The following is a 108144-nucleotide window of genomic DNA, read 5'->3' as shown; positions in this document are numbered from 1 at the left end:
TTCATTACCATGGAGATTATTTGGCCCCTCCCCCTCAGTCAAGGTCTATTGACTTCGAAACTTTTCATAGTTTACATGTATTAGTTTGTGATTAGGTCAGTTTATGGGGAACCAATAGTGGTAGGTCAATGATATTTGGTATGCAGTTGTATAAGCATTGGCATATCTCATTTCCATGGAGTTTATTTGGCTCCGCCCCCTTAGTCATGGTCTATAGACTGAAAATTTTGCTAAGTTAACATGTATTAGTTTGTGATTAGGTCAGTTCAAGGGGAACCATTAGTGGTAGGCCAATGTTAATTGGTGTTCAGTTGTATAAGCATTAGCACATCTCATTTCCATGGAGAATGTTTGGCCCCGCCCCCTCAGTCATGGTCTATTGACTTTGAAACTTTTGCTTACTTTACATGTATTAGTCAGTTTAAGATGATTTGCTAATGTTAAGTCAATGATATTTGGTATGCAAATTTATTGGCATTTGCAAGTATCGTTTCTATGGAGATTATATAGCCCCACCCCTGATCATGGTTCATTGACTTTGAAACTTTTACATAGTTTACAAGTTAATGTTTGTGTTTAGGTTTGTTTAAAGGGAATGACTTATAATAAGTCAATGGTATTTGGTATGCAGTTGTATTAGCATTGGCACATCTCATTCCATGGAGATTGTTTAGCCATGTACCTTCAGTCATGGTTCATCGACTTTGAATATTTGCATAACTTACATATTAAAGTATTGCTATTTTAATTTCAACATTTGCATTATCAAAATTACAAAAAGACGAGACATATCTCTGTGATAACAGTTTATTTTCACATGTCGCGTCATATCTCTAAAACAATTTATGATTATTGCTTAAAACTTTACACACTTCTTAGTTATATTAATCTTAAGATCTGTATACTTTTTGGTGATGATTCAAAATTTTATTTTTGAGTTATTGAGTATTTTGTAAAAAAGGGGGAGGGGTTTTTCACATGTCGCGCCTTATCTCAAAAACAATTTATGATTATTGCTTAAAATTTTACACACTTCTTAGTTATATTAATCTAAAGATCTGTATACTTTTTGGTTTTGATTTAAAATTTTATTTTAGAGATATTTAGTTTTTTGTAAAAAAAAAAGGGGGGTTTTCGCATGTAGCGCCGTATGTCCGAAACTATTTATGATAATTGCATAAAAATTCACACACAAGACGACGGGCGTATCATGAGCTCATGACGCAGCTGTTTATTGGTTATTATCTGGAATATTATAATAGATAGAAATAAACTGTAAACAGCAATAATGTTCAGAAAAGTAAGATCAAATCATTTATTTCAAAATTTAATACTATAAGGTATGGGGAAAATCTGGATTCAGAACATTTTTGTTGTCATCTGCTTGACCACAATATTAAATATTTCGTGGAAGGGCAGACTAAAAAATTTCAGAGGTTGAAGACTAATTAGATAACACACATAAACATGAAGTTTTTTTGAAGTTATGCATTCATGTACAAGAATTGTGGACACTTTTGAGGGAGATAACTCAAATTAAGAAATAATTCTTTTGAACTGGGTTTCTAATCTCCTTGACTCATCTGGTGTCCAGTTCGCAAGATAAGACAACTCTCGATATGTGTCGCGATGGTCTATATATGATCATATATGTGTTAATTGAATAATCAGTGGAAATCGTTTAACATGTTAACTATCAGCAAGGATTTATATAGTTTTAAATCCTTGCTATCAGCAAGACACTTGGTTTTAAAGGGAAAGAAAAATATTATTAAAATATGCAATTCCTTGGGCTGTAGTAGAAAGAATTCACGACTAACTATGTCAAAAAAAGTTCATAGTTTAATTTTCATTTGTGAATATAATAACAAAATAAATCGGAAAAAAGGTATTTACTATTTGTTTTATACGCCTCTGAAACCGTAAAGATTGACTTTACAATGTTATGAGGTCATAAATAAAGGTAATTTTTCACAGTCCTGAGTTGCAAGTAAATGGCACAAAGTCACACGCCTGACCGTCACACAATTAATAGGACAAAAATTCAAAATTAAATAGTATAACTGTTTACTATCGTTTGCATATATTAGAGAAGCTTAAATTATTAAAGTACTTTATTTTTATCACATAAATTCATGATACAGCTTGGGATTGTATGAGGGTTCTTTGAATTTTAGACATAAACAAAATATGTCTATCCAAAAAAATTTTGTAATCACATAGCCCGGTAAGCAGAAAGGCAAAATAGATTTTCAAAAATATTTAATATGCACTCATGTGGGACGGTCATTTTTATATAGACACCAATAGGAGGCGAATTGGAACTTAGACGATTAACTGTGAAAAAAGGGCATATGATAGCAAATTTTCGGTACCAAAAATAAGATGTATGGTATAACCTTAAACAAACCAGAGTTAAGTTCTTTTCTAGAACTTGTCTTTTTGTATTTTCTTTTATGCACGTTCTGTTAATCTATACTGAGATTCAAAAGGGGAAGGGTTTAGACCTACAAAAGTAATTTTAACTCGACCACATTTCCATATACATGTACTAGTACCTGTACAAATTTGGGGACCTTGTAAGTAGTTGTCGTATGTCATATCTTATTTGTTTTCGTTATTTGGAGAATGTTTGTGTTTATAACAGACCTTAAGAAAAATAAGAAGATGTGGTATTATTGTCAATATTAGAAAACAAGCCACCAGAGGCTGAAATACGAGGATGTAAGCAAACACCACATAGTTTTTTTTTTAAATTCACATAGAACGTATAGACTCTGGGCGATTTAGATCTTGACATTTTTATAAAGGCATGTCTATTGTTGAGTATTTAAGTTGCCCTGTAAGAGCCTGTCTTTTGGAGAAGGCTATATTTTGCTCTCTAGATGTCTAAGTTATTTATGTGCATGGTTATGTTGCTATCTCATTTACCAGAAGTTCACGACTTCTGCATTTACTTATACCCAAAATCTACCTTCATTCATAGAAAAAGTTTGGCCTGATAGAAATGTTTACACTGATGTGTAAAGGCAAAGTAATATTATTTCTGAAATATCAGAAAACCTGTTGCACATATCAAATGATATGTCAAAGAGAGTGCCCAACTGTTTTTAAATTTATTATTATAATTGAACTGTTGAATAAGTTTTTTTTATATCATCGGACATTTGAATGTTCTAGATGCACAATTAACATATTGTCGCCAATATTTCAACATTCAAAATTCAAGTTTAGTTAAATCTCTAATGCACACTAGACATGCTAGACGGGGCTATATATGTTCATGTATAAACATCCCTGAGTACAGAAGTTGACGGAATTATAATACATTAAACTTTTAGTACTGTCAAATGATAATCAAAATCAGCATGAATGTCGGTCTACATCTTTCATTTATTACATAGCTGGCAGATGATAAAACAGCGGGTGATTGTTGTTTAAATTCACACCTTAATATGGTTAAGATAAGAACACAATAAACGACACTTGTACATATCTTTTTCCTTCCAATAAATAAAATATGTATTATACATAATACTGAGTGTTTACGAGAAAGAAAAACAACTAAATGCTACTTTTCCCGAACCCTACAAAACTTGAATAGCAATACACAAATGCTTTGCATTTTGAATTAATTCATCATCCAACTTTTAGTATTTCAAATTTACATTGTTTCCTATGTCATTAGGTGTGTACTGCAAATAAGCTACTTGTAATTCATTAGCAATTTTCTAATCATACAAAATGTGTTTAAGTTCTATCCATATATTTAAATTATCCGGATAATGTTTAAAATTTCAACAATTTTTAATCAGGACTAAAATTCAATTTAACATTTTCATCATCATGAATTTATTTTAAACAATAATTGAAAAATGATTAATATTATTATTTTTTTTTAAGTTTCGACGCTATCTTATATCAAACATTTACCGTCTTTCCCAATATGGTACGTATAGATATCGGTTTCAGTTCTTTACAATATACGTATACATGAACTGACGTTTGATAACGAAATAATCACCATATTGAATCTACCAGGGACACCATCAAATGTAAACTTAAAATATTTTTTTTTGCACCTTCAGAAAGAAGAATTATACAAAAATAACATGGGACATGGCGAAATAATGTCACTGCAATAATGAATTTTATAGGAATTTTTACTACCACTCGTCATCATTGAATTTGGTTAAGTTATGTAGGAAAAACGTATCTTTTCATGGGAACTTTTCAAATCATTAGGGACACCACTTTAAAATAACATAAAATAATTTTTTTTACATCAAAATAAAGATAAATCTAATAACTTTTTCACCTTCCATGGCAATAGTTTATGATTGTACAAATAAAATGTTGACAAATCATTTTAAAGCAACTGTCATGTTTTTTCCGTATACAACAATGTTAAATTTTATCAGTCCAAAAGTGCTCCCTTTTTGGTCACTGATAACATTACCCCCGCTGAGCTGTCCCTGATTCTTGTGTATGTTTAAGATCCACTTGAAAAGTCTGTCGTCAAGTACTTTTAGTAAAAATTTGTTATTCGAACACACCCACTCTGTTGTTATGACTCATTAGAAAGGTATTTCACTTGACCCATATATTTCATTTTTAGTTCTGTAAAATTTTAATGTTATTATATCAACCTAGAGCCAAAATATATAAAAATAATAGAATCTGAAGCGAGATGACGTATCAAATATTTTTCTTCTGTACGTTTTCAAGACAGAATAGTCTACTCAAACACGCATAAACAGAAAAAAGGTGTACTCGACTTTCTCTTTTCGATGAAATTATTGCCCATTTTGGTGATTTTTTCCCAAAAAATTGTCGCCGGGGGCAGAGATGCAAATTAATGCTTTAAAAAGATCAATTTGTCATCTTTCTTTGGAATTTTTTTCGGCGGAATTTATGCTTATGCACAAAAATGATCCACATGTATTTGCACCTACCACAGTCGACTGTTTTGTTAAAATTTGTCTATAATTTAAAAGTTAACAAATATCTCGAAGCTCCATACCATAATTTTAGTAAAAACATGCATAAGATGCGTACAATCCTAAATTAGGCACATTCATTAAACTTTTAAAGCCCATAGAAACAAATGTAAACAATTAGAATTTACCAACTTGGCCTTTTTTACCTTCTCTAACAAATTTAAAGAGTTCAATTTGTTTTGATTAATTTCAACTGTTTAGAGTCATTATAGTTGAAACGTATATGAAAACCTAGGGGGACACACCGCGCATGCATTTTTTCCTCGGTTATACATTTTGATACTTAGTAAGATAATCCGAAGGTTGCAATTTAATTAAAAAACTGATATAACCAAATCAATTATTTTCGATTAAAATTAATATTGGTTAATACGAGAATAATTTAGAGGAGGGTTTGCGTTGGGCTAGTCAATGCCTAGCTATCTTACCGTGGAAAGATAGCAGAATATGAAGAACATAAGACGAGGGTATAATTATAAGAAAAAATGAAAACGATTCTCAGACTATAAAAGCAAATATTTGTGCATGTTAACATATTTTAATTTCTAAATATGACCATAAAAGGAAATGTGAAGTATACATAAATAATTAAGACAGGCAACCCAATTAATCGACACACAAAACTGCTTAAGTACTTTTAAAGTTCAAACAGCGCATGCCTCTTACAAGTTATAAAGTCTTCTACAATGTACATACAAATGTATCATGTAATAACAATTTTTAGCTTTTAACCCTCCCAAGTCTAGCTAGATATAGTATTAGTTAAATAAATGTTAAAAATTGTGTCAAAAATGAATTAATATATATAACTAAAAACAATGAACAGAGTCAGAAACAAACGTCTTATACTTGCTTTTGAGATTTATTGACTATTTATACTAAACATGCTATATGAAAAAGAGAAAGAAAATAGATATACATCTAAATTACGAAAATACTGTTGGCATTGGATTATTTGAAAATGGATGTTTTCTAGAGGAATTTAAAATCATGTATACACATACAAACACTATGATAATAAACAGAAAGACATCTACATGTCAACATGCATATTAACGCTCTCCCACAAAAGAATATGTTAATTCAGCATGTTTAGCTTGAAGGGTGAGTACGAAATAGGCCTTATTTTTCTCTCAATATCAAGTCCATTATGCGACAAAGTGAAATAGAACGAATTTTGTCAAAAACATCCAGAGGCGGATTTAGGGGGGGGGGGGGGGCAGGGTGCGGGTCCCTCTTATGGCAGTCAGTCCCCCCCCCCCCCCCCCCCCGACGTCATGAAAATTTCTGGATCAGCCACTGACATCGAAAGTTACGTTGGAATGTATACTCTAAGAAGGCCTCAAAAAGTAATGACCCCCTCTTTTTTTTCGGTGCTTATACATTCCCCACAGGCATTTGCCCGTCTGAAAAAATGTCATATATACCTTAATGTTATATAAAGGTATATATGGAAAAAATTCAGACAAGTGCCTGTGATTCCCTACAAGATATTGGAAAATCTCAAAATAAGTATTTGCCATTTATTTTTTGTAATTCACTATACAATGCTATTCTGCATGGAAAACATTTTCAAATTTCATCATCTATGAGACGGCTAGCTTTTCAGAAAAGCTATTACTTGTTCCCTCCTCTCAACACTAAGTTGCATTGTGGTCAATGATGGTAATATTAGACATTTGCGGAAACTGTCATACACCTACGATTAGGATTACAATTACACTTACAGGTAGGCCTAGCATTCAAATCTTGAGTCGTTTCAAAGTGTAAATATAACCGTCGGTTCAAAACAAAGACTAACTCCTATGATGGTTTTCTATAGTTATACAACGGGATTTCAAAGAAATACTTGTAAAAAATGGCATTCTTCTCTTTTTTCACTAACTGACCATCTTAGCTTGCTGTGACAACTTGTAAGTTTGATGCATTTTGATAAGTTCCGTTACTATAAATTGTTTTATGACGGCCTAACGAGATCAATTAGAAAAATAAAACAACAAATATCTTTCATTATGCAATGAAAATATAAAGCAGATATATATTCGTCTTTACATATGCGGGCCCGTGTTGTTGTAAGTGATCCGGCTAGAAATCTTTCAAGATGGTTGAAATGCCTTTTACCACCAGGCGCCAAATGGTAATTTTCGACTATCGTTAGCGTCAACTTGATTCAATTTATAATGTGGTATGTCAAATTACCCTTTAACCGTTATAACTGGAAAACATATACCATGATTCGTCAAAATCAGCTGATTTTTTTGTTATCGTCATGGAGAAATGAACTATGTTTCTTTAAGGAGTTTTTGTGGACTCTTGTTTGTATTTCGTCGTTTTTCTTTTGACCATGGTGGAGTCTTTTTTCTTCGACTTATGGGTTCTAAATGCCCCTTTGTATCGTTTCTTCGTTTAAAAAAATAAAAGTTACTTAAGTTGCATTAAACATATACGTGCATTACATTTTTAATTAAATCAAGCATTTAAAAGTATAGACCCCCAAGAACTTCGTTCACATTCGCATCCATTCCATCACATCAAAATAGTAAACAAGAGTGCACACGCTGAAATCATCTCGCCTTCTTTACTAACCATTGATTTTATGTTGATAGTCCTAAATATAAAGCTTTACTACAAGTAACACATAAACTTAACATGATCCAAGAAAATGAGGTCAAGGTCAGATAAACCAAACGAGAAATACATGTACACCTTACAATTATTCAATAAACCAAACATAGTTGACCTATTGCTTATAGTATCTAAGAAACAAACTTAACCATGAAAACTTCACATTGACCAATGAACCATGAAAATGAGGTCAAGGTCAGATGATACCTGCCAGACAGACATATACACCTTACAATCCTTCCATACAACAAATATAGTTGATCTATTGCTTACAGTTGAAGAAAAACAGACCAAAACACAAAAACTTAACACTGAGAAATGAAAGGTGAAAATGAAGTCAAGGTCAAATAAAACCTGCGAGACTGACATGTACATCATAAAATATTTCCATACACCAAATATAGTTGACCTATTGCATATAGTATTAGAAATTGTCAAGGACAATGGACATATGACAGACGGAAACTTCGTAATATAAGGCATCTATATACAAAGTATGAAGCATCCAGGTCTTCTAGCTTCTAGAATATAAAGCTTTTAAGAAGTTAGCTAACGCCGCAACCGCCGCCGGATGACTATCCCTATGTCGAGCTTTCTGCAAAAGTCGCAGGCTCGACAAAAACCAAACCAAAACAACTCACGTAAACCAAGACGGCCGCCTACCAAATTGGCGCCTTCCACCTGTTCCTGACCAACTGCGACAGAAAATATTTTATGCTCAACAATCGCCTCCGGGCACGAGCCGACCGTGCGAGGGCTGTATAGCCAGTCAATGTCGTTAATAACCCCCATCATCATCACTTCGTTTAAATATTCTTAAAGCACTCAGGTTATCTTTTAGAGTACATGGATGTCTGTGAACCCAATTATAGATTTAATGCAAGTGAAACAATTTTTTTAAACGATGATTTTTTTTTTATATTTCTTTAGAAATAAAGTAGTTATGTTTTCAAATAAAACTATATTACATCATTCTTGACTTAAATGCTCTTTGCTTAATTTGTATAGATATTTGAATGCACACGAATATTAATTGGATCTGCATCTTAATCAAACACAGGACACATCATTTATAACGAAATACTTTTATATTTCAATAGGAATAACTTATAAGCTGATATATTTAAAAAAAATCGCCATCGCGATATTTACTACATGTATCGTTAACGTAAATAAACTGTTAACACAAAGATATGTCTCGCCTATTTGTTATTTTGATAATGCAAATGTTGAATTTAAAATAGCAATACTTCAAATATTCAAAGTCAATGAACAATGACTGAAGGTACAGGGCTAAACAATCTCCATGGAAATGATATGTGCCCATGCAAATACAACTGCATACCAAATACCATATCGACTTTTCAAAAGTCGTTCCATTTAAACAAACCTAAACACACAACATTAACTTGTAAACTATGTAAAAGTTTCAAAGTCAATGAACCTTAATGAGGGGGTGGGGTTATATAATCTCCATGGAAATGAAACTTGCAAATACCAAATATCATTGACTAATATTAGTGGTTCATCTTAAACTGACCTAATCACAAAATAATACATGTAAACTAAGCAAAAGTTTCAAAGTCAATAGACCATGACTGAGGGGTAAGGACCAAATATTCTCCAATGAAATGAGATGTGCTAATGTTTATACAACTGCATACCAATTATCATTGACCCATCACTAACGGTTCCCCATTAAACTGACCTAATCACAAACTAATACATGAAAACTAAGCAAAAGTTTCTAAGTCAATAGACCATGACTGAGGGGGCGGGACTAAATAATCTCCATGGAAATGAGATATGGCAATGCTTATACAACTGCTTACCATATATCATTGACCTTATACTTGTGGTTCCCCATAAACTGACCTAATCACAAACTAATACATGTAAACCAAGCAAAGTTTCAAGGTCAATAGACCATGACTGGGAGGGAGGGGCCAAAAATCTCCATGGTAATGAGATGTGCCAATGCTAATATAACTGCATACCAAATACCATTGACCTGCCACTAGTGGTTCACCATAAACTAGACCTAATCGCAAACTAATACATTGTTGACGCAAGTCTCGCAGTAACCAACGACAGACTCACCAACATACTGTTTGCCACATTTACACCGTAGAAGATACACAGTATTTGTAACATTGCTAAATATGGTGTATTTCGTAACAGTGGGTGATTGTTAAAAGACTGGGTATTCAGTATTTGATTGCAATTCAGACATCGTTTGTTTCCACAACCCTTGCAACAGCCCGCTGACGAAGAGCCTGGTTTAGAGGATAAATCAGCTCTCACCAACATTAAGTCTAGTCTTTTTGGGCCAATGGAAAGCCAGTACGGGTAGGGTGACTACAAAGTATTTGTTATCGCCTTTTCTCAGTATCATTGGTGGAACAAAAAGTTATAAATGCTTTTCTGTAGGCTTGCCATACAGATCTGTGAATATGATTCCATCCTTCACTTGTGTAGCAGTGTCAAGAAATGTGAGGCAGATATTTCATAAGTGGATTTTATTGAGGGATGGGCGTCGTTGGAATGTTGAATGAACACATTAAGTTCTTGTTCAGTTTTATCCCACTTCATGTCAATGTCGTCGATGATTCTGATTAAAGAGGGAGGTAAATAAAGAGAAGTATTGAGACTTTGCAGTTCTAATTTGCTTATGAAAATATTGGCATAGGACGGTGCCATTTTCGGTTCCCATTGCTGTTCCGTTAACCTAGATATAGTGTTCACCATTCATTTCAATACCACAGTAATAAGCTGGACTAAACATTCAGTTGATGAGTGTAAGTAAGGTGCTGCGAGAGTTCTAGACTTCCGCACAAGCTGCAATACCATCTTCATGTATATCCTTCGTCTCAGAAGTTAAGCACAACAACGGAAATTTTTGTTCTTCCCTCAGAGATATTCGAACCCTGCTACTGTGGCGTCACCGTTCTAGAGCACTCGGCCAACTAGGCTAGACGATATAGTTTTCGCTAGTTGATTAATGCCTTTGAGGTCGGTCTCGACAGCTTTATCTATGGTTGTAAAACAGTACATGATGTATTATGGCATGAAGATGGTATGAGACTACTTTAACGTAACACATGTGTTGTATAGTTGTCTCATAGATGGTATTCCATGCAGATCAGCTGTATTTTTTGTGACATAGAAGATGACATTTTTATACTTACCATGCAGTCACATCAAATACTAGTATTACGAAGTTTTTTTTATTATATACGTCTACAACTTTACGATAGTACTTCTCCATCGGATATCTTATACTGTTTCGTGTTGTGGACAAATGCATGCATGCATGCTCTAGATGATAAAGAATTGATGAACTAACAGTCGGATACTAATTAAGTCTCATTCAGTCAAAATTATTCTGTGTATTAGCTAAATACATACTTGATATATGACTCTAATTCCAAGGGAAGATACTTATAATGTGTTTAAATATCATTACTGAGACAGAAATTCATTGATTATTTATTATAATTTCGTTTATCAACAAGACCTAAGATAATCAATACACATATATCGTGATTCCTAGAGGACATATATATCATTGTTATATAACATAATGCAATCGATCCCAATCAACATTGCTTTTGTTGTTCTGCATCCATCAAAGTTTTACTTCCATAGACATTTCATATTAGGAGCTTAAAAGGTTTATGCATTCATAGATATGAAAAGAATGACAGTCTGATAATCATGTAGAATATATCTATATGGCCTATACTGATCATATATAAAAATAGGAAGACGTGATATGATTGCCATTGAGACAACTATCCACCAGAGACCAAATGAGTACTTAGAGCCAGTGAAATTGCCCAATTTTAACAATTGTCAGAATCCTGTTTAAATTTTGGTCTTTTTCATATACTGTTTCGAATAGAAGAAGATTTGGTATGATTGTCAATGGGATAACTATCCATTACAGACAATTTGACAGAGAAGCGAATACTTATGAATATCTCTTTATATGTACTTAGAATATAAAATGGACAGAAAATTGTTCGATATCTGAAATGTGTATTTCAGTTATATTATTTTGCAAAATGAACTGAAAACCGGTGGTCAAATTTATGGATGACCGATCAAATTTAAATAAAGTAGTCAGAGGTTTTATAACGCCTGACGGCGTTTTAGGGACTTGCTTTGGTCGGATGACCAACGGTTCTGGCAAGTCTCATGAAGTAATGAAAGGACTCATACCCAAGAATGAAGGACACTAATGGCTGATTACCCTTATCAGCGACACCCGGGGTGCAATGTTTTTAATGATGTTCGATTAACATAGAAAGTAATGGGAAAATAAATGGGTACCCTTCATTAATTCTTCATATTATTTTTATTAATCGTCTGAATTCTTATTAACACATACGACCGAATTCTACATAGATTTACCTTTCTGGTGGTATTAAAAAATCCAGTTTATCTTATCTCATTGTTAGGTCTCCGATTTTTTGAAATTTCATTATCTAAATTCCCTTACTCACATCAGTAAATATCGATGAATTACCCCAAAAGAAACGAGACAGCAGAAGCTAAAAAAAATTGAAGCTCACTTAATATGCGGAGGAAATACTATTAACACATACTGTTGAATACTCCTGTCAATAAGCTATATTTTGATATCAGAAAAGTCAGTTTAAATCAAGAAATTCTTATGTCTCCGGCGTTTTGAAAAGTTGTCTTTGGAAAAAAATAACCAACACAAATGTAATATACGAAAACAACGTACATTAGCGAGATCATACTGTTATACAAGTAAAATAAATTCCGGTTATTCTTAAATAAATGAAATAATACATAATAAGTTCAAATTCAAAGTGTTCACTGCGGCTATTTTTTATTGTTCAAATAGAAACGATAAATATTGAATACAAAATAAAATCATATTTAATTATATTAAATTGTATTCGTCGGGATAACTCATCTGTTCAAAGGACATAATGGAGTTTTACTGTAAGGGTTCTTGTTCATGATAGTTTATAGTTCGTATACTTTCATATAATAGAGACTATAAAGATATTTTTATTCATATTTGGTGAAAAGTATTTAATGATAAATGATAAAGTATACATTTACATTTAAATAATAATAAACGATTCGCTGTTCAATTTTTTTTTCACCCGTAAAACGTTTTTCCATCATTTGTATTTCGATAATATTTAAAGAAAATGAAAAGGTGGTATATTAAAAAAGTTCGAAATTGATATATTGTCAAATGAATTATATTATCAGCAGGCACCCTGTCGCTTGATTGTCTTTCCTATCCCCAATTACGATGTCTTATATATGCTCAACAGGATGCCACTGTTTGTTTTATTAAATTGAATCTGATACAATACAACTAGTGTTAATTGGTGACATATGTACATGTAATGAATGTATGCACGATTTGTTGTGGAAGTATCATCCTGTAATGACATTACATCAATGTGGTGGAACTACAAAAACAAATTTGAGAACTCGAAAACTAATGCAAAAAATCTTTCAAATCACTCTTTTTTAGGGAATCGTGTTCCTCGCTCTTTAGTTTGACCATGGAAGTAAATTGATTGGTGTTATCTTTCTATAGATAGTTTAATTTGCAGCTTTTGTTTTTTTATTTCTTCTTTTAATTTATCATTTTCTATATATATGTTTTTTTTAATTACTTAATGGTGCAATACAAAACACATATATATAAGTTGTCTCTCGGTCATTTTAGAAATACACTGTTCAAAATGTTCTTGTGTGAAAAAATGTAACGCTTACAACACATTGAATGTTGGTTTCTGTTATAATGATGAATGTCACGGTTGTCATTGTAAATGAATATTAAAAAGCCGATTGCTGAAGACCTGGTGACAAGTTTTAATCTTATTCACAGCACAAGAAGCCCTTCTTCGTTGATATGTCGGGGTTTCTTTGTATTTCAAAACACCTTTTGTCTGGTGCATATGCCACGACTCATAAAAACTAACTTATATTTATTAATTTAGTTTTGTCAGACGAATTTGTATCCTTGATTTTTTTTAATTTAAATTTTTGATCTTTCTTGTTGTGTGGAAAAAAGGCGATTTATTTATTACAAAAACAAAGTATGAATCGCATAAATGAGCTTTGATTTAGGGACGACATCAAAAGATCAATCTAGGATAAAAAACTTAATTCAAATAGTATGGGGGTGGGGGGTAGTTTGGGGTTGGAAAGGGGAGGTGGTTAAAATTGCTGCAAGTTTTGTTTATTTGACATCGATTTTACATATATCTGTATTGGTCAATCAATTTTTCCAAAATTAAGTTAAGAGGGGGTGGGGGTCAGTCAAAAAACTATGTGAATTAAGTTTGTTTATCCTAGTACATTGAACTTTTGATGTCGTCCCTTATAGTCCTGTGAATTTTTATCCGTAGTATTAAATCGTACTGATAGCAGAAAATTTTAGATAAGTGAAAATAAGTTGAAATATGAAAGAAAACTTTCAAATAAGAGTTACTCCTAAACACACATAAAAAGGGAGACCCACTATAAAAGCGCTTGCGACCTAACTCGCTGTACATGATGATGTCTTTAGTTACTACAATTGATAAATCTTCACTTATCAATCAGAGAGAGAGCTCTACTTATCAATATCAATAAAAATATATTTTAACTGTTGAATGACTTATTCTTCAATTATTTAGTCTTAGAATTTATATCTTTAATTTTCACCAATTGTCTAATTAAAATTTGATTTATTGAACCTTTTGTCTGCTACGCCTTACCTAACTATAGATGGTTGAGATATGTTTAGCCGTTTTTACATAAAACATTTAAAAAATGAAAAACATCTAGCTTGTAAGTTATTTCTTCATAGACATATATCATCATTTTAAAGCAAACTTATTTGTCCAAAGCATAAATGAATGATTGTACTGAAATGAATGAATATATATATAGCCTATTGTTAGAAAGCTGGACAAACTTGTGTTTGCTGGTGTTAATATGTTTATAAAAACACAGCTGATATTACGTCATATAATTTCATTACTAATGGTGATTAAACTGCAATAAGCTACGGTTTGGTACCAATTTCGTCGTCAGCTCTGTTGCATAAGGACAAATGAAAATATCAAATTTCTTGGTAACAAGGATGTCATATAACCTCCTAGATGGTATTTTTTTAAGATACATGAACATCAAAACTCATGAGATACGTTTCATGACTGTTTGTTTAAAAATGTCATTCAAGATATATTAACAAAAAATATGGATTTTTTCCCTAATTTTTCAAAATAATTTCCCCTTCGTACATTGATTTATAATCTCGACGCGGTTTTGATCTCAACATCATAGTCCTTTTAAAGACCACTAAATCAAGTATCGTAATTTATAACTCCCATGAAGACGCTAATTAATTTTTTTCAGAGACATGTCTCTTATTTAACAAGATTAGTAAATGCAACGACATCTATTGGAAGGAGTTAAGAGTTATCGTTAATTATCTACTGTCCAATATAAACAGATTGGGTTATCTCGCTTGGAAATGTGACATAGTCTTGCACATGGCGCTTGGACGCCAGTGCAATCTTGGACTACTATTTTACTGCCTTCCAGAATTTAAACTATCCCAAAGATCTGACAGGTTTATATTCTAAAAAGAACATCTTTTATACAAAGAGGGATTACAAAAATAATGTGATACTGTTTACTCACGTAATAGAATTAACCATATGTGAATTCCCAAGAACTCAAAAGAAATTCTGGAAAATTTTAAATCTCGGTCATTCTCTGAAATAAATTCTATCAAAATTTTCGATTTTTCCCCCGTCTTTTACACCACCATACGTGGCTCATGAAGAATTAATAACCCATCTAAAAGAAATGATCCACAATACTTTCCTACATAAAAATTGTACCATACGCTACAAAGTTATTGTTTTGGGATATAATTCGACATATTTTATTATAAATTCAAAATGTCGGCTTCCTTTAGTTACAGACAGGGAGATAGAGAATTTTACGCTTATTGTCATCCAATCAGAACCATTGATACAAAATAATTGCATTAGAATAACGTTTTCAAGTTGTTGGCGTCTTTCAACGGTCAGATTTACCATCAAGTACAATAACTTTTTCAAGTTGTTGGCGTCCTTGTCAGATTTACCATCAAGTATGATACAGTAACGTTTTCAAGTTGTTGGTGGCTTTGTCAGATTTTTTAGTATGTTTGTTTCAATTCTGTAGTCAGTTATGTTGTTAAACTATGTCTGAGATGTATGCATCTTTACACTGAATTTTAGCTGCTGGATCCCAATTAATGTCACATCAACCAATTTTGCCTATATGGGTTGCGCACCAACTTTTGTCAATATAACGGAATTATAAGTAGGAGGTTTAGCTATCTATAAAACCAGGTTTAACAGACCATTTTGCTTTTGTACCAAGTCAGGAATATGACAGTTAACTGTTGTTTTCTATTCGTTCTGTTGGTTGGTATAGTATAACGTCTGGTTTTCCCCAATTTTGAAATAACCTTGGAATGGATCTGATTACAGTAGTTGTCTGTTTATGTAGTTCATACGTGCTTCTCGTTTCTCGTTTTTATATAGATTAGACCGTTGGTTTTTCCGGTTGAATGGTTTTACACTAGTAATTTTTTGGGGCCCTTTATAGCTTGCTGTTCGGTGTGAGCCAATGCTCCGTGTTGAAGGCCGTACCTTGACCTATAATGGTTTACTTTTATAATAACTTGGATGGAGAGTTGTCTCATTGGCACTCACATCTTCCTATATCTATTGGAATGGAGTTCGATATTTTAGTTAATACTTTTTTATGACGAATTCAGAAATACATAAATTTTGCATTTTAATCTATACACTTAGTGTAATAGTTCTGGTTGCAAATTATGAATATAAATTAAAAAAAAAGTCAAAATCCTGATTTTGCAAGGTTCAGTTAAAATTGTCTTGGAATCAGTGGTTGCAGGTTCATTCACCCCTATTTATCTACATTTGCCTTGAAGTTAAGAATGAGGAATACTTGTGTAAAGCAGAGAACTCCGCTTTTGTTGGACGCATTTGGTGCCAAACCGGCTTATAATGTATAGTGATTTAAGGCAGGCAAACGGGAGTAAGTTGACATCTTTTTTTGTTATCAACTCCTGTTTTCAGCTCAGGTCCCTGAACTTAAAAAGAACGATTGCATATTGAAGTTGAGTACCTGCTTTATTGCATGCTTGAATTTTCTTCATATCCAAAACTTTGGAACTTAAGGCAGGATTTTGAAATATTTACTAAAGGCGTTACCTTTTTCTGCGTAATAAACTGCGTCAGTTTTAAGATTAAGGATACATATGCAAGTAGTGTGAAAGAGGATCAAATTCTTTGTTTAAGGTTGAAATTCAAAAAGGACATATAACAGACCGATGATCATTAAGGATTTCCTATTTTGAGTAGTAAGTTTTGTTGTTGTTTCCAAGTCACGGACTTGTCAATACTTATTCCCCTATCAAGTACTTTACATAACGTAATCAACACTCACAAAAATGATATTGTTTTGTGCTTTGTCTGCGAGGGCAATGAAATGTTCGTTAAAGGGACAACAGAGGTGTTTAAAAACATTTAAGCCTTTGTAGAAAAGATGTAAAATTTATATGCCTATTTGTGTTTTTAAAATGACCTCACAGCCTTTACCAATTCGGAAATAGTATATTTCTTCTTATCACTGTATGGCATAGTTCTGGAGTGAATCCATCTCTCATGTCTGTATTTTCGAGTTTTTTAATCAATAGATCAATGCTATTACTAAACGGTATTTTTGCCCTTTGGATGATCAGGTGCAGCAGTTGTCAACAAAGAGAAACATTTATAAAGAGATCCAACAAGACCTGTTTGTAGTTGGTAACACTTGGTGTGGTATAGTAAAAAGGGGTCATTGAAACAAACTGACCTTTAAAATATATAGGTTTCCAAATTTGACTGAATTAGAATGAAAGATATAACTTTCTCTAATTTTTGTGTTATTTTCACATTTCTTGATCAGTGTAAGAAAAATATTTCTCCTCAGAAGTGAAATATCTGTTCTCGGTAAATGATTGGTCGAATTTAATTATGACGTCAAATTTTCTTGGTTTCTTCTGAATTTCCTATTGTGACGTCGTGAAAAAAGGCGACAATGCCGGATGAAGTCACATATAAAGAACACAACTTTCTGCAAATCTTTTAAAAGGAAGGATAAAAATCATTAGAGAAACAGATTCCACCACTTTAACTCGTGTATTACGACATTTCTCCACTCTCAAACAGTTAAATTTTAATTATTTAAAAAGCTCCGCAAGCCTCACCCTTTAAATATTAAAATTTAACTGTCTCGAGTGGAGAAATATAGTAACACACTTGTTGCAGTGGTGGAATCTATATGTAATTAAGACTTCTGTTTGTAAAATAAAGTTTTTAAAATAAAAATCATCTTGTTCAATGACAAAGATGAAAGCTATTACTTGGTATTAAAAAATAGGGATTGGTAACAAGGGTTTCAAAACATACGATTTGTAAAAGAATTCAGCTTCAAAAGGATAAGTAAATATAGTTTCATGTGAATGGAATGAATACCCTCCAGTGTTTTTAATACTTGTAGAAGGTCGTTATCTTCCTGTACATGCATATAATATTTGCCACTGGAAGTTAAGCAACCAACTATCAATAGAAGGTCATTAACGAAAACAACACAAAATTCAGGTTATGTCTATTGTGAGCAGGGATTGATAGTTCTGTGGTATATTTTCTGGATGATGCAAACTTCAATGGAAAGGAACCATGAGGATTGAAAATAATTTGAAATACTGATAAACAATGTCATTAACATTACTAAAACAACACAGTACTAATACTGTACCTTTAATATTAATTGGCAAAGTAAGTGACAATAAATAAAGATTGTATGGAACACATTTTATGGCCAATTAGCATCATATAACTGTTTAAAGATTGTAAACTAGCACTTCATTGTGGTAATATAACATTTGCACAGATAAAATGGACAACAGTTAAAGACATTGTTGAATAAAAGTATAAAAAGATATTTTTCTATAAAAATAATGAAAATAATGAGTGATTAAAAGCATTAAATTCAACAGAAATATCTAAAGCACATTTAAAGCAATATATATATAGAATTTTTGGTAAAAGAACATTATTGGAAATGTTTTTAATGAATATGATAGAACATTTCAATATTGTACATTGCATTTACGAACTAGACAAAGCAGCAAACACTGAAGCAAACAATGTGTGTAGTTAACAAGAGATAGGACAAAATACAAATGTTCTTTTATGAAGGTTTAACGCTTTGTCTCATATTAAAGGGAGATAATATTCTGGAAAAAAAACCCAGGTATTTTCCCCAATATCTTTCTGTGAGATTAGTCTCTGAATATCCACTTTATCATATGTTTGTGATAAAATGATTTAAAAGCATTGGACTTGGGGTAAAATGCTCAAACCACTTTCAGAAAGGAAAAGTCCTATCTCACACACATATATATAGGTACTTTAGTGCATGAAAAGATTACAATTTGCACAACAATGTTTACAATACATTTATACTTAAGTGTGAGAGCTTTTACACTAACTACAGCATTCAACAAAATAATCTTAATTTACCCTGGCAAAACAATATACTGGAAAGTTTAGAATACAAAATATACATAAAACTAATTTGTCCAATTAAAATAGGAAAATAAATTATGGGGCATATACTTCTACATTCATGACATTGTTTATCTATCTCTGTTGGTATAGCTAGAGGTGGATGACCAGAGGTCACATGTCTAATCTTTGTTAACACTTTGTAATATTGGAAGCAAAATCATGCTATACTGTTACAATACTTTACAAATACCAAACAAGCAATTCGAAGTAATAAAATATTGAAAATAACTAGTGCAAACTAAAATATATAATCAATTAAGAGTTTTAATATTTTGGACATAACAATTTCTACATTCCTGAGGTTCAGAGTTCTGTCAATAATTTTACACCAAACGACCTTGAACAAAATTCAATCATTGATGAGTATATTATCATAAAACAAACAGATATGTGATAAAATTAAAGTTCACAACTTCAAAGTACACCTTGTCAGTCAGGTTACTAGGCCATTTTAAAAGTATACATGTAATATGTCCTTATTTAAGTTACTTTTAACAGATCTTACTACTGCAGTCATCTTTTAATGTCAATGTAAAATGATAGTAACATTTTATGGTGAATTAATACAGATCAACTTTTAAAAAACCCCAAAATCTTAAGGTGAAAGATTTCTAAATCCATGTTTTTTTGCCAAAAATAAAAGGTTATAAATGTCATTGTAAGATTTAAAAAATACATTATATTTTAATATGTACCGTACCTCAAATGATTAGCTACAAATATGAAATTTTAAATTACAGAAAATATTTTGTTAAATGTTATGCAAATCACCAGATTAAGTCCCTTGTTTTAAATAGAATGTTCAAACCCGGGGTCAATTGGTGTAATTGTCATCATTGAACAATCTACTCTCACTGTGATGTAATAACATAAGCATTGTGAAATCAGAAATGTACAGGAAAATGTAAACAATAAAAAGTTGTCTATGTAGCAGATGCTTGTCCAAGAAAACATTTTAAGGTATTATTACATTATTACCACTCATGTCTCTACTTGTATGAATCTTTACAGTTCAAATATATTCTATAATTGCTGATGCATTCTTTGGATTCAAATAAAAGGCCATTAACAATTTACAGCCATCAGCTTTAGAGCAAATCGAGCATGCCAAAAAGACATGCATTTATCACATTTGTAGTCATGTAAAAAAAAAAACATCTTGTACCGGTAGTCAAAAGTGTTTTGGGTAAGACTTGAATACATGAATATCTAAAAAATTAACAAAAACATGCAAACAAAAACAACCCCCCAAAAACACTAGGCAATTATGGCAGTTTTCCTGAAATGCACTTACTGAAGCAAAAATAAAGTAAGAATAAAAATTCATTAATCATGTTAATATCAATTAGATTAATACATATGTACTGGATATTTGAAATAAAGGGAATTGATATGTGTGATACTATTTAAAACAAAAAATCCCCCTCACTTTCTCAAACTAATTCTTATAATGTACTCGTCACCTTTTTGTGCCAAAATCCATCTTTTTGGTGTGTAATTGAACGCATATGTAGGCATTAAATCTGATACATAGTCTCAAAGAACATTTCCTCACATTTCCCTTAAATTCATCATTTCCATTCAAAATGTATGGTTAAATAATAAAAATTCTAATAAAACTAAGTTTTCAAAAACCTTTTTTAATAACCAGGAAGTTCATTCTAGATATAAGGAGCAAGAGTGAATTGCAGAGGATGTGTATACATATTAATGTCTATTTTAGCATCTTACCATGATAGATAATTAAAGAATAATGAAAGCAAATATAATACTGTGAAATGTTACATATTTTATCTAAGATAAATGATTTTATATTACTACAATGTACATGTAAATGAAATGCCATTAAAAGTTTTAATCGAGCCCAATTCAATTTAGATAAGGTACATACATTGTATCTATTTAAACTTTTTGGGGAAAAAATATCTTTACAACAACTAACTAATAATTGACAGTGCTAGTTATGTACTTGTACCAATTGCTTATAAACTCTGTGTTATATATCTATATGTGTTTCAGACACATCTATTTATCATCGAACATAAAACAGTTAAAATATCACAATAAATAATTCCTTTCTTAGAAAATAATACAGTATTTCCCTAAAATTACCTACAAGTGCAATCTTTTACATTCAAGATGTTCTAATTCTTGTTCTTTACTCAAAGAACCTAACAATTTTGGGTTAAAATATCTTTCATTTTATGTTTGTTGTTGTTTCCATACAAATTTAAATCCTTTCCCTTTAGAATGCCCGTTAAGAGCATAGGATACAGAAGAGATCCATGATTGATTTTTTTCTTTTTGACATGCATGCACGAAAATATGCAAAGAAAAATATACTTTATGACTAACTTTTTGAGATATTTCAGTTTGATTTTTGCAGATTTCATGTAAAAATACAAATTTACAACATAGGCATATTTCAACTCTTTTCCAAAAAAATAACTAAAAAGAAAAAGAGATATTTCCAACCATTTTTTTTTGCAAATTGTCTCCTAATTAGTTCATAGGATTTCAAGTAAGTCCCAAAAATTAAGTTGTATGCCATGAAATATTTGTAAAATCAGGAAATTATATGGACAATTTTCTTGTCACCATCAATGCATGCAGAAAAATATCTACCGTTGATTTTTTTTTTGCAATTTTGATTTAACATTCTTGAAGAAGTCAGTACACAATCGATTGTAAAAGAAAAATATTGGGTTCCATGTGCTTTTTTTTTTTTTTGCTAAATCAGAAATCCCAACTTTTTAATGTTGGAGATCCCAAAATTTCCCTTTTTTGGCACTTAATTATGTTGCAGTGTATTCTATAAAAAAAGAAACATTGTCATGGATTTTTTCCTTTGCAAATGCTTTCCATATATTCAAATAACCACTTTGATTACTCGAGTGAATTTTTAGCAACTTAGCAAAGACTATGTGTTATATTTTGATGCAATATTATCTACCCTTGCTTCTGTATTGTATGCCCTCAAGTCACCAGATTTCTAGACTGAATTGGATACAAAACATGCAAAAATTTTTTTGGTTACTACATAAAACATACAAAATATAATGACTCAAAGTTGTACAAAATAATTACTAATGTAAGGTTTTCATATGTACAGGACTTTAATTACTATAGCCTTAAAACCCAGTTTAAAAAATGTTAAATGATTAATGGCTTACAAGTATACTAATCTGACATGCTATGAATAATAAAGTTGTTCCCGGTCAAAAATGATTACATGATCAAAATACATATTAACCCGATGTAATAAAACATGCATCAAACTGTACAAATGGTTCAAGTTACACACTACTGTCATGACCATGTACATATAATGTTAAAAATGTATGCAAATAACAGTTCCTTGTGGAAAGTTAAAATATCACAATATAATTGAGTGCAATTGATACATTTCCAAATTGAACATGTTGAATGTGGATCTGAGAGTTCCATTCTGTGACTGACTTGATACACTCCAAATAGAGGATCAAACTACATTTGTAGCATGACTAGCTTATAAATGTAAATCATCAACAAAAATGTAAAGTTAAATCCCAGAAACTTGGAGTTGCCCAGGCTAGCGGAACCCAGATTGACAATGTTTGATATTGTGTCGCATCTAATTGTTATCAAGAATACAATATTTGTTTGACAACATGCACCTGGTATATGGATGACTAGAATTCCAGCATTTATGTACCTTTCTTTCTGCACATCCCCACCTCTGTAATGTATTTGCAACATACTATATATTTGGTCTATTTGTTTTTCTTTTCTTTTATGAAAAATCAAATATATGTTCAATGTAGGCAGAAGTTTTGAGTACATATACATTTTGATGTCTATCTTGACTGAAACTGTACCTCAGTCAAGAAAATGGAGAACTTATGCAAATGCAAAAAATCATGAAAAATTAAAGCGAATTTATTACATTATGTCAATAAAAGGGTGTACATGTACCATGAGCATAAAATATTGCTGCCTCTGACAATCCTTAACAAAAGTTTGACTTTCATGCATTTTTTTTGAACATACTAATTAATTTTCTCAACAAAAAATATGTTGCAGCATACACCTTAGGGGTTTCAGAGAAGATAAAAGAAAAGCAAAAACTTTTGAGGACACTTGTCTCAACATAAGTACCAAGTGCATATACATGTAATTACAAAATGTAGACTTACATGTAAATGGTTAAAAAACAGTAAATAACTAATAAACTAATCAATTAATTAGAAATTAACAACGATAAATGCAAATCATAATCAGTGTTCTAGCTAGCAGATGAATATATTTTAAGATGAAGGACATTTCTAGATCTGCACAAGTTCTTGTCTGAAAAAGGACAGATTTATCATGTTTAATAAGTTCATATATTTTTGGCTGATTATTACATGCATTATGAGGTTGTTAAAATATTTTTCCAGATGTTTAAAAAATGATTTTCTTCGCGTTGAAAGTATTTATTTTCCATTAGAAAACAAAAATGCATACTGCAGGACTATAAGGCCAGATGGATGCACTGAAAGGGCAGGGGCTGCTGCTCACCTCTTTTTTGAGCTAGCTAGGACACTGATACATGTAATACACAACATACATGTTGTTAAAACACATAACAAGGACTTATTAAGTCCTTACATTAAACACACACAATCATGAAAAAGTGTGAGTACAGTCAAATGTACACATTTATTAAAGCTTAATTAAATAAATCAACAAAACTCTCAATTCAAAACAAATAAATTATATGAAAACTATATGTACATGTATACTAGTTTATTTGGGTTGGCCTGGGCATGTGCTCATTTACAATATCCTTTATGGTGCCCCATGATACACAATACATGCATATCTCTCCTAAATAGGTCAAATTTTCTTGCTTCACTTGAGAGTGAAATAGTGCAACCATACTGAGGGTGGCAGAAGAGTCTGGGTTAAAGAGACAACATGAAGGACAATGTCTTGAACACCTTCGCTGTGTTGGACACAACCTCTCCAAATCAGAAATTGTTTCCAAAATAAGCAACTAAGTATACATATCCCTCTAACACACTTAAAATGGAAAATTTTAAAGTGCAAAATAAAAGTTTTTTAGTTTAATTGTTTAATACCTAAAAAGGCATACAATTGGTGTGCAGAAAAAGATAAATTTTATTCTACCATTTTTACAGTTTCAAAAAATTAAGACGTCTTCCCTATAAAATAAGCCTTTTTTGGGGGGATAAGGCTAGTAACTATTGCTTTGAGTCAGGATTTTTAACATTGTTTTCATTTTCAGTTTTAAATTTTTTTTTTCTTTTGGATAAGTTAACAGCATATTACTGAAAAACAGGTCATGTGTGTTTGAACAAAGTAACAAAGGAAAAATATCCTTTGGTTGGCTTATTTTGGGAATAATTCCCAATTTGTACCAAATCTGTTTATACATTGTACATGTAGTTTGAATATCACAATGATAAAACTAGATATGGCTTGCAATATAATGAATTATTAATTAATACTGATAGAGATATAATATACTCCATGTACAAAAATGTATGTGCATGTAATAAGTTCCCTGAAAAAAATACTATCCACACAATTAAAATTCTGCATTTAATTATCATGATTATGTTAACATTTGAAACATTGGAAAAAAAATTTCAAAGTTCAATTAATTAAATATAGCTAGCCCTTAACATACAATTTTTTTTAGTTTTTTTTTATATCCAGTTGCTGTTACATTGATACATGTGTGAGCTAAAAAAAAAATCAGTAGTTTTAACTAATTAAGGAATCCCTGCCCCAAAAATAATGTCATAGAAAAAAATGCAGCAATCAATCATGCAAGTTCAACAATTGTGTAGATGAATTTACACATTTATCATGTTTATAAAATACAAACAAGTGATACTATTATTTCATTTAAATAATGCCAATAAAGAAGGATTTCAGTGATCACTTCAATACAATATTTATGTCACTCCATGTGAGAATTTGTAGAAGTCATTTAACCTTAAACATAGAGTAATATGTGTTTGTCAAGTTCACATATTGACACTTCAGCACGATTCTAATGTCAACATCATCACTGTTCCTTTACATGCTGTTTTGGCCTTTGTACAACATATGTTGTATAGAAGAAATGAGCAAAGAGGACAAAGTAACTGCAGTACATTAATACACTGTAGCGTATATTAGTGTAACTGTGCGCACAATAGGATCCTTGGTCTAATACCCTGTATGCTAATATGTTAATAAGTAAGCCCATGATCATTTGAAGTAGTTGAAGGAAAGTAATTCCCATATTGACCCATTTTGGAATATTGACTCTCATAGCTCTTAATGCATAGTAAGAATACATGATGGAATGGACTGTATAATTCATGGTCATGAACCATCTTCCAGAAGCCATTTTCTGTGGATAGGTGTACCAAACATATATAAGCACGGTTATGTGATGAAACCAGTGGAGGAAGATCAACGGCTGTTTTCGTAGCACTATAAATAAAGTGTCACCTAGTTCCAACACCTTAGATACGGTGAATAGAAAACACCAAAAGCTAGTAACTCCTTCAAAATAAGACGGCACACAAATCGAATATTCAAGACTATGATTTTTAATGGCAGATATAATTTCAGGGACTGTTCTAATGGCTCCAAAAATACTGAAAATCGCCAGTCCTCCACTCCATGTCGCCAGGTAGGGTCTAAGGTCAAATCGCCGGCGTTTTGACATAAAATGCTTTCCTCCAAAAATAATTATCAGATAGACTGCTGAATAAATAAAGCTGTCCGTCCAATGTTCTCTCATATATCGATTAAATTCATTTTCATTGAATTGTTCCTCAAAATCAAATACATACGAATAATTATGTGCACCCATCTTTATTCTTTCAATTTCCTACAACCCAGTCTCCGGCATAAAAATGTGGTGGGTGTTGGTTTGTGTACACGAGGTTATTGCCGTGACTGAATAGGAAAATATTGATTGGTCAATAAGAACGACTGATCTTACATTGACCAATCAGATGCAATTTAACAGAAATCCTTGTCCTATACATTGGATCTATTGATCAGCATGGAGAACATATTTGCAAGGGAAAAATACAGATATTACAGTACAGTAAACATTTTCTAAAAAAATAGTAGTTGACATCAAAAGACGGCTTTATCTGGGGAAAAACTTTGTCCTAAAATGAGGTCATTAAATATCGACCTATTTTTTGACCCTACTGAAAATGGGGGAAAAAAAGGGGGGTATTGAATTAATGGCCTTCTTTTAATTTAGGGGCCCCAACCCTTAATTAGCAATACTAAAATAACCCTTAACATAACCTGACGGTAACCCATTCCTAACCATAACACTAGCCCTTACACTAAAAACAACTCAAGATTGGTATGCTGTGACTGTGAGGTGTACTGTCCAATAAAGGGGCCAGAATAACAAGCAATGGGTCATATTATATATTTTTATTATAACAAATTACTTATTTCAATTACTTTGATATTATATATTAATCAATTAAATCAAAATGAATCATGTTATGTACTTTTTTAACCTATTCTTAATTTACTTTTATATTATGTTTGAAATTATATTGTAATTATTCTGCTCATTTTGGGTGCCGTGATTGGCAAATAAAATTTGTTTGTTTGTTTGGTGTTTAAACGACTTATAAACATAAACCTATTAAACCCTAACCATATATGAACCCCAAAGTGCAGGGACGCCTTACAATTGTAAGTAAAAGAAGGTAGACCTATTGATGTCACGTAACATTCACTTTTCTTGTGATGTAAAAATTTTAGGGGAACATCTCTAAGTCCAGTAATCAGGTATGACAGACTTGTAGCGATCGTAACACTATGACCTAAGCACATACAATGTACACATAGGTTGCATATATGCAAAGGTCATGATCCGACAGCTTGAGCAGCTGTATCAGGATTCAAAAGTATATCTTTTAACAGAATAGACGTATTTACACTTGTATGCAAATTTGTCCGCCATTACGTAAAATCACACAGGTTCCAGTAAACTTTGACATCATAATTCAAAACATTTGACGTCACAATTAAAAAGTGATTGTTGCCTGACGTCAAAAGGTGATTCGGAGTAGATCTAAGGTCATTCGGAGGCAAAATATAGCTAAATACCAAAAGTGTAAATACGTTTATAGAAAGCATCTGCCCAAGTCATGCTGCAGTTGTCAAATAGTAGTTTATTAACAATAAGTCTTTTTATTGTTACAAATTTAAAGTATTTCTATGAAGAATATTCCAACAAATAATTTAGATAGTTTTTACCTAATCTGAAGTTTGAGGGTTCCATAGGTGGCCTGTTGTAAGGCTAACTTTCTGATCCTATCCAATGTACCAGTAGGTCATTTATACAATGTACTTCACAGACTAAAATCTTGGGTACATTTATTAAGAGTTTTCAGGTAGTGTGAATTGCCATTTGTTTTAAGTAGTTGAATAATGACATCTACTTGCATATTTCACCACTTTGATATTAAAAAAAAAATTAATATATTGAAACAGTAAACTCTAAAGCAATTATAAGCTTCTTACAATAAATGTTGTAAAGGTTAATTTCAGAGCAGTAAAACTGTACACAGAGATTAAAATTCACATGTTGAATATTAAGTGTAGTTATTACAATGTAACTTAATTAATAAAATGCTAAAAATGATGTTATCATAATTAATTGACCATTTTTGCAATGTTATTGTAAAATTACATTCATTGGAATGGACCCATCCCTGCTGATGACTTTTTCTGTCCTTTTTAGTTTCCATTCTTTGATGATTCCTTTTGGTCAAGTGTACATTTCTCAGTTGGTGAGATGTGCACATGTTTGCATTGATATCTCAAATTCCTACTAGCAATATTTTAAATTGGATGTTACTATAAATGTACAGATTTTTAGAAAAAGAGTATTTTTATGTTATCTGCAGATATTTAATAAAAGATGGTATTTCACATCCAACGTTTTACTTCAAGTTCAATATTATTTATAAAGCAAACAAGTTTGCAACTGCAGAACATTCAGAAAAATCAGATGAACCAATTTGGAGTTATTGCCCCTGAAATGTTATTTTTTTTTGCAAATTTCACATTTTTTTGTAATTATAATGAAAAATATAATTAGATAGAGAGAGAAAATTTGAACAGTGAAAATGACCTGAACAATAATGATATAAAAATAAGAAGATGTGGTAAGATTGCTAATGAGACAACTCTCCACCAGAGACCAAATAACATAGAGGTTAACAACTATATGTCACTGTACGGCCTTCAACAATGAGCAAAACCCATACCGCATAGTCAGCTATAAAAGGCCCCAAAATGACAAATGTGAAACAATTCAACTTGGCAGAAATTGTCAGATGACCCTGCTGGGGCCAGCTGAAACCCGCCTCCGGGTGCGGGATTTTCTCACTGTGTTGAAGACCCTTTGGTGGACTTCGGCTGTTTTCTGCTCTTTGGTCAGGTTGTTGTCTCTTTGATACATTCCCCATTTCCATTCTCAATTTTACTTTATAGGAGTTATTACTTTTAACACATGTTTAATGATGATTTTACCCTTTTGGGATTTTTTTTATAGAAACTATAGTTGATAGAGAGAATTGTTTTATAGTAAAAATGTTTAACAAAATATGATCTACAAATAAATCAATATGGAAGAATCGTCAATTGACCTCCTACAGGTGTTATTGCCCTTGACAGACTAATTATACACCTTTTTATACGACCGCAAAAAAATTTTTGTGGTCGTATAATGGTATGACATTGGCGTCGTCGTCGTCCGGCGTAGTTGTCGTCGTCCGGCGTCGTCGTCGTCGTCCAGCGTCGTCCGAAGACACATTGGTTTTCGCACTCTAACTTTAGTTTAAGTTAATGGATCTTTATGAAATTTTACCACAAGGTTCAATACCACAAAAGGAAGGTTGGGATTGATTTTGGGGGTTATGGTAATAACAGTAAAGGAATTAGGGGCCAAAAAGGGGCCAAAAATAAGCATTTTTGTAACTTCCAGACATAACTTGTGTGTTAGTGTATGGATCTCTCTGACATTGTACCACAAGGTTCCATATCACTAAAGGAATGCTGGGATTGATTTTGGGGGTAATTGCCTCCAAATTTTAGGAATTAAGGGCCAAAAAAGGGGCAAAAAACAAGCATTTTTCTAGTTTCATGACAATAACTTGTGTGTAAGTGTATGGATCTTTCTGAAATTGTACTACAAGGTTCCATATCACAAAGGGAAAGCTGGGTTTGAGTTTGGGGGTAATTGCCCTAAACGTTTAGGAATTTGGGGCCAAAAAGGGGCCAAAAAACACATTTTTTTCTAGTTTCCAGACAATAACTTGTGTTCAAGTGTATGGATCTTTCTGAAATTGTACTGCAAGGTACCATACCACAAAGGGAAGGCTGGGATTGAGTTTGGGGGTGATGAATCATAATGGGGGTTCAAAAAATTTTGGGGGGGGATTTATTTTTTTTTCCTTTTTTTTCTTTTTTTCCTTTTTTGTTTCTTTTAAAATATTCCATTTTAAGTTGGTTATTTCTGATTTATATTAAAATCAAATAAAAATGATATGGTAGGAGATACACACCAAACAGGATGTGTAAATTATTATATAATAAGTATTGTGCAATAGCAAGAAATTTTCAATTGCACAGTATTGCACAATAGCAAGAAATCTTCAATTGCACAGTATTGCGCAATAGCAAGGAATCTTCAATTGCACAGTATTGCGCAATAGCAAGAAATATCCAATAGCACAATATTGCGCAATAGCAAGAAATTGTCAATTGTACAGTATTGCGCAATAGCAAGAAATATTTAATAGCACAGGATTGTGCAAAAGAAGATACTTCCTATAAATTGCTTATTTCTTGACCAATTTCAATGGGGTTTTATTCTTGATTTCATGGGGTTCTTTAATATGCTGAATCTAACCGTGTATTTAGTTTTTGGATTTTGGGCCCCGTTTTTAAATTGGTCCACATTGAGGCCCAAAGGGTCCAAAATTAAACTTTGTTTGATTTCATCAAAAATTGAATTATTGGGGTTCTTTGATATGCCGAATCTAACTGTGTATTTAGATTCTTAAATTTTGGTTCCGTTTTCAAATTGGTCTACATTAAGGTCCAAAGGGTCCAAAATTAAACTTAGTTTGATTTTAACAAAAATTGAATTCTTAGGGTTCTTTGATATGCTGAATCTAAACATGTATTTAGATTTTTGATTATGGGCCCATTTTTCAAGTTGGTCCAAATCGGGGTCCAAAATTAAACTTTGTTTGATTTCAACAAAAATTGAATATATGGGGTTCTTTGATATGCTGAATCTAACCATGTATTTAGATTTTTGATTTTTGGGCCCCGTTATCAACTTTGTCCACATTGAGGTCAAAAGGGTCCAAAATTAAACTTTGTTTGATTTCATCAAAAATTGAATTATTGGGGTTCTTTGATATGCCGAATCTAACCGTGTATTTAGATTCTTAATTTTTGGTTCCGTTTTCAAATTGGTCTACATTAAGGTCCAAAGGGTCCAAAATTAAACTTAGTTTGATTTTAACAAAAATTGAATTCTTAGGGTTCTTTGATATGCTGAATCTAAACATGTATTTAGATTTTTGATTATGGGCCCAGTTTTCAAGTTGGTCCAAATCGGGGTCCAAAATTAAACTTTGTTTGATTTCAACAAAAATTGAATATATGGGGTTCTTTGATATGCTGAATCTAACCATGTATTTAGATTTTTGATTTTTGGGCCCCGTTATCAACTTTGTCCACATTGAGGTCAAAAGGGTCCAAAATTAAACTTTGTTTGATTTCATCAAAAATTGAATTCTTGGGGTTCTTTGATATGCTGAATCTAACCATGTATTTAGATTTTGGATATTGGACCATAATAGGTGAATGTCCAATTTAAAATTTTTAAGTTCTTAGACCACATTCAATCTGTGTTAGAAACCTATGCTGTGTCAAATATTTAATCACAATCCAAATCCAAAGCTGTATCAAGCTTGAATGTTGTGTCCATACTTCCCCCAACTGTTCAGGGTTCGACCTCTGCGGTCGTATCAAGCTGCGCCCTGCGGAGCATTTTATTTAGTTTGTTACTGCAAACAATTTTGCTTTTTACAATTTCTCTTTCTCTTTATCTATTATGATAATAGATAAAGAGAAATTGTAAAAAGCAAAAGTGTTTTACAAAATAAGATCTACAAATAAGTCACCTTGGCTGAAATTGACTGAAATTAACCACAGTCCTTTTTGCTCGAATGTGACCTACATAATTAGACTTATCACCAGATTTGTACTGACATGAGCAGCACGACGGGTGCCAAATGTGGAGCAGAATCTACTGACCCTTCCAGAGCACCTGAGATCACCCCTGTTTTTTGGTTGGGTTTGTGTTGCTCAGTCTTTAGTTTTCTATGTTGTGTTTTTTGTACTGGCATGGCATGACATTGTCAGTTTGTTTCCTACTTATGAGTTTGAATATCCCTTTTGTATTTTTCGCCTCTCTTTTATAAGAGTTATTACCATGGATAGATGGTTTTTATCTATTTTTTGAATTGTTTGCCGAAACTATTATGATTAAAGAGAAATTGTAATAAGTAAAGATGTTAAGCACAATCAGATCTACAAGTGAGTTAAAAGGGCAGAAATTGTCAACTGACTCCTCTTAGAAGTTATTGCCCCTGAATGACTATTTTTACCCATTTTATAGATTTCTTGCTAAATCAAAGATAGATAAGAATGCCACAATACATAAAAAAAATGCTCAGCACAAAAGGATCTACAAATCAGTCATTGTGTCTGAAATTGTCAACTGACTCCATATAGAAGTTATTTCCCTTTGAATGATGATTTTTATTCTTCTTTGCATTTTTGTCAAAAATATAGGTCCTTATAGAAGTTGTACTTACATGAGCATCAAGTTGAAGAGAAGCTTTAAAAAGAGAAAAAAAATCGTCAAAATAAGATTCGCAAGAAAGTCAACATGGCCAATTATCACACTAGTTATAGGATTTATTGCCATTTTAAAAGACTTTTTTTCTTTCAAAAATTTTAATAGATAAGCATAAACTGTAAACATTAAAAAATGATGATCAGTACAAGACCTACAAAAATGCCATACAATATGATCTACAAATAAGGAAACATAACTGATTGAAATAAAAAAAAATAATAATATCTAAATGGTATATTTTTACAAGGTGATCCATTCAATCTCTTGAGAGCCTCTGGTTTCTAATATTTTTGGTGATATCATTGATATTTTAACAATAAGAAACGGATTATTATTGTTTTTATTTGATGAATATTGACCATAACATGTAATTCATACTAAAATTAGAACATTGCTATTTTGATGTTAACCATAATTTCATCTGTGGCACTGTATACTTTGACATATTCATAATATATATATAAAGTGAAAAACAAGAAGTGGTTTCAAACTATTTTTCTATAAGTAACATTATGTTTTACTGGAAAATTAGTTTGATTATGCTTTATTTTGTTAATAATGGACATATTTCTGGATCATATTACCTTATACTGTAGGTTCATATGATTTTGTATTAATTTTCATTTACCAATTAAACACACTCAAGTGAGGGAGGTTGTGGGTTGGAACCAAAGTCTTTAAAATTATTATTTGCTGCTTCTCCGCTAAGCACACAGTATTTAAAAGTACTTAGTAGTAAGAGCAAAGACTAGTTGGCTTAAGAGTCCAAATAATGTGTTCCAAAATACATAAGCTGTCCAGACTTTTCATCTTCCCTGCAGATATTACACTGAGTTTTACAGTATGGTTTGCATAATATTATTACTTGTCAGTGTTGCTCAAAACCGAATGCTGGAATTCCAAAAATACCAAACATTTAAGTCTTTGAAGAGCAATAAACCTAGAAATCACAATAACATTAATTTGCAAAATAATCTTTCTTTATAGCATTCATTTAAACATGATAAAAGGAATATGAAGAAAAATAATGTATTTGTCTTTTTTCTTCTATAGGTATTATTTATATGTTGATGTTGATACAGACAGTCTATTCAGAAAATTTGCAAAATGACCCAGCTGATATTAAACCAGAAATCCCCCAAAATAATGCAGAAAGTGAAAATGTACTTATAGTTGATGTTGGACAGGGGGATGAGAAGATGGGCATTGATGCAGAAGGAGGTAATCCCGATCTTTCTAACAATGAGGATATTACACAGAAAAATGAAGATACCAGTGAAGAAGTAAAGGAAATGGAATCTGGTAGTTCTTTTTCATTTGGGAGTATATTGAAAAGTTTTGTCGATCCAATATTTGAGGAATCTGATAAAAGACAAAATGAGGAGCTTGAGAAAGAAAATGTGACAGCCATTAAAAATGAAAGTGTAGTTCAAAATGAAACAAGTATCGGTATTTTAGAAATCCCATTGATAGACAGAGACTTAAATCGAACTGAGAAAAAGACAAAATTTAAATGCATCAGTAGAAATATGACATTTGAAAATACCACATCGGAAGTTAAGATTATAAATAACACAAGACTTTTGCAGATTTTAAATTTTGATCAGAATGACACATTGTCAGACTGTGTTTTGGTTATGTTTTATGCACCATGGTGTAGATTCTGTTCCAAAGTAGCACCTAGTTATAATGCTTTAGCTAGAGCCTTTCCTGAGTTAGATGTTGTGGCAGTTGATGCAGCTCATTTTAGCAAGTAAGTAAATTGCCTTTCAAGTGGTAATTTAAGATTTCAGTATATGGGTAATTGGAATTGGTGTATTACCCCAAAATGTTTACTGAGTTTTACATATAATGAAAACTAAGAAAAAATTGACACTGATTTTTTTCATGATTTGATTTTAGAGGCATTTTATGCAATTGTCTTTTCCACTACTTAATAAATACTAATATGCTAAACTATTTTTTGATATAAGTACTTTTTTATACGACCGCAAAAATTTTTGCGGTCGTATATTGGTATGACGTTGGCGTCGTCGTCGTCCGAAGACACATTGGTTTTCGCACTCTAACTTTAGTTTAAGTGAATGGATCTCTATGATATTTTACCATAAGGTTCAATACCACAAAAGGAAGGTTGGGATTGATTTTGGGGGTTATGGTACCAACAGTTAAGGAATTAGGGGCCAAAAAGGGGCCAAAAATAGCCATTTTTGTAACTTCCAGACATAACTTGTGTGTTAGTGTATGGATCTCTCTGACATTGTACCACAAGGTTCCATATCACACAGGGAATGCTGGGATTGATTTTAGGGGGTAATTGCCTCAAAATATTAGGAATTGGGGGCAAAAAAAGGGGCAAAAAACAAGCATTTTTCTAGTTTCATGACAATAACTTGTGTGTAAGTGTATGGATCTTTCTGAAATTGTACTACAAGGTTCCATATCACAAAGGGAAAGCTGGAATTGAGTTTGGGGGTAATTGCCCAAAACGTTTAGGAATAAGGGGCCAAAAAAGGGCCAAAAATAAGCATTTTTCTAGTTTCCAGACAATAACTTGTGTTCAAGTGTATGGATCTCTTTGAAATTGTACCACAAGGTTCCATATCACACAGGGAATGCTGGGATTGATTTTGGGGGTAATTGCCTCAAAATATTAGGAATTAGGGGCCAAAAAAGGGGCAAAAAACAAGCATTTTTCTAGTTTCATGATAATAACTTGTGTGTAAGTGTATGGATCTTTCTGAAATTGTACAAGGTTCCATATCACAAAGGGAAAGCTGGAATTGAGTTTGGGGGTAATTGCCCAAAATGTTTAGGAATAAAGGGCCAAAAAGGGGCCAAAAATAAGCATTTTTCTAGTTTCCAGACAATAACTTGTGTTCAAGTGTATGGATCTCTCTGAAATTGTACTGCAAGGTACCATACCACAAAGGGAAGGCTGGGATTGAGTTTGGGGGTGATGAATCATAAGGGGGTTAAAAAAATTTGGGTTTTTTTTTTTTTTTTTTTTCCTTTTTTTTTTCTTTTAAAATTTTCCATTTTAAGTTGGTTATTTCTGTTTTATATTTAAAAGCAAATAATAATGATATGGTAGGAGATACACACCAAACAGGATGTGAAAATTATTATATAATAAGTATTGTGCAATAGAAAGAAATTTTCAATTGCACAGTATTGCACAATAGCAAGAAATCTTCAATTGCACAGTATTGCGCAATAACAAGAAATCTTCAATTGCACAGTATTGTGCAATAGCAAGAAATATCCAATAGCACAATATTTCGCAATAGCAAGAAATTGTCAATTGTACAGTATTGCGCAATAGCAAGAAATATTCAATTGCACAGTATTGTGCAAAAGAAGATACTTCGTATAAATTGCTTATTTCTTGACCAATTTCAATGGGGTTTTATTCTTGAATTCTTGGGGTTCTTTAATATGCTGATTCTAACCGTGTATTAAGTTTTTGGATTTTGGGCCCCGTTTTTAAATTGGTCCACATTGAGGTCCAAAGGGTCCAAAATTAAACTTTGTTTGATTTCATCAAAAATTGAATTATTGGGGTTATTTGATATGCCGAATCTAACCGTGTATTTAGATTCTTAATTTTTGGTTCCGTTTTCAAATTGGTCTACATTAAGGTCCAAAGGGTCCAAAATTAAACTTAGTTTGATTTTAACAAAAATTGAATTCTTAGGGTTCTTTGATATGCTGAATCTAAACATGGATTTAGATTTTTGATTAGGGGCCCAGTTTTCAAGTTGGTCCAAATCGGGGTCCAAAATTAAACTGTTTGATTTCAACAAAAATTGAATATATGGGGTTCTTTGATATGCTGAATCTAACCATGTATTTAGATTTTTGGGCCCCATTATCAACTTTGTCCACATTGAGGTCAAAAGGGTCCAAAATTAAACTTTGTTTGATTTCATCAAAAATTGAATTCTTGGGGTTCTTTGATATCTGAATCTAACCATGTATTTAGATTTTGGATATTGGACCATAATAGGTGAATGTCCAATTAAAAATTTTTAAGTTCTTAGACCACATTCATTCTGTGTCAGAAACCTATGCTGTGTCAAATATTTAATCACAATCCAAATTCAGAGCTGTATCAAGCTTGAATGTTGTGTCCATACTTGCCCCAACTGTTCAGGGTTCGACCTCTGCGGTCGTATCAAGCTGCGCCCTGCGGAGCATTTTATTGAAAATTTAAAGGATTAAGAATTTCAAGTATTTGTTGATTTTTTGTATGTGAAAAGCACAATGTAAAACAAAATATCTGTACAATGTTCAATACAGCCATGACAGCATTATAATATAAAAACAAGGAGTTGTGGAAAGGTTGCCAATGATACAACTATCCACCAAAGACCAGAGGATAGTATGTAGATAACTATAGGTCACCGTAATCCTTCAATAATGAGCAAAACCCATACTGTATAGTGATTTATTAGTCAGCTTTCAAAGTTCAACATTAACGTAAGAAAAATTAAATATGGCTGATTGTAACTAAGGACAACTAGTGAATTATAGGCTCTTGACCTCCCACAGTAAGATAAAGAATTTGGAGAGGTTAAACATGTTTGTGGGCACTTAACCCTTCCTTAACCTGCATGTAGAACAGTGGTTTAACAGCACAAAATTAGAAAAAAACTGTAAAAATTGGTTGCAAAGGGATTGACTCATCCGACTAAAGAAACAAAGTAACATTCTAAGAGTACTCGCAATTACTAAAAGCTATCACAAAGCCACTTTCAACTAATAAATAAACAATTTTCCAAACTAAAACATCAATCAGAACACATCAAACAGATTTAGTTTAAATACATCATAAACAGTTTGAGAAAAGCATGACCGTGTACAATCCTACAAATAAGTATCTTAAGGATGTAGGACAATAAGTGTTCTTAGCTGTATAGCTATACATATAGAATATAAAAAAAATATATATTTTAACTTGAAAAAATAAAATGTACATTATGCAAATTGTAAAAATGGGAATACATAATGTAAATGTTAATTGTAAATAAAATCTTACAGAATCAAGAATGAAAACTTGACCTGCGATTCACAAAAAAATCTTATAACTAAAATTAATTGTAAGCCATAAAGAATTTAGTATAATTACGATCGATTTTAGTCGTAAGATTTTCTGTCAAACGCAGGCTAGATACATGTATTTGTAGAAATTATCTTTAACAATAAAAGTATTATTATTTAGAGGCCATGCTGTGACAGTAATATTTTAGTTTTAACATGTTTGTTTGTTTGTACTCTAGCTTGAATGCCAGATTTGGAACTGTTTCTGTACCAAATATACTTCTGTTTCATCAATCCAGAGCTGTTGTTAGATTCAACCAAACAGAGAAAAAATTTGATAATCTAGTTTCCTTTGTTAAAAATCATACAGGTAATGTTGTATTAGTATACTATCTGTCAGGTGAAAGCTTACTTCTGATGTCATTCATTCTATTTACCTGGATCAAAACTTACCAGTACTACATGAGAAAATAAGAGTATCATTCTGGGAAAATCAGTTTAGTTTGCTTTTAATATTATCATGTACAGCAAAATGAAGGAAAATTTATATGGCCTTTAACGATAAGAATGCCACAATAATGCAAACTCTTAGAGAATTTTTAGAACACTTCAACACAGATAACCAACTATACGATTTCAAATTCAATGCTCAATAGACAACATGAAAATCCTTCACCATCTATGGAGAAGATTCCTGACCTGGGTCTAGTATAATAGGACACAGTTAAACCAGTTTCTAAATACTCATCCCTCCCTCTTTCAGCATGAGAACAACAGAGAAAGTGAACATAATAAAAATCAAAACTTGAAGAAAAATACAAAGTACACCTCACAGAACAATACATTCTTTAAAAATTCGTAAGGGTTCCGCGGAACCCAGTGTCTCGCCTACTTTTGCTGTTAATAGCAGGCTCAACAAAAATGAGGAAAAAAATTAATAAAAATATTCCTCTCTATACTATCTTTTGATTGTAAGTAGCTTCTGTCCAAGTTTGGTAAAAATCCAGGATAGTTTATGATTCTAATAAATGTTTTAAAAACTTAAACTGCAGACTGTATGTAATGTTAACTGGAAGAAAAACTAAGTCCATTTATAAGTAAAATACGGAAAAAATGGAACAAAATTTTAACAAAATTTCCTTCTAGATACTAGCTTTTAATCATAAACAAGCTACTGTCCAAGTTTGGTACAAATCCAGGATAGTTTAAGAAAGTTGTTAAAATTTAAAAAAACTTTAACCACAGAGTGAATGTAATGTAAACTGGCAGAAAAACTAAGTCCATTTATAAGTTAAATACAGATAAACTAGACTTTTTTTTACAAAATTTACTTCTGGATACTATCTTATGATCATAAACAAGCTTCTGTCCAAGTTTGGTACAAATCCAGGATCGTTTAAGAAAGTTGTTAAAATTTTAAAAACTTTAACCACAGAGTGAATGTAATGTTAACTGGCAGAAAAACAGTCCATTTATAAGTTAAATACAGATAAAAAAAGAATTTTTTTTTACAAAATTTACTTCTGGATACTATCTTATGATCAGCTTCTTTCCAAGTTTGGTAGAAATCCAGGATAGTTTAAGAAAGTTATTAAAATTTCAAAAACTTTAACCACAGAGTGAATGTAATGTTTCCTGGCAGAAAAACTAAGTCCATTTATAAGTAAAATACGGAAAAAATGGATTTTTTTTTTTACAAAATTTACTTTTAAATATTATCTTATGATCATAAACAAGCTTCTGTCCAAGTTTGGTAGAAATCCAGGATAGTTAAGAAAGTTATTAAAATTTCCAAAACTTTAACCACAGAGTGAATATTTGTGGACGCAACCGCCGACACCGACGCCAACGGAATGTAGGATCGCTATGTCTCGCTTTTTCGACAAAAGTCGAAGGCTCGACAAAAATCAGGAAAAAAAAAAGGTCAACTTTGCATATAGATGCAAATGCATATATCATGTATATTGTGCTGAAAAAAAAGAAAGGAAATTGACATTCAGATTTGAATTTTGAAATACATGTATACACTTTTTGAAGTTTTGTTTCCTTTATGAAGTAATTATTTCAGTTTCAAAATAATGTAAAGCTTAACATTCATATCTTAAATATATCACTATTGATGTTTTAGGGATGGAACCAGAAATATCTGCCAATGTTACAGAGGATGACTATATCAGACCACTACCAAGTGTACCGTCCGACGAAACAGATTATTTATTGTGGATTTCATGGCTATTTGTTGTAATATTTGTATCAGTTGTATTTGTAAGATCTTCATACGGACAGCTTTACATTAACAAAATTAAAATATTATGGCAGGAACATCAGCACATAGAGTGAATTCTCGTACTAAAGTCAGTGATTACAGTGAAGTGAAGTGTCCAACTAGTCAGTTATTACCGCTGCATCTAGTCTGTGGTAGTCTGCAGATCAATTTGCACTGCTACTGGTATATAACAACTGCATCTGTTGAGAAAGACCTAGTTATATTTTAATTGTTCCACCATCTGAAATATGTTGCAAAAAGTACTGAGCCATCAATAAAAACAAGCCAACTTGTGCTATAAAAAGTTTTTACTAGCTTTAGTGAACAAAAGATACTAAGTCTATAAGAAACATCAGATAGAAAAAACTTATTCAATATTTTATTTTTATTTTTATTTACTTCTAAGTGTGTTGTTTTATCATTACATGGAAAATCATGTTTAATATTCATGTTTTAAGATGAGCCAAGGCTCTGTGTTGAAGGCCGTACTTTGATCTATAATTGTTTACTTTTTACACATTGTGAATTGGATGGAGAGTTGTCTCATTGGCACTCATACCATATCTTCTTATTTCTAATCAATAGTCTATTTGCCAATTACCGATTTGATTCTGTTATAACACACTTTTAACACAAATTGCTTCCCTTTGTCAATCGTAGACTGGATCTAAAAATTGGCTTTTGTCCTTGCAAAGCATGATAAGTTGAAAGTTATATACATCACCATTTTAACCATTTTTTGGGGAAAAATAACTACTGGTATCAATAGTTTTTAGCTTAACAAAAAATTAAATTAAATTAAAAGGTCTGAAAAACTTGAAGGTTACACACATTACACACATATAAATTTGCTCTTTCCGCTAGCTCTCCATTGTCAATGAAAATTTACTTCTCTCCTAAGGGAGACACTATAAAAAGGATCTATAATTACAGGGTCAATTACGAGAATTAACAAATAGACTATTAACCAATACATTGTCTGTAGTCATAATTTACCATTATCACCAATAAAGTGTTAGGCTCTCTGGCATAACCTGAGATGTAATTCTGTGATGAAGAACTTTAATGTTATATGAAACAATGGAAAATTAATGAGAATTAAAGAATGTTTTTTTTTTTTTATTTGTTTGTCATTATTTTCCAACCCTTGTTTGTGTGTCCTGGGCAAAATTTCAATCTACCATTACTTTGAATATATCACATTGAGGTGCGTTCTTGTGTTTGGAAAAATTGTAACAAAAATATCAGTATGCAATACATTACTTGTTTCATTGTCTGTCACTTCAAGTAAAGTTGATATTTTACAATTATAGCCTTTGTATGAGGTCGATACAAGGATATATTGACCTGAAAGAAGTATATTGACTGAGGTCAAATTAGTTAAAATATACAAATTAATAATATTATAATGTCTAATCTATGATGGCCAGATAGATATATTTACTGTATGGTAAATTTTAGTTTTTTAAAATTTTTCTATTACAGAAGTAAAATTTAATCAATGCATTTTCATCCTTTAAATGTTTTTTGTTTTTTGTCTTGCCTGTTACAAATGTGGCAGAATACTAGGTATAGGAATGCTAATCCGGTGGTATTAACTATTTGTATAAAGTTTATAATTCAAAAGGTACATGTATGACCTGGATGCTTCATACCTTGTATTCAGATGCTCTATGTTATGAAGTTTCAGTCTGTCAAATGTCCATCGTCCTTGACCTGATTCTCACGGTATAGCAACTGCTTAAAAACTGTATAGTTTTTTGTCAATGAATTGCTGTAATATGGTAATAATATTTGGTATATGAGATCCTTGCAAGGCCTAAATGTTCACATGATCTTGACCTCATTTCATGGAGCAGTGATCAAGGTTAAAGTAATGTAATTAGGTCTCTTTCTCAGATACTAAAAGTAGTAGGTTAACTATGTTTGGTGTATGGAATGATTGTAAGGTGTAAATGTCTGACTGACAGGTTTCATCTGACCATGACCTCATTTTCATGGTTCATTGGTCAATGTTAAGTTTTGTGTTTTGGTCTGTTTCTCAAATATTGTAAACAATAATTCAACTATATTTTATTACGAGATCTACAAAAAATTCAAAATCACAGAAGTTGTCAGTTTACTCCTTATAAGAGCTATTGTCCTTGAATGTCACTTTTTACCCAATTTTGTGTTTTGGGTGGAAACTAAAGTAGATAAATTTAAATCGGATGGAGTGTTGCATACTAAAGAGGAAGTTTGTAAGAAAGGTAAACTAACTCTACCTTTGAAAGAATGTGAGATACCAGTATAGTAATGCTCCATTGATGTTGAACTGTTAATATTGTAAAGTTTTCTTATCAGGAGAGTTGCACACTTATACACATGTAGTAATAATAATAGTCCTTCAAATTGCTGTTTTTGAGTTTGTTTTAAAGCAAACAACAGATCTCTGCACAGTTTTTATACGACCGCAAAAAAAATTTTGTGGTCGTATATTGGTATGACGTTGGCGTCGTCGGCGTCGTCCGAAGACACATTGGTTTTCCAGTCTAACTTTAGTTTAAGTGAATGGATCTCTATGAAATTTTACCACAAGGTTCAATACCACAAAAGGAAGGTTGGAATTGATTTTGGGGGTTATGGTACCAACAGTAAAGGAATAAGGGGCCAAAAATAAGCATTTTTGTAACTTCCAGACATAACTTGTGTGTTAGTGTATGGATCTCTCTGACGTTGTACCACAAGGTTCCATATCACACAGGGAATGCTGGGATTGATTTTGGGGGTAATTGCCTCAAAATTTTAGGAATTAGGGGCCAAAAAAGGGGCAAAAAACAAGCATTTTTCTAGTTTCATGACAATAACTTGTGTGTAAGTGTATGGATCTTTCTGAAATTGTACTACAAGGTTCCATATCCCAAAGGGAAAGCTGGAATTGAGTTTGGGGGTAATTGCCGAAACGTTTAGGAATTGGGGGCCAAAAAGGGACCAAAAATAAGCATTTTTCTAGTTTCCAGACAATAACTTGTGTTCAAGTGTATGGATCTCTCTAAAATTGTACTGCAAGGTACCATACCACAAAGGGAAGGCTGGGATTGATTTTGGGGGTAATTGCCTCAATATTTTAGGAATGAGGGGCCAAAAAGGGGCAAAAAACAAGCATTTTTCTAGTTTCATGACAATAACTTGTGTGTAAGTGTATGGATCTTTCTGAAATTGTACTACATGGTTCCATATCACAAAGGGAAAGCTGGGTTTGAGTTTGGGGGTAATTGCCCTAAACGTTTAGGAATTTGGGGCCAAAAAGGGGCCAAAAACACATTTTTCTAGTTTCCAGACAATAACTTGTGTTCAAGTGTTAATGGATCGCTCTGAAATTGTACTGCAAGGTACCATACCACAAAGGGAAGGCTGGGATTGAGTTTGGGGATGATGAATCATAAGGGGGTTCAAAAAATTTTGGGGGGGGGGGATTTTTTTTTTTTTCCTTTTTTTTCCTTTTTTTTTTCTTTTAAAATTTTCCATTTTAAGTTGGTTATTTCTGATTTATATTTAAAAGCAAATAATAATGATATGGTAGGAGATACACACAAAACAGGATGTGTAAATTATTATATAATAAGTATTGTGCAATAGCAAGAAATTTTCAATTGCACAGTATTGCACAATAGCAAGAAATCTTCAATTGCACAGTATTGCGCAATAGCAAGAAATCTTCAATTGCACAGTATTGTGCAATAGCAAGAAATATCCAATAGCACAATATTGCGTAATAGCAAGAAATTGTCTATTGTACAGTATTGCGCAATAGCAAGAAATATTTAATTGCACAGTATTGTGCAAAAGAAGATACTTCGTATAAATTGCTTATTTCTTGACCAATTCCAATGGGGTTTTATTCTTGAATTCTTGGGGTTCTTTAATATGCTGAATCTAACCGTGTATTAAGTTTTTGGATTTTGGGCCCTGTTTTTGAATTGGTCAACATTGAGGTCCAAAGGGTCCAAAATTAAACTTTGTTTGATTTCATCAAAAATTGAATTATTGGGGTTCTTTGATATGCCGAATCTAACCGTGTATTTAGATTCTTAATTTTTGGTTCCATTTTCAAATTGATCTACATTAAGGTCCAAAGGGTCCAAAATTAAACTTAGTTTGATTTTAACAAAAATTGAATTCTTAGGGTTCTTTGATATGCTGAATCTAAACATGTATTTAGATTTTTGATTATGGGCCCAGTTTTCAAGTTGGTCCAAATCAGGGTCCAAAATTAAACTTTGTTTGATTTCAACAAAAATTGAATATATGGGGTTCTTTGATATGCTGAATCTAACCATGTATTTAGATTTTTGATTTTTGGGCCCCGTTATCAACTTTGTCCACATTGAGGTCAAAAGGGTCCAAAATTATACTTTGTTTGATTTCATCAAAAATTGAATTCTTGGGGTGGGTTCTTTGATATGCTGAATCTAACCATGTATTTAGATTTTGGATATTGGACCATAATAGGTGAATGTCCAATTTAAATTTTTTAAGTTCTTAGACCACATTCATTCTGTGTCAGAAACCTATGCTGTGTCAAATATTTAATCACAATCCAAATGCAAAGCTGTATCAAGCTTGAATGTTGTGTCCATACTTGCCCTAACTGTTCAGGGTTCGACCTCTGCGGTCGTATCAAGCTGCGCCCTGCGGAGCATTTTATATTAAATTAGTTCTGTGTTTTCAGTAATTACATGTGGATGATCTGCAATAAAACATTGTGTATGTCATCTTATAAATGTCATCTGACCTTGATCTTAATAAAGAAGAAGATACCAAGAGGCAATAAAAAAAACAACAAATAAAAAATGGCTGAAAGGAAAAATGACCAAAAGATAAAATACTAAACAGAAAAAACTTAAAATTGAGCAAAAAGAACACCAATCAAACCAAGGTGACCTCTCATGCTCCAGAAGAGTCGGCTGTTCCTGCTCCACTGGTGACACCATAATGTAACTCCTGTTAAAATCCTTTCAGGCAAAATATCTGGTGATAAGACAACACACTTTTAAGACTAGACTTATCCAAATTTATAAGCCATTTGTACATGTAAATTCTCAACCCCTAATACATTAGCCATAATGAGCTTTTTAAATAGAAAGTCTTTCTTGACAAAGGAAAGATGAGGCAGTTACTAATAGAAATAATAAAGACGTTGAAAAATTAAATAGCACAAATAAAACACGAAGAACTAAAGCAACAGGAACTAGGAGTGAACTCCAGTAATCTGGAAGGGAAGATAGTTCCAAATCCTTCTTTAGTGGCAGTGGCCATGAATTTGCTGAAGTTATTTCTTTTGACATCCAGGTCCTTATGTGCATGCCTGTATACATCTACTTCAACATCAATGTTAGGATGATCTTGGTTTGCATGTTTATGTGTGTTGTGATAAAGCTGCATTCTGTATCAAAACTTTGTGACTATTTCATGCTTGGAGTAATGATTTCAAAAGCTTTGGGAAATAAGGTTAAGTTCAAAGATAGGGTATGTACCAAGTATAAGTCATAGGGTCATCTAAAAGATATATACAATATACAGATAACATGAATCAACATTAATAGGGGACACCAAAGAAAAATTCATGTATAACATTTGAATACTGTAGCACATTTAGAATAAGTCAGCCTTCTTATGGCAAAAGTAACTCAGTTTGACCCACTTTTCTTCCTTTAAATACTTTAGTCAATGCCAAAAAATATTTTAAAATGTTGGTGCTTGATTTTCTCTGTTCATATGTTGTAACTAGAAAGTGATTGATATACAATATTAGGTCAATGTCAGAATAATATAAACTTTTTTGTATCTGGCTGAGAAACTGGGGAAGGGTGAGGTTTTACCGAGCCCTTCTCAAATTTTGTGGCGAATACAAAAAAGTTTATATTTTTCTGACATTGACCTAATATTGTTTTTATGCTGCAACTTAAATTAATACATTGATAGCTATTTAAATTGTAACACAAATTTCAAACTTATTTTCATCCCTTAATGAACCCCTGATTGTGGAAAAAGTGATCCATGATGAAATTGACATTGCACAAAATAACTGTGTAACTATATTTAGGAAATAAACACATAGTTGCAGTATAATTTGATTTAATGTCACTTGCTTAACATCCAGTGGTAAATAACTAGAAAAGTGTAAACATCCTTTGCTTCACAAATAACTTGATAACTTCACATTAATTTTAATTGTACTTTCACAACATACTACATCTTCTTATTTTTATCTAAGCATTCAAATTGTCTAAATGAATTTTAATGCCTAGGAATTCAGAATCATTACTAAACAAGAGGCTGACAGATTGACAGCAAACCAGATTAACCTGCATGAAAATAATATTTTCAAATCGGCACCCCCAAACAGGATCAAGTATAAAAAAATAAATGAATGTTGTAGGGTTCAGAAATGGAAAGGCCAAAATCAATCTTGACCTATTCATCATAAGTGACATAATATTGGAATTTAAGAGAGTAAATAAGTACAAACACATTTGTTCAGCAGGAGTGGGTAGGCAGAAATCATGAAGTCAATAATGAAAGAAATATGTTTATGAGATTATGACCTTATTTAATATGAAACCATAGAATTTTGTGGTCACTCCAATACATTTCCAGAAACCCACTTTCAAAAGGTTGTTGTCTTGTAATATATGCATGGTAGATGGAAGAATGATCGTGAAATCGAACTTGACTTTCTTTTAGTCACAGGAAACAACATATCTAAATTTTAAAAGATTTCATCAAAGCGTTTTCAAGTTATTGGATGGACAATGCTCTAAGTATCATATTTTGCTACTTAAAGGTCTACAACTCAACAACGAAAAAAGCAAAAATCGTGAAAATCAAACTTGACCTTCTTTTAGTCACAGGAAACAATATATCTAAATTTGAAAAAATTTCGTCAAAGCGTTTTCAACTTTATATTGCAGGGACACTTTCTGGCAGCCGCCAAGACCACAAGCCTGCCGTACGTCACCAAATTAAAAATCTATAATTTCCATTGGAAATCAGGTTAAAAATGGGATGAAATCATACATTAATTATTTTCTTCTGAAAGTTGTGTTGTTTTTCAGACTTATACTGAAATACAAAATTTATAAATCAAATGTGCCAAAATCAGACAAAATATTCCTCAAAGTTTGTCATAAAGGTTTAGTTTTCAATGTCATAATTAACTATGTATCAAAGTATCAGAAAAATCAATGTAGAATCTCTACTGTATTGTAATCATTCACATAGGACCTTAGATAAATTACTGTTCAAAAGGTCTATAAATGATCACTAGTTGATCAGTTTGATGAACGAATTAAAAATGCAACTTCAAAAAGTATGTTGACTCAATGATACTCTGAAAGGCAAAACCTCTTCCAAAAGCAGATTTAGGGGCCAGCTGAAGCACGCCTCCAGGTGAGGGATTTTCTTGCTGTGTTGAAGACCCATTGGTGCTCTTTGGTCGGGTTGTTGTCTCTTTGACGCATTCCCCGTTTCCATTCTCAATTTTATTATAACTTTTTCTAAAGGAAGTAAATTTTGATGACACATTTATAATGCCTCAAATTTCTTTTTTTTTTTTTAACTTTGACCAAATATAATCATTACTAATGCTTACACAGAGAGATAGGAAGACATGGCCTTGTGCAATGCCCAGAACAATCCAATACAGAATTTCAGTGAGAAAAAAAAATTAAAATTTTTAATCTTTCTTCATACTTTATATAATTATGTGAACTTGGGTTCAACCCCAAAATTACTTGCTGCAGTGATTAAAAAACAGCAGTTCAACTATAACCTTTCTATGCCAAAAAGAAAGATTTAAAGGACAATACCTTATCTGGTTAGCTTTATAAGTTGGATGTAAAATACAACTGTACATTCTGTAAGAAGGAGCAAATGGAACATCATCAACAAGGAAAGGAAAATGTACAATAGGAAAGCAAAAGTTGCTAAAAGTCACTATTAATGTTGGACTAAGTAAGAGTGAGTTTAGGTTGGTATTTCGCCCATATGAATTTGAGACTCTTAAAAATATCTAACAAGTTTTTTTTGTTGAATCATTATGACATTTAGCCATACATGCAGGTATAAGTCAAAGAACTGTCAAATCATTAATATAAGTCACTTAGAATTCAACTGTTCTTGTCTCTAATTAATGTATGCTATTTCTGAATGTTAAATTCAAATGCTTCTAACCAATGACATCTTTAATGATAGAAATAGTATTAGGTCCAAGGTGATCTATTAGCAGCCAACACAGATGGCTATTCTGGGCTCCGGTACAAACGATAATAAACTCAGTCTTCCATTATATGCATTATAAATCAAATGGATTGTAAAATATGAATTTATTGAGAAAAACATTTGTACAAAATGATCAATAACAAACACTGGTGAATGCTAACATTGATATGTATGTACATACCAACACAGTCTTAATCATTGTAAAAACATTCATATTTATACTTACAAAAAATGATGTAAAATCTTTTGAATAAAAAAGAAAAAAACGTAGAACAAGAATAAATTGAACAATAAATTCAAAAAAGGCATCGATTTTGTAATGATAATATCATGGATTTTTTTTTATCAAGTATGTCAAACCTTTAAATTATACCTAACAAAATCTGAATACATTTTCCTTAAACCATATATTCTTATATTAATTGCAGAATGTCATCGAACACTGCAAGCAAAGATATGAACAATGTATTCAAATGAGTTATTGAAATCATTGATGGTTTCTGCAACTACATTTTCCAATTTAAATCCAACACGCATGTTTAATGGAATAATTTCCACACTTAGAGATTCTTTTGCTCTCCTTTATTTATAACTAACTCTAAACTTGTTTCAAAGCAATAATAATTGATATATCTTACGGAGAATCACAACAGTTACAACGAGATACATTCATAAAGAACCTGTATCCATATTAAAAAGTTATTGTTTGTGTTTAACCCTCAATCTGAATATTTTTTGGTAACCTTGGAGGCTATGTTTAGTCCTCCATAGTTTAACAGGTTATAGAATGTGTATCACTTATTCCCAAGTTTGGTATGAATTGGCCATTGAAAGGGTTTAAGAATTTTTTTTTTAATTTAATTTTTGGTCAAACTGCCTCTCTCTAGTAATCTGTGGTAGCCATGTTTGATGGTGGTTTGATACATCAACCATAACTTTTTAAGGGGATCATTTATGTATTAATATTTCTTAATATTTCCTTGTGGTATTTGTTTCCAGAATTTCTAAATGAATTTCTGTCAAGTTTTCTTTTTTTGAAATCAAGTGCATGGCAACAGTTGGAATATCGATTGTTATCCCGCGATGCATGAACCCCAAAAAAAGGCTTTACAACACCTGTTCCTCATCTTCTTAGCAGCTGTTGTTGCCATGTTTGAAGGGTCTTCTTCAACCATGATTCTTTTCATAAGGATAAATAATGTACGATGAACCCAATATTTGATAGAAAATGACCCTATAAAGGATTTGTTTTAACTTTATTTTGACAGATTTTCTTTTTCTAGCATAGACGGCATTCATTTATAATTCATTTATAAAATAAAAAATATCTTATCTTATAATCAATGATGTATCCTTTGCTTAAGTTTGACAGCTATATAAATTTTTATGGTTGTTTTTAAATATTTTGTCTTTGTTTTACCACTATGTTCTATTTTAAATAATGGCAGCAATGTTGGTTTATCAGGAACAATGACTATAATTTCATCACTAAGCATCTTGCAAATCATTATGATCAAGCTTGATTCAAATTGATTTGATTGTTTAAGAGACAAATATTACTGTAAAAACTAATGGATTCATTTGGACAATGGACATCAAGTGTTTGTTTGTAATATGAAAAATTGGCAAATTAAAAGAATTGAAATTATATCATTTAAAGGAAAAATTTGTAAAGCCAATAAATAAATTGTAACCTACACCTTATGCTTATAAATTGTAATACATACAGAATAAAATAGATATATATTATAATATTTGTATAAATATGTCCTGTATTCATTTACTTTCTATTCATTTGATTAACTTAATAAACTGTTAACACAGAGATATGTCTCACCTATTTGTTATTTTGACAATGCAAATGTTGAAATTAAAATAACAATACTTAAACATGTAAGTTATGCAAATATTCAAAGTCAGTGAACTGAAGGGGCAGGGCCAAATAATCTCCATGGAAATGAGATATGCCAATGCTTATACATCTGCATACCAAATATCATTGACCTACCACTAGTGGTTCCCCATAAACTGACCTAATCACAAACTAATACATGTAAACTAAGCAAAGTTTCAAAGTCAATAAACCATGACTGAGGGGTAGTTGCAAAATAATCTCCATGGTAATGAGATGTGCCAATGCTAATACAACTTCGTACCAAATATCATTGACCTACCACTAGTGGTCCACCATAAACTAGACCTAATTACAAACTAATACATTATTGGCCGCCGCCGGAAACAGCATACCTATGTCTCGCTTTTTGACTCTGTCAAGGCGAGACAAAAATCAGATATAAAGCTAAAATGAAGAAAAAAATAATTCTCTTGTGTGTTCACAGCCAAATGATTGAGATATCACTATACCTCCAATCAGTAATTTATATCTGCCAACTTCCGGAACCAAAAAAAACTTGGCGAGTGATAAATGATTTTAATCACAATCAAATTTTTCACATCATTACATTAGGCATTTGTAATATAAAGACCTGACGAGAATAAAATATGCAGTTGTTTATCTATTATAGAAAATCATGGCAGTGATTACTCATTAGAAAGATTTGCAATTTAAAACAAATATGGAAATTCAAAATTTGTAAATTGTATTCATTTGTTTTTATAGTTTCTCTTAAAACATTGTAGAAATCCCTCGATCAAACTGAATATACACAAGGTAATATCTATAATATCATGATAAACTCCATAAATCTTTCCTGACTATTATTGAACATCCATTAGTTAAACTATTGTGAGACTCTCACCATGTAATGGTTGAATAACTTTTTTGATTTCCCTGGTACATTGAATATTTGGTCAATTGTACTAAGCCAATTACAATTTTTATTTAAATCATCTGTTTTCATTGTATTTGAAAACAGTAATTGATATGATTAGTGAACTGATATGTACCTGAAGTTATTCAGTCTTTTTTTCAGAAATTGCTGATAACATTACAGAGTTATCTCCCATCTCATTACAAAATATTGAAATATAAATGCAGAGTCTTATAATAAGTAATGTACAGTGAAAGTACTTTTATTCGTGGATATCAATTTTCGTGGTTTGAGCAAAAGTTACATGTGCGTGGGTTCTTAAATTCGTGGATTTTAGTTTTCTGAAGAAGAAAAATCAAAGACTTCAGAAACGAAAATTCGTGAAATTAATCACATGTTGTTTTATAACGATTTGTGGGACATTGCAAAATAAGGTGTTCATTTTCACTCACATGTTTGTCTTTCATTACAAATATCATTCATAATATTTTTAATAAAATAATTTGGAATAAGCTGATTCATCTATGCTTACAAATTGTCTCTATTGAAGGAAAATGCAAAGTAAACATTTTAGTTGTTGCACACGTGTAATTGGGTTGATGACACTAATTAACTTGAAATCGAATGATCAACAGGTGTTAATTGGGCCATAAACATGTAACTTAACCAAAACGGTTACATAAGAAAATGCTACAAATGTACTTTGAATTGTAGAAATTCTTATGAAATAAAAAAGCAGGCTCACAATGAAATTATCAAATTTTTTTTGTACGAGAATTATGAAAAAATGAAATGAACACTTCATCATCTGATATCATTCCCGAAATCCGTCTTTCATCGATCAACTTATTTTTCATGAGAATTAAATGTTAAAAGTGGTACAGTTTAGATCTTGTAATGATTAAATGGGTAAAATCCCGTCTGAAGTTGTAGATTTAGTTCATAGTGCATTGGCTGATATATGATGTATTCTCTAGATTGTATGTCCGTATCCAGATAGTCAAACCTACATGGGGGTTGTTATATTTCGTTGGACATTTAAATTCGTGGACAAAGCCATCCATGAAAACCATGTAAATAAGTACCCCACGAATAAAAGTACTTTCACAGTATCATAATTTACAGGTAATCTTACACTGTATATTTAATTTCATAAAAAAACCTACATATTCTACATATAGATTTGCATTGATATTTTTTTTTATTGAACACAATAAAATACAAAATATCGAACATCTGATTTCCTAGTCTAATAAAGAAAAGATTCTGTAAAGATTTCCAAATACTTAAAGACATAAATAATTATATAGGTGGGACCAATCATAAAGAAAGACACAACATGGAATATCATATAGTCACTACATTCATAAAAGATTATAAACCATTGAGCAAAAATAGAATGTCATAACCAAAAAAATATGTAATAAATCTTCTTATACCAAAAGTCATCTCTGCCAAAAGTTCAATGATAAAAACTTTTTTAAAGTATATTATCATTATCAATTCAGTTGTAATCCTTGTAACAGCCATTTCTAGAAAAACATGTGTGCTAGGCAGACAGTTTCAGTTCAGAAAAAATATAAGGTGTAAGAGTTTTCCACAATATTTATCAAATCAGGAAGTGAAATCCTCTTAACCCAACAACTTTATTTATCAGCAGTTGTCCTTTTGTTTCCAGATTCATATGTTGATTTTCCCAAAAAATATTGGTCTCAGACCTTTCCAAAAAATTTACCAAAGTTAGAAGTTAAGTCCTTTGATATCTAAATGTTCCACATTATAGGAACTGATAATTGTTTTACTTAATAGATTGCTAGTTACTTTTTAATTTCCAGGAAACTGACTTAAGTTGGAATTCTATGGAAAACACAAAATTTGATATGCAATCATTATTTTTCAATTTAATTTCTGCAAATTCTATTTACTAAAGATATTCTGTATTAACCTGACAATATTGAAGTCTTAAGTTTTTCAAATTTTACAGGATGATTTGTTAAATTTTTTTTCATCTCATCCAAGCTATTCTCAATTACATCCATTGTTCTAACAAAGTTTCGAAATTTAATACTTATTAAAATCACTAAATATACTGGATCCCTGTTTTTTAAATCATATAAAAACTTTTTTAAATTTTGGAGATAATTTTTGGGAATAAAAATTAAGCTAAAATGTCCTGAAGTTCTGCGCTTCATACAAAATGTGCTTCGTGAAAGCTTTTACAACCCAATAAAATTATAACTAGAGGCTCTCAAGAGCCTGTGTCGCTCACCTGTATTTACTGATGCTTTGGAAATCATGTAAAATAAGGTTAAAATCATAATTAATAGTATTAGATATTAGATATTATAATGATATCTAAGATAATAACAAAAAAACTGCAAAATTTTTGTAAAATTACTAACTCAGGGGCAGCAACCCAACAACGGGTTGTCAAATTCGTCTGAAAATTTCAAGGTAGATAAATCTAAATCTGATGAACATTTTTGCCACCTGTCAGATTTGCTCTAAATGCTTTAGTTTCAGAGATATAAACCAAAAACTGCATTTTACCCCTATGTTCTATTTTTAACCAAGTCGGCCATAATGGTTGGAAGGCTAGATACCCTAATAATGATTATGGCCAAGTATGGTAAAATTTGTCTCAGTAGTTTCAGAGAAGAAGATTTTTGTAAAAGATTACAAAAATTTACAAAAAATTGTTAAAAATTGACTATAAAGGGCAATAACTCCTAAAGGGGTCGACTGACAATTTTGGTCATGACAACTTATTTGTAGATCTCACTTTGCTGAACATTATTGCTGTTTACAATTTATCTCTATCTATAATGATATTCAAGATAATAACCAAAAACTGCAAAATTTCCTTAAAAATACCAATTCAGGGTTGTCAGATTTGTCTGAAAATTTCAAGATAGATCTTGACCTGATAATCAGTTTTACCCTATGTCAGATTTACTCTAAATGCTTTGGTTTCAGAGATATAAGCCAAAATCTACATTTTACCCCTATGTTCTATTTTTAGCCATGGCGGCCATCTTGGTTGGTAAGCAGGGTCATCGGACACATTTTTTAAACTACATACCCTAATGATGATTGTGGCCAAGTTAGGTTAAATTTGGCCCAGTGGTTTCAGAGGAGAAGATTTTTGTAAAAAGCTAACGACGACAAGGCCGACGACGATGGACGACGGACGCCAAGTGATGAGAAAAGCTAACTTGGCCCTTTGGGCCAGGTGAGCTAAAAAGAAGCATTCAATTCTTAAATGAATCAGTTGAAACAAGATATCAATGTTGTATATTCAATGAGTATAAATAAGTTAATATTTTGTTTTTCAATAAAATATTGTTTTAACGTAAAGAGAATTTAAAATATTGCATAATAAATTCACTGATTGTATGACAGAAATGACTTTTCAAACAAAGAAATAATTAAGGCGCATGAAATTATCCCTTCTTAGGATATTTGTCCCCTTGAATTTCAAAGCTTGAAAGCTATAGTTATTTTACATTTCATCAAAGTTGTAAATAAAATATCATTTTTACAATCCCATCAATTCAATAATAATATCGGTTATCATGAATTAAAAGCTACATGAGTATCTGTAATATACATCATATATATTTTTTTAACGAAAAAAACCCCTAATATTACAAATATCAGCAAACAGGAAAAGGCTGTAATTGCAGATGCAAAAATTGCTTACATGTTACAACTCAACATCATGAAGCTACAGATCAAATATAAAATCATTCTTTTGCAAAGAAGCCAAGAAAAGTTTGATGAAAACTTTCCTTGTACAATGAGTGTTGTAAAATTTCAAACTATCGACAAACAGGAAGCAGCAGCAAGGCAGATGTAAAAATTTGCTTACAAATTACAACTTAACATCATCAAGCTGCAGACCAAATATAAAATCATTCCCTTTCAAAAAAGCAAAGAATACTTTGACAAAAGTTTTCTACCCAAGGTCTTGGGGACTGATGGAATGAAGGACTGGGTGGATCTGTTACTAGACCTGCTTTGGCTGTTGGTGAAAAACGTAATAAAACTATACTGTTTTTTCATCAATGGCTGAACCAAAAAAACGAGGCCAAGGACCACAGAGATAGGCAAGAAGGAAACTTCAAAACAAATGGCATCTGTTGACAAGATATGAAGTATCTAGGTCTTCTACCTGATGAAATAGCATCTATATATCTCGCATTCTGACTACAAACATGCCAGTATATTAATATTTATGATGGATCAATTTCATTTCAACCTGAGTTATAACATAAAAAAATAAAAATCTATAAACAGATAATAAAATATAGGATCCCTTCACAATATCAGCATGAACAATGTAAACCACAATGGTGAAAAAATGAACAAAATAAGTGTCATCCTTTTACTGGATTTCTTTATGTGCTATGTGCAATGTGATAACTTTTTTCTATAATTTAAATGAAATATTTTCTGCTATTATTTTCCAAAAGTAACATAGAAGCAATCAATTCCTATGAAAGTGTTCCAGTTAAACAAAACTGAATGATAAATATATGAAATTATTCACATTTTTGTGTTTTTTTCTGGTTTGATTTTACATAAGCAGCATAGTAAAAATTTGAAAATAATGTTGTCATAGTTATTCCATATAACAAACCATAAACACAATAACTATGGTACAAATATCCAAAAGTTGCATGTACAAACAAAGTTAAAAACTGCAAAATCTGTAACTGTGTAATATTCTTTTTCCATGGTATTGATTTGTCTGGAAATAAAGCAGTTAGACCATAATACAGATACAATATAACATGTATAAATGAATTGGTTGCAAAGTATACAGACATGGCTGGCCATGGATACAGCTGGTAGCAAGAATCTGCAAGCAGTAACATAGAACTATGGTGATAAACATGTAGGAAGCTGATCTGACGTCTTCTGTGGCGTAGTATCATGAACACTGTATCGAGTAATTCAATGACTTTAGTAATCCAGTACATCTTGTAATATGGTAGTAAATATGGTTGTGGCCCAAGTTGGAATGTTGATTCACTCAACATTATACTGTACAGGAATCCCAGCAAACAGTACATGGATATAAAACAGCAGGCAAAGTTATGGATAATCATTAACTGAAAAAGAAAACATAATTCTGTACGTTCTATCACACTGTTTAATGATTAGTAAATTTCACAAAATTGTAGTTCATAGTCAGATATTTTTCATGTAATGTTAGTTTTATAATGTAAGAACAGGTTTATCATCTATAGCTTTAGGTTATATCCAATTTCATGAAAATGTTGTCCGCATTACAATATGAGGCAATTTATTTATGATGTAAACACAAAGAAATATTTAACGACCAAACTAGTAATGCAACACATTATATGCTTGTTTACTGTGAAACTACAATATTTCTTTACTATTCTGTGTAAAAATAAGCTAAATAAATGGAGAATGTGTCCCCATGGACACAGATGATACCTCAGCTTGCATACAACATTATAAAGGGACATAACTCAAGAACAATAAAAGTGACGATACCCAAATTTTTTCTTGATCTTAGTTTTGTGGTAATAAGTATTGTGGATAGGTTTCATGTTTGGTTGGGGCAAACTTAAGTTACAGAACAGAAACTAAAAATTTTGCAATTTTTCGATTTATAAAGGGACATAACTCAATAAAGGTTAAAGTGACACTACCCAAATTCAACTTGATCTGTGTTTTATCAGTGGAAGGCAAAATTAGACATTGCATTGTATAAAGCATTGATTGTAGTTGATTCAACTATAATCATGGACAAAGGAAGATAACTCCAATTTTAAAAATTACTTGATCAATGACATCATTGATATTTTTAGAAAAAAAAAGGAAAAATTTAGCAATTTTTCCATTTGTAAAGGGGCATAACTCTAGAACAGTAAAAGTTACGCCACCAAAATTCAAACTTGATCTGTGTATTGTGGTAATAAGCATCGTGTATAAGTTTGATAACATTTGGTTGAGGCAAACTTAAGTTAGAGAATGGAAACCAATTTTGGGACGTACAGACGTACGTACCTATGGACAGACGGACAAGGGTAAAACTTAATGCCCCCTCCGCTTCGGCGGGGGGGATAAAAAATCATATAGCCCAGCTCTGGAACAACCTAGGTTTTCTGACATGGGTAATACTTTCCCAACCCTGTGTCTGGAACAAACCAGTAAACAACATGCAGTATATATATTTTACATCATGATTCATGCTAAAAATCTAATATTTTCATTTGATAAAGTACATTTGTTAATATGCTTCATTTTCTGCAGTCTTGTGTGATTTTTGATTTGCTGTCTTTTCTAAAAGCTCAGTATTTTCCTACCAAATTTTGCTAACTTTTACAGATCCATAGCAACTTTTTTCTGAAATTTTCAAAGGCTGTAAATTCTGATAAAAAAAACATCACTCTGTCAGATAGAGATTTTCACAATAAGTTCAACAACTTACACCAATACATTTAAATGTCATATGACAAAAATATTAGAACAATATTTCTTCTTATGTAATTGAGGATATTCACTGTTTCATTTCAAACAAGTAGTTAATAGTACATTTCTATGTACTAATACACTCATACCTGAAAACTAGGAACCTCTTGTGAAACAGGAAGACGGTTAAGGGAAAGTACAACACATTTTTAAGTGTGTACATGATTCTTATACATTTGTATTTCTGATATATAATAGTACAATGTATCACCTTTCTGGTGTCCGACTGTTTCTGTGCTATTCAAAATGAAAATTTATAGCATGCAAAAAAACGGCTGGGGAGGTAGCACATATTTTAATACAGAGGCTGAGACAAATTTTAAGAAAGACAGATGAACAGACAAGTTGATTACAGTATACCACTCAATTAATAATAAAAACAAGAATGTGTCCATAGTACACGGATGCCCACTTGCACTATCATTTTCTATGTTCAGTGGAACGTGAAATTGGGGTCAAAACTCAAATTTGGCATTTAAATTAAAAAGATCATATCATAGGGAACATGTGTACTAAGTTTCAAGTTGATTGGACTTCAACTTCATCAAAAACTACCTTGACTAAAAACTTTAACCTGAAGAGGGACAGACAGACGAACGGACGGACAGACAGACGAACAGAGGAACGGACGCACAGACCGAAAATCATAATGCCCCTAAGTGGGGCATAAAAAATTAGATGTGGTATGATTGCCAATGAGACAAATATCTACCTGCAACAAAATGACAAATTTTAGCTTCCTTCAACAATGAGCGAAACACACACAATGTAGTAAGCTATAAAAAGGCCCTGACATGAAAAAATATAAAACAATTCAAACAAGAAACCAAAACAGCCTAATCTATGTACAAGTCAATAAATGAAAAACAAATATTAAAGATAGCAACTAACAATAACCACTGAATTACAGGCTCCTCACTAGGAACAGGCACATATAAAATTTTGCAGGATAAAACATGTAAGGGATTCTCCTAATCTGGGACAGTGGTGTTACAGCACAACATAAGAACAAATATTATAGCTTGTCAACTGAAATAAAACATACTAAAATTATATTGTAATTTTTCTATTTTCAAGATAGTTTTTTTTATATTTCCATCCTCATGAATCTTAAATAAAAATCTTCTCTTAATATTGTAATAACTTACAGGTCGGATTTGCATAGGGGAGGTAACTCTTTGCCATACTGGGGATAACATAATCATAACGAGGTATATACAAAATAGTGGGAAAGACTGTAGTGAGACTGTGACGTCTAGGAATTTCTGGATCCCTGCAACAGTTAATGCCATCTCTGGAATAGAAAAAAATAATATTGTGTTTTAAAGTTTACATCCAGACATCAAAAGTGATAGTAAATGTATTGCTTTTTTTGTATCAATCAACAAAAATAGTTTTCTTTTGCTATCATCTGCCATGACATTTCAAAGAAAAGAAAAAAAAAAATATACAACATGTCATATATGTTGTTTTTTTTTCCAGCAGAAAGTCAATAGAATAAATCATTCTTTGATATATGACTTGTCCCCCTTTTTTCTTGACTTGTGATAACAAGCACATCCATTTCTTGTGATTCTGCAATGGTGCTTCATATATGTTTGTACCTTTCGTTGGGAAGAGCTACATAACTAAAGCTTAGAACAAGGAGAGCCTTTTGATACAAGGATAAAGTGAATGTTTTTTGTTTTTTTCCCTTTTCTGCATTACGTTTAAATACATTTTATGTTTCTAAGCTTTCAGATTTGAAAATGAACATACCTGGTTAAGCAAAAAAGTTTTTTTCTATGCTATGCAAATTGTATTTGTGTTTAAAACTGTAATTCTAATCCTGTAATATCAACTTAAAAGTACATATATTTCTGTTCCAAATTGATCATAAAAATTTCAAGAAATTATCAGACGAAAACAAATTTACATGTCTGGTTACTAAGTAAAGAGAACTAGTCTTTTTTGTGATGTAATTGCAGAATAGTGTAAATTTAGAAGTTTTTGTGTCCATTTATTATTTCAATTGCTGAACAATGGATAAAAAATGTGAGATTAGTTTTTGCGATTTCAGGTAATGCTGCATCAAAATAATGCTATAAAATTTAAAATCCAATTTTTTATTTTTTGGGAAACCTATCCTGTCACAATTTTACAATAATAAAAACATTGCAAAAATCTGAATTAACTGCATTTAATCACATGTTTTAAAATATGATGAAGTTAAAAGGTTTTGCTGTAACGGTAAATATAAGAGTTCCTTTACAATGAGCATACTGATATATAAAGCATCTAGTCAATCTTTGTTGTAATTTTCATTCTCTTTCTCTGTTTGTGTTGTTCTTTTTCTTTTCATGTCTATATATATTTTATCCTGTATCAACATACGTTCTTTTAAGAGCTTTCATCAATAAAACATTTCGTATTTTGTATTCTATTCAGGTCAGTCAATGTTAACGATATTTGACTGGTTTTATAAGTATTTCTTGTTATCATCTGAATATGAAATGATAGAAACAAATAAATATTCAATTATTTTCTTATCATTTGAGTTGTTATAAATAACAACCCTTATCCCCGGCTTAGTATATTTCCAGGATTTTGATTGGTTAACGCACGTCGTTACAAAACCCATAGCCCCTGGGTGTTGCTAACCCATATCCCCGGACGTTGCTACCCATTACATCGGGGAACTTCACGCGCGTTTTCCTTAGTTCCATGGTTGTTCCTTATGAAATATCGAATTATGTAGATTATCCATGATGTCTGTATAATTAGATACTTAATCCACTAACGATTTTATCTTAATAATATGTCGATTATTTGCACTCGTTTTAGTAAATGAATCACTATGCTGCCATATTGTCAATGAATGGGACTACTGATCTAGCTATGCAAATGACCCACGTTGACGTCACGCCGTCTATGATGTAACTCTCACAACATTGAGCGCCAAATTCAACCCATTTTAGTTTCTCTGTCTCTAGATTAAAAACGTCTTATATTTGTCTACCTGTAGGGTACTACCAAAGGTAGTACCATACACCCCTCTAAATTATGTCAAATTCCCAAATTTCAATAAAAGATATTTAAAAAATGAAAAAAACGTTGCTTTCACGTTAAACTTTGTGGTCGAATTTCTCTAAAAATTACCAGATTTAGACTAAGATCGGGGATAAATTCGTTATCTACGTTCATATCCGTAGTTTTGGATATTTTAACACCCTTCAGTACCCTGTACACCCTTCGGCTGCACCTCAGGGTGTACTAGGATACTTTAGGGTGTTAAAATATCCATATCTACGGATATGAACGTAGATAACTTATATTGCACCTCTGTATCACCTTTGTTTTGACTGGTAACAAATAGCAACCAATGAGGCATGTCAAACTTTAAATATTGCTTCGTCTGGGTAATATTCATATTTATTGATTCACAAATAGCTAATTTGTTATCGAGTCTTTTAGAAGTAGTAGTGTGAGAATTACAATCAGATCTAAATCTTTAATCAAATGGTCATTTGAATTTAACTTTTATGATATGAAGGGTTATAGATATTTGTATAATTAGAAAATAAATTAAGTTCAGCTTTAAGGGAGAAAAAATGTGAAAAAACAAAGTGTTAAGGTATACATTTTATAACCTGTTAATTAACGACAATGGAATTTATACTACCATCAAGCTGCACATGGTTCATATTTCAGATACCTTGTTTTTTTTCAAGTTCTTTTTAAGAAGATTTTGTTATTTATCACATAAAAAAAAAACACATTTTTCATCAATAATTAAAATCCTATTTTCAGACGAGGTTCAAACAAAAATTATTTCTGTCACATTTAGTTCAATATTTTTGGATACCATATCTAAAACTGCCATCAGAAAATCACTCAAAAAACCAACAACATTTTGGCCGACGAAGCTAACCTAGTGTTGAATGGGAGGCAGCAAAGTTTTATATATATAATTTTCATCAGGCAGCATGAGAACTTAAAAGGTCAAAGGCAAAAGAAACAAGATGTTATAAATGAAAACAAGAGAGGACTCTTGGAAATGTCTTGTCAATGTAATGATTTCTCAAAAATTCAGAATATGTCGTTCACATGTGAGGTCAAGGCAAAATTCCTGACTGAAGAATTAGAATATATACCTGAAATATCTTAGGCATGTATATAGACAACATGTAATGAAGATCGCGTGGTATAGTGTTTGCCTCAAGTGCGGGAGGTCGTGGGTTCAAACTTCGTTCGGGTCAAACCAAAGACTTTAAAATTGGTATTTGTTGCTTCTCCGCTAAGCATGCGGCATTAAGGAGTAAGAGCAAAGACTGGTAATGTGTCTGGGTAAGGTGACATGTCTTCCTGCTGACTGTTACCTTGTGAACTAGCATGTTAAAAATCCCACTCAGCGTGTCAGTCTAGTACAAATTTGATTTTTGATTTTTGGTGTTTTAACGCCACTTTTACGCACCGCTTTTGGGCTATTTCGATAGGAAAACTGACAATCCTAGTCAATTAAGATTGGAGTCGAGTGGAGCGGGGTTCGAACTCACAACCTCAGTGTTGACTGGTTAGTGATTACAGTAGTAACTACTTAGACCACTCGGCCACCGAGGCCCCCAGTCTAGTACAAAGCAGGGTTAATATTCATATTATATTAACATGTTCTTGTCCTGAATATGCATATTAATTTGCCGCTGGATGTTAAGCATCCATTCATCATCCTCATGTAAAGTGGAACTTATATCATAAAAAATGTAAAACAAAGCTCAACATAAAGTAACCAAGGATAATGATGTTACAACAGGGAACAGTAAAGTATGATGTTATGTTACACACGATTAAAGTCACTACAATTCCTTACCTGAAAATGTATGTCAAAACAGTTGGATTAGTTAAAAAATATGCTGCCTATTCCTGAAAAATTAAAAAAAGATTGTAGTCTTAAATGTAGAATCCACCTGCTGTGTCAGGATCAATACTAGTAGTAAGTAATTGGATATGTTTTTTATCCCTTATAATCACATGTTCACAGCTAATTATTTGGTTTAATAGTTGTACCATATAATTTCTCGTCAGTTAAGACTAAGATTTAGTTTTCAGTACACTATCAATCCATGCTATACACCAATATACATACATGTAAAGAAACTTGCAACACCAGAATAGCACACTGAGGTCTTAGAAATATTGAAGACAAGGAAATATATGCATCATGTTTTTTTTTTGTGATTTGCCAACTTAACTAAATGTATATCTAAATTTGTGCTGTTCAGTAAAAACTACTGTTTAAGGATGTTCGCTCCTCTTGTTTTTGATTTATTGTCAGATATTCAGAATCCTCTAGTTTTATCCATGTAGTGCCAATAAAAATTTTGCCCACTGACCCCTACTTTTCTTTCATATTTTTATTGCATATAGTTTTAAAAGTCACTTCTGAAAATTTTATAACATCCTTGTTATTTTTTCATAGCTTTTGAAACGAAAAAGTGTCAATGTTAAATGTATGAAAAAATCTAGGGAGAACCATTTCCCGCCAAATTTTCAACTGATTATATCTCAAAAACTAGAACACGGACCTATCATTTTTTTCTAATTTTTAGGTTCCCTTATTGACATTCTATCAATCTATAACAGTCTCTTAAAAACCTTGTTATTTTGAAACGGAGGAGCGAACATCCTTAACCATTAGTTAGTGAATACTTTGGATCATTATTTAGCCTTTCAATTAAGAAGAAAATGAATCAGAAAACCTTTGTAAACAGTTATCATCTGTTCACTAAAGAAGATTTAAAATAATAATTTATGTCTGAAACATATTTATTTATAATATTCTTTTTTCTTTTAAAATATTATTTACTGATAAATATGGCTGTGTCATTTGTATCCTCCCTCATAACTATTGTGTCATATTTACCCAATATGCTTAAAAATACTCACATAAGTTTTATTTTTAGGTTCAAACTCTTACCCCAAAAACATTTTACAGGGGAATTAGCTAAGTTATAGCAGCCAGTAGTTTAGTTCAATTTTGTCAAAATAAGCTAAGAAACATCACTGATGAATTATTCACTTGCCAGTGAATAATTCGACCTCATTGAATCTGTATTCATGTGACCTTCCATTTCATCCCTGAGCTAGAGATTGGTTACGCATGTATTGTGCGTGTTCAGCCATTAAAAGGAAAAGAATGTTAAAATTGAAAGGGGAACAAAGGTGAACCATTTCATGGGCTAATTCGATCCACAAAAAATCATTTTTACAGCTAATGCCCCTTTAAATAAAAGTTTTAAAAAATATCAATAAATTCAAATCTATATGTCTTCAATAGAATATTACCAATACCAATTTTTTCAAGAATATAATTCTATGAGAATTTCTATCCTCAATATTGTCTTTTTTTTAAATTAAGATATTTGTTGAATACAGGATTAAGTTAAATTTCACTATTTATGTGATGCTGCAACTCATCAATTTTAATCATACACATTAACATCAACTTACCTGAGCAAGGTGAGTTCTTTACTATAACGTGTATACTGGTAACATTTTACAACTGGATATATTTCACAAGTGAAGCTGAAAAATGTTAAAACAGTTAATCAATGAACATGGTATTTAACAAACATCAATATTTCTTCATATTATTTCAATGTTTAAATAAAAAAATGGAGAAAAAAATCTGTTATATTGATACTATATAAATAACTATAACTATTCAATGGTGATCACGATATCTGATTTTGCTGAAGTATGTCATGTACTTAAATTACCTTTTTAGAAATAAATATTTGTTTTTGCTTTGTAATAACACTGTACTGGATAACAAGTAATGCATGGAAGAAGAAAGTTAGATATATATTTCTTCTTTTTGCATGTCATTATAAATTACATAAAATAAATAAATATTTTTATATAAAAATATAAATAAAATTCTTCAAAGTAGGTTATTTACCCTAAGGCCTATTGAAGACCTGAAGAAGGTGACACTAATTACCATAATGTTTAAATCTTGATTTATATGTTACTGAAATAATATTTCAGTGCATCAATAAAAGAGTGATCAGATTTCTAATAATAGATAAAGGTAGTTGTAAACTTAAACCATTGTGGTGACGTCAGCCTATTCATTTACCGTGGATTCTTTTTCTAGAATCAACGCTTCCTAAATCTGCCGCTGAAATTGACTCACCAAATTATATTCAATTGTTTCCTTTGTGTGCCTAATTTCATTAAGTTTGAATAGGCTAATTTACTGATTTCTGTTCACTAATGGAATTAATTTAAAAACTTACCTTTAATTTTTGTAATTTTTATATGCCTTCACTGGGAATCGAACCCTTCCTTGAAATCTGTTATGTGTGACTGACATCAACACACCGACAAATCCCTGTATTCTCTTTGTTGTACCAATTCTTAAGTTATCCTAGTTTTTTTTCTTATTTTGCAAGTTATAGTGGATATTTTTGTAATAATAGCGAGTTTTACCGGTTTTTTTTAATTATTTTTGGCTAATTCACATGTTTGAAACAAAAATGATTACATTCTATTTGTCAATTTTTGTTTTATAAATATAGTATGATTTTATTTGTTTTACTACATAATTTTACAAAGGTTTGTTCGCAAATTCCTATGCGAGAAAATCATGATGTGCCTAGAGTGCTAGAAAAATTTCGATAACATACTTATTATATATATATATACTTTATATATGCTTTTTGGTCGGGTTGTTGTCTCTTTGGCACGTTCCCCATTTCCATTTCAATTTTATAAGAAATAATTTCGAATATGTCTTATTTTGTATAAACAGATAATATTCATATGCCTGGTAATATAAAATTCTTTAAAGGTAGAAGTGTTATATTTGTATTTTGTTAACCAATTAATTGTGATCTGAGATTTATCAATGCATCGTTGGACACGATAACATGGTTATTTAAACTCACTTACAATACCTTCTAATTAAGAAAAGGCTTTAATTTTGAAAAGAAATTAACACAATAGTTTAAGTTATAGATACAATGGATAAGCGTAGATTCATGAAAAACAAACCATTCGCCCTCCGGGCTCATGGTTTCTTTTTTAAGAATCCACGCTTATCCATTGTATCTATATAACACCTTATATATGGATGGTCTTCAACAAACACTCAATGGAAAGTACTTAAGGAAAATTTATACACAAGCACTTTTTTTAAATTATGTAATTTTTGCATATCATTATTTTTAATTTTCAAAATGAAACATGCAAAATTACATATTTATAAAAATATGTCTTATATTTTATTTATTTCATTTGTTTGAAATTTTTGTGCAGGCGTTTAAAGAAGCATGCAATTATTATTCCAAATTTTCCACCCTTCATCCTGGTCTAACCAAATGGCATGCCTATCTATAAGACTATTTGAAATTTGTAACTGAATATTTATGAAATATTAGCCACACATAATCAAATTTACAGGATTATGGACATGAATCTTCAACTTAATCTACCAATCTATTTTCAATATTGTCCTACTAACCTTCTAACATCTATCATAATTTCCCACTTTTTGGAATTGCACTAATAATACCATAAAGCTCCATAAAATTGGATGAGCCATAAAGCCATTAATTTGCTCTAAATTTACAATCAGGTCAATAGTGAATTACAAGCTTTTGGAGCTAATTAAAAATGCTTAAAATAGACAATAGGCTCCACAAATAATTTGCAGTCTTACAATGTCCGAAGACATCAACAAATACTTTCTTTCACATAAGTATATTGGTGTTTTCCTTGACCTAGAAGATTTATAACCACCCTGCACTAGTTGAGTATTCTTTAAGTGCAGTAGGTAGAGTTGTTACTTACTATGCCATCAGTCCTGGGACTCTTGGACTAAATCCTTTTGACTTTGCAGACCTAAAAGGCAAGGTGCTACAAGGGCTTTAATAAGCCTAAACAGTTAACTGAAATTCGAACTTCAATTTATATCTGTGTTATAGTTAAGGTGTGGCAAAATAAAAAATTCGTAAGGGTTTCCGTGGAACCCTGTGTCTTGCCTGCGATTGCTGCTGTCAGTGTAAAAGTGTAATGTTGACTTGAAAAGTGAGTCCATTTATCAGTAAAATACAGAATTTCAAGAAAAATTCAAACATTTTCTTGGACTTGAAGATTAGCTTCTGTCCGAATTTAAAATCCCACGACTTTTGCTGAAACCACGAAAATTGATACCCACGAATCAAAGTACTTTCACAGTATTTTTATGGTACTTGCATGTGCTCAGTTTTTCCCCAATAATAAACATGTGTGAAAATATGCAAATTTTGTCATTTTTGTAAAAAAATTGGAATTTGCTATAAAATCTCTGTATACATTCATGATATTTAAAATATAGTACACTTTAAACTTTGCTCATACATATCGTAATTATTTTTGTGCTTAATTTACCTAGTTATTGAACACTTTATTTTTGTAGGCTGAAAGGTGCCTTTAGTATGTTTAGCACACCTCCCCCTTTATAAAAGTTATATTTCTTGATTCAAAACTGATGAAGGATTTGACTTTATTTTTAGAAAAACATATACAAAATTAAGGCTTTAACAGACTATAGGATTCCAAGACATCTGGTCCCACCTACTCATTCCCAATTTCAACAAACTCATCCCCACTTTCTACACACTCAACACCACTTTGAGAATAACTCTTTCTGCTAAAAAAATGAGTTCAATTTTGCTCCACCTAGACCAACTTACTCTTCCTAATGAGAACAATGAGTGGTTAGGTTGCTTGTATACTGAAGCATAACTGATAATTCCCTTTCATTGAAGGTAAGAAAACTGAGACAAAAATTTTCCTTGTACAATGAGTATTGGAAATTTTCAAACTATAGGCGAATAGGAAGAAGGACTGCACAACACATGTACAAATTGCTCACAAGCTATAATTTATCATTATCAAGCTGCAGACCAAATATAAAATTATTCCCTTGCGTAAAATCCTAGAAATCTTTGACAATAATTTTCCTTGTTCAATGAGAGTTGTAAACTTCAAACTATACATACATGTACCATGTATACATAGCAGCTGCACAGCAGATGTAAAAATTGCTTGTACGCTACAACTCATCATTATCAAACTGCAGACCAAACATAAAATCATTCCCTTCAATACAAGCTATTAGAAAACTTTGAAGAAAAATTTTCCTTGTTCAATGAGTGTTTTAAAATTTCCAACTATCCACAAGCAGGAAGCAGGTGCACAGCAGATGTAAAACTTGCTTAAACCATACAACTCATAATTACCAAGCTGCAGACCAAATATAAAATCCTTCCCTTCCATAGAAGGCAAGAAAACTTTGAAGAAAGTTTTCTACCCAAGGTATTTCAGACTTGGAGACAGATGGACGGACGGACAGAGGGAGTCGAGCGGTAACTAGACCAGCTCTCGCATTCTAGCCAGGATATTGATTTTCAAAATCCTTCTGGCTCCCAAGAAAATCTTATTTTCATCCATTAACTTTCCTTTACTACAAATGATAAAAAGCAGTATATTTGCCTATAATTGCTTAAATCCTCTTCATTTGAACTCTGGTGGATAGTTGTCTCATTGTTTGTCATACCACATATCCTTATTTTTATATCTATTCATCACTTTTTCCCCTTGTATTTTTCATATACTGGCCAAATCAACTTTAAATATGTGACAGAACAACTTCCGGCCGTAAAGACTTGGTTTGGGTCGACTTGGTACTGGTGGACATGGTGCCGGACCGATATGAAACTTTACGGGAAAGTTCTCTATGACCTGACCTAGCAAAATAAACTGCAATTTTAGATTAAATTAAACTGACCAAGGCGTCACAGTTCAATGGATTAGGTATCTACTTTGTTTTTTCAAATCCAGGTCTGTTCGCCCAAAATCATGTTAGCTCCAATTCACGTTCCCACCACACACTTTCACACCCTACACGTTCGCACCCTTTTTAAAGGTTATGTATTGAATAATTTTTTAATCATGCTTAAGTTAAGTGTAATGCTATGAAATAAAGATAATAAGTAATTTTATTGTTTAAAAAATGAAGTGACATTCTAAAAACGTAAACAAGTTTTGTTTTGTGAATTTTTTTGAAAAAAAGGAATATTGAATATTGACATGATGATCAAAGTCCAAGTCATTCGTCTAGCTCTAAGACTTGTTAAAGAAAGGAGGAAGACACCAAACTATCAAACTAGTCACAATGACATTGCTACAACAACGAATTAAACAAAAACATGGCTACAAAGCACATGTTTATAACATGTAGGTGCATTACCATGAGGGTCTGGATTGGGTTTACAGAGCAGAGAACAGTTGACCAATACTTCAGAAAAATGGACCCAAAAAATACAGAATAGAGAAAAATAGGTCAACAAAATTAAAGTACACAATAATCATGGGGTGCTAAAATATAAAGAATAGAGAAAAATTTCAACAAGGTCTTGGTATCTTCCAATGAACTTTTTTAGAAAAAGGACGAAATGTTCTTTGACATAACCCTGGTTCGTCAACTTTCTGCTCAGACACTGGTGACGTTTTATAAAGTCTGAGTAGCAGCTGCAAGCTCTTGAATACCGAATGAGTTGGGAAATGGATATCCCATATGCAGGTGAAATTGGTATATTGCTGCTATAAATATGGGGGAAATTGATCATTTCAAAATTAAAACCGTCTTGTTTGTCATAGATTCTGGTACTGAGATGACCACTTAAATAGTATGAAAGTACAGGAAATCCTATGCATGTTTCCAAGCAACTGTTCAGTTTTAATGATGTTTTCCCATATTTTTCAAACCATTTTTACCTTTGTTATGGAAATCTGACCCCTATTCAACATGGCTGCACTAACTGTGAAGGGGCCTATTACCTTTCATGTTTTCTATTCAAAATCTTCATTGTGTTTACTCCTACCAAGCTAACTATTTTTACTTTACTTTACACTAAAGTACATTTAATATTAATTCAACCTATATTTAAATAAAAATAAGGTGCACACATGTAGGGTGCGAACGTGTTTTGGGAGTGAATGGACAAGATACCTGTTTTGTCAACATACATGTAAATACTGTAAGATCCTGTAAGATCATTGTGGGGCTCATATGGAAGGATCCTATCCTTTTTAGCCCACCTTATTTTGTTACACTTTTATAACTGACACAAACATCAATCCTGCATGGTTTGGTGCAATATTTCACAAAATTAAAAAATGATAGAAAAACTATTTGTGTCCTCATCAATTACTGAACTGATACATTACTGACTCCCAATGACGGTCTATACTAATTTTAAAAGCTTCCACAGTTTTTGAAGAAATAACTTCAACTGGTAGGTTATTCCAATCATTTATATTGTGAAAAATGTCTCCAATTATGCATGACGAAAAGAAGTGTTACATCTAGGTTTCGCTAATTTCCAATTATGCATGACAGTAAAAAATCTTTCATAAGATATATCTTCGATTCCTTTTATAATTTTAAAAACTTGTATCATATCACCTCTTCGCCTTCTGTGAGTAAGAGAAGGAAGTTTAAGTACTTTTAATCTTTCTTCATAACCCAAATGTCTTATATCCGGAATTAATTTAGTTGCTCTCATCTGCACTTTTTCTACTGCATTAATATCTTTCCTCAAATGCGGATACCATATTGTGTTTCCATATTCCATGTGCAGTCGTACCAACGCAATGTATTCTTAAAATGGTAGATTGATCTTTAAAGCTAAAAGTCCGGTTAATCAACCCAAGTATACTATTGGCTTTATTTATTTTACTTGAAATGTGTTGTGAAAATTTAAGATCATTTTGAAAAATAATTCCAAGATCCTTTTCTTGTTCATCTTGAGTGATATCAATATTGTTCATGGTATAGACATTTTCAAGATTGTTTCTTCCATAGTGGATTCGCTTACATTTGTTCACATTAAATTTCATATCCCATAACTTGGACTAATTGTAGAGTGCGTCTAGATCATTTTGTAAAACATCAGATTTAGAAGTTGGTGCATAAATTTTGGCATCGTCTGCGAATTTTTTTTACTATAGACTCTACTACATCTGGTAAATCGTTTATGAATATAATAAAAAGAACAGGTCCTAGTACACTGCCTTGGGGCACTCCACTTATTACATTTTGCCATTCAGATTTTTCCCCTTTCACCGCAACTTGTTGTCCACGTTCAGGTAAAAAGTCAGTTATCCATCCTAATATGGATCCATGAATACCGTATGAATACAGTTTCTTTAATAATCTCTTATGAGGCACTTTATCAAAAGCTTTTGCGAAATCAAGGTATAATGTGTCCCACGATATATTATTATCCATAAATAATGACCAGTCTTCCATGACATCAAGTAATTGTAATATATATGATCTACCAGAGCGAAAACCAAACTGTGAATCTGATAACAAATTATTGGTAACTAAGTGATCAATAATTTCCTAACAGATAACCTTTTCCAAAGTTTTGCAAACAATTGAAGTAAGACTGACCGGTCTGTAATTTCCTGCATCCAGTTTACTACCTTTATTCTTAAAAAGTGGGGTAACTCTAGCATCTTTCCATTCTTTGGGAATTTTTCCAGTGTCAATCGACTTTTGAAATATCAAAGTCAAAGGTTTTGAAAAATGTTTTTGCCATACTCTTTACTATTAAAGGATGAATATTATCTGGACCCATAGACTTGCTTCCATTTAATAAAAGCAGATATTTTTCAACTGTGTCTTGATTGATCACAAAATGTTCTTAAGGTGATTCAAAATTTCTTTCTTCAATGTTAGGTATATTATTTGGGTTTTCAGCAATAAATACACTCGTAAAAAGTCAATCAATACTGTCGCCTTTTCTTTGTCGGAAGTAGTTAAGTCCCCGCTTGGTTTCATGAGGTTTGATACTGATGATTTGGATTTCACTTTACTTTTGACGTATGTCCAAAAATGTTTTGGCTCAGTTTTCATTGGTTTTAGCTTTTGATGCCACTAACTTCTCATATTCCTTTTTTGCTTTTCGAACATTCTCTTTTGCCTTGTTTCTAGCAACTTTATAATAATCAAAATCTACTTCTCGTCTAGTAGCCAAGTATCTTGACCATGACTTTTGTTTGCGTTTTACTTTGCTCAGACACTCAAATGTTAGCCATAATGGTTTAGGTTGACAACCAGGTTTAGGATTAATTTTTGGTACATTTTTTTGTACATACATTTCTACACATTTTTATGTTTATCTGAAAATATTTTCCACATATGGCCAATGTCTTTATCATCAAAAGAACTATCCCAATCAATTTTGCTTAAGTCTTCAGAAAATTTCTCAAAGTCACATTTGGAGTATTCATATTTCAATTTACCAGTTTCATATTCATTGAAAGAGTACAAAAAGTCAAATGTAATAGTAGCATGATCACTTAGTCCAAGTGGAGCATCAATATTGCTTTCATCTTTCGTAATAACTAAATCTAGAGTTCTACAAGTCTGATTTTCCCTAAATCTTGTAGGTTTATCTATATGTTGATATAGAAAATTGTCACGTAAAGCTTCAATAAAAGTATGCTCATAATGGTCCTCAGAGTGAGGTGTAGTCCAAGAGTTCCAATCAATATCACGCATATTAAAGTCCCCTGTTATTAAAATATTGTTATACAATCGGGCTGCTTCATTCAAAAGTCCAAAAATATTTAAACACGAGTTCTGATCTGATAGGCTTCTGTATATTGAGCCTAACAACACAGTCTTATTGTCTTTTACCCAATTACTCCACGAGGCATCATCATAAAGTGAATTCATATGTTCATTAGGTGAAACACAGAAATGACTTTTTGCATAAATAATAACTCCCCTTCCTGTATTTTACTCGGATATGCTGTATAGCCTTCAATATTAATGTTAAATAGTGGTGAAATGCAATCTATATCAATATTTGTTTTTGGCAAAACTTCCCTTATAAAAATGAAATCTGGTTTCATGACCTGTATTTGTGCTTCAAGTTCATCAATTTTATTACGTAATTGATCGGCATTGGTGTACATGCTCTTAAATTTGTTAACAATTAAAGGGTTAAAATTTCGATCTATTTTATCAATATTGTCTTGCCTATTCTCATCTGTACTATCAGTTATCACACTACCCTCTTCGCTTATAGCATCAGATTCACTTATTGAACCAACATCTGAGGTACTTGCATTGTCATATTTCGCATTATCAAAGTTATTTAAAAATGATTTAGAAAAATTAACTGTAACATTTGAACTGTAACAAAAACCAACTGGAATTAATGTATTTACATGTTGTTCGATCTTTTCTATAGAAAGACTACGGTTGAAAATTGGCAGTCTGACTTGAGCCGCCACTTTCAAAACTGCCAGCTATATTTGTCATGCTAGACTGACCAGAAATATCTTTTCTTTCCATGAATTTCCCCCGGAAAATTACCAAGTTTGCATTGTTTGTTGCCTTTTTCTTCCCCTCTAGCTCTTTTCTTAGCTCAGTGTTAATGTCTCTCTCCTCTTTGGTCAAGTCAGGGGTAATATAAATATTGTTCCATTTATAAACAGTATTCCCATCACTGTTTTTTCTTCTTAACAATTTAGAGTTCCCTAGAACTTTATGTTTATTTACAAGGGAGCCTACGGTAACTTTCATCAGTCTCGGTTTATTCTTATTTGGCTTCCCTTATCTTATAAATGATTTAATTTCAACTTCATCACTCTGAACAGTGTGTAATATATCTTTCAACGAAATTTCATCATCTCTTTTCTTATTATCGGTACTACTATCATGACTATCTGGTTCTGGGAGATTGTGTATAACTAAATTACATTTTCTTTCCTCTTGGTCCCTAAACGACTCAAAAGCTCTTTCAAATCTTTTATCAATTTTATCATCCATGCTAGATTCAACAACTTTCAGTTTAGTGTCAAGTTCTTCAAAAAGCACTCTTTGACGCTCAATATTTAACCTTATTCATTTAGTTTGGGTAATACGCGGACATATCCATCACAATAAACGTATTTACACTTTTGGTATTTAGCTATATTTTGCCTCTGAATGACCTTAGATCTACTCCGAATCACCTATTGACGTCAGGCAACAATCACTTTTTAATTGTGACGTCAAATGTTTTGAATTATGATGTCAAAGTTTACGGGAACCTGTGTGATTTTACGTAATGGCTGATAAATTTGCATACAAGTGTAAATACGTCTATTAAATGGCAGGTTAGGGGTGGACTCAAGTTTTCAATAATTCATACAATTTTGCAGAAACGTTGCTACACTCTATGCAGAACCAATATCTGCATATACTAAAGTAGCTTTAAAAATTCTTATCCACATTAGTAAAATTGGAAGTTCAGTAGTGCTGTACACTACAGCCTTATTTATAGTAAGATCTAAGGATTGATGATCACGTTTGATCAAAATAAACTTTCTCTATATATGCATAAATGGCATACCTCAATAACACCGTAACACTGTTCTCCACTGTTTGCCGGCTTTCCTAGATCAAAAACAGGATGTAATTTTCATGCATGCAATGTTGTTGTGTAAAGTGTTGATAAAATTAATTGTCAACAGTAAAATGAGCACTTTGTTCTAGAAAGTGAAAGTAGATAATTCAGTTTAAATAAGGCGGTTTTCAGATATTTAAAAGTTAAGTACTAAGTATCTTTCATTATATTCCCACGTCCAGTAGTTAATCATAATCTTTAATAAACAACACATACAATTATATTTATTTACTGCGAGATTGCCACGTTTAATACGCATGCGTACACTCCGGAAGCCACGAATCACAAAACCCCAGAATGGACTATTTTCGAAAATATTTAGGTCCTTCACAGGGCGGTGTACAACCCACTGGAGCGGATACTGTTAGTACCAAATGAATAAGATACAAAAAAAAATATTCTATACATATTTTGAAATTTTAGAAGAAGTCGAACAACGCTATCACACTTCAAACATGTTCTACCGGCTGTAGCCGGCTCAACCCCTTAAAAATGTGGCCAATAAATATTTAGCATCAATGATAAGTATGGGTGCATGGCTCAGTGGTTAAGACCGTTGGCGGCAGTGCTGAAGGTGCCGTGTTCAATCATAGTACGTTACCAGGGTGATTTCACCCTCACACGCACATCTCTGCCCTGGTACCCAGACCCGAGTTAACTAGAAGTAGAATGGGTCTAGTCCAAATAAATTATTATGACGTCTTGAAAAGGCTATTTTAAATTTTTTTCTGTGACGCCTTCCTGCGACGTCATATTGCTTAAGGTTCATCATAACAAATGGACAAATATGGCCGTATTTTCACAGACTACACGAAATACGTCGGACCGTCGGACAAATCCGGTGAATAATGGATCGGTCTGGTAAAATTTTGTTGAATTCCGGTCCGAATGTCCGGTGTTATATTTTTCGTGGATTTTTTTAAAAACCCTACATTTTTCCCAATTTTGGGGGCAAAATTCCCAAACGATCTCAAAATTCATTCTCATCTTTATTATTCATGACAGCGATGTTTATTTTGTTCAACCGCTAGTTTAATGCCGAAAATCGCATACAAGTAATGTGTAAATCCGAGTAAAAACATATATCCTGACTGACAAAAACAACAATGGCTGCCATCAACCGGAAATATAAACAATACCGGATCAGATTCCGGGAACGGATAAGGACAATTTCCGGGTTTGCCGATCAAATACAATAGAAACATAAAAAAAATCCAAGCAGGTTCACAAAATACAGCTATGAAATATAAACACTAGAATTGAAAACCAAAAGATATATGAAAATGAAAGAAGATACAGGAAATATTTTATACAGAAACTCAAAATTTTTAGTTCACAAATAATTTTCATGTCAAAATCCAATAAAATGTGACATTACTTTTCTTTATCACTAAAATGCATTCCAGCAATTGTGCACAACTTTCATCAAAATACATGTATACACTCTTTGTCACATGATTTTGGAGAGGAGTAGGGCACAATAAGTCATAAGATTGTTGTATTTTGTCGGATAATATACAATTAGATGTAAAAAAAATTGGTCAGGTAAAATTTCATTCGGTCTGGTAAAACTAGGTTGTTTACCAGACCGAATGTCCTGTAAAAATAAAATTCATTCGTGTAGTCTGTTTTCACCTCAAAAACTACTCTGTGTACAGACTTACCTGTGCAGTTTGGAAAGTTTTAATGCCTGGCATCCACTAGATATATAAAAGTTAAATTTATTTTGCATATCAGAAAGATAAAATCGTTTTTGGATTTTGATGGGCATTTTTTTTCGTTCCTGCAGAAGGTGTAAAAATTAACTAAGTTGGGATACAACTTTGAGATGCTCCCTCTCAGGTTACAACTGGTTTGTATTGTATTGATTGTCTGTGATTGGCATGGACAATAGATATCTACACATCTATAGGTGAGTTAAAGGTAGACTGAGTGGACAGTATCAAATGCAATTCAGGTGTTTGTTTATTTTTACACCTTCTGCAGGAAGGAAAAAAAATGGCCATCAAAATCCAAAAACGATTTTATCTTTCCGTTATGCAAAATAAATTTAACTTTTATATATCATGTGGATGCCAGGCCTTAAAACTTTCCAAACTGCATAGGTAAGTCTGTACACAGAGTACTTTTTGAGGTGAAAATACAGCCATATTTGTCCATTTGTTATTATGAACCTTAAGCTTTTTTTCGTCTTGACTTTGAGAGAAAATTTTGGGCTGAACTTTTAAATTCAATTTTGCCATAAAATCTTCAATGACAACTAGAACTTTTTGCATATATACAAATTCTTACCTTTTGTGTGCTTGTTGGTTCAAAATATTTCCAGAAATATCCAAAAGTAATGATAAAGTAACTTACGATACCATTTGAGGTGTACAATGTTCTACTTCATGGTTAAAATGTTTTCCCTGATTTCACAAACATTTTTTTACCGAAATAATTTCGGTATGATAATAACAATAATTCTTTATTTAAGGAGGGTTTCACAGTAGCTATAAAACTAATCTTCTCTGAGGCCCTAATGAAATACATTGAAATATAACAAACAAAGAATTACAAAATAATCAAACAAACACACACAAAAGAAAAATCAAATAAGAAATTGTTATGAAATAACAGGTAAAAATGATGAATTCATATAGTATTGGCACCATTCATATCACCTCAACAATATTTAAGTTTAAATAAGTTTGTGAAAAATTATTAAAAATTATTATGCATATAAAATTACACAGGTACTTAATGTCCCAACATTCAGATCGAGTATCTTAATCACCATTTTACTCTTTTTTTTTTTGCTTTGTAATCCGTTTCCTGTAATAAAACTGCCCTTTCAGTAGAATACATCCTGAGGGCCTTCCTAATATCCATATCAATACCTCCGGAAATATTGGCTAATGATCACTAATCACTTTTACTTGGGTTTTTAATTCACACCTGACAGTGATCATAAGCTCAGAACTAATATTATATAAAGAAATTAAAATTCCTTGACAACTTTCTTCTTTATTTAATTAATTTTCAGCAAAGACTTAGACATCGTCAATTCTGGTTTAAAAATTAAAACTTAATTTAATTTATGTAGAAAAAGTAATTTTTCACAAGTCAAACATTGTCAAAGGTATGCTTTGTTTATTTTTATGTAATACTCGTGCTTATAATTGTCTTCACCAGATTAAACACTTAATCCTAAAATGCAATATGATTACATGCTAAATCAAATGAGTGCGATTATTATCTGTTGTATTAAAAAACTTTTAAGGATGTACACCTTTGAGGAGCCAAAAATTTCTAGAATTAAACTTTTTTTCTTAGCCTAATTTTTGGGTTTATATGACTGTAAGAAAGTAATTGATGAAGAAAAAAATCTATTGTGGTGCACTTCTTTTTTTGCTACGGCCATTTGAAAGTATCCAATTTTTAACAATTTTTACCCATTTTTGGGCTATTATGATGAAAAAAATCAGTTCCACAATTACACAATTACACTTTTTTTACATACTTTTACTAAAGATGGAGTGGACCAATCTAAATTAATTTAACTTAAAAGAACTATAGGTTGGTGTCCTTATTTATATTAGAAAGTTTTATAAAATTTTGTTGCTTATAGTGTCAAATTGACCGTTCTGTAAATTTGGGATTTTTCAGATTTCTCTCTTTTTTTTAACACAAAGCATATTATTTCAACTTCTTTGTTATAAAGGATTGAAAAAATACATTTCTTAAGAATTTTGAAAAGAAAAAATTAATATGGAATGTACATATTTTTGGTAATATCATTTCTTTTAACCATTACCCATTTTCTCAACATTTTGGCTGATGACACTTGACCAGATTGGTTTTAAAATTTGAAAAATTTATTACTCAAAAACTTCTTATTGTAAGTACACAATTTTTTCACAGAGTTTAGTTTGATTGTAATATTTTTTAAATTCATTAATATTTATCACTTGTATCACATGTTTTGGAAATAATTCCCAAACGAGATTTCAACAAGACTGAAACATCAGAAGAATACATCCTTAATTGTAATAAAATTAAGAATCCGGTTATTTCCTGTCAATTTGATAAGCAGAACGAATCGTAGAAATGAATCCAGAATTACTGGTACTTTAGTAGTTTCGTGAAACTTGCGGTTTTAATTTTGTCTCCAAAATCGAAAGAAACATTAGCGATATCTGAGAAATTTACCATTTTGAGTCATTAAATCAGTTCAATTTGAAACTGTTGCATTCCGTAAACTGTTTTTCAACATTTTTAGAAAATCAGTAAGAAAATTCATGAGTAAGTGCGATGAAACAGTCAATACAAGTTTGTTGATGCTATGAATCTAGTGTGAATAATTTCGACAGTTTGAAAAAAGAGCCCCAACTTTTAAGTCATCTCAGAATGACTGAAATTGTGTGAAAAACATTCTGGATCTTTGGCCTTAGCTTTATTTCTGGTTAGTTTTTGTGTCATTACCTTTATGTCTTTTACTTTGTTTCCTGTGGTACTGTGTTATGCAGACATTGAATCAGTAAAAAATTGGTAAAAAAGAAGTAAATCAATAAACCGTTTGTATACTTTTTAAGAATATATAAAACATGGATACTATAGCCCTTGGATGCAACAATGGAGCTGGCTTCTAAGTCTGTAACTTGCTGATGAATCTTGGACTTGTGTGATGTTACAATTTCTTTGATTAAGTATGTACAAGGATGGGTAACCCATGTTCCACTGCCATTCTTAGATCTCATGTTGAACTTGATACAGTACTTGCATAACATACCTGAGATTTAAAATATATGCATTATAGAAAACACAAATATATTTCAATAAACTATCAATATTTCCTATCAGAATAATCATCTCAAAATTGATTTATAAAACTCTAAATTAGTAATTATTATTTCATTACAAAATATTCATCTATAAAATTACAGTAATTAAATCTGTTATAAAAACCATGATCAAGTAAAAATAAAAGGGAAAAAGAGAAAAAAAAATGTTCAATTCAATACTTTCTAGATCAGCTGTTTTTATATAAAAGGATTCCTGTCATCAGGAGATTGTCATTAGGAGATATATAATTAACAAGGAGAACAAATATTGTTTTATTATTTGAAACAGTTTCTATCTTAAACTTCCTAATCTTTAAACCTTTTGCTATAAATTAATATGAATTCAATGTAAATATTAACCTTTCTTGTCTTGGGTGATAATCAACCATGGAATTGTCTTCTGTCATTCTGGGTCTATACCAGACCGTCTTACTTTAGAGTTTTGAGAAGGGCATGAGTCAGTGGTAGTTGTACTACTGCCAGGTTTTCCCAGCCAACGAGTATGGCTGGTACCAACTATCTTACAACGTTTTGCATTTGGTTCTGACATCATGAACTTTGATTCACCATCTTCCAAATCGTATATTTATGACAAGGATAGCTTGTACCATGTGCTTTATATATTGGCACTGTTTGTGTACAAAGTATTTGCCGACTTGTCACAGGTCAGCGCTTGGGTGGGGAGTGAAGTCATAGGATTGTTATCTGTGATCACAAATGATCTCTTACCTGGTAATCAATCAAAACACAAAAGAATCCTGTTACAAGTGTTAATTACATTGATTAAATCCAATCAAGAACAGATTAACCTCATAAAGTAAATTGATCATGTGGTGTAAACAATCAATGTATTGGTTAAATTTCACCTGGAGTTTTATACTGCACAGAAAAGATTTAACAAGTTGTCTAAAATTTTGCCTATTTACGATTTTTTCACTGAAAATATTAGCACCACAGACCAGAATTATAACAACCTGCTAAGACCGATAGAACCATGCTCCAAAATTATACAACCACATGTGCGTGGTCCTTAAGGGCCTGGGGAGAACACTGCATAGATCTAAACTTCATAGCCATTAGTACCCACATTAACCACAAAACTATTTTGTATATTCCTATATATGCACTTTGATGAATCAGAAATACATTGATTTTAGGTTGAAAGATTGGTGGACAGGGTTCAATCTTCAACATTACTGGATGATAGAAGAGATGCAGTCAGAGCACTTAAAGCAATGTCTAAGGTAACAAGAGTGGAAAAGGATTTATTTATTTTTAATAATAATCCACAAGAAACAATTCCAGCAATAAACCCCTTCAAATTGAGTCTGTTGTCTTAATCTTTTTATCTTCAAGAGAAATATATTCATTAAGAGAAAAAAAGCATATGGGGTATTCATCCATGACACAAAATCAGTATATGCACAGCAAAAAACACACAAAAAGCAAAGGAACAATCACTTTTATTGCTGTTCATCTCAAAGTTACAAAGAACAAAGTTACAGTCAATATTGAGCAAAAAAATAAAAGTCTAACCTCACTGCTATAATTAGACGGCCCTTAGCACTGGTTTGAGTGGAATTTTGCCCATTATTATTATTTGTTCATTTAAGTTGATGCTGATCTGAATTTTTCTGATTTTGGAATTAAAAAAAAAAAGTTAAAAGATTTTTTCCCTCGATAAGCCTGTCCCTAATAATGGATTTAAAAAGTAAAACATGAATACATGTATATACCAATATAGTTGTGCTCCAGAATTCCAATGTTTATCTCTGACCATATTTTACTTTTCCTTTTTGATACATTCTGGTTTCTTTTATTATGTGGATAATTCTGATAATGGGAAAATAATCGTAAACAAATGTACAAGAATTTTATCTTCTAGGAACAATGTGCAATATTTATTGACTTTAAACGAGATTTAAATTTTTTATAGAAATTTCGACTGGAGGTTGGTACACAAGCAATGGAAATACTCATAAAAACACTGGAAGCTGACAGGTTTGTATAACTAAGTGTATGTTGCAAAATTTATGAGACATACAAGAGCATTTGTATTATATCTTCAAAAATATTGTGAAGCTTAAAGATCTAGGACAACATCTTTTAGACACTCATGCTTACAGCTCTAGTATCAAAGTATGTTCAGCAAAAGTAAAATAAGCTTGCTTGCAATTTTGTTTATAGGAATGTTGACCATCAAGGACCCTTCATTGGAATAATAACTATTTATTCTGTTCTATAATTGAGTATACTGTATTTAATTGATTGTAGAAGTGATGCAGAGATTACAGGTTATGCCTTAGATGCCTTATGTAACATCATGTCCAATGAACCATCAGAAGAAGGTAATCCATATTATGATTAAATATGTTTTGATATAACTTTTCTTAATTGAATATGAAAGGAATTGGTGTTATATGTTGAGTATTGCATGTATAAAAACTTCCATTCAGATTATCAATGAGTAATTTCCATCCATTGAGCAATCACATAAAATAAGATTTTCCAGTAATAAATTTGAAATATGAGATATATATATATATATATATATATATATATATATATATATGTATGTAGATTCTGCCACAATTCCCCTTTTAATTTTGATATGTATATTCTTGCAATATTCAAATTTTTAAGAAGAAATATTAGATAGTCATTTTTTGTCGAGCCTGCGACTTTTGTCGCAGAAAGCTTGACATAGGGATAGCGATCCGGCGGCTACGGCGGCGGCGGCGGCGGCGGCAGCGTTAGCTAACTTCTTAAAAGCTTTATATTTTAGAAGATGGAAGACCTGGATGCTTCATACTTTGTATATGGATGCCTCATGTTACGAAGTTTCCGTCAGTCACATGTCCAATGTCCTTGACCTCATTTTCATGGTTCAGTGACTACTTGAAAAAAAAAGTTCAGATTTTTTGTAATGTTAAATTCTCTCTTATTATAAGTAATAGGATAACTGTATTTGGTATGTGCGTACCTTGCAAGGTCCTCATGCCCGTCAGACAGTTTTCACTTGACCTCGACCTCATTTCATGGATCAGTGAACAAGGTTAAGTTTTCGTGGTCAAGTCCATATCTCAGATACTATAAGCAATAGGTCTAGTATATTCGGTGTATGGAAGGACTGTAAGGTGTACATGTCCAACTGGCAGGTGTCATCTGACCTTGACCTCATTTTCATGGTTCAGTGGTTATAGTTAAGTTTTTGTGTTTTGGTCTGTTTTTCTTATACTGTATGCAATAGGTCTACTATATTTGGTGTATGGAATGATTGTAAGGTGTACATGTCTAGCTGGCAGGTGTCATCTGACCTTGACCTCATTTTCATGGTTCAGTGGTCAAAGTTAAGTTTTTGAGTTTTGGTCTTTCTTTCTAATACTGCATGCAATAGGTCAGCTATATTTGGTGTATGGAATGATTGTAAGGTGTACATGTCTAGCTGGCAGGTGTCATCTTACCTTGACCTCATTTTCATGGTTCAGTGGTCAAAGTTAAGTTTTTGAGTTTTGGTCTTTTTTTCTAATACTATATGCAATAGTTCAACTATATTTGGTGTATGGAAATATTTTATGATCTATATGTCAGTCACGCAGGTTTTATTTGACCTTGACCTCATTTTCAAGGTTCATTGCTCAGTGTTAAGTTTTTGTGTTTTCGTCTGTTTTTCTTAAACTATAAGCAATAGGTCAACTATATTTGTTGTATGGAAGAATTGTTAGCTGTACATGCCTGCCTAGCATTGTTCATCTGACCTTGACCTCATTTTCATGGTTCATTGGTCAATGTTTAGTTTACTTGGTTAATGTTAAGTTTATGTGACAGTTGTAATAAAGCTTTATATTTAGGACTATCAACATAATATCAATGATTAGTAAAGAAGGCGAGACATTTCAGCGTGTGCACTCTTGTTTAATTGTAATATTTAACTACAGAGAGTGGATAAATGGAGTAAAGTGGTTAAAATCTGTTTCTATAAGGATACATGATGTAAAATAAAGAAGTCAGAAGTCTGATAATCCAATTAGATTTTGCAGAAAATCATATGACAAGTTAATCAATGTGTGCTGGTTTAGCAAAAATTCATCCGACTTGTCAGAACTTATTTTTACTGAAGAAGGAATTAGAGAAAGAAAATGTTCATATCATGCATGGAATACACAAATCATTTTCTGTCAAACTTTTTTCTTTTCCTATTAAATATCAGTGGGTGCAAGACATGGAGAGAAATTATGTTGTTGTGTGATTTCCTTTTATCTATTGAATTTCCTGTCGGTGGGATTAATGTAATTTGAACACTGATCCTTTAATGGGTTGTATTTTTGTTTTTTGTCCAGATGACGAGACACCAATTCAAGTACAAACTGATCTTGGTCTTCAGTTCACAGAAATATTTACAAAGACTCCCAGTAATATATCTCTACTATTATCTATGCTAGAGGTAAGTCAATTCATTAGATGTGTGATGTATGCATCCAAATATACCGTATAGCGGGTTATTTTTTAGGGGTGGTTATCTTCGCTTACTTTAGAGGATAAATGAAAATCGCGAAAATTTATGCATACATTCAGTACTTTTTAATAGCTGGAGGGTTTTGTAAACAATCTATTTTCGTGGGAGACCCTCATGGGTAGTCAAAGTCTTCTTTGTTGTGTAAACTCATTATATTTCCAGGAATATGATTTCCATGTGAGATGGCCAACTGTTAAACTACTTACGACGTTACTAACAAACAGATGTAAAGAACTACAAGAATGTATCCTAGTTAGTCCTATGGGTGTATCTAAACTGATGGATCTGTTATCAGATAGTAGAGAAATTATTAGAAATGATGTAAGTTTTAGGGGTTCTATCAAATCTCGTAATTTTTTACAGTTATATACTGTAAATTCAGAAATTATTGCGATTTTGTCATTTTAGACTAAAATGCGATTTTAATTTTTGCAATATTGAGAAAAATCCTGTTTAATTCATATAAAAAAATTTAAAATGCGAGTTTAGATTATTGTGATTATAACCCTGTTGCATTTTTCGCAATAATTAAAATATCGCAATAATTTCTGAATTTACAGTATATGTATATTTTTATTGACATTAAGTTAAATGAATGAGCATAAAAATAAGGAGAAAATGTGTTACATGTATATCATTTAGACAAGCAAATTTCATAACTAAACTACTTTTGTATAGTCCAAATTTAATTGTAAAAGACTTTTACAAAATTCCAAATTAATTCATTGGTGTTTTATGCATGATAAGAAAAGAGTTTCATAGATGCATATTGTTTTGGCAGTACTAAATTACAGTCAAATCCATTTTAAGTTTTGGAAAGGCATTAATGGTTGTTTTGTCAAGTCAACCTAGAATATCTTAAAATGTCTTTAACTATTAAAATAACAAAGAATATATACTTTTATAGACATGAACACATCACTATATAATAATACTGTAAACATGGAAATTTTCATGCAGCTATTATTTTTGCTTATTTCGCATTCACATTAAAAACATGAAGATATCCTTCTTGCATGTGTTTTTAGAATGCAAAACTATTGATATATAGTACAAATTTAATGTTAATTTGAATACTGCAGGAAAGATAATGCAGTGAAATTACAACAAAAAGAAAGGGTAAAAATATCTACATATAGATAGTATCTTTCTTCTACAGGCCTTATTACTACTAATCCAGTTAACCAGGAACAATGGAAATATACAGAAGATAGTAGCTTTTGAGAATGCTTTTGAAAGATTGTTTAGTATTGTTGATGAAGAAGGAAACAGTGATGGAGGTAAAGTCATTTATTCTTCATGTGATCATACTTATCTTTGTAATAATGATGCTACAGCACTATCATCCTTTACAGCTTTGGATATGTATTTTTTCTTCAATACAACGAAATACATCAGAGTACACTCATGATAACTATGATGGTAAGCTTCTTTTTTTTAAGATTTAAGTTGTCAAGCACCTGTTAAGCCTACTGAAAAATTACGCTGCTTTTGACTTAAACCATCTGAACTTAAGAACACTAGAAATATCAACAAACTTAATGACATGAAAAGTTTAAAATATTTCTCAGAATGAATTAATTGTTTATTTTAGGTATAATTGTAGAGGATTGTTTGTTATTGTTGACCAACTTACTAAAGGGTAACATATCTAATCAGAATTTCTTCAGGGAGAGTAGTTTTATACAGAGATTGACACCATTCTTTGATATGGATTCTGAGGCTCAGAGATCTCAAGCAGGATGGTCAGCACAGAAAGTTACCAATATACATCTTATGCTAGGGGTAAGTTTACAATGTTTCATATATCTAGTAGTGATTTTTTTTTTTAGTTTAAGTGTATCTGAAGAATATGCAAAAAAGGGATTTGATGAATGTGCCATTTTGTCAACATAACAACAATAAAAATTACTTAAACATCTAGGAGGGGGTGGACAGCATTTGAGGGAGGTGGGAGACAAAAAATAGGTGGAAGAGAAAAAAGATTCTAAAAGTGGGAGGTGGGAGATAGGAGCAGGAGGTGGGAGAAGGGTACCCCCCCCCCCCCCCCTGTCCACCCCCTCATCTAGAGGTCAACATACAGGGTCTAAAACAAAAGACAGGTGTCTGTAGAGTATGTCAAGCTCTAAATGATCTCAGTCTTTTAAAAAAAAGTTGTGAATAAACTGAACAGAAGATATCAAAGATATGCTATCAGCACTAACAAAAACTTACGTTAATTGTTAAAACATGTTGTACATGTTGTAGGTAACAAACTTTATTTCCTAAATTTTTTACCGAAACATCTAAATTCAATCTTTTTAAAAGTCTTCATTTTATCCTTTGTCGCTCATTCTCAATTTAAAATTTAGGAATAGATTATGCTTTTTTAATAAGTTCATACTATTCAGAGGATTATACTGGTGAATATTATTGAAAACTCAGACTAATGATGAGAATTTCTTCATTTACAGCTAGTCAGAAACCTAGTCTCACCAAACAATCCTCAGCAGCAAACAGCAGCCTGTCAAAGAGTTATGTTTCAGTGTGGTAAATATTTTATATTACACAAATATACACATATTTCTATACATCAAAACTTTGAATAAGTTTTCTCAAGTATGAAAATTAAAAACTATATATTTTAAGTCATTCAAAATATTATTTATTAGGTATTCAATAGATTTTACAGACTCCAAAGCCTGATTGCAAATTTCCTTACAAATAAAAAACAATTGTGATATTGAATGAAAAATATACTTGTGAAACAGATAGGTTTAACATGTTTTTTTGCATTTCAGGTTTATTAATGAAATTATGTACAATTCTTATGGCAAGTGGAGTTCCAGCAGATGTACTTACAGAGGTACTTGCAGTTAAACCTCTACCACTATCTAGACAGTTTCCATCATCTGGCAAACAGTTTATGCAAAGACATTTTTTATTTCATAAGACTTGATGCCAGTAAAATTTATACAATTAAAACACACGAACTAATGTCATTGAAAATTACAACATTCCTAAAAAGTTAACACAATTTATTAGTGTGATATTAGACTAAAAGATTATGCAACAAAGAATTTACAGTTATCATTACTTACCAAATTGTCAGCCTTTAGTATATTTGTGTAAGTGTTGACAACACAGAGAAATATTCTGTGAACGAGTAAAATCTTAGCTGGCATATATTTATATTCATTGCTGATGATATATTAATTTATCTTGTGATTATTTATCTTTACAGAACACAATGTTTTATTTTTCTATTTTAGACAATAAATACTGTGTCAGAAGTAATAAGAGGAAATTTACAGAACCAGGAATATTTTGCTTCAGTTTTAGCACCATCAACACCACCAAGGTAAGAATTATCATAGTTAAAGTTTTCAGAAAATGTCCGAAATCTGGAAAAATTCTAAATGGAGAAGAATTATGCTTATAAAATATTTGTGCAATATTAAAATTGCTGATAGATAATTAAAGATGAAGTTTGATGCCATGATATTTTGTTTTTAATTTCAGACCAGCAATAGTAGTTTTACTGATGTCCATGGTTAATGAGAAACAACCGTTTACCTTGAGATGTTCTGTTTTATATTGTTTCCAATCTTTCTTGTATAAGAATGAAGTTGGTCAATCACAGATCATACAGACACTACTTCCTACATCATCTGATGGTTTGTAGTTTTATTATTTACATCAATTATTTCATGATATTTGTACACAAATAAATGTATGTGCCTCAGATAAATGTTTAGATATCTTATACTATTTGATATTAAATGTATTTAAACTTTACCTTATAGTTTCACTCAGTTAAATGCTCTATGTCATTCTGTCTAAGTCCTCTTTAAATTATACATAAAAAACCTTTTATCAATAAAAGGAAATATCGGGAGTGCATCAATTAAACCAAAAAAAAACCAACCAAAATAAAGGTCAATATATAGCTTAAAACAAAATACAATTTTGTATACCATATGTCAACCTCTGTTTCTAGACAAGCTATTGTTTAATAAACAATGTGTCTTATTTGTTTAAGTGCATTCTTCAGCTGAAATTTTAACAATGACATAAAATTCCATCTTGGTTTCCTAATTTTCCATTAGTTACTGCATAGAGAAAGATGACCATACCTGCTGATATCACAATAAGGTTCTTTTTTTCCTGGGACACAAGTTAATGACTATATAGTGAAGAATAATTAAGAGGGACATGTTATCACTTTTCACCTTAGATGTTACACATCTCCACTAATGTCAAGTAGAAAAAAACTGTATATCTCTAGATGCAGTGGTAGAATTTATATGTCAGATCAGATTAGTCTTTCTAATTGTTTAAACTGTCTTTTATTTTATCAGGTCAATCATAAAAGTATAAATTAATCTGAGAATATTGAGATTCTTTCTTGTTGTCCTTTTGATATACTTTACCATCCTTGAAATTTATTGTCTTTTTTAACCTTACCAAAAAAAAGAAAACCTTACTTAACAAAAAATATTTATTGCCCAATGTCTTAACCTTAGAATGTTTACCTATAGCAGTTAATTCAGCGATGGTGATATTTTTTTTCTTTCAGTAAACACAATAACTGCTGGTCAATTGTTGTGTGGAGGATTGTTCAGTGCTGATTCCCTTTCCAATTGGTTTGCAGCTGTAGCTTTACTCCATGCTATAGAAGATAATCCAACACAAAAGGAACAGTTATTACGAGTCCAGTTGGCTACTAGTATAGGGAATCCACCAATATCATTGTTACAACAATGTTGTAATATTTTAGCGCAGGTATTTCACATACAAGTAAAATGTCTTGGTGGTCTAAATCTTGCAAGCTTGCCTCCAAATTTTTAGTTTGTTCTTATGATGTGCTGTTACACCAATATCACTGGTTAGGGGGAGGGTCTAGGCTCACAAGCATTATAAGTCCACAAAGCATGTAATGTTTAGGAGTAAGAGCAAAGACTGGTAGGCATGATGTGTCTAAGTAGGGTGGTATGTCTTCCTGCAGATTGTTATCTTATGGTTAGGTGGTATGTCTTCCTGCAGATTGTTATCTTATGATCTAGGATGTTGCAAATCTGACCTTTTGTGGTGGTCTAGAACAAAGCAGGAATTGAGGCTACATTGCTTTCACCTTGTTTGTCCGTTCTCCCAACAAATATTTTTTAACAATTTTCACAGGAAATATTGAACAGAATGACTTCTTATTTAGCAAGCAGCTTGCCAGTGATGATGTGTTTCTATTTTTTTTTCTTGTACTATATAGCCAACTGTGGTCTTTAGTGTGTGTCAAGACTACATTGTTGTAGATCTTTGTTCCAGTAGATGTTTCCAGCAGAAGATAAACACATTGAAGACCTAGATTAAAAATGCAGTCAACAGGTGTGGTAAGGCTTAGAAGTGTCTATACCATGTATTATACTGCAAACATTTATAAATCATTAAACTCAAAACTTGTTTTCCAGTACTTTATTTCTGATGGTTAGTGTATGATGGACATTGTCACTTATTATGCAACATGAATTATCAGTATTCTTCATATAGTTTGCTTTTTAAAAAATAGCTACACAGTATATGTTTTTTAATAATAAGTTCTGATTTAAAACAGAAATGGTGCTTCCTGCTAAAACCTTTAAGTGAGACTTTTAGAGTTTTGACTGTCAGTCAGTCCTTGATTTTGAAAATGTTCAAGGTCACTTGTTAATTTTTTTTTAGCTCACCTGGCCCAAAGAGCCAAGTGAGCTTTTCTCATCACTTTGTGTCCGTCGTCGTCGTCTGTTAACTTTTACAAAAATCTTCTCCTCTGAAACTACTAGGAAAAATTTAACCAAACTTGTCCACAATCATCATTAGGGTATCTAGTTTAAAAAATGTGTCTGATGACCCGGCCAACCAACCAAGATGGCCGCCATGGCTAAAAATAGAACATAGGGGTAAAATGTAGATTTTGGCTTATATCTCTGAAACCAAAGCATTTAGAGCAAATCTGACGAGGATAAAATTGTTAATCAGGTCAAGATCTATCTGCCCTGAAATTTTCAGATGAATCAGACAACCTGTTGTTGGGTTGCTGCCCCTGAATTAGTTATTTTAAGGAAATTTTGCCGTTTTTGGTTATTATCTTGAATATTATTATAGATAGAAATAAACTGTAAACAGCAATAATGTTAAGCAAAGTAAGATCTACAAATAAGTCAACATGACCAAAATGGTCAGTTGACCCCTTAAGGAGTTATTGCCCTTTATAGTCAATTTTTAACCATTTTTCGTAAATTTTTGTAATCTTTTACAAAAATCTTCTCCTCTGAAACTACTAAGAAAAATTTAACCAAACTTGTCCACAATCATCATTAGGGTATCTAGTTTAAAAAATGTGTCCGATTACCCCGCCCGCGAACCAAGATGGCCGACATGGTTAAAAAATAGTACATAGGGTAAAATGCAGTTTTTGGCTCATATCTCTGAAACCAAAGCATTTAGAGCAAATCTGACGAGGATAAAATTGTTCATTAGGTCAAGATCTATCTGCCCTGAAATTTTCAGACCAATCAGGCAACACGTTGTTGGGTTGCTGCCCCTGAATTGGTAATTTTAAGAAAATTTTGCAGCTTTTGGTTATCTTGAATATTATTATAGATAGAGATAAACTGTAAACAGCAATAATGTACAGCTAAGTAAGATCTACAAATAAGTCAACATGACCAAAATTGTCAATTGACCCCTTAAGGAGTTATTGCCCCTTTATAGTCAATTTTTAAAAATTTTCATAAATTTTGTAAATTTTTGTAAATTTTTACAAAATATTTTCCACTGTAACTACTGGGCCAAGTTCATTATAGATAAAGATAATTGTAAGCAGCAAGAATGTTCAGTAAAGTAAGATCTACAAACACATCACCATCACCAAAACACAATTTTGTCATGAATCCATCTGTGTCCTTTGCTTAATATGCACATAGACCAAGGTGAGCGACACAGGCTCTTTAGAGCCTCTAGTTTTTAATAGTTTGTAGAAAAAAATTATGATTTATGGATGATGACTGAAGTTTCCTTTGTTTGTTTAAAATGAAACTGATATGGATAGAAGATATAGGGGTAGAAACCTATTGATTTTAATTTGAATTTGTCAGTCATAGCTGCTGAAAATAAAGAAATATTTGGTGTAAATTGTTATTGTTAATTGAGGTTCATTGTTTAAAGCCCCACTGTAGGAGTTGGGACTTGATTGCCATCACCTTGTCTATCTGTTATTACAACAACTATATTGGTCATACTTTTCTAGGGTACTACTGAACAGAATGACCTCATATTTGGTTGTCTTCTACACAATAATTAGTTGTAAAATGCCAGCACTTTTGGGATCGGTTAGATACCTATATCATGTTTGTCTATACCTGAAATTTTTTAATATGTTGAATTAACTTCAAATTTTTAAATTATTAATTCCAACTTGTAAGATTACACCTTTAATCAGTTGTCATTCTTTGTGGGTGTTCAACCTTTGCACGGGTGTTATACCAAATAGAATGATGTATTCATATGCATGAATGCATTAAGTTCATCATTCTAACAATAAAGCAATCACAACTGGTGACTTGATGGTCCAAAATGCAGTTTTACAGGCAATATGAAGCTGAGCCAGTAAAGCAAATATTAGAACTGTCAAATCCAAATAATTTCTTTAAACATTTCTCCAGTACTACTGAACAGAATGACTTCATATCAGGTCTGCAGCTAAACAGTGATTAATTAGTAATCTGTGAGTGATTTTGGGGATTTGGCAGAAATTGCCTATTGTTTTTTTAAACTTTGAATTGCAAGTGGAATATGCTAAGCTAGACAAAGCATGTTGTATTCCTGACTTACCACATGCACTTTTTAAAGGTACCTGGTGTTCAACTTTAAAAGCTGATTTTATGACTCCAAATCTCCTACTTGTACAACTGTTGTTTACTATTTCATTTGTTGAAACTTCAGAGGCAAAGAAGGAAAAAAAAGCACATAGCACAACACCCGAAGTATAGATTGAACATTTATAACAAACATTGTGTTTTCATGATTATTTATGTTATCTGGAAAATGTACTTGTTTTTTTTTCAGGGAGGTAAGATGCAGACTCGTGTAGGTTTACTGATGTTATTAAGTGCCTGGTTAGCTGATAGTACTGTAACAGTAGCACATTTTCTTGCCAGTACAGCCAATGTACCATTTGTATCCTTTTAAATTATTGTATCATTCAAAGAGTGACACACTGTGTACACACTTAACAGATTCCTGACTTAAAATGAGCTTATTCACATGTGGTTAAAATATTGTTTCGTAAATTTCGAACCTTGATCAAAGGAATGATAATAAAAGAAACAGAGAAAATTTGCAATAAAAAAATCAAAAGTGCAAGAAAGATCTGTTTAAGGAAGCATTTCCTAATATAAAATGAAAACTTCTGTATAAATACTGGCAATTTGTTGATTGCAATTAACATTTATATAATTATTGTTTCATGAAAAAACTATGGTTATTTTTTCCTTGAAGGATTGACATAGAAATAATTAGAAATGATAGCATGAGAATTCTACCTGAGTGAAATGCTTTGTTATTGAAATGGCATACACTATTTGTTAGCTTTGTTAGTTTTTCATGAATATAATTTGAAACCTTAACTGATGATATTAGCTTATAACCCAAGTATCAGCATCTGACAGTGATGAACATGAATTGTTAGTCCAAGGTTTATGTGCATTCCTGCTGGGTATATGTTGTCTTTATAATGATGATCAAAATGAAACCTTTAGTAGGTGAGTAAAGCTATCAAACAATTTGGGAATTTCAGTTGAAAGGCTTCAAACTGTTCCATAGGAAACTTTCACAATTCTCACAGTAAGAACTGATTGTTAAAAGACCTCATTTATGCTTATTGACCTACTGGTGTATCTCATTCATAAAAAGCAACTCAGAATTGGTCTATTGTGGGAAATTTGGTTAAGTATCATGGTCAAATGTCTTCTGGTCACATTGTTGTTAAGTTTCAGTGTAAAATTATACAGTGCATAAAAACTGAATATATATCAAGGCAATACATTTTCTTTGGGGACATTTTTTTAACATATAAGATTACACCTTTAATCAGTTGTCATTCTTTGTGGGTGTTCAACCTTTGCACGGGTGTTATACCAAATAGAATGATGTATCACTATGCACAAATGTGCATTAAGGTTATCATTCTAACATAGCTTTCACAATTGGTGAGTTAATGGTCCCAACTGCAGTTTTTCAAGCAACATAAAGCCGAGTCCATAAAACAGATATATAAACTTAACAGACCTGCCAACTATCCCGATTTATGGGGGATATCCCCCATGAGAGGTGTTGACCTAAATTTTGAAATTCTTTATTATGTAAACTGAACACCTCAAAACAGGCATTCAAATGAGTTAAAAGGGTATTTAAGCTCATACATACTCATTCAAACAATATAGTAGTAGATTAAAAACACTTATGACAATATAAGAGGAGCATTAGGTCCTCTTGCGCTTAAAATCCCCCATGGAGATTTTGGAAAGTTGGCAGGTATGAGTCAAATCCCCAAAATGATGGTGCTTACTCTGTTAACAAAGTATTGTCATTCCTATACAATACCAGTAAAATGTTCAAAATAAGCATGGTGTTGCCAATGATTGACAGTTAACCGTGGAATATACAGTAGACATCTTCAAATAAAAAAATGGTGTCACATATCACATTGCATTAGGATACAAGTTTCTGTTATCGAAAAGACAACTACAAATCTGAATTGTCAAAGAGATTTGACTGTTTGTTTAATGACATTTTATACATAGATATAATTTCATAGCAGTAAATTAATTGATAGATATACTGTTGATCTATAACAAATAAAACAAAAAAGTATTGATATTTATTGCAAAAGAGTTGTTTGTTATAACAAACGAAAAAAAAAAAAAATGTATTGATGATTATTGCAAAAGATTTGTTTGTTATAAAACAAATGAAACAAAAAATTTATTGATCTTTATTGCAAAAGAGTTGTTTGTAAAAAAAATCTTTTCAAGCAGTATATATTACCATTCTACATTGTCTTTTTATTTTTTCAGAGCCTCATTACGACAGATTATAGAAAGAAGAATAGGATTAGAAACATTCACAGACAAATTAACACAAATACCAAAATTTGAAAGCTACACAAAAGCAGCTAAGAAACCACACCTTAATAGTAAACAAGCCAGCGACATTATATTTGATTATGAATTTACTAGTATATTTAAATCCTTGGAATGTAAGTACATTTTTTTTTTCTAAATTTGGGCATTTATTTTTTGTCTTAAATTATCCCAAACATACTATATTAACTTAAAACCATTTGAAGCTCATTTATAAATAAACAAAAAATTGAATTTTTTTTGTTTTTGTTTCACTCAGTTACACTCTTTAAAGAAAGAAATAACAATTCGTGAATTTTGGTGCATCCAAAGTGCTTCTCTGGATTTACCTTCATTAGTAATGCTTGAAAGTCAAAAATGTATTAAAACTTGAATACTTATGCTATATGACTAAAAATGACCTAAAAAGAGAATAGCCAAATTCACAAAAGATCAACTTTGAAACTTTATTTAAATCACCTATTGTTGTGGAGATAATTATTATCAATTGTCCACATCAATCAGTACAATGCTTTACAATTACTACCTTAGGGAAACATCTCAAAGATTTTAATCTAAATATAAAAATAGGAAGATGTGGTATGATTGCCAATGAGACAACTCTCCATCAGAGACCAAATGACATAGAAGTTGACAACTATAGATCACTGTACGGCCTTCAACAATGAGCAAAACCCATACCGCATTGTCAGCTAGAAAAGCCCCAAAATGACAAATGAAGAACAATTCAAAGAAGAAAACTAATTGCCTAATAAAATTTTGAGGTGTAAAAATGGCAACATTTGCCAAATGTTTACGAAAAACCTTATTTTTATACGACCGCAAAAATTAAAAATTTTTTGGTCGTATATTAATATGACGTTGGCGTCGTCGTCGTCCGAAGACACATTGGTTTTCGCACTCTAACTTTAGTTTAAGTGAATGGATCTCCATGAAATTTTACCATAAGGTTCAATACCACTAAAGGTTTCATTTTGATCATCATTATAAAGGTTCCATATCACAAAGGAAAGGCTGTAATTGATTTTGGGGGTAATTGCCTCAAAATTTTAGGAATTAGGGGCCAAAAAAGGGGCAAAAAACAAGCATTTTTCTAGTTTCATGACAATAACTTGTGTGTAAGTGTTTGGATATTTCTGAAATTGTACTACAAGGTTCCATATCACAAAGGGAAAGCTGGAATTGAGTTTGGGGGTAATTGCCCGAAACGTTTAGGAATTGGGGGCCAAAAAGGGGCCAAAAATAAGCATTTTTCTAGTTTCCAGACAATAACTTGTGTTCAAGTGTATGGATCTCTCTGAAATTGTACTGCAAGGTACCATACCACAAAGGGAAGGCTGGGATTGAGTTTGGGGGTGATGAATCATAAGGGGGTTCAAAAAATTTGGGGGGGATTTTTTTTTTTTATTTTTTTTTCTTTTTTTCCTTTTTTTTTTCTTTTAAAATTTTCCATTTTAAGTTGATTATTTCTGATTAATATTTAAAAGCAAATAATAATGATATGGTAGGAGATACACACCAAACAGGATGTGTAAATTATTATCTAATAAGTATTGTGCAATAGCAAGAAATTTTCAATTGCACAGTATTGCACAATAGCAAGAAATCTTCAATTGCACAGTATTGCGCAATAGCAAGAAATCTTCAATTGCACAGTATTGCGCAATAGCAAGAAATATCCAATAGCACAATATTGCGCAATAGCAAGAAATTGTCAATTGTACAGTATTGCGCAATAGCAAGAAATATTCAATTGCACAGTATTGTGCAAAAGAAGATACTTCGTATAAATTGCTTATTTCTTGATCAATTTCAATGGGGTTTTATTCTTGAATTCTTGGGGTTCTTTAATATGCTGAATCTAACCGTGTATTAAGTTTTTGGATTTTGGGCCCCGTTTTTAAATTGGTCCACATTGAGGTCCAAAGGGTCCAAAATTTAACTTTGTTTGATTTCATCAAAAATTGAATTATTGGGGTTCTTTGATATGCCGAATCTAACCGTGTATTTAGATTCTTAATTTTTGGTTCCGTTTTCAAATTGGTCTACATTAAGGTCCAAAGGGTCCAAAATTAAACTTAGTTTGATTTTAACAAAAATTGAATTTTTAGGGTTCTTTGATATGCTGAATCTAAACATGTATTTAGATTTTTGATTATGGGCCGAGTTTTCAAGTTGGTCCAAATCGGGGTCCAAAATTAAACTTTGTTTGATTTCATCAAAAATTGAATTCTTGGGGTTCTTTGATATGCTGAATCTAACCATGTATTTAGATTTTGGATATTGGACCATAATAGGTGAATGTCCAATTTAAAAGTTCTTAGACCACATTCATTCTGTGTCAGAAACCTATGCTGTGTCAAATATTTAATCACAATCCAAATTCAGAGCTGTATCAAGCTTGAATGTTGTGTCCATACTTGCCCCAACTGTTCAGGGTTCGACCTCTGCGGTCGTATCAAGCTGCGCCCTGCGGAGCATTTTATTGATTTTGTCAACATTATGAAATTATAAATTATGATATATTTCTTTACAGCTGATGTGTTGAAAGCAGTGTCATCAGCAGCTTTCATGGAAGAAAATAAGAAGAAAATGGCAAGCATGCAGGAACATGAAAAAGTTGTTAATCAATACAAAGATTTAATACAGGAACAGGTAATGTACTTTAACCTTTACAGCAGATTCCATTGAGTGTGTAGCCAAAGGTAATATCTTTGGTTAGCTTGCTTGTTAGCTGAACCGTGAAGTCATTGTTAGGTTAGGTAAACTATCCTACTTTAAGAATAGACTAGTCCGACAGAAAACCAATTGATCTGTCTGTTGGACTATGCTACTTCGAAAGGAGGGTAGTATACCTGACCTAATAATGACTTCACGGTTCAGCTAACAAGCAAGCTAACCAAAGATATTACCTTTGGCTACACACTCAATGGAATCTGCTGTAACAAGGTCAACTATATCATTACGAACAAAATAATTAATGTTTGTACAGAAATCAAGTTTACTGTGGATTCATTTATTTTCGTGGGTACCAATTTTCGTGGAATGAGGAAAACTTGCATTTTTGAGGATATTTGATTTCGTGGTTTTGCCAAAATCTGTATACAACCATATAGAAAATTTGTAATTCGTTGATTATTTAAATTCATGGTTCACCTGTACCCATGAAATCCACGAAAATTGGTATCCAACGAATAATAATGAATTCACAGTAGTACGAAAAAAAGACCCAAATAATTGATTAGATGTTATTTTCTGTGAAAACACTGTTCATTCATTTTTTTACAAAACATTATATGAATCATACTGCTGAAGACAAGGAAACAAAAATTATTCTTGTTATAATCATCTCTGAAATTAATTGTCCTAATTTCCAAAAGTTGATTGTTATGATGTAAAAAGCAAAAGAAAATTAATATACAGGTATTATTAATTCCTGTTGTGGGAAATAATGTTGGTATCATTCAAATTTTAAATACTGAAATCCTTTTTTTTCAGGATCAGCAGTTAAATGAGACAAGACAGCTTTATCAAATTATTCAACAAAAATACACCAATCAAGAAAAAGAAATGGGAGAAATGAAAGATTTAATTCAACAACTTAAAGATAAAAATGCACTTTTAAAAGCTCAAAAAGGTAGGAATTTAGATTATAAGATTTTATCAGCATGCACTTCTGTTTTTATGCCTCACCTAAGATATATGCACACCTGTGAACACCTAAGATATATGCATGCCTGTGATAGAAGGGGACATTATTTTTTCTTGTCATTTATTATTCAGTCAGTCATCATGGCCAAAATCTTTATTTGACAATTTAAATAAAAAAATAAACATCATAATGAACGTGTATTAAGTTTCTAGTAGATCTCTCACAGCTTTGTGGTCAACTACCTTAAACCAAAACTTTTAATGTGATCATTTCCATGTTCAGTTAACTGTGAAATCTTGGTCAAAATCGTAATTTGGCATATACTTTGAATAGTCCACATCAAAACAAATATGTGTACTAAGGTTATAAGTTGATGTGACCACAGTATAAAAGGAGTTGGGGTATGATTGCCAATGACACAACTATCTACTAGAGACCAAATGGAAAAGACTTCATAAGAATAATTTACTTGTGTCTCATCCATTTAGCTTAGATTTAGCTAAACCAAATGACATAGATTTAAGTAACAAATGGTCACAGTACAGCCTTCAACAATAAGCAAAATCCAATGGTGAGGTAGGCTATTGTCAATATGTAAAACATCTTCATTGTAAACTACCTTTTTCCAAAATTTTAACATGATCTTGGGCTCTTTTCACAAAAAAATCTTTCGATAAAATTTGCTCGTAAGTTATACTGAAATGTTCATGACTTCCAAGTATTTTTTCTCGTAAGATATTTTGTGAAATGAGTTGATGGGACTTAATCATAATATTTTAAAAAAAAAGGAGGAAGAAGATACAAAGGGGACTGTCTAAAACCATAAAATAAAATCAGACAATACTGCTGAAAGAAAAAGGACAGTCAAATAATACCCTACAAAACAATAAAAAGAAAACAAAGATTTCACGAACTCAACCAAAAACTAATGATGAACTCAGGTGCTCTGGAAAAGTAAGTATTTTTTGTTCTACACCTGGCACCTGCAATATAATATGTGCAAATAAAGTTGATTTCATTTGTGATATAACATTAGCAAACACAATTAAAAAAAAAAGATGGGGAAACAAAATGCTAACTTGAACCATTGTTCTTTTGAATAAACCATGTATTTCTTTCACATCAAGAATTTTTTTATTTGTATTCTTGGGTTGCTGTCTTTTTGACATATACCGCATATCTATTATATTGACATCTCATCACACGAATTTGAAGATATTGGCTATCTTGTAAAATTACTGTACATGTATTGATTCATTTACATTGGATATCTTGTAAAATTACTGTACATGTATTGATTCATTTACATTGGATATCTTGTAAAACTGCTGTACATGCATTGGTTCATTTACATTGGATATCTTGTAAAACTGCTGTACATGCATAGGTTCATTTACATTGGATATCTTGTAAAACTGCTGTACATGCATTGGTTCATTTATATTGGATATCTTGTAAAACTGCTGTACATGCATTGGTTCATTTATATTGGATATCTTGTAAAACTGCTGTACATGCATTGGTTCATTTATCTTTTAGTTGAATGTTTTATATTGTGTATGCTACATTGGTTTGGTATTGATTTATTTTAATTCTGTTATTTTTTTGTTGTTTTCATGTTTTTTGCACTATTATAGTTGGAATTATTATGACCATACATCAGTATGTTCTGATGCACTTTTCCCCATGTACTTCTGCAAATGTAGTATATATGTGATTGTAGCACCAAGTCCTGCTGTTGAAGATGGTAAAAAAGACGAAGAATTATGTTCTTTACAACAAGAACTAGAAAATCTTAGACTAAATTTAACAGAAAAAGACTCAGCTTTAAATAGATTAGTGAGTATAAAACAACATTTAATGTCACCAACTGAAACATATATGAATACAATTAAATGTGGAGAAATTTGTTTTCCACACTAAGATGGACATTTAATGATTTTGCAGATGCAGAAGTTTATTTTTATTTTTAGGAAGTTTATGGTTTGTTAACAATATATTCAACAAAAATAGCAGAAGCTTATTTTATTTTTTGTGAAATTTATGATTTGTTAATTACAAAATAAACTGCAAAAATATGCAAGGGTATACTTTGAAAATACAATCTTACTCTTACAGAAAGAAGATTTGACAAGAGCTGAAGCACAGATCATTACTCAGAACGACACAGAAGAAAATAAAGAAAATAATCCTAGTGAAACAGCAGTTTTAAGTGCTACTGTTAATAGACTTAATATAGATTTACAAGAATGTAGACAAATTATAACAAATAAAGACTCAGAAATTAGTCGATTACAAGTGCAATATAATGAAGCTGGTAAACAAGTGGAAAATTTGGTAAGATTATATGCTTGTGTTTACTATTTTGATGTAGTACTTCTGTTACTGGACTGAAACTTAGATTAAGTGCAAGAAATGTAAATTACAAAAAATTATCTGAGAAACTTTTAAATCTACTTGAAGCTAAATATATGGCTTTATGACCTGAAATGTACCATGTTGAATTGTATTTTGTTTCATTTTACTTTGAAGTAAAGACATCTTTTGAATGCATACTTTAAGGTTTTTTTTAAGTTTTCAAAATTCTATCATCAATATTTCAATAATTATTGCTATGTTTTCATTGTATGAAATTTGACTTCAATTGCCTTCTCATAATTTTATCTGAGTTGTTTATAGATATTTTCTAAAATTTTCACATAAATTGAAATATTAAACAACAGATGTTATTTTTCATGATATATAAAGCAATTCTGAAGTGAGAATTAATAGTTGATCAGTTGAAATAAAATTGAGAATGGAAATGGGGAATGTGTCAAAGAGACAACAACCCGACCACAGAACAGACAACAGCAGAAGGCCAACAACAGGTCTTCAATGCAGCGAGAAATTCCCGCACCCGGAGGCGTCCTTCAGCTGGCCCCTAAACAAATATATATACTAGTTCAGTGATAATGAACGCCATACTAAACTCCAAATTGTACACAAGAAACTAAAATTAAAAATAATACAAGACTAACAAAGGCTAGAGGCTCCTGACTTGGGACAGGCGCAAAAATGCGGCGGGGTTAAACATGTTTATGAGATCTCAACCCTCCCCCTATACCTCTAGCCAATGTAGAAAAGTAAACGCATAACAATACGCACATTAAAATTCAGTTCAAGAGAAGTCCGAGTCTGATGTCAGAAGATGTAACCAAAGAAAATAAACAAAATGACAATAATACATAAATAACAACAGACTACTAGCAGTTAACTGACATGCCAGCTCCAGACTTCAATTAAACTGATTGAAAGATTATGTCTTCATCATATGAATATCAGGCACAATCCTTCCCGTTAGGGGTTTAGTATCATACCATCATAACATATATGAGAAGAACATAACCCGTGTCATGCCAACAACTGGTTTTTAAATAAATGTGTTTAGTGCAGATGCAAAGACCCTATAAGTGAATCAATATCAACGCCAAAATATGCAATCTTTAATGACCTGACAACAGTATCGTAACTATATCCCTTCTTAATAAGTCTATTTAAAGGTTTTGTTAGTTTCAGAGGTGAATACTGACATTTTTGTGCTTTATAAAGAATATTTCCATAAAAAATTGGATGTGAAATACCTGAACGTATAAGACTGGTTGTCAATCAGGTTTTTTTTTAAGAAAAGAACAAAAGTAATGAACACTAGGTCATTCTTTTAGCTGCTTTCTTTCAAATTGTTTTTCTGTTTTGCAGAAACAAACAGCTGTAGTAAATAGTCATTCAGAAGAGGATACTAGTAGTTTAACAAAGGAAATAAATAAGTTAAAAGAGGAAAAAGCACAACTGATGGAAAGAATAAAGAAATCTAATGAAGAAAATCTCAAGTCAATAGATAAATATAATGTGAGTAGACATGAAAATATATATTTCAAACTGATAACTTTCTTTTAGATGGATGAATTTAACTTTTATTGTCTCTATAAATTCAAAATAGCAGTAATGTAACAAAACAATTTTGCCAAATTCCAAAAAGTTGACCAAAAGTCAAATTTCAGAAGAAAAAAACATATTTGTGGAGAAAATTTTTGGAAATTAAAATAAATGAATGTTGGCCAAATAAAAAAAGATTGAAATAAAGACAAGTGTGTTTTTTTGTTTATTTTTTACCTCTTAATATGGTCATCAGAGGAACAAATTGTATAGAATGCTCTATCAAATAAGGGAGTCACTAAATATCCCTTGACTTATATTCTTCTGTAAAGTATGTAGTTATTTAACCTACATGTAAATATAATTTCTCTTCTAGCAGTATTGTTACTTCAAAAAGGTTTTTTATTAGATAAGTCTTTTTTTAATTTTTTTGGTGGAGAATTCATGATATTGGCTGATTCATATGATGATTCATCTAAATGTCCTAACTTTATATAATATCAAAATGTTCATATTTTTGTACTTTTTTTTTTAGAAACTAGAAGAAGAGAAGAAGTTAATAGAAAATGATAGGCTAGGAGTAGAAGACGAGTTGGACACACTGAAAAAAGAACAAGAAGATTTACTAGTTCTCTTAGCAGATCAAGATACCAAAATAGATAAATATAAAACAAAATTGAAGGAATTAGGTCAACAGGTAAGACAAAATAAGTATGATTAACAGAAAAAAATTTCGTGTCGTTTGGTGATCTTGACAATGATTTTAATGCATATGATATTAAGCATTGGTAACCAGATTTAATACTGGTATCACTTCATTATTTATAAAACCAGTATTATGGTTCTTCTAAAGATATCTTTAAACTTGTTTCAAATACAGTAAATTATCCTTTACTTGCAGGATGTGTTTTGAATAATTGTTTTTCTTTTCAAAAAGAGAAGTTCTAATGTTATGACAGATTTATTTTAAGTAATGCTAAATCATTTAGTAAATTTAGTTATAATACAACTGCAAAGTCAAGGATTTTGACTTAATTTATAAAAAAAGAATGAACAATTTAAGTTGAAAAATAAATAAATTAAAAAAAAATCCGTAATTTTAGGTGGAAGATGATGATGATGACGATGATCTAGGAGATGATTTAGATGACGAAGACGAAGAATCATGATAGACAATACCGGTTTGAAAAAGAATAGCAATCTAATTACTGTGAAACCAGTAAGAGTATGGGGCCAAGAGAGTGTGCAGCTAGAATTGTAAAAGATATCTATGATGGATACTTGTGAACTTGGAAAATACAAAATATTCAATGAAATGTACCTAATACCTGATTGATTCTTCACCAAAGTTTAATATCTGTAGGTGAAATTGTAATTTATAAACATACTTTCTATGAATGTCCTGGAAATTGTAGTGCATATTCTGTTTATTGGTGCAATTTAGAAAAAGAATATTTTTTTTGTAAACAATGACGACATTTGAGGAATATGGTCTTTTATCTCAAATGACAATCTTATTCATTAATTCACGTCATTAAATTTAAAGTAACAGTTTTCAATAGTATTTAGACTTCCATGTTATTCTTTAAAAAGCATAGTTTAAAAAACTATTAAATATCTATATGACTTTACAAGAATTTAATTTAGGGCTGTTCCATAAAAAACATACATAGTACCCAGGGAAGGCATTTTTACAATGGGGTAACCACCTATGGAGGTAAATTTAGAATTTCAATTACATTTCCACTGTACTTGACACCCACCCATAGTAGAGATATCAAAGTGCCTTCCCTGGGTCCCATGTATGTTTTTATGGAACAACCCAAATTAAAAGTTTATATTGAAATTTGAATTTTTGATGGACTAGTGATAAAAATAAATTCAAAAATATGAATGTTAAATTGATAAAAATATAATTGTAGTCTATTCAAATCAAATTATGTTATATTTTTTTCCTACCAAAATATTGTATACAAGGTGCTTTCAATTTTTATTAGCACTGTCCATTTAGAATTTCTTGGGGCCTGTTGAAACCAGTTTCGGTAAAAAAAGATATAAGTATATCATTATAGGATCTAGGTCAAAAGCCCTCATTTAAAATTTCAAAAATACTATAAATTTGAAATGCTTTTATCAGGGGGCTAGTAATGAATATTCTTAAAATAATTGCTATTGAATATTAAGCAAGCAGCAATAAATTTTTTTGGGGAGGGGGAGCTATCATACTTTGTGCTGGTTCTATTTTTATATAACCCTTTTGTTAAATATAAAAAAAGAGGAAATGGTTATTCTTTTTAGTTCCTGAAAATCTAATCCAAAATTATCAATTCTATTGACAACTTGGTTTTCTTCACGAAGGAATGATTGTCTTCCATTTAATCTATATAAAATTTTCTTCATAAAGAGCTGAATTCAGACCAAAACATTTGAACTATGAAGGGTCCCCTTTCAAAAACGTTTTTGATCACCCTGCTCACCAACCAGTATAACCCTTGCCACTGAAAAAAGAAAAAGGGTAAAATAATAAAAACAACATCTTTTTGCTGGGATCAGTTCTGTTGGGACTAGATAGTAATGGTCTTTTGGTCATTTTCTTTCGAAATTATGTAAGATGATGCAGGAAGGCAATCAATACGATCCACAATCAGAATTAGTCCAAAAATATTTCAATGAATATTTGAGAAATGTGATGGTACCTATTAAGTCTACCCAGTATCTCATTTAATCTGAGTCTACACAGGATCATATTGAACAGATACCTTTTGTTTTTTTTTTCTTTTATAAAATTTTTGCCAGTTTAAACAAAAATTAGCCATTGGTATCTTTGTAATTTCTTTTAATAATTATTTTTCAAATTGAAGAGCCATTTTAGTGATACAACCTCTTGCTTAGAATGAAAACAAAAGAAAAATTGATGGTTTGGATTGATTCAGTATACATTTTTAATTTTTTTCTTTAAAACTAATTAGAATTTGCATAAATACAGAATATGAGTATGTTATTTTGATGAAAAGAAGCTTGAAAATTATTATACATATTCCAATCATATTAATTGCCCAAGAAAAGACATAGATATATATATATATATACATAAGTACGTCTGAACCAGTGACGACTCTACAACAGATTTTATCCATCGGATCACCAATGATGGTGATACAATGCTGAAAACACATTCTGTATATATAATTCGTCTAAATAACAGCCCAACAATGTTAGATTTGTAAATTTGCGTTAGCAAATCTTTTGTTCTTCCCTGGCCGGGATTGGAACTCATGCTACTGAGATATCGTGGCACCAAATCGCCTTGCACTGTGCCGGACGTGCTAGACCTTTCGATCCTACAAATTGATGCAAGATGCAGTCACAGAAATAATTGTTGTAGAGTTGTCACTGGTTCAGACGTACTTATAATATAATTATTTCTGTGACTGCATCTTACATTAATTTGTAGGATCCTTTACAATAGGTAATTCAGCTGATCTGTAACAATTACATCTTCATGCCTTATATATATCATGTACTGTGTAACGACGCCAGATTAAAACTGACGAGGAAAGGTAACACCTGGCCACCGAAAGCTTTATTATTGTAGAGCCTAGGTGGTCGAGTGGTCTAGCGCGTTGGGCACAATGCAAGGCGATTTGGTGCCACGATATCTCAGTAGCATGAGTTCGAATCCCCGCCAGGGAAGAACAAAAAATTTGCTAACACAAATTTACAGATCTGACATTATTGGGCTGTTATTTAGACGAATTATATATATATATATATATATATTCCCATATCTGATCTTGCCTTCTTTGGAGATACAAGCTGTCATTAATTTTTTATCTTGCCTGCAGATATTCTCTTTTTTGTGTGTATTTGTATAATGATTTATTCCACTTTATTCCAACTGGCCAACCTAATGGAATTATGTCACATTTTTTCTGTGTAGAGCAGGAGTAATTCCTTTTTTATGGACACAGTATGTCTGCCAATAGCTAACAGGGTTTCCATAAAAATGTTTAAGACAGTGTATGATAAACATATCCAAAATAAAATGCTTATTGTGTAATAGAGCAAGAATTTTATTTATAGAGCTTCCATGTCATACCACGCTTTGCATTTGTTAATCATATATAATAGTAAGAGTGTGTGCAATAATATTTTGTTTTCAGTTGTAATCGGTACACCTTAGTTGAAAGGGCATAGATAGAGTTCATCTGATCTGTTTAGAAAATGTTACTTTCGAACAGGAAAATGTGATTTAGGATATAGCTGTAAACAGTTATTGAATATACACAGAATTTGTTTTTTTTTTCTGCCCTGTAAAACCAATACATCAAAAAGAAAAAATTTTTATCAAGGGGAAAAAGGGGAGGGGTGTTAGTACATATGATAATATACATGATTTCATTTAAGAGGTCCTATTTCCTTCCTGTGTAAAATCAAAACATCTAAAATGCCTCTTTTTTCATGTTTTTTTTTAAATGACATCACATCTTCATACCAGCAAATGTATTACCAATACAAAAATTCTCAACAACTGAAAAAGGCTGAAATGGTAAAGATTCTGTCAAGTGATTAATCTACTTGATTGATCAGTTTGATTAATTTCCAGTGGCAACTGAAGTTTACCTTGGCAGTACTTTATAAATACTGAATGATGTAAACCTATTGATGGCTTTATGTGGGGCAAGTTTCAGCTGGACAGACCTTTCAAGAGTTGAACAGAGATATATATATTCTTTTTTTAAGTTGATGTACAGTGTTCATTATTGGAGAAGAATGTAACTTAGTCAAGCAATTTATTCATTGGTAGCGTATATTTAAAAAAATGTTTTATGTTCCTGCTTTAATGGTTTTGAACCAAGGATAAGTTTATTTATTTCTAACCTTGTGAAGTACTAAGTTAATTAGATATTTATAATCTTTATTTTCTACAAAATCTGTGATATTTTATTTTATTTCTGCTCAAATGCAAAAATTTTCATAGCACTGTTACAGAGTTATTCTTAGGTCAGATACTAGTGTATTTATATGTTACAATGTTCAGTGTCTTTATTTTCCCAGCGTCAAGAATTGAATGTTCTGAAAGTGCATTTTTAAAAGTTTTTGTCAAAATAAAACATCACATTTTGTGTTTTTTTTTGTATAGTCTAGTCTTCATTGTTTAGACATATAAAATATGTTAGTTAATTAAACCTTCATCTGCATAAATACAACCATTGTACAAGAGTATGTAGTGTTATTTAATTTTATGAGAGACCTTGTTTGTGAGTGTGCATGATACTTTTTCATATTATCTAGAGATTCTAATGTTAAAGAGATATTTTTATGTTACATTGGTTGTATAAAATTATACACTTAATAAAATGTTAATGAATTTTAACATGTGTTTGTTACTTTAAAGAATGGTATACTCTTACCCTTGGTATAATTGTAATGGTACTCATATAAAATGCATTCAGGGTATTAATCTGAGGCATGTATATACAACTGAAGGAGAAATAGAAATATAGACGACTTTCAAATACAAGCATTTTCCCCCTCATTTCCTATGTTATTATGTCACAGTAAGATGCAATCATTCAATGACGTCATTTATGCCGATTGACCTTGGGTCAACCAGTGTACCTCATTAATATACTAGAATGCTGAAATGTGTTGCCTTCTTAACATATTGTGATTTAACTTGTGTTGCAAGTCTGTAATATGAAGATTTTACTGCCAGTATCACATAAACTTAACATTATTCATGAAAATGAGGTCAAGGTCAGGTCCAGTCAGAGACCAGATAGACATGTACACGTTACAATCATACCCTACACCCAATATAGTGAGCCTATTGTTTATATCATCTGAGAATCTGACCTAATTACAAAAAATGAACATTGACCAATGAACCATAAGAATGAGTCTTGCCAGACATGTCGACACCATGCAATCATTCCACACACCAAATATTGTTGACTTATTGCTTATAGTATCTAAGAAACAGACATAGCCATGAGACATTGACCAATTAACCATGAAAATAAGGTCAAGGTCAGATAGACATGTACACCTTGCAATCATTCCATACACCAAATACAGCTGATCTATTGCTTATAGTATCCGAGACACAGACCAAACCACAAAAACTTAACATTGACCAACGAACCATGAAAATGAGGTCAAGGTCAGATTATACTGCCAATCAGACATGTACACCTTTTAAATCATTCTATATTCCAAATAAAGTTGACCTTTTGCTTATGGTATCCGAGAAATTGACTTGACCACAAAAACTTAACCTTGATCACGGATCAATGAAATGAGGTCGAGGTCGATGTCAGATGAACCCTGTCTGACGGACATGTAGATCTTGCAAGGATCCCATATACCAAATATAGATATCCTTTTACTCATAATACCTAAGTGAATTTCACATGACAAAAATAAACTGTTGACAGAGATATGACTCGCTTTTTTGTAATTTTGATAGTATAATGCAAATATTGAATCCTAATGGCAATTTTTATACATGTAAACTAGGATGGATACCCCATATCCTTTGTTTTTCTATTATGCAAAACATTCAATGTCAATAAACCACGACTTAAATGTGCAGGATCAAATTATCTCCATGGAAATGAGAAATGCCAATGCTTATAAAACTGCATATCAAATACCATTGACTTATCATGAGTGGTTCCCTAAACACTAATCTAAACACAAACTTAAACTTGTAAACAATGTAAAAGTTTCAAAGTCAATGAACCTTGATAAAGGATGGGGCCAAATAATCTCCATGAAAAAGAAGACTAGCAAATGCTAATACTATCATTGACTTAACATTAGTGGTTCATCTTAAACTGATCTAATCAAAAACTTTAACATGTAAACATTCAAAGTCAATAGAACATGACTTAAGGATCGAGCCACATGATCTCAATGGAAATGAGATGTGCCAATGCTTATGCATCTGCATAACCAATATTATTGACCTACCACTAGTAGTTCCCCTTAAACTGATCCAATCACAAACTAATGCATGTAAAGTAAGTAAAAGTTTCAAAGGCAATATACCATGACTGAGGGGGTGGGGCCAAATAATATCCACCGAAATGAGATGTGCCAAGGCTAATACATCTCCATACCAAATATCATTGACCTACCACTAGTGGTTCCCTTTAAACTGACCTTATCACAAACTAATACATGTAAAGTAAGCAAAAGTGACTGAGGAGGCAGGGCCAAATAGTCTCCATGGAAATGAGATAAGCCAATGCTAATACAACTGCATACCAAATATATTTGACCTACCACTAGTGGTTCCCCATAAACTGACCTAATCACAAACAAATAAGGTGTCTTGGCAAGACAAAAACAATACATTTTTTGGCTCACCTGCTTCGGGCCAAGTGAGCTTTTCTCATCACTTGTCGTCCGGCGTCGTTAACTTTCACAAAAATCTTCTCTGAAAC

At 31.7% G+C, this 108144-nt stretch overlaps 4 protein-coding genes across 4 annotated transcripts; 2 read left to right on the top strand and 2 right to left on the bottom strand.

Moving 5' to 3' along the window:
* Positions 1–18460: 18460 nt before the first annotated feature.
* LOC127707738 (elongation of very long chain fatty acids protein 6-like) lies at positions 18461–26235 on the bottom strand. The gene has a single exon (XM_052212470.1). The coding sequence runs from the start codon at positions 26166–26168 to the stop codon at positions 25371–25373; it is 798 nt and encodes a 265-aa protein (XP_052068430.1). The 5' UTR covers positions 26169–26235; the 3' UTR covers positions 18461–25370.
* Positions 26236–26289: 54 nt separating this feature from the next.
* Positions 26290–40259, top strand: LOC127707729 (thioredoxin domain-containing protein 15-like). Its single transcript, XM_052212437.1, has 4 exons — positions 26290–26403; positions 33336–34035; positions 37565–37695; positions 39454–40259. Exons 1-4 carry the CDS (start codon positions 26364–26366, stop codon positions 39663–39665), a joined length of 1083 nt encoding a protein of 360 aa, XP_052068397.1. The 5' UTR covers positions 26290–26363; the 3' UTR covers positions 39666–40259.
* Positions 40260–53517: 13258 nt separating this feature from the next.
* On the bottom strand, positions 53518–73688 carry LOC127707741 (elongation of very long chain fatty acids protein 1-like). The gene is made up of 5 exons (XM_052212475.1): positions 73577–73688; positions 63621–63695; positions 61981–62033; positions 58283–58428; positions 53518–55741 (listed from the first exon to the last, which is right to left on the bottom strand). The coding sequence occupies exons 4-5, from the start codon at positions 58424–58426 to the stop codon at positions 55169–55171; spliced, it is 717 nt and encodes a 238-aa protein (XP_052068435.1). The 5' UTR covers positions 58427–58428; positions 61981–62033; positions 63621–63695; positions 73577–73688; the 3' UTR covers positions 53518–55168.
* A 187-nt stretch (positions 73689–73875) lies between these two features.
* Positions 73876–106067, top strand: LOC127707700 (general vesicular transport factor p115-like). The gene is made up of 23 exons (XM_052212377.1): positions 73876–73993; positions 79611–79697; positions 80390–80454; positions 80728–80801; positions 82794–82897; positions 83132–83290; positions 84129–84249; positions 84564–84754; positions 85423–85498; positions 85750–85814; positions 86221–86309; positions 86471–86625; positions 87528–87733; positions 91049–91159; positions 91622–91743; positions 93058–93239; positions 95660–95778; positions 96622–96760; positions 98499–98614; positions 98894–99112; positions 100514–100663; positions 101226–101387; positions 101794–106067. The coding sequence occupies exons 1-23, from the start codon at positions 73928–73930 to the stop codon at positions 101857–101859; spliced, it is 2844 nt and encodes a 947-aa protein (XP_052068337.1). The 5' UTR covers positions 73876–73927; the 3' UTR covers positions 101860–106067.
* Positions 106068–108144: the final 2077 nt, after the last annotated feature.

The sequence above is a fragment of the Mytilus californianus genome, unplaced genomic scaffold, assembly GCF_021869535.1.
Source record: "Mytilus californianus isolate M0D057914Y unplaced genomic scaffold, xbMytCali1.0.p SCAF_7, whole genome shotgun sequence".
NCBI classification, from domain to species: domain Eukaryota; kingdom Metazoa; phylum Mollusca; class Bivalvia; order Mytilida; family Mytilidae; genus Mytilus; species Mytilus californianus.
Note: the sequence above shows the minus strand (reverse complement) of the source record. Positions and strands in the feature narration are given on the sequence as shown.

Bases quoted from the DNA above. Each gene is read 5' to 3' on its own strand.
- LOC127707741 (XM_052212475.1), bottom strand. From the start codon at position 58,426: ATGGCATTAACTGTTGCAGGGATCCAGAAATTCCTAGACGTCACAGTC. The intron at 55,742-58,282 runs GTAAGTTATTAC...TTTCTTTTTCAG, and splicing joins CCCCTATGCAAATCCGACCT to TTAATGATTATCCATAACTT.
- LOC127707729 (XM_052212437.1), top strand. From the start codon at position 26,364: ATGGAGAACATATTTGCAAGGGAAAAATACAGATATTACA. The intron at 26,404-33,335 runs GTACAGTAAACA...TTTCTTCTATAG, and splicing joins GGAAAAATACAGATATTACA to GTATTATTTATATGTTGATG. The intron at 37,696-39,453 runs GTAATGTTGTAT...TTGATGTTTTAG, and splicing joins CTTTGTTAAAAATCATACAG to GGATGGAACCAGAAATATCT.
- LOC127707738 (XM_052212470.1), bottom strand. From the start codon at position 26,168: ATGGGTGCACATAATTATTCGTATGTATTTGATTTTGAGGAACAATTC.
- LOC127707700 (XM_052212377.1), top strand. From the start codon at position 73,928: ATGGACTATTTTCGAAAATATTTAGGTCCTTCACAGGGCGGTGTACAA. The intron at 83,291-84,128 runs GTAAGTTTTAGG...TTTCTTCTACAG, and splicing joins GAGAAATTATTAGAAATGAT to GCCTTATTACTACTAATCCA. The intron at 85,815-86,220 runs GTACTTGCAGTT...TTTCTATTTTAG, and splicing joins CAGCAGATGTACTTACAGAG to ACAATAAATACTGTGTCAGA.